The sequence below is a fragment of the Symphodus melops genome (assembly GCF_947650265.1).
Source record: "Symphodus melops genome assembly, chromosome: 6".
Taxonomy (NCBI): domain Eukaryota; kingdom Metazoa; phylum Chordata; class Actinopteri; order Labriformes; family Labridae; genus Symphodus; species Symphodus melops.
The window spans coordinates 10,427,077-10,529,777 of NC_136696.1; the positions used below are offsets into that span (position 1 = coordinate 10,427,077).

General features: G+C 39.3%; 9 protein-coding genes across 12 annotated transcripts; 3 read left to right on the forward strand and 6 right to left on the reverse strand.

Moving 5' to 3' along the window:
• Positions 1 to 5,526: 5,526 nt before the first annotated feature.
• Positions 5,527 to 12,660, reverse strand: meak7 (MTOR associated protein, eak-7 homolog). Its single transcript, XM_079346900.1, has 9 exons — positions 12,577 to 12,660; positions 11,409 to 11,574; positions 10,767 to 11,030; positions 10,518 to 10,662; positions 10,219 to 10,430; positions 9,865 to 10,051; positions 9,308 to 9,426; positions 8,156 to 8,335; positions 5,527 to 7,150 (listed from the first exon to the last, which is right to left on the reverse strand). Exons 2-9 carry the CDS (start codon positions 11,559 to 11,561, stop codon positions 7,028 to 7,030), a joined length of 1,383 nt encoding a protein of 460 aa, XP_079203026.1. The 5' UTR covers positions 11,562 to 11,574; positions 12,577 to 12,660; the 3' UTR covers positions 5,527 to 7,027.
• An 11,375-nt stretch (positions 12,661 to 24,035) lies between these two features.
• Positions 24,036 to 36,979, reverse strand: cotl1 (coactosin-like F-actin binding protein 1). Its single transcript, XM_079345511.1, has 4 exons — positions 36,551 to 36,979; positions 35,565 to 35,647; positions 27,263 to 27,420; positions 24,036 to 26,334 (listed from the first exon to the last, which is right to left on the reverse strand). Exons 1-4 carry the CDS (start codon positions 36,622 to 36,624, stop codon positions 26,224 to 26,226), a joined length of 426 nt encoding a protein of 141 aa, XP_079201637.1. The 5' UTR covers positions 36,625 to 36,979; the 3' UTR covers positions 24,036 to 26,223.
• Positions 36,980 to 37,847: 868 nt separating this feature from the next.
• Positions 37,848 to 45,869, forward strand: klhl36 (kelch-like family member 36). Of its 2 annotated transcripts, none has more exons than XM_079345804.1 (10): positions 37,848 to 37,865; positions 40,215 to 40,292; positions 40,411 to 40,496; positions 40,978 to 41,172; positions 41,378 to 41,500; positions 42,144 to 42,365; positions 42,442 to 42,747; positions 43,605 to 43,832; positions 44,043 to 44,200; positions 45,090 to 45,869. In XM_079345804.1, exons 3-10 carry the CDS (start codon positions 40,437 to 40,439, stop codon positions 45,661 to 45,663), a joined length of 1,866 nt encoding a protein of 621 aa, XP_079201930.1. In that variant the 5' UTR covers positions 37,848 to 37,865; positions 40,215 to 40,292; positions 40,411 to 40,436; the 3' UTR covers positions 45,664 to 45,869. The 2 variants fall into 2 exon arrangements, with proteins under 2 accessions (XP_079201930.1, XP_079201929.1); XM_079345803.1 differs by lacking the exon at positions 37,848 to 37,865 and adding an exon at positions 39,891 to 40,074.
• Positions 45,870 to 47,382: 1,513 nt separating this feature from the next.
• LOC306826142 (aldose reductase-related protein 2) lies at positions 47,383 to 52,480 on the reverse strand. The gene is made up of 10 exons (XM_079347274.1): positions 52,263 to 52,480; positions 51,681 to 51,857; positions 51,244 to 51,360; positions 50,133 to 50,210; positions 49,810 to 49,926; positions 49,594 to 49,706; positions 48,739 to 48,826; positions 48,567 to 48,650; positions 48,279 to 48,361; positions 47,383 to 48,202 (listed from the first exon to the last, which is right to left on the reverse strand). Exons 1-10 carry the CDS (start codon positions 52,350 to 52,352, stop codon positions 48,145 to 48,147), a joined length of 1,005 nt encoding a protein of 334 aa, XP_079203400.1. The 5' UTR covers positions 52,353 to 52,480; the 3' UTR covers positions 47,383 to 48,144.
• Positions 52,481 to 54,767: 2,287 nt separating this feature from the next.
• On the reverse strand, positions 54,768 to 62,929 carry tat (tyrosine aminotransferase). The gene is made up of 12 exons (XM_079345632.1): positions 62,795 to 62,929; positions 61,748 to 62,052; positions 61,548 to 61,652; positions 61,129 to 61,196; positions 60,717 to 60,875; positions 59,736 to 59,874; positions 59,588 to 59,640; positions 56,587 to 56,739; positions 56,344 to 56,472; positions 56,020 to 56,103; positions 55,631 to 55,729; positions 54,768 to 55,520 (listed from the first exon to the last, which is right to left on the reverse strand). Exons 1-12 carry the CDS (start codon positions 62,797 to 62,799, stop codon positions 55,380 to 55,382), a joined length of 1,440 nt encoding a protein of 479 aa, XP_079201758.1. The 5' UTR covers positions 62,800 to 62,929; the 3' UTR covers positions 54,768 to 55,379.
• Positions 62,930 to 69,767: 6,838 nt separating this feature from the next.
• On the reverse strand, positions 69,768 to 78,582 carry LOC306825441 (uncharacterized protein). The gene is made up of 7 exons (XM_079346212.1): positions 78,255 to 78,582; positions 76,675 to 76,898; positions 76,430 to 76,531; positions 75,433 to 75,534; positions 74,616 to 74,729; positions 73,766 to 73,874; positions 69,768 to 72,616 (listed from the first exon to the last, which is right to left on the reverse strand). Exons 1-7 carry the CDS (start codon positions 78,367 to 78,369, stop codon positions 71,049 to 71,051), a joined length of 2,334 nt encoding a protein of 777 aa, XP_079202338.1. The 5' UTR covers positions 78,370 to 78,582; the 3' UTR covers positions 69,768 to 71,048.
• A 68-nt stretch (positions 78,583 to 78,650) lies between these two features.
• pdf (peptide deformylase, mitochondrial) lies at positions 78,651 to 81,183 on the forward strand. Of its 2 annotated transcripts, none has more exons than XM_079346214.1 (3): positions 78,651 to 78,737; positions 79,273 to 79,928; positions 80,160 to 81,183. In XM_079346214.1, the coding sequence occupies exons 2-3, from the start codon at positions 79,301 to 79,303 to the stop codon at positions 80,315 to 80,317; spliced, it is 786 nt and encodes a 261-aa protein (XP_079202340.1). In that variant the 5' UTR covers positions 78,651 to 78,737; positions 79,273 to 79,300; the 3' UTR covers positions 80,318 to 81,183. The 2 variants fall into 2 exon arrangements, with proteins under 2 accessions (XP_079202340.1, XP_079202339.1); XM_079346213.1 differs by having other exon boundaries at positions 78,685 to 79,042; positions 80,160 to 81,177.
• Positions 81,184 to 81,888: 705 nt separating this feature from the next.
• Positions 81,889 to 86,258, reverse strand: spata2l (spermatogenesis associated 2-like). 2 transcript variants are annotated; one of them, XM_079345937.1, is made up of 4 exons: positions 86,093 to 86,258; positions 83,959 to 84,310; positions 83,381 to 83,671; positions 81,889 to 83,251 (listed from the first exon to the last, which is right to left on the reverse strand). In XM_079345937.1, exons 2-4 carry the CDS (start codon positions 84,295 to 84,297, stop codon positions 82,247 to 82,249), a joined length of 1,635 nt encoding a protein of 544 aa, XP_079202063.1. In that variant the 5' UTR covers positions 84,298 to 84,310; positions 86,093 to 86,258; the 3' UTR covers positions 81,889 to 82,246. The 2 variants fall into 2 exon arrangements, with proteins under 2 accessions (XP_079202063.1, XP_079202064.1); XM_079345938.1 differs by lacking the exon at positions 86,093 to 86,258 and adding an exon at positions 85,755 to 85,996.
• LOC306825286 (peroxisomal trans-2-enoyl-CoA reductase) lies at positions 85,249 to 95,682 on the forward strand. Its single transcript, XM_079345939.1, has 7 exons — positions 85,249 to 85,476; positions 86,841 to 87,088; positions 88,650 to 88,757; positions 90,651 to 90,790; positions 90,985 to 91,081; positions 91,916 to 92,040; positions 93,973 to 95,682. The coding sequence occupies exons 2-7, from the start codon at positions 87,004 to 87,006 to the stop codon at positions 94,147 to 94,149; spliced, it is 732 nt and encodes a 243-aa protein (XP_079202065.1). The 5' UTR covers positions 85,249 to 85,476; positions 86,841 to 87,003; the 3' UTR covers positions 94,150 to 95,682.
• The last annotated feature ends 7,019 nt before the right edge of the window (positions 95,683 to 102,701 follow it).

Consider the following 102,701-nt stretch of genomic DNA (forward strand, 5'->3'; position numbering starts at 1 on the left):
CAATAGAGAGATAGTCGGGAAATTGATTGAAACTGGAAACTGTTTCAATCAACTTCAATTACAATGTTGGCGTCCCACGTTAATGAAAACATGACCATCCACATGAAATGATTGTTGTGTTGCATGCTGCGTTGCACTCGTCTTGTCCATAGGTTTTGTCGTGTGTACTAAATGTTAATGCATGTTGTTATATTTTCAGAGTACCTCACCACTACCTCAAAGTATAGTTCATTTATTTGAACGTATTATCAAATATTATCGTTTGTATTCATTGCTTGCTTCTTATAGTCTACAGAATGTTAAAGTGTTCAGAGGGTTGAGTGCAAAAAATAAAAACTGTGTTTAATAATCATGATATCGATAGAATTCAAAATAATCATGACTATGATTTTTGACATCATCAAGCGTAGCCCTAAATAGAGATAGTTTGCACTAGTTGGGATGAGTTTTTTTTTTTTTCAATGGACATTCACTTTAAATGTACCTGTAAATGTTTGTCAGCAAGTTGACGACTACGGCTCTGCATTTGCAAAGGACTAGAAATGTGTTGTGCAGCGACAGTATAATGAAAAGGCGGTCAGAAATAATGTGCGCAAAATGTAAGTACAGTTCTACGGGTACACCTATAATATTTAACTTGCAAATGACAGAGATACCAAAACAAACCGTCCCACAGGAAGAGTTCTGTTGATTAATGTGTAATTCAAGACGAGACTACAGCAAATAGAACGGCCATGCACAAGTCCATGCAAAACGTGATGTAACCCTGAAGGACCTCATTCTTCATGATCAGATGTAAAGATTGTAAAAATGCATTTGTTTATTTGTTTACGGTAAAAAAGAATTAAAAAAAACTTTCCAAATATTGATGAGTGTGAAAACTCACATGCTTATCAAATACCCTGTAATCCAATCATATCCACATCATACACATAACGTAGACGTTTCAAAGCATTCAAAGCTCTCTGACCTCTAAAACTAATTTAATGATTAACAAATTGCATCACTCTACCTTTTCCCTGTTTTGCCAACAGAATCCTTTGCCCATTATTTGTGAGGGATTGTCCCTGTTGGGAACACTGTATCCTTATTACATTCCTTCATAGCAGCAACACAGGATGTCACACGGAAACTATGATAAAAAGGCTGCGTTAGTTCATGTCATGCATGCACAAAAACATATACAGTAGCTATGTGGGGAGGATCTGATGACTGTGCTTAGTTTAAAATGTTGAAATGTTTATTCTTGATGGATACACAATGTAACACTCCAGATATGCAGGAGGACTGCTGATGTACAGTATACAAAACTAGCTCATTTCATGGGCATTTCATTTACAAAAATAATCAATCACCAGGTTGGACATGCAATACTAGCAGAAATAAAGCCAGAAGTATTCTATAATTTAAGCAGTGTGTTAAAACCAGGGGGAAATGGATGACATATTTAAAATAAAAGAGCATCTAGCAAGCTATGAAACCAATTTCTCTTACTCATTTTAACGTGTTATTATATCAATATTATGCAGGGCTGCTTGTCTGCAGGCAAGCAATGAACAACAGTGCTGTTGAAGGAATGTTTACAGCTGTTACAGTTTGCACATATAGTTATTACATGTCAATCTTCAGGTCCAAACAAATAGTTTACCCTCTTCAAATTCAAAATATCTACATCTCAAACACTCTAAAACAAAACATCTTAGCAGGGTTGCAGAAAGTGAATTAGCAATTCATTTCTAGAGCAACCATTTAAGATGGGTTAGGTTGTTTTTAGGTAAATCATTATTTGATTTTAAGCTGCAAGTCCAAGAAGAGGCAAATTCATTATAGCTTTCCACAGATGTTAGCTCTAGAGCAGGGGTCTCCCAATAGGTAACTTGGGAGCTACTGGTAGCTCGCTAACAGGTTGACTGACTGTGTAAATTAAAGGGGAAAAAAATCTGACGACAGTAAATGCACCTCTTCACACTATTCATATATTTGGCCCATAAAAACAAGTAGCTCTTGGCTATTTTCATTTTTTCAAAGTTGCTCTCAGATGAGGAAAGGTTGGAGACCCCTGCTCTTGAGCAAATTATCTGGGACTGTTGGCCTCACCCATGGCCTCTGACGTTAGCTTCAAACTGTTCAGACCAGATGAGACGTGGCCCTTTAAGCGAGCTTCAATATTCATATTAAGTCATTTCAGTTCTACACACACAATAACTGTGGATCCATTGTAAAACCAATTGACAAGATGAGACTATTGGAGAATCTGTCAGCTAGCACAGCTGCATGTTTGCTTGAATCTTGTTAAAAACTGTTTTTCTGTCTTCAATAAATGTCTTCAATTTACATGTGTGTTGATTTTGTTTGGTTAGACGATTATGAAAAACTTGAAATGTGTTTCAAAAAAGGAACCTTCCCTGTTTCAGATTTTATTTGTAAAGCCTGGGAAAAGAGGCAGAAAACATTATTTAAAAAATGAACTACGCCAGGAACCTGCAACTTTGTACTGTTACTACCACTGCAATGAAATGTATAATGCAATGTATTTTTTGATGTCTTATAAACCCATGATACGAAAATAAAATTCATTCATTCATATTCAACCAAATTAGATGTTGCTGTGCTTTAATAGCAACACATGATTTTAAAGACAGATACTGAAGTCCACCAACAGAAAACAAACAATCTCTACTTTTTTTTTTAGGTAAGAGTGAATTTAACACAGGAAACCTTTAGTGACAGATTATCGGAGAGATTTCTTGCTCAGGTTAAAAAAAACAATGACGTGTTTAATTTTCTGTGATCTACCTGGGAAAGAACATTGCTTCATATTAGGTCACACATGAACGAGCTCTCACAGCTGTTTACTGTAACTGCAGTCTCTGTAATGGCATGAATATAGGCCTGCAGTTACACTTTAGCCAGCCAGTCACACCTTCCTTATGAGTTTTGCAGCAAGAACATTTGTTTTTATTGCCTTTAAAACAAGAAAGTACCTGAACAGATTCTTGGATACATGTCTGTTTTCAGCTTTTAAACCAGTTCTTTCAAAGAAAATAAATTGTTTAGATCTTAACACCACTTTTTGATCACAAAACGTAAAAACGTCTGAGCAGAACAAATTCAAAGAAAAGCTGAAAACAGTGAGATTCACAAGTGATGTTCTGAATCATGCCAGAAAGGCTACTAAAACCCTTCAAGTTACAAGAAAAGGGAAAGTAAAGACGTGTAACATTGTAGGCCTATTAGAAAGTAGCAACATTGTTCCATTTTTGTTATATATCTTTCAGGCAATTTTACATTCAATACATGTTTAAGAAGCTCTGTATTCTGAGCGAGAGGCGCAATAGCATCCTTGCGTCACCATGCTGCAAGTATTCATTCTGATAAACCCATTTCGTTCTTGTTTAGCATATGCCTACACGTTTTCAATACTCTGAAGATAACAAGACAATAACAAGCTGCATCAATATACGATATTAGATTAGTTTAATCTGATTGCAGCAGGTGTTTGACAGACAGGAAGGATTGACTGACTTCATGTCCTGAAGGACACAAATACCCTTTTCAGCCCAGCATTATGCCGCCAGTAAAGAAAAGCGGATTTCCCCTATTCTTATTTAACACAGTCCCAAAGCAGAGATGTGGGAAAGATGTTAACGCGAAATGATACCGATTTTAAGAAAGCCGAAGACTTACCTTACAGGTGAACAGCGGTTCTTTTCAGCTCTGCAAGCCAGTTGTTTTTTTATGTGCTCATGATTTAGATAGTTGGAAGCTGGAGAGGATGTAGAGTGTTGACAAAAGGGCCAGCCGCAAAACGGCCAGTTCCTCTATCTCTGTGTACAAGGAAGTAAAAGTTAACTTGCATTATATGCATAGTCTACAACTTATAAAAAGTCCGGAAGCAAAGGGACGGCAGGCTATCTATGCAAACTAGCCTGTGCAACAGTATGCGTGTGACGATGGGCATTTTAAAGTGACATCGAGCAGACAGGAAAGTCTGTTCTTTTCTATTAGGAAACACTTTTTAAAAAAAAAACCCAAAACTTTCCATTCTATATATGTAAAAACCCACCCACACAATCCTCCTTCTGAGGATCTGTGCAGCCTGAGTTCACGCAGAGAGCTGCATCATCGACGTGTTATACATGAGTGAGGTCTTCTTCTTCTATAAAACCTTCCTTCTGCTATTCTTATATTTACGAGCAGCTATACTCCAATTTCCTATAAAGTGGGAACACACGAAAAAATAGAAAATTGGGATACTTTTTTCCAGGAGCATCTATAAATATTGGGAAGAGGACTTTTCACATCATAAAAACAAGTAAAAGCAGAACACAGCTTTAAAATAGTCGCCTCTTCTTCAAAAACTAATCATCTTCATTTCTATATTTCATATTTTAATACAACATTTCATCTTATTGTTCCTGTGATTATTTATTTCAGAAGCTCAACCTCTCTATAAACAAAGATGTGAAGGTTTTCTACCCAAAGATGCAGAAAAGTACCCTGTAAGGAACACAGACAGACATCAAAGGTATACTTGTGCACCTCTGTTTAGATTTAAAGGTAAAAAGTAATTCCAGAAAGCAGATGGTACATATGGTATGTGTTCTTTTAACAAGCTAAAATTGCAGTGGGATTTTTTTTCTGGCACAACTTCCCCAACTAACAAGGTGCATGAAGAGTGAAAGGCTTGAAGAGCAAGTTCAAATTACAGGAAATGATAAATCAGTGCTTAAAACATAAACAGAGGATTAGGATGATTGCATTAAAACAGGCTACTGGTAAAGTCTCAGTCTGTAGGGCCTTAAGCTTCATTACAAACTTATTTCAGCGAGACTTCACACTGCATCATTTTTCAAATGAATATTTATCATTTACAAAAGCTGAAGTTTTTAACCATCAGGTATATCACTCACTAAATGTAAGTCTTTGTCCTATTTAATGTAAAAGACTGCTGTTAAACCCCTCTTCTGAGACTCACCCTGTGGCACAGTAACAGTAAAGCAGAAATAAATCTCTGATTCAGAATCTTGTATGAGCTGTTGACGAGCTGTGACACGCAGAAAGATTGGGAGTTTTAGAAAAAGGGTAAACGAATCAATCTTTGTTTGTCTTGCACCAAACAATAATATCAAATCATCAGAGCTCTGGATACCAATCAAAGAAGAGAATATTGAGTTAAAATGGGTGTTTGTCCAAATAATACAGTATGATTGAACTTGAAAAAAAAAAAGAAGCTCCATCTCACTAAATAATAAAAGAATCATCCCCATGCACATAAAAAGAAGTACACACATTTTGCATGATGTGTCCTACGTGCGTACGTGTGAACTGCAGCAGGATTATAGCACAGATTTGCATGCGTTACTTGCCTCAGTTATTTGCATGATAGCAGATCAGCAGGTGAATACAGTCTTTCAGACTGAGCAGGTGTTTTTACTAAGACAATAAGAGATGTCAATATGCAGATGTTGTTGTTACTTAAGACAACATTAAACAGTAACATATGGTCAAATAAAGACAGCTAAATATAACAAATGCAGGACTTTAATTGTCATTAAAATGCTATATGTATTCCCTACACAGAGACACACATACACATACTGTCCTCAGTCAACTTTAGCTATTATTTTCAAGTAAAATTACTTGTTAATTATTATTAGAGGTAATGAACATATTTTCAATGACACTACTGTACAAACTGATGATGATGTTGAATTAAGGTCTAAACAGAACCTTATAGAAAATGATTTATGACTAATAATGGGTGTCGCATTATATCACAGGGTCCCAGATCTGTCAAATGTTGTGATACACTTGTCACAGCGAGTCAAAGGAGCTTTAAGGTTGGGGAAGTAATCTATGACAAGCAGCTAGCTAATGTTCTGTACATCCCAGATAAACGTGATAACTTAAACATAAAAATATTAATGCACTGGATGGACTCCCTGTCAGTCTTATGACCTCCCTACTCACATATCAGCATGCTCTTTGTCCAAGTACCAACTGCACCCAAAGTAAGAGTCCTTCAAACTCAGCACACAAGAATGGCAGAGAAACAGTAGTTATATACCATAAATGATGAAGCTCTCATGCGGACCCCCCTAGCACACATTTGTAGCCGTCTCTTGCAGTTCCTTTTCCAAAGTTACTAATCCAAGCTTTCAGGATGAAAATGATCATAAACAGGACAAAAGGTTGATACTGTAATTGTTCTTAAAATGTGGATGTGAGCAAAAGAATTCACTTGCATCCAGAGAGATGAGAATGTCATACAATAATTAGCAACTGAACAAATTTAAATGAACTAAAATCAGACACCTGAGACGCACATCAAACCTGATTTAAATCACCTTGTATGTCTGGTCTATGAGGTCCAGATCACAGGTCCTTCTTATCTCAGACACACACAAATTCAGCTCTGCTATATCAGAGTAGTTTGTTTACAATATACAGTAAATACAGCTTCTCCACATTCTGCAGTCTGAGTAGAGCTGACGTATTTAAAGTCCCTGTACTGCTTTGTATTTGAGGAATTCTCTGAATAACTTCCCAGAGTTTATCATTAAATACTCATAAATATAAACAACAGCTCAGATACAATTGAGACACTGACAAAAACACTTTCAATGCTTTAGCAATAAACAAACACGTTTTGATTCTTGAATGATCCGTTATTAGGAAACTCAAACACAATTTTCTGAAGCTATTCTAAGAGGATTCCTTCATTATTGAAATGTGATTGTAAGCAGAACTCTTGTTCTCTCTTGTACTCTTGTAATGCAGGTAATGTACCAAACCCCCGTGATTACGAGGGAAACTTTTGATTTACCAGGTGACTTATGTCCCAACTCTAACCTGTGGTCAAGAATCTTAAGTAAACCACTGTGAGCATCAGAGGTGTCCCTTATAAAGTCAGAAGTAAAGGTTATTCAGCCGTGTCAGATGATAACATGATTCGATACTCATGTCTGTACCGGCAGGAGACTCAGTACATCAGGATCGTTTTGGTCGGTCTCCCTGATTCCAGTCACTGGTCCTCCTCGGGCTCTCTAAGACCCTGACTATGCAGAGTTTTCCCAGTCATTTCCATCAAGGCCTGGACCTCTGGATCCATATTCAGGACACTCTTCTTTGCCTGCCCTTCTTCACCCTGAAAGACAAAGCACACAAAGACGTCATTGAGGTAAACACAGGTCTGCGCAGGACTCTAACAGCGGGTGTAATTCTTGATTAACACAATGAAACAGCTTTATAATAGAAATATATATATATATAAATATATTACTGCCACATAGTTTTAAGCTTATATGAACTGTTTGAAAATGAAGAAAATGTTTAAAAAAGCACAACTGTGGCTGGGATGAAGAAAAACTAAGAAATCATTGGAAGATTTTTACAGCCAAAAGATGTGGAGATGATGTTCACAAGAAAGTTAATTATTAAGTAATTCTAATTATTGATTAACAGATAAGAGATTGATCAAATTCCTGAAAACATCAGCCTGCGCTATTGTGAACACGTACTGTTTGTTTTGTGTCATTAATGAATAATTATGTGTCACAATAACTGGATTCGAGTTGGGCCTAAACATTGGAAGTCGTCATGTAAGCGTTGTTCTTCGACCACCTGAATCAAATCAGTTCATCTGTAAGTGGACGTTCATGCAGCATTCAAAGATATTCCCCAGCACGTTTTAAGAGATATCACATTAACAGGCTGAGGTAAGATGGAAGGACTCTGACAACATTATAGCTGCTGATGACTCAGAGTCTAAAAAAAGAATCTTAGTGTCCTTGCACTCTATTTGTACAAACCTGATTTGCAGGCTCTCCTCTGACTGACTTCTAGGTTGAAAGTTTTGTCATAATTTTACTGAAGGTGGACTTCAGAGGAATCACATTCAAAGATCTCTTTTTAAACCGTCGTGAGTTTTCTTAACACTGACTGGCTGAATTAAGGTTGTTTTTTTTCATTCCAAATGGCAGAACTGTGAGGGTACAATGAAACAGCATCAGCCATAGTTTGACTGTGACCCACTGGCCGAGCATTTCATACCTCAGCTAGCCCTTGTACCCCTGCCTCTTTTGAGACCTGGCAATAAAAGAGCCCAAAACTTAATGAGTGAAAGAAACCCAAGACCAGGTGCTCCTCTGACCTCCTCTGGTTCTGGGGGTTTGCCGACCGCCCAAACTTCCATCAGGTCCAGTGTGAAATCCTCCTCTCCAGAGAGCTGAGGGCTGCCATATGTGGTGCACTTAGGCCGTGCACGGCTATGACCCTTACCAAAATCACTGTCCAGCCACAGGCCAAAGTATCCGTGCTGACCGCCCATGCCCTAAAGAAAACAAACAAACAGTGGAATCAGGCTTCCATCATCACTTCTACCATTCAGCTGCCAATCCTCTTTGAAATGACATTTAATTTAAATGCAAACTAAAAGCATTACGAGTGTTAGTGAAAATCTACAATGAGGATGATGATTATACAAACAGTAAAAGTTTTCCAAAACACAAACATTTACAAACTCCCTTTAAAGCTGCAATGTTTACATTTTTTTGTCCCCTTTTGGAAACGACAAAAAAGAAAAATAATATCACCTCTTAACCTTATTATAGCACACAGAGTTAGTTTTCCATATTCATGTGCCTTTGAACCCTGTTTTTTTCTCCATACAATCCTGGGAAGAAAAAGAAAACTGTGGCTCTGGCAATAATGATGTCATCTCAAAATAAAGGACACCTTAAAAACAAATGACAGGCCATGTTGACCTGGTTTCCAACTGGTGTTAAATTGTGCTTAAATGTGCAGAACAGCAGTTTTTATACATGTCCATACCAGGAGGAGCCTCAATACATCAGGATTATTCTGGTCCTCGTCTTCCTCGACCTCTCTAACACCCTTCACTGTACACAGCTTTTATACATCCATGCGTGAAGCTGCCTTATCAGTCCAACAGGGAGAGCTGATGTTTAGGGTTAGAGAAACAGTACCTGATGTTTGTTCCTCTTTACACTGGCATACGCAGGTCCAGTTTACATTAAAGGATATGAAATGCATGATTAGGGGCATGAGCATTGGCTGAGATCAGAGGTGTGTCTCTCTGCTGTTTGGGGAGGATGTGGACAGCAATGTTTCACAGAATATATTCACTTAAAAAATACCTTCTGTCCACTGAATGAGAAACTTGTGTATTGAAGCAATCCCACTATATTTACAATCAGTCAGTGCTCTGGCTTTGTTAAGTATGAACTTTTTTTCACTTCCTGTAATGTTTATGTTCTCCCCTGTTGAACGAGTGCAGCCTCACCAGTCCGTTCGGCATGGTCTGCTGGTTCTGGTTAAGGTACATGAAATGTTGGTTGTATCCTGTTGCCGTATAAACTCTCAGTGTGGGGAAAACTGTGAACAGGAAGCATCTGGAGTCACCTGCAGACACACACATACACACACACACACACACACACACACACACATATACAAATGATGATGCTCTGAGAAAAGTCAAGTGACTGCCTACGTTATTCAAACAGTTAGTATTACTTCCTCAATGCTCTCTTTCATCACAGCAGGCCTGATCTGAGGTTTTGACCTAAACAAAATGAAAGTGTTTCTACCACAGGATTATAAATAAACAACCCCAGTAACACTGCTATAAAAAAAAAAAGCTGTGTGTCAGGGTTATATAACCTTCACCATACAGATGCAACCTTCATTGCAATACTTTTTTGTCTAGTATCACTTATCTCCAAATAAGTAAAAGTCAAATGGAATATTTGTATTTCTTAAATTTATGGATTTACATTTGTTTCCTAGCTCAATATTTCATATTGATGATGTTTAGAGAGACCAGGTTTCTTCTCTCACCCTGGAACTGAGGTTTAACCTCCCAGGCGTGGGATGCAAAACATCCAAAAACATGTCCCTTTGTGTCTTTGAGAAGCAGCAATGTGGGCCCACGCTTCATCAGGCCGGCCACCATCCGGGTAAAGCTCTCTCCATGCAGCTGTGTGGAAAACACAAGCCTCCAGGGGGCGCTGCAGCTGTCTGGCAACTTCAGATATTGACACAAAGAAGGAGTGTTTAAATTTCAGTACAGTTAATACATTACTTTTCGTTACTTTGTAGTGAAAGCTAAGCCACGTGCAGCCAACTATAACCAAAGAAAGAGTGCCAAACTGTGGTGCCCTCAAAAAGATGTTCATACATTTGTATTCTGACCTGTGGTGCAAGAAACATTAGGGTAGGGAGGTCCAGCATACACCTCATGTTTTTCCATGGTGTCTCTATGCAGGGGGGCAATAGGGTGGGGGTCGGCCGGCCACTCAGGGACACATTTAGGCCTTCAGATACCAGCATCTCCATGTACAATGACACCTGAGAGACCCTGAAGATCCAGTCCTCTAGACAGGAAACATCACAAACTCCCTGATCTGAGAGGAGAGGTGAGGAGCATCAACAACAAACACATTTCCTTACTCATAATATATTCTATGAACTTCAGACTTCCTGTGTATTACCTGACGGTTTGAGTTCAGAACACATCTGCTCTGCCAGTAGTTTCACACCTAGTGAACAATCACCCATTCTCTCTGGCTGCCAGCCCTGCAGACGCCCTCTGTGGACCAGAATCTGAACTACAGCAGAAATCAGGTCCTGTAAGAACTACAAACAAAGGGAGGGGACAGAGTAGAATATCAAGTAGAATAAAAGAAAACTGCCAGAGAAGTTGACACAATACTGCCTGTATCGTATTTTCATCTCCTCACCTCTGCTACCTGCTCACATGTGACGGCTGACGGCACTGCGACGTCACACTGTGACATGGCCAGAACAAGAGGAGCCCGTTCTTCTGCAGTGCCTCGCAGCGTGTCTGCCAGAAAGATGACCAACTGCTCTCGACCGACTCCAGAGGAAGTCGGGTTGCTGGTCTTCCCAGATGATCCTGGTGCTGCCAGTCCAGAGTCAATACTGCACATGCACTGGTAGACCCTTCTCACCATGGAGTCAGACGCCAGGCTGCCCATCGAGGACTGACAGAGGCAAAAAGAGGAGGTCATTATAAGCAGGCAATAAACAGCAGGAGTAAAATACTCCTTCAAATGGGGTGGTTATGGTCTCTTTTTTTAATTAAAATATTTAATTTAATTTAAAAGCCTGGCAGTCATGGACTATGCAAATTTGATTTGTTTAAAGGCAATTTGTAATTTTCGAAAACTAGCACGATTCATGATAGCATTTCCTCAATGCTCCATCAAGAGTTTAAAAATGTATCTTACAATTAAACTGATTATTTATTTAAAAAATATTATTTAATCTTATCGTGCAAGTTTGTAATCATGCTCAGCTTGTGATTGCACTCTCCTGAATTGAACCTGTATGCTACTTCTATTAACCGCTTTCAGTCTCACCTGCAGCATCTCAAGCGTGACTGCCTTTCCTGTGACTGTCTTCCCCCCACTGTTTCCCTGGAGCTTGTCAAAAATCCCCTCAACCACAGGCCGCTCCTCTGGGCGGAAGCGGGACAGTCGCTTCTGCACCACCACACTCTCTGTGTTCCCCATGATGCTCTGCACTCTGAAACATAACAGGGTTGGAAAACAAACATTAATGTTTAAGGACAATGGACATTTATCAAAGCTCATGTATCCTTACACCAGGGGTCTCCAACAAGGGGCTCGCAAGCTACTGGTAGCTCGCAGGCAGTGAATAAGTATCTCACTCAGCAAATGCAAAATACAAAAAAAGGAAAGAAAGAAAATTAAAATAATCTAGCCTATGCATGAACGAAACCTCACTCACAGCAAACTGTATAGACTTATTATAACTCTAGATCTATCTGACCAGATTACAATAACCTGGTCGACAGCATGCAGTGTCAGAAATCTCATTAAAGGTAAGCATATAATAATATTAATAAACGCTGCAAAAACAAAGCAAAAATAAGGAGAGTAGAAGTAGCTCGCAACTTGTTTTATTTTTTGAAAGTAACTCTCAGCCCGAAAAAGGTTGGAGACCCCTGCCTTACACAAAATAAATGCTATGTTAAATACTGTCAAGTTATTACCATATTATCAATAACATTTGTTTCATATTTCAAGAGATTTAAAATGTCCCTCTCTTTTCAACATCAAACAGCGAAAGGGTCCCTCACAGAGAATGGAAAACTGGGATCCAGAAGAGATCTGTTTGTATCATAGTCTTTAAATTAATTCTTACATTTATAATACATTATATTATGTATAATTCAATATAGAAGCATTACAACATAAATATTGTCAACATTAATTATAAAATATCGTTAAAGGTCTTAAGTCATATTTATTCGATGACATTTGAACATTTAAGAGCTGTATAAAATCTAACTTATGGCCTATTATCTCCATAGTTTTAAATAAAAAGTGTTTATGATGTTTAGGACTGAAATGTTTAGCTCACACTAGCTAGTAAAGATCATTATCACCACGCAAAAAAATCGGACCTATACGTTAAACACTTGACGATATTAGACATGAAAGACAGCGTTCTTATAGCTGGGCATTAAAAGATAATGACTTAATGCGTCTGCATGCCCCTAACCTTTTTAAAGGACAGCAGCTCCTGTTTCCATCCTGAACCAGTGACAACAAAATGTAAACTTCCGGGTAAGAATCGAGATGACGCTTAGTGGTAGCCAATCCAATGTGGTTAATTTTCACATAAGGCTTTATGATTGGTTACTGACATATCGAGAGGCGGGAGTTGGTCGTTTGACAGCAGGCTACAGAATGAATTAACGTTGAGATGAACAGAGTTAGAGGAATAACAACTATCACAACTTTGGCCTATTAATGTCTTGCTAATTTACACCCACCGGTTTCTTGATTTAATTTAGAATTATTTAAATACCATTTGGACACTTATGTGTGTAATAAAGGGAAATATGTGCATATCTGTTTAAAAAATAGCTGTATATTATATTGGCTAGACACAGAAAAAATAAGTTATGACCACACCCAGGTACAATTGAATGAAAGTAAACCCGAGTAAACCTCAACAAGTGTACAGTAATTTCTACTGAGATGAGGAGGAACTGTAATTCCACCTTTCACCAGTAGAGTGTGCATATGAGTAACCGAAGAGGACGACAGAGCCCTTGGTAGAAGCAGCAGGCAGATAAAAAACGCCTTTTAAGGGCATGGGGCTTTCTCTGTTAGTGCTCTGAGCTGGGTGTGTTGCATCGTAATGAAGTCTTACAGTGGAGGCACCCACATCAAACCAGCTGAATGTGTAGGTGACACGCAGCCATCTGTCCACAGTGAGTAAACAAGCTGGTATAAACAGGATACCAGTTATGAATCATTGTATGAAGAAAAAGAAGCACCACAGATCCACAGTCATTTCATAACCCAAGAATCAAAGAATGCATTTACTGTAAAAAAAAAAAAAGAAGAAGAAATAAATAAACATTTTCCAAAAATTAAAAACTTAGCCATGACTCTGAATGAATTGTGTGACAGTTATTTAACCATCTACCAACATTAACAGTGATGCCTAGTGATTTATTATGTCTGTTAGTACTGTTCAACCATTTTGACACAGCCTACTTGAACATACTGTAGATGATAGCTGAAGGCCACTTTTTCTCTCCAGCTCTAACCCTCAAGCACTTCAAACTGGGACATCTGAAGAGTAAATCAGGCACTGGGGGAATCTAATTCTTATCAGGTCATCATGATAAAACTGGATAAACAGGTGGTTAATCTGTAAATACTAAAAAAACATGTCTGAGCTGGCTCAGTTTAGATATGCCAAATGTGCTATTTCTGGTGAATTTAACAGGATTGTCTTGTAAAGAGCACAGAGTAAAAAAAAAACACTATTTCTAGTATTTTGGATTATACACTTGCATAACTGTGACCTTGTTATGGTAAGATCTTTACTCTTGATATTTTTGAATACATGATATATGTTTTAAAAAAACAGTTGAAGAAATACCTTAGACATATACTGCACTTATAAAGTCATTCACTCCCTTTGACATACTAAAGTATTACATATTACCAATGAATTTGCTTTTACACACAGAAAACTATACATATTTTTCCATTCTTCGGAAATCATTTCAACCAATCATTGAGCCCAGATTGTTGCTAGGTTAGCAGCTTAGTTATCATAGGAAGTGTGCAGTAATATTTACTGTAAGACACTTGATATTGTTGTGTTTTGTTGATGAGATGTGGGATTTAAAAAAAACCATATACTAAACATGAGGCAAACAATATAGTTATGAAAGCAACAATAGTGCTATCTATAGGTTAGCAAAGTATCATGACAGCTGCTGATAAGCTTATGTGCACAGCTAACTGGAAAAAAACACAAAAAGTACACTTTTCTAGCAAGTAAGAAAGCAAGCTGAGAAGTTTCCAATTTAAAGAGCCAGTGCTGGGTTTTATGACTCTTCCTAGATAGATTTTACAACTCATTGTATCTGTCACATCACTACAGTGCCAGGATATCATTCTTTATGGATTTTAGCATGTGATACTAAAAAATAGATCTGAGAAGATTATGGTTGAGTGTGAGCCAAATAGTTCTATTGATCTGTTGACATGACATTAACATTGTAAAGTTTATCAGGATGTGGGGTTGTACCTGTTTTAAGCAGGTAAAGGCATGAGATAAGCATGATTCAGTGTAACTTAAGCGTATATATATATATATATATATATATATATATATATATATATATATATATATATGCTCAGGGATTCTTGTCTTGATGACCAGGAAGTGTTATCTCCCCTATTCTCATTCAGCCGTCAGCAGCATGTTGAGACTTGAGAACTGAGTCTTTTTACTTCTTCTTTTCTCTTCTCTTTGCCCACTAACCCTCCTCTATGTTGTGTCCCTATATGGTAAAAGTCTCACTGCTGTCTGACTTCACAGGAAATCCACCTTCTGACTACTGAGTTGTGAAGAAAAAAAGAAAAAGAAAAGCCACACGACCTCTTTGATTGACTGATGTTTTTAACCAACTTCAAAGTGTGCTTCATTTAAAAAAAGCTACTCTGCACTTACATGACCAGTGATATCTTTAGTCACTCAAACCTTTCTGTAGTTATTCTTAAGTGTTTATTCTAAGGTAAGACTAAATTATTGAACACAGTCCACTCAATTGTCAGGTTTCTTATTAGTTCTTTGGGCGGAAAAGTCACAATCGCAGGCAGTGAAAATAATCCTATGACCCAAAGCCTTTTTTTTTTAAGGTTTTGACATAATTGTTACATGAAGCCGTCTGTCAGAAGAGGGTTGTGTGTGTTGTTTTTCCATGTCTTAAAGTAAAACGCAGAAACTGAGCTCAGGTGCCCAGGTGCTTTGCATGTATGTAATTAAAGATTTCCATAAGGCGGACACTTGTTAGGACACTTGTGTGAGGAGAGTGTGATTTGACTACCTGACTTATTTTCTCTGCAATGACTCAACTGCAGGCTCCAGTTAAGTTTACCCTTGAGACGCTGCTAATTCAACTGATATTTGTTTGCTGAAATAAGGTTTTCAAATGATTGTTCGCCAACAGGTTTTTAACATGTTGGAGAAAGTTTTATCTCTTCAATGTTGCCAAATGCTTGTTCATAGGTGCAAATAAGTTGGGTCTTTTGTTTGCCTTAAAAAAAGACGGATAGATAGATTTTTGAGATAAAATTGTTATAACAGCTGCAGATTGGGACCAACAGTACAAACACAGACACGTCTTTAAGAAAAGGGTTGAAAAGTGTTTATTGTTACAAATTATTTACTTGGCAGGAGGTTTGGCGGGTCTAAAGCAAGACGGTTGAAGATTGTGAGGGGTAGCAGGAGAAACTCTTTCCAGAGTTTTATGACTCAGAGGTTGGCATGGTTGGGGATGATGAGATCCTGGAGCTGGGCGCTGGGTAACAGAGGGCTGCAGGTATTGAAGTCTATAGAAGAGAAAGGATTAACAGGAAACTGCTCCTTTTTGGGAAAAATCTTTCAAAGACAGTGACCCCAAGCAACTAAGCATACAAACATGTGGTAAGCATGCATACAGTAAGCATTTATGAAGAACCACACCTCTGTCTATCAGCAGCCGTGAGAGACAGCTTCCTCTTTGACTTGTCTGTGAAAGCAGCTGATTCAAAAGGGCAAAGCCTTGCACAAATACTCCTGTTACAGAAGGCATACTTTTCCTGGCCTCTCCTGACCTACATCATTTGCTATTAAATAGAAATATGTTTGATATTTGGTTTGTCAGGTAAAGACTTAAATTGCTTTCAAGTTTAAGCACACATTAATCTGATGCCTGATAATGGCAATAATCCTCAAAATATTATGTAATGTTGGGTGATATATTGGGCGAATACATTAACAATAGAGAAACAAACCAAGAACCGATCACAACAATAAATACCATACCGTATTTAGACCATATTAATTAAACGACGTACAAGAAATAAACAAATGAATCATTGAATTAAAAAGAAGCCCATTTATAGGACTGTATTTATTCAGATTGATTTGGAAAGTGGGTGGAGAAGGAAATTAAGACAAAGTGGGAAATGATATGTGGGAGAAGAGTCTCAGGTCAGGGCTGCCTGCTTGGAGGACTACAGACTCCATACACGCAGCACGACCTAAGCATAGCCCATCAGCGCCCCATTTGTGTATCTTAAGAAGATGAAACAGATTTTAGTAGCCTTCTTTCTTCTTGGAGACTTATTCGACAGTACTTAAAGAGTCGCAGTAAATACAGCTGAGTCACCTTTATTCTAGGATCTGCTCTGTGGAACATTTTTAAAGGCCTTCCTCGAGGAATCATGAGCAGTGTTCAGGTTCATAAACAGCTCCAAATCAAACAGTACAGCTAGAGGCTTTTCTCGAAACAGAAAGAACAGCAGCAGCAAAGACTGAAACATTTCTGATTATTACAGATATGCAGATGTAGAAGACAGGGGGAAGTTAGTATTTTTTTAAATCTCAATTAAAACTATGGTGGCAACATTTTGGATGAGATGGTTTTTGATTTATGATTAAGGAGAGAGAGTAGCAAATGAAATAAAGCATGGCTTACCCTCTATAAAAAAGATTGATATGACATAATTTTTTATACATATCTGAGTGAATAAGGAGTTAATACTACCTTAAAAATATTCACCTTAAAATGTTATGCTTAGTTTCTATAGTTACCAAGTCTGTCTCATCCCATAAAGCCTGAGGGAATTCAGGAGGACAGCAGTGATCGCCCCCAACATACAAGTTGAAATTAAATGCAGTTTGCATAGTCATACATTGGTCATCTTATTTACAATATCCTAAATACTGGGAATTGGCATTCGGCTGCACACAGAGTACTTTAACCTAAAGTAAAATATTGTCCATTACTTGCATCAGCAAAATAACAAATGTTGGTCTTGCAGTTGTACTGGAACATTTGTAAATGTAGTTTACTTTAGCTGAAAGATGTTTATCACCCACCTAAGAAGTGTCACATCAGATCCTTCAGTTGTGCTGAATGTGGGGCAATTTCAGCTCAGCTTAAAATGTCTGCAGAGGATCACTGCTTGTCTGCTTTGATATTTCTCAGTTCATGCTGAGTTACTTCTTATCCAAAGATGAAGTAGCTGCGAGTAAAAGAGTGTGAAAGTCAGAGTGACATTACAAGAGGCCGAGCTTCAGGAAGCAAACAGACGTGCCATTAGCTTACAGATCAATGCTTGATTCTCTATATTGGCTCTCGGGTTCACTGCACCTTGATTTACAGTCATATTATACATTGATGTCATTCAGAAGTCAATTAAATGCACAGTCCGTCTCAGTTTAATTATAAAGGTTTTTAGATTGAGGCAGCTGACCTTTCACTCTGTAACCTCATACAGAGACAATGTGCCAACAGAGCCAGTTCAATAAATAAATAACTATTTTACTGGTGTTCAGTGATCCATGCGGACCAGAGAGTTATAGTTTAATTACAACAATAGCACAAGGAAATAGAAGAGTCAAGTTTATTAATAACTGAAGTGAAACGGGACGTGGAGTTGAAAAGAAAGATAAAAAAAGAACAGTTAAGATTAAGATAGCAACAAAAGGGGGGGGGGGGAGTACACAGCAGAATTGTATAAGACATAGCTGTGCTCTGACAGAGACAGATAGAAGGAAGAAAATGAAGAGTGGAGGGGAAGAGATGTGTTGCCTCAAGGTATAACTTTGAGATGAAGGGGAGTGGAGCTGTTGATGGTAGTGTGATGATAACGCGTGACATTCAAAAGACAACACATTTTATACAGTCATTGAAATGATGTCAATATAAATGATACAACCTACTTTTTATTTCATACTTTATTTTTCTAAATGTGAAGCACTAATTGATTATAAAGCCTTCTGCACACAGTTAATAAGTATTAGGCTATACTGTTACCTATAAAGTTTGACCAGTTAACTGCATAAATTAATCCAAATCTGAAAACAAAGTGTCACTTATATGATCCCAGGTGGTGAAATGGACTTTTCTTCTCCTTGCATTTCTTCCTTTGCTCAGTCAGCCATCTTTAAAATGACCTTTGGCCCAGGAAATGAGCAGCACATTTGAACTTCCTGGCATACAGGCGCTGATAAAGAGTTCTGCTTAGCTTCAGTTTAACTCTACTCAGCCATAACATACACCACAAGAAGGACCAATGTACAAAAAAATGAAGAAAAGAGGAAACACTCATTCTAACTAGCATTTTATGTAGATTTCCTCTGTCCTCTGCCGAGCTCAAAGAAATACTTTCTGAGTAACGCAAGTTTGAACTTGGCAGTTGGTTTATTCATGATATTTGTTTATTACAGGATTAATCAATCAGGCTGCATGACATGTGCTTTAAACAATTACTTCCTAAGAAGTGCACACACATCGTCAACTTAAAAAAAAAAAAAATCCGACAGTTAACACCAAACTTTCATATAAGTTGTTAAAACACTAATAACTGATGTCACAGCACACAGACTCCCCTCTGTCAGCACTCAGTAAACTCAGTAAACAGATGCTCATTTGGGCCAGGAGAATGAAGTGTCCCTCAGCTCGTTAGTCTCTGACAATGGCTTCTCTGTGCCAACACTGTGCAACGCTGGCACACAGGAGCTCTGAGAACCGACCCATTCACACTCACATTCCCTCCCTGTCGCTCCGTCTTTCCTATTCACATGGCCTGAAAGAATCTGAATAGTGACCAACCCCATCGCCCACCCCTGTTTTCTTTGCCCTGTTGCGCAAATTTCAATCTCCCGCCCCCCCTTCATCCTCCCGCCAACCATTATCTCTCCCTCTCTCTACCTCTCAGTCGCTCACTGTTTTCCCGAGTTCCCCGAAGAAAATTCTCACAGCTTTTTCGAAAACACTAAAGCAAGAAGGCAAAGCTAAATGTGCATGAAATTGTGTTTAACACATTTGGAATTAGTACAATTGTTAGCTAATGCGAATATATATTCACTCTGGAAATTCCACTGTTCTGTATCAACTCTTTGGCATACATTGGCAGCTATAGAGGGACACTGAAGTCATTTGAATGCATGTTCATGAGGAATGTTGATAATCACATTTTTACTATGCTGTTTGACCTCTGGTTGTGTAAATAATAAGGGCCTGGCCAAAGAAAAGGGCTTTTCTTTTCATCTTTCAATTACAATTTTTTTTAATAACAAAAATATTCCTCCTCTGATTTTCTGTACTTATATCTCTACTGAAAGTTTATTAAATGAACAGATTTTTATTTTACAATTTTTAAACAAAAGATGAGAAATATCTTTGTGGTAGACCTCATCAGAACGTATTACTGTTTTTTTATTGAAAGAGGTGGTGAGGCAGACATTAGCGGCCGATGGAGTCTCGACACAGTAGATTGCGGTGAATCAATCTGTTTTCTAAGACGAATCAGAGGTGACTGCAGCATGTGGAAAAAGGTTGCAGTGATACGCTGACATGATTTTTACTTGACAACAGCGGGTTGATTAAAATTGCTGCTAAATCGGGAGGCTTTCAAACGTGAAGAGAAAATGAAGATGATCAGCTGGAGAGATAAAGAAGGGAGAGTCATTAGATACACTCATAGTTCAGATATAAATGCAATCTGAACTATGACTGAACAGATTTTTGAAGAAAAAAAAATCTGCTTGAACTTAGCTTCATTTTGGACATTTTAACTCTATTGTTCACAATTTGACATTATTCTTAACATTTCAGCTTTATCTCGACAACTCATCTAACAATACTATTCTTCTTAACTTATAACTTTTGCTAAACCCAAAAGTTTGACGATATTTAAACATGGTGTTTTGTTTGTTTGTTTTTGTCAAGAGGCAAAAAAAAGGTTTCTGCTGTTATTGGCTTTTCTCCAAGCATGTAACTAAGAGTCTGTCAAGGGGCCTCAAGGAAATGCCTCTCAGAGTGAGCATATATATATATATTGACATTTTATCCTGTATAAAGATATATCTAAGTATTAAAATGTGTAATTCCATCTGGAATCTGCTGCTAATCGACCACAGTAAAAGTACTCTGGTTAGTCTGAAACAGGCAAGCTGCACTCACCACTACAAAACATCAAAACCATCTTTACACCACAGAACAGACGTAAAAGGGCTGTGAAAGATTATACAGCAGATATCTCTTTTATGGTAGATGAATTCATCAAGTGGAGACAGAGAGCCCCCCCCCCCCAGCCCCTAAACACACTCAATCACTCATGCTGAGCACATACATACCCAGGGCCTCTTCCTGACTCTTTTCAGGAGACATTGTGAGCTCATACACACAGAGTCACGGGCTGTTTCAACATCATACTGCCCACTACACACACACACACACACACACACACACACACACACACACACACACACAAGGCAGACTAAGATCTCTGCTCTGTTGGGATTGAGTACCCCGCTGAGCTGTGACTAACCAAATGTTGAATACGTAAAACTTTGAGGGAGGAGCAGAGTGAAAGTGAAAGAAGACCAAATTAACAGGTTTGAAGGGCTTTTATTTCAAACTCTACACAAATTGACTTGCATTGTGTATTCATGGCGTAGAATACAGACATCATATATTTCAGTCGTTTTTTTATTCTTCCCCTTCTGTTCCTGATTTATCAATGTACCTAATTAAATTAGCAAAAACCCTGACACAAAGGCAAGAGTCTATGACAAACAACTTTTTTTTGAAGCAACAATATTATCATTACATATTGATTTGGAGACTTGTAGTGACGCAAAGACAATTCTTCATTCTCTCTCTCTCTCTCTCTCTCTCACACACACACACACACACACACACACACACACACATGCTAGGACAGAGCACATGACTTGCTGTAGGCTGTAAAATATGCTGATGTGTTGAGGCGGTCTGAGGAATGCAGGAAGGATCTGAGTGGTATCGCTCTGCAGGAACGGATCTAACGGTCCTTGTTTGGACACTCCTACATGTTCTGTTGGCTAACATCTGTGTGTGTGTGTGTGTGTGTGTGTGTGTGTGTGTGTGTGTGTGTGTGTCTTTCATCCTCTGCGGTATACGTCATCAGAAATAAACAGATTGTGCAAAGGCAACTTTCATACTGATAACACTGTCTGCCTTGAGCTGTCAGGACATGCAGGTTAGAATTGGCGGGGCGGGAGGCAGGTCATAATAACCAACCAATGCACCTGCAGCAATATGTAGTGTTGCTCAATTGAAGAGTAAAGTGCATGCATAGCTATTTGTGAGATAATACAGAGATGGGTTTCAGCTTGTGAAATTTACATCTTGCACCATTTTACAGAATAACAGGTGTTCGTAGATAACTGAGAGAGATCAACTATAAAAGTCAAAGAGAGTTATGTGAGGCAGGTTTTGTGCACGGTTGATGCTTGGCGCTCAACACAATAGTCAATATGCTAAGCAATGTAAAGCATGTGTAGAGTTGACCATATTTATGATCAAAATGAAGCCAGTTAGCATGCTATGATACTGTAACAACTAACAAACACAAAATGAAACCAACTACAAGAATTGCATCCATTTTGTGGTTATTTGGTCATTCAACAAATGAAATATCAAGCACAAGGGAAGGTGTAGGATGTGAAAGACCATCGTCCAATGGAAATCTTTTTGAGAGTGTTGAGTTGAATGGTAGTTTTGCTACTGCTGTGAATAACCCTGGAAGCATAAAAAAAGAAATAAATGCCACAGTGTAACCACAAGTTAAAGGTACTGTATAAACATGGATTAAATATGGAGGCCTTGATATGGGGCATTCGGGCTTGCTGCCAATTTGCCATGTGGCGGTATTGCATTGAAAAATTGACCTGCTCCCCAAAATACATTTCTTTTCCCTTTTAAAGTTTGGATCATGGGTGTTTTACATCCCTAATAGTCAATCAGTGTCTTCACCATAATGTAAAGCAGGGAGTTGACTGGTGACAAGCTCTTAGTGAGATATGATAAGAAAGCAGATCCTTTATCTTTGGACTGAGAACACATGAAAACATAAAAAGGACTGGTGTTAGCTCTTAATTATCCCCCCCCCCCCACACACACACACACACACACACAGCGGACAGCAGCCTCGACTTACCTCAATACAGCCTAAAAGCCACTGTCGCTCTGTCATTATGCAACCTGCTATTAGTCCTCATAGATCATTGCTACCACCAAGGCCTGTCTCACACGCCTGCACACACACACACACACGCACGCACGCACGCACGCACGCACGCACGCACACACACACACACACACACACACACACACACACACACTGTAGAAATCATGTTAAATCAGTGGCTGTCTTACTGACCAACTTTAATCCACACACACATGCTGATGTGGAACAGCTGGTGACCATCGACTGACCTGATGCAGACTAGCAGTCATGAGTCATGTGGAAAAGGCAGCATTAAACAGTACACACAGATTATTCTTGTTTATTGGAAATCAATTCTTGTCCGTTACGAACATGAGTTTACTGAGTGAGCGTTCAGTTATGAGGAATCAGTTTTCTATATTATCAACTATCGGTAACATTTTACCTGTAATATGTTATAATTAATATAACAGATCTTATTGATATATCGCCTTTCAAGGGACCCACTGAGCTTTTGCATGGTTTGAGGCTCTGAATACTTGGAACTATATGGAACATTTCATCTTCCTCCCAGACACAGACCAGCTATACTGAGGGTTACAATGGTGACCATGGAAACCCTAAGGAGTCCCTTAAGCACCCAGAAACAGTTTGCTGTGTGTACCTTGAATCCACAAGTGCTCATTTACTCCCATTACGTCACCCTTATCTGGTAAAGAGGAAGGAGATTTTAAAAACAAAGAACACGATGTAAAATGAATAGTCTTCAGAGGAAACCTGAGACTGCCCACAACGCCACCCAGCCTCTCTGTGTCTGACTGCTTGGTGGGAGATGGAGGGGGGAATGCTATGCTTGTAGCTGCCTAATGTAGCTAACATGCTATAGAAGGTCTCATTTACTCACTTCTCTTTACCTCCACACTGACAGTCCAACTAAAATCCTATTTAATAATATGGCATTGTATCGCAGGTTATTGAATCTTTACCCGTGTTTTGGTGAAGTAAGAAAAGACTGTTAACTCGAGTGTATTTATACAAATCCATAGCTTCACTTCTTGTTTTATGATCTTTTGTTTTTTGCTAGTTTGTTTCTGTAGCACTTTGAAAAATGTTGTTACATATGAAATGTTTTTTTTATTATTACTTTTATTTTCATTTTTTGTGAAACCACATCACTTTTCAGAAATACTGTCAAAAATTACTTAATCTTCTTCATGGGATGGCTTGGCTCAGTCTTTGGCGTTTGGGTTGGGAACCTGAGGGTCCCCGGTCCCAATCAAGTCCTGGTGTGGACCAAGTCTGGAAATTGGTCTAAAAGCAGGAGAGGTGTCAGTTCACTTCCTAAGCACTGCCAATGTGCCCTTGAGCCAGGCATTACCAATCATAGGACAGATCACAGCTCTATGATGTCCAGAAATTCAGAGAAACACTTAGACAACCAGGTTTTGGAAAAAACATCAATTTTTATTTGAAATGACTGATTTTGTGCCCATTTTGTTTTTCTTCCTTTTTCCTTTTTTTTTTTTTTTTTGAAAATCTCCTCTGCCAATGTCCAAGGTAACAATGCTCATACAAATAAAATCAAAAGGTAAAACTCTCCAGAGAACATAAAATTTATCTCAAAAACTAAAAAAGTACAAGGGAAAAAGAATCCTATGTTTTTGCAGGAAGGGATGGAGGGAGGGTTGAAACTAAATACAGAGATGCTACAACCGAGATGGCGCCTCTTGGGTTTGACAAGCTCGGACCATTACGAAATGAGCTATGCCACCCACATAAAGGATAGCCAATCACAGTGTAGTGTCCACAAGATCCCATGATGCCCCACTCTCCCTTGGGACACTAAGGCAGTCAAACACAGTAGGTTACAGTATGCAATGACACCTTTTAGTAGTTGATCATGAGATGAGACACCAGAGGGAAAGATCTCCATTCTCAACATAAGTCAAAAAATTTGGTCGTTTCTCTGTTTTTCCATGGAAAAAGTCACATTTGGATGAGTGAGAAAAGGAAATCACAGCACAAAGCACAAATATAAAGACGGAAGGATGAATTACAGCCCATCTCAGGGTAAAATGCAATGGTTTAGTTTGAGGCTGTAATCCAAACAGGGCTGTCTGGCTGGAGATGAAGAGGTGGTTTAATGTGTACTTAGCACTATGACTCAAGCTTACCCAAACAAACCGTCAAAAAAGAATATTGTTACAAAATGGAGATCTTTTCTTCATGGAGGTACAGTGTATCATGACTGAGTGCATGCTCTGGTGTCAAACACATGCCTGCCCGTAAAGAGTTTCATTTCAAACAAGAAGCATTTGTTCATGTCCATGAACTGATTCTTACAACGTCGTTAAAAAGACTCACTCATGTTGTTTCACTTCAAATTTGGAGTAAAACTCTTCAGTTTCTTCCATCCTCATTACATTATATTTCCAGTGCTGAAGCTGTAATTTAGTTTTAAACAGCTGGACACCTTTAGCTGAGATGAGGATGAGTATGAGATGAAGATGCACAGAACAGTAGATAACCAACCATGAGCTAACCGGGGAGAGGACCGAGGAGAGAAGGCAGTTTGTGATCTTAAAGAGCGAAAATACACTTGTTTATAATGATGCATTTGTATGTGTGATGTTTATCCAGTATATCTGCTTCATAATAATGAGTTGGAGGGTGATAGGTCAATACCTCTCTCATATCTGTCAGCTCATTATGAAGCTACACCCGGCAGGAGTTTCGCTAAGCTTTGCATTAAGACTGGAAAGAAGGGGGAAACAGCTAGTCTGACGTGGAATTGAGTAAATAATACGGCAATACGCGATGTTATCGACTAGTTCTATGGCAGGAGCAGTGATTTTCCGGAGGGTCTGCTGGTTGGCTGGCAACAGGTTCATTTTTACATTTTGCTCTTTATACAAATAAACAAATCAGATTAACTTTCAAGTATCATTGGTGCAGAGTTACAGACTTTGTTCTCTCCTGACAGAGTGAGGCTTGATGTTTCACTGCTTCTTAAAGCTAAGCTAAGCTAACCGGCTGCTAGTGTAGTATACATTCATCCTCAAGACATGAAAGTGGTATTGATTAAGTTTCTTTATGTCACTGATGGATGTGATCTCTAATCCAGACACAAACTGAAAAGCTCACACTAATGCTTTGTTCAAATCAGGTATAGATGTGCCCTGATGCAGGTCTTCATGTCAGTGATGCACCAACAGAATATGTGTCGTGAGGACGTATGCTAATACACTCAGTAACTGATCTATAATCAAACACTAAAGCCGTTGTTGAGAGCCCTTTATGAAGCTGTTTAACTCATTTTATAAAGCAGCATACGCAGTGTTGTGATGGTATGAGAACTGCTCGTGAAGCGCCTCTGTGTATAAATGAGTTCCTGTGTTTTAATTAAATTAACAAATAACTTCACATTATGCTCTTGTTCCACTTTGAAAGTCAAATGAGTGTGCTCATTTGTGGCATTCCCTATCATCAAACACCTTCCTCCTACATCGTCCTCTCCCTCAGAGGTAGCAGCCCAACCTCCAACACTCCCCCACCCCCTCTCATCCCAACCCGTCCCACCCCACCCTGCCGTAACCAGACCCCAACCCTTCCAGTGGACTCTCGCGCTCCTCTACTCCGTCTGAGCATCGTAGTTGGCTCCTCCGGCTTTCTTCAGCTCCTCACGGATGTAGTCTTCCTCCAGTTCCTTCTGGTCGCTCAACATGAACTCCTTGGCAAAATTCTGCACAAACAAAACACATGATGGTGTGAAGAGGAATTCTAGCCGGAGGAAAAGCTCTTTCTCACTCTCAAAATGCCGAATGTTTGTGCAACTTTCAGAGGGCCATGAAATCACCTCTTATAATGGCTATTTTGGACAAAAGCTAGCTGCATGGATATCAACGGAAAATACAAAATGCTTTGTGTGTCTTGCTTTTGTCTCGTATATGATAAACGGCTGTTTGAGAGCAGCTAAAAAGAAAGACAAAGCTTGAATTAATGAATCCTATTTATTCTGTTTTTAAAGAACAGATGCCAGACTCTAAAGGGCTTAATTCTCTCCAGAATATCATGTTGAACATCTTCTGAACCACATTGTTTTTCAAGATATCCAACCATCATTTAATAAAGCTGCGATTCAATTGGACCATCTACTGTAAGTGTTCATCGAATGAATAATCAACGTCTGATCTCCCTGTCACTCGTTAGCTCGTATTCTTGGGAAGGACGAACCCCCATGTAACATTTGATATCTTCATTTACAACACACGTGACTATAAATTCAACAGTATTTCTACTCTCGCTCTCTTATAATACTTGGTGTAGAGAACAATTAGTAATACAAGTTACATAATATCATGGTCTTTTCACACTTATTTCATTTTACATCTTCTTTGGTCAATCTTTCATTTATTGATGATTTTTTTTGCTCTTACTTGGCTGGTTATCACTTTCCCGCCACCATGGTTCCTCTTTATGTGATCTACTTACAACTGAAATGGTTTGTTGTTTAAAAATGTTTTTTTGTCTCCCTTCATCCAGCATTGTGTTGTTTCTATGCTGCCTCTCTACCCACCCCCTTGTCCCCAAAGGGCCCATTACAGCTTTACTCCAACACTAATGATGACACCCATTACATTAATTGCTATGTTGTCCACACAGACTCTGACCTGCACAATTTCTTTCACTTTTGCCTTGTCGGTGCTGATCTTTGCACGCTGAAGACCACTGACGTTCTCTCCGATCCAGCTGATGAGGGCGAACTTTGCTCGTTTGCTCATGGCGTCTCCCATCGTGACCCGCAAAAACCCAAACAGACGGGCATCATCTGATGGAAGAAATAAACAGACTGAGTACACAGATTGACGCTTATAGAGCTAATATCACAATAAACATTGATTTTGGATAACAGTAGAGCATTACAGTTGACAATACTGTAGCCCACACAAAGTAAAAATAATGTTATATTTCCTTGACACAGTTATTTATTAAAAAAAGAAGCTTATTTTGCATATTTTGATACAGACTTTACATAAGAACATTGTTTTTTTTCATTCTTGCCCAAAAATGCCCCTCGTGGCTTTCTATTAAGGTATTCTGCAAATTCGTTAACGACGTGTAAATGGACTTCCTTATCCAATCAGAACCTGATGAACTGAAACAGCAGTACATTGTTGTATGTACCAGGCAGGTACTAACTGACCTCTTGTCAAATGAGGGTCATGTTTGATTTTTTTTTTAAAAAGATTACAGACTGCAGCTTTAACAACAGTACAGCAGCTCCAATTCACATCGCTCATATTTACTAGACAGGATGTCAAAAATACTGATGACGTTAACCTCCACATTTTTGGACATAGTTGACATGAACTACATTGAAGTGTTTTCAAAGTGGCAATAAGCAGATTCAGACTGTCTGCAAAATATGTCGTCAGCCGATGTCAACCAAGACTGGAAAGCCTACAACATTCGTATGGTTTCAAGTCAGACCATTACGAGACAAAGGGTTGTAGAAATAAGCTAAGCTAAAGATAGCTGCAGCTCATCTCCTGACAACCTGAGTCCGCTGAATAAGGTTACACTGATTATTTAAAGAAATCACACAGGATTTATTTACATATTTTAAGTACATTTACTGGATAAAAAAACGGAGAGAGAAAAAAGGTCACATAAAAACAATGTCAGTGTTATGTATTTTAAAAAATATTGTGACCACAGAAGTGTCTGGTGTATCAGTTGTGTCTATGTCTTAGTGCTCTGTGAAAACACAGCACTGAAGAAAAGTGCAGAGAAGGTTCAAATAAATATAAAGTTCTGCTTTTGTTGTTTGACTGTTCCAGCAGTCTTTCAATGTGTGTGTGTGTGTGTGTGTGTGTGTGTGTGTGTGTGTGTGTGTGTGTTCGCTCTGAGGAAATATTCAGGTCAACAGACTAAATGAGTCAAATGTTTTGTGAGGCCTGCAGTAGTTGTGTGTCACAGACCTCCCAGAGAACACGCTCATATCTATCAGGTGATCCACATCACAACAGCAACTGTAAATAATATCTGAAGACAAACAATCTAATGCTAATGCCTTGATTTGTCCCCTAAACTTTAACAATGGTCACTTTACCTTCTATTGAAATTGTCTCTCTTTTGCTGCATTTGGTGCTACAAACATGTTGATACGGCAGTGGAATCTTCCATCAGCCTCAGTTTGGTGGTTTTGATTTAATTCAGACGTATTAGAGATGTTTTTCTTGAAGGTCCTTTACCACTTACTTTGTTTCAATTCTGTACAATATTCTTTTGTCTTTCTTTGCCTATAAAGTACTTAAAAGTAAGGGTTGGCTCGTTGGAAAAATATGAACTGATATTCTATAATTCAAACAGTGTCCACTCGCCAGCTTCAAATAACAAATGTTGTCGAATAAATCTAAAAAATCCTTTACTCAACGCCTCCCTGACACAACGTGATCAATATTGGCAGACACATTAGTACATGGAGGGAAAGTGGCTGCTAGTTGGAGATATAATCCCCTGTTTAAAACACCTGTAGCCTCGTGGTAAGTGCGTATGGAGGCTGTAGTCCTGGGCGGCCTGGGTTCCAGTCTGATCTCTCTCTCTCTCTCTCTGTCTCTCGATGATTTCTGACTCTAACCCCTGTCTTGTCTCTAAATGAAATCATAAAATGCTCTAAAATAAACCTTAAAAAAACCCAACAACAATAAATTGTATTAGTATCAGCATGAGTAGTCACCCCCTCTACCCCCAACATTTAATTGGCCTTCCCTGGATGCAAATCAGTGTTCTGCATTATGACTGGTTATCTGACTTATGTGTGCCAGACCTTAAGTGCAGCTGTTTTAGGCATTGTTAGATTTACAATGTGTAAACACAGGGAAATCAGAACAATTGCTCAAACAATCTTTTTCTATTTACATTTAGTCCTGACTAAGATTTGCAACACGTTACATGTTGGACTGTTAACAGAAAGCAGGATGGGGGGATTTTTCTCTTCAGAAAGTTCTACTTACTAATGTAAAGGACAAAATAAGCAGAGAGATTAGAGGTCCTGCTTAATCCTCTACACAAATAAAAAACTTCACACAGGAGAAGCTTTAAAGTAGTGATTAGTGTGCAAACAAATACTTCATGGTGCCACCTCTGCAGAAATCAGCGCTCCTCTGGCCACACCAGGCAGTAAAGTCAGGACTTCAGCAGCTTAAAGCCCCAAAGAGACAGAGATGGCTGCAGAGCACAAACCATCAGAGCTTACAGGGCTTCATTTATTCAGTAATAAAAAAAAAATTTAAATTACACGTTAGTGAGTATTTCCTTTACATTTGAAGTTGAGTCTGGAGATGTTTGGATTTTGGGTGTTAAAAAGGAGATGTGCCGCACCATTGTCGAGTAGAGTAAAGGAAGTTCACACATTGAGTTTCACAACTTTGGTTATTACACAAATTAACTAGAGTCAGTTCCAGTTTACTCACACATATCCTAAGGTTTGACATTTAACTCCTATTTCCTCTCGCCAATTGTCTCCAAAATGACACTCCTGCTGTGTTTTCTGCTCTAACTGCAGGCCGTATGTGTCATTATGTAACAATACCATGAGCAGATTGGAGTTCATCTGTGTCTTCCAGATGTTCCTGCCTCTGTGTGACTGACAGAATTGCAGTTTCCCTCTGACAGATCCCTGACACTCATTATCTTTTCTATCTTTGTTAACAGAAAAAAAACGTATGTAAATGACTAATGAACCGTAAGAGGAGTCCATCGACAACACACTGTCCAAAAGTCAGTTCTTCTGCATTAGTGCTGCAATGCACCACTGACTGAGAGACACCCCGCCAGAAAGAGGATAAACTCAGATAATGTGAGAGAAGAAACCAAAGAAATAGACTTCTTATTGAGCATGCTTACCCCGATGCTCACTATGAACATACCATCCTAATTTGAGAGTCGGACACACACGCACATAAACACAGCCGAATAAGACAATTCAACTTTTAATCTATTGTTTATGTTGTATTTTTCTTCTGCAATAATGGCTTCATTATGCGGATGAAATACGAACGGTCACAGTAGAAGAGGCAGAGTCCTCCTGAATTTTTATAAAGCTCTCAAAACATTGCATCCTGAGGGTAAACACCCGCACATCGTTTACAGTCCACACCCTGGTGTGAAACACCGGGTTTCAAGTGACAGCTGTAGAGAGAGAGATAACACCATCAGAGATGTTTCTGCATCCTTTGGAAAGTTCCCACCAGAGACTGATATGACAGTGCTGCACGTGACGAGGAACCTGATCTTCATGTGAATATCAACGTAACAAAAAGTGGTTTTATCAAAATGAAGCCACAGTTCTGATGAACACAAAAACATAGCATGGGGAAACGTTGATAAATCAGAGGCGTCAGACACTGTCAGAACACAGCGGTGATGTCAGATCACAACTGTAAACATTGTTTCACCCCTCACAAACACAAACACATCGTCACATCTCACAGAGAGCTGTTTTCTGCTCGTATTGGGGAAGTCTGCAGATCAGCTCGAAAGCTCAACTTGAATGAGGATCTTGCTACACTTTTGAACTAGGATGTTATTTTGTTAAATATTTTCCTTGCTTACAGTGTCATACAATATGAAACAGTAACTCCTGTATTGTGAATGAGGTTTGTTAGAAAGTGTTATGTGTTTTTTGGGGCACTACTGATCCACCCCTAATTAGAGGTGCTCAAGAAAGTATTTCACCATGGTCACAATTCTGTGTTAAAACCCCTGACTACTTGGAAGCTGTGCTGCAATCTGTCGTCAGCTATTTAACACCTAACAGCATAAAGTGAGACAGAGAACAGTTCGCTCGTACAGATAGCGTGAACACAAGGAAAGCTATCCTCTGAAACATGCAAAGTCATTCAAGCATTAAGTGTATATATTGCCTTGCTATAACAAAATCACAAAATATTGTATTGTAATATCTGTATTGTGAATATGTGTGCAAAATATCAATCAATTTGACGACTGCATTTCCAAAACACCGGACGGACTTTTTAAGATTAGTTTCATACGAGAAGATATGCCACAGTGGTTCAACTTTAAACGTACGCTTAAGATGCCTGACCACTGGATGGCGGTAACGTAACACGCCCCCCTCCACAAGGTCAGCGTAACATGGATTACCCTACGAGTTCCCTACGAAGTGGACTCTTAAGCGTGCTCAGCCAAGATTACAAACTGTGAGGATCTGAAACACTGGGATGAAAAGAAAGTGTAAAGGACTGAACAATGATGCGTCACTTCTTTGGAAGTTGACAATGAGACAATGTTGTCCTTGAATAGCAATAACAATGAATGACTGATTAAAGATCTATTACTTTCATACAGCAACACTTCCTCCCAAAATGCAGATAGATCCTATACACTGCAAGCATTAAATAAATTCACTATTTCACATCAGTTATCAGAATGAATCCTGAAAGCTCTGAAGGGGGTCACGAGCTAATGTTATCGATTAAACAGTTTGAAGGTTTACGGTACAGTGCGCGGTGTTATCTTTGTGTAGCAGTTAAAGCAGCTGATAAAGACACTGCTATCAGATCAGAGCGGCTGCACAAAAACAGAAGCAGCCACTGTAAGGAGTTTTATCAGTGCGGCCATAAAGGAGCGTTTGAACAACTCGCCTTGTTAATTATTCGGTGAACGTCAAGGTGAATTACCTCCCTTTGTCTTAACTGTCATTGTCACGAATTGAGATGCCAGAGAGGAACAAACACAGCACTCCCTCTCCCCCGACCAGCACCTCGCCCTCACTTCCTCCCTCTGCCAGATTCTTCCTGGTTTGTCTTCCCTTTAAAGTCCTGCTGACTCTGCAGGCGGCCACCCTGCAGAGAGAACTGCACTGAAACTACGACAAACGATGACACAGCAAAAAAAAAAATCTCTTTGGGAGAGATGTTGTTCTGCATAGATTGACTTGACTAGACTGACTTTCTGCACACAAAAGGTTGAAGGATGACACATTATCTTTCTGTATTTCCTCCCTGACAACACACTCGGTCCCTCCGTGACACCAGAGCAGTCTCCTGGGAGTGGTCAGGCCCGTTTGGCCAAAAGCAGGGAACAACTTAACTACATGTTAACATGTTTATTTGCCTATAACTTGTCTTGAAGTCAATGTGGTTCCAAATACATTTGGCCATGATTTTCACCATTCCTCTATATTCTAACTTAATTAAAAACACTCCAACCATTTAAAAAGGCTTAAAACAAATAGAGTTAAAGCATGCAGGAAACGTTTTTTTCTATTCATGTAAATGAATAGTGTTTTGAACTGACTGAGCACTTTCTCCTTCAGTTAATGTTACCCTGCAGACATCTGAAGCAGGACACATATATAAATTGATCTTTGTCAACCCTTTCCCTGATAAAAATCAAATGCAAATGATACCACACAGCCAGAAAATAATACACACACACTCAACACTTTACATGAGTCAAATGTAACAATTAAGGCATATTCAGCCTGCTGCCGTGAGAGAGACCAGAAGAACAGAGCTTATTGTTCGGTGCATTAAAGCCTTTAAACTCTGAAAATAGCCTTTCAGAGGTTCTTCTTTCATATTGAAACACACCGCACTGTTTGCAAAGGTCTCATGAAGGAATATAAACAGCCTCACAAAACTACATTTTCAATTATTCCTTTCTATTCTATTATCACTTTTTCGATCAACAAAAATAAATAACATTTGCCCCTGGCTGCAGTTTAGGCTGTTGTTCATATCCTTCCACTGTGCAACTGTTACAGGATGTTTTGGGGGGGATTGTTTCCTCAGTTGTCATAAAACACGCCGATTGGCACGGCTGATTTAGTGCGTCGATGTGGCTGATGAAAAGTTCATGAATTTATTAAGCATCACTCTGATCTGTATTCCCTTCTACCAAAACACGTTGCAATGCTCTGAAAGTATGAACCAAAGAACAAGAAGCCTAAAAACATTGACAGTCGTTTGGAAAGTCTTTTTTTATTTCGTTCGTTGACAGTTTTAAAAATCATGAATAGCTGTAAGATGGCTTCAACAAAGGAAAACCAGTAGGAGTCATACTCTATGATAAAATATGAACAGTGATATCACCGCTTGAAAGAATCCAAAGAATGTGCATGCCCCAATGTACGTCATGTTGCAGATTTGTAAACTCTAAATGTATGCTTTGTCCTGTCGGTCTGCAAGATAAGACACAAGCAACAGTTAAAATGCAAGATTTTTAATGAAGTTGGGTTGGATCATTTCTGAAGCTATCTCAAGATGTCAGGAGTTTCTCAATGCTGTAATCTGAATACGGTCAATGTTTTCTTGTAACTCTCATGAAAAACGCTTTATCTTTTTTTCTGTTTCCTAATTCCATCATCCCATTACATGTGTTCTGTTAATCCCCAAGCCTGAATCAATGTGATGCACACAAGAGCCCACCACCCTTAAAAGTTATAAGGGATCGAAAAGATTCTCAAACTTCTTTGACTGAGCTAAACGTTTACATTTCTAGTTTGATGATTAGGCCAAAGTGGATCGATAGAACACGTTTAGTGAAAGATGGTTATTTTCTCTGACTGGTGAGTTGGGGTACCAATGTAAAAAAAAAAAAAAAACCTTCTACATGACAGAAAGTTAAGAAAAATCCAACGCACTGTTCCACAGGTGAGGTGTCATTCTGCCCACAGTTTTGGTCTTATGGCACGTTATGGCAAAACACACCAGTGAAAAATGAAACTGAATGAAGAAAATGAAACTGAGATCTTAAAGATTGTAACTTTTAAACATTTAAACGTGCTAAAAGGGGGATATTCAGGACTGAATTTGGGTGATGCCAATATACTGTTGACTTATAATGAGCCATTTATTAAACAGATCAAATAAGTGTTTGTTTGTGGCTTCATTTTGATAGAAAGTCAAATGTAAAGGTCCTGTGAACAAATAAAATAAAATGTATGGAATAATGCCGTCTCATGTAGAGTTTCATCTCTTTGCAATGATCCAGGATGTGCAGATAAGAAAGCATTTATTTTTACTTCCTGGTTAAGTTGAAGGTTGCCACTTAAAAGGAGCCCTCTTCCTCAAGCCTCACTAGATGATCATCAGTCTGTGTCAGCTCCTCCTACACTCACAGCTACAACTTCACTGCTAAATAAGGAAAACAAGCCTGCAGACAGGATGATGTCTGATGTGTCATATCTGTGCAGGAACCAATGGCAAAGCCACCAGCTGAAGTGGTGTAAAGCACAGTAATAAATGTGTTATTTCAACATTTCACAGGAATGTGAGTTCTGTGATATCAGGAAGAGAGACACGAAGCAAAGGCCTGAGGCAGCAAGGTTTAAAGAGAAACAGCCACACCCAACATCTGAGCTCATGCTTTACTCCAGAGGACCCAGGCACAAGGAGAACTAGGCTCAGACAGCCCTATTTCTTATTTTCACTCACCCAAAAATTAGTAACTGAAATTTTCTACTTGAGTCTTTTTCTCTCTTTCTTGAAAGAAAAACTTTGTTTAACTATGTACTTTTTAAATCAGAAGCATATAATTAATAATAATAATGGTTGAATAAAGGCAGGGCGGTGGAAAAATGAATTTGTTGGACTACAATAACCTGTTTCTGAAACTTGTCTTCCATGCCTTGCCATTAAGATTGAGGGACAAAAGTTGCAGTGATGTACAAAAGATTGACCTTAACTGTGTCGCCTTGTTCTATTGAGGAACAGGTTATGCAATGCAACGCATACAGTGTTAAGTGCTTTGAGAGTGTAGTTACAGGGCCTAAGGCCAACGGGTGACAGCACACAGAGTCTTAAAAGATTAGTGTCCTGCCAAGTCAAGCTGTGTGGTATATAGGCTGTTACAGGCCAAGCACATGCCACATAATGTAGAGCAGGCAACAGCATTAGAGAGGTTTCACACACATAACAATCCTGCATTTGAAAATAAAATTACCTGTGCACAACTTCTTGAAGTCCTCATAGTCAGTCCCTTGTCCTGCAGGCACGATCTCAGTGCCCTTATAGTTGAACGCAGCCCTAAAGGATGCAGAATAGAGTGTGCAGTTATTATCACTCCATGCATTTTTTAGTCTCATGATCTGTAAATACACAGCATTGTGTGCGCATCCGACCCTTGTTTTAATTCATTGTGTATGGGGCAATGCACAAAATGCCAAAGACGCCCATGCAAGGTGGCAGCTGTGTAAGCCATGTGTTAATGTCACTACTATCACGTTATCCTCTATGAATACAGGACAAAGGAAATTACTTCTGCCCTGCTGGGCCTGATAACTGTACCGTGTGTGACCGCTGTTCAGTCTGAATACGTATCAGCGAGAATAAACTGCATGCATAACACACCAAATTGTTAAATACAAGCTCTGGAACCAGTGTTTCGTGCATTTAGAATGAAACAATCCAACAAGGTCGAGGCAGCTGGCAAAACCCCCGATGGTGCCGCGCGTCTGTGGAGTAAGATGGTGGAACTACTTTTAAATGTCTAGATATTTAAGGTTATTCTACCTAAATGCAAATGTTCCCGCGGCGTAAAATGCAACTGGTTCCTGTGCATATTTATTTGGCAATCGATCTGTCATTCGGCATGCATTTGGTAAGCCTAACTGGGCGTGTTAAAATAAAACCCTCGTAACTTTTAGAAAAGGTCCGTTTCTCATCTTGGCATCCTTCTTCAGCAGCGCAGTGGGCGTTCACTGTTTAATGTTTATAAATGCATAGGCCTATATTATTAGACCGAAACGCCATTTACTTATTATTGTATATTGTTATTTTATAACCGAGGTAAATATTTCACCATTCAGATGATGTCATGGTTTAGCATGCAATGTACTGACTCATTTTCTTTTGTTTAATAAGAGTCAATATGAAATAGTCACGTTTGATGGACGGAGTATGGATAAATCCCCCTGTCCGCACACTCACCATACGGTGTCCGAACTATCGTCTCTGACATCGTTGTAAGCGTCTCTGCAAGCTTCCTTATCGATTGTGGTCATTTTTTCGGTTGGATAGAGGTCAGACGACAACGTTGTTTCAGTCCAAATCAAGGCAGGTTTGCTCCACAGAAATAAATCAGCTGACTATAATGCAGTTGATGTAATAAGAGAGCTGCAGATGATAACAATAGGCTTCAATCCAAAATCTCGACCACCGGATTGCAGCGACTGAACCGGTCGGCTCTAGAGGAATAAGACGTCTCTTCTTCTAGCAGCTCTGTTCATTTCCTGTATTTCTCCACTTCAGGGGCGTTGATGATGTTAGTCGATCAGGTTGCCAGCAGACAGACAGAGAAGTCCCGCAGACGCTGGATTCACCTTCTCCTGCCAATGGTCAATGAAAGAAAGCCAGTGTGTCAAGGCAGCTACAATATACAATGTCTTATTCCGGTATGATCTGTCAAATAAAGTAAAACACATTGAAGCCATTGGCAATAATGAATAAACTCTACCTAAGCTATTGTGATATAGTTTCCTTCACAAAAAGCACATTTCTGTATAGAAATAAGACCTAAAAATATAATTACAAGGGCAGCACTTAACATTAGGATTAATACATATATCAATTGATACCTAATGCTGGCTTGTTACTATTTTTAAATAGCGAAGAAAGGGAATAATAATACAACCTGCATACATTCATGCATTAAATCATTCTGAGTCATGCATTAGTTGGGATTTAGTTTGTACATTTGCTGTAAAGTAACAGAGTGTAATAAATTGGCAGTAAATACTTATTAAATATTACGTATTTATGAAGTCCTCCAGCCAACATCAAAACAACATCAATCCATTTGTTGGATTGCTATTTCAAATAAATTTCAGATTTTAAGGGAAGAAGTCAGCTGTTAAAGATCTATCTATCTATCTATCTATCTGTCTATCTATCTATCTATCTATCTATATATATATCTATATATCTATCTGTCTATCTATCTATCTATCTATCTATCTATCTATCTATCTATCTATCTATCTATATATATATATATATATATATATATTTGGGGTGTGACATGACTTCTAATTATTTATCTGTTTCAACAGTAAAACAAATAAAATAAATACGTATTTGCCCAATTAGCAAATATGTGACTTAGGTACTAAATATCAACGTAAATGTTTAAGGCATAAAAAAGAGGATGAATAGGCCAACATTCAGGGGTTCGTTTTAAGAAACAAAAAAGGCTAGTGGAGGAAACATCAAATAAGCTCTCGTGAATGGGGGAATATCTTAAAAGGTATTTATAATCAGTGTTAGAAAATTATATGTGGAATCCTGGGTTTCTGGGTTTTATTCTGGAAAGTACTGTTTTAATCTGAAGCCTAAAACTGCATTTCCGGTTTTAAGTTTGTTTATTGTGTCAATTGACAAAGCTCATTTGGCGATAATACAATCTCAATTTTATTTCAATAAATATATTTCAGTTCAATTTCCTAGATAAGAATCAATTGTAAATGTTCTGACCAAATTAGAACAATAAAGGCTTCATTATAGGCCTGAGCTATGTCAAACTGAACAGTGGGCGGTGCATTTTATACTTTCATATGTAGGCCTACACAGATAATGGAAATGCCGTTATGATATTAGTGGTTATGTTCGGTCAAATATGTGAGGGCCTAGATAATACACGCAGCCTAAATTGTTATTTTAAAGAGAATAAATAAAAGCTTCATACGGGGGCGGGGCTAAATGTGTGTTTAACAGAGTTTGCATGACTACAAGTGATAAAGAAGAAGTTGGCAGAGGTCAGAGGTCACTGAGCACACTAGCTCTACCAGCTCTTTACTCAGGTCACTGACACTGATGAAGTCCGCACGCGCCGGTCAAAGCTCCTTCTCACCGTTTTCTCGAGTGGTATACTTGGATACAGCATCCCTACTCCCCCTGCTGGTCCTCCAGCAACACAACAGAACTGTCAATGTGATACACAATCCGGTTAACAGATTAATAGAGAGCAGGGAATTGAGGACCTACAGTACAATGGTTTGGCAATCTTCCTATAAATGCATGTCTGATTGCACAAACGTATTAAAGTCATTCAAAGCTCCTGATACAATGGTTAATTCATTAAATAATTGTTTATTTTTTAGCAGTGTTTGTGTCTGCTTAAAACAGGAAAAGTTTAATTAACAGGCAAATTCTTTATAGTTAAACTTTAAAATATGTTTTTGTTGTTTGTTTCACAACATCTATCTATAGCACATGTCGATAATTATCTTTTGTCTGTGTTATTAAAAACATAAGAAGGTAAGGGGGAACTCTTTTCGACTGTTGACCTAGAGCTGGGCCTGATTCAGATTCTCTATTTGTAGCCTATAGGTAAATATGTTCTGCTATATGACTTAATTTTTCTGTAAAAGGGAAGTGTAGCTGTGAGTTTGCAATTCCTGTTGATCTCTATCCACTCTGTTTATGCAGCAGAGGCATGTTTTCAATTTGTTTTGCACACATGACTCTGTCGGAACAATGACTTTAATACCATTACTTTACATTTTATTTCCCCATATGGGTAAATTTTTGTTGACACTGAGATTTTTATTAAAGATTTTTGGATTCTGAGATAGGGTTTTAATACATTGTCCATCATATCTGTCAGTACAGGAGAGCTTTCAAAGTTCAGATTTCCTCTATTTTTTGAGTAAATATTTTGTTTTACTTGAAAATAAATGTGGAAAAACGACAACACAGTTTTTCTCGATTTACTCTCAGGCCTATCCCATGTTACTCATTATAATCATACTATAGTCTAATCATTGCATACATGGAATAGATAACCCTTAAAAACAGTTTGATGTTGAATTATTCTCTTAGGTCTCGTAAGTGTTTTAACCTTTAGACACACTCCGTTTTAAAGGTCCTTAAGACTTCATGTTATTATGTCTACTTCTGCATCGTCAAACACTTACTGACATTTTGAGTCTTGAATATACCCGCACACAGCTCGCTGTGATTGGTCCATTGCCTGTATGTCATTTCCTGGACATCCTGCGGAGACAGAGTTTACGACTTCAAATTAAAAGTGTATGTCTTTGTCCGCGAAACGTTTTTAACGGACTTCTTTGAAATCAGCAGAGTTTTGTGTCCTAAGAGTCCAAATACCGTTTCAGTGATATACCCCCAAACGTCCTGATTTGTTTTTATTGTGTTACTCTTTTAATTGATTTTACTACCTGTACAGCACTTTGTTTGAAAGCGCTTTATACATAAAGTTCAAACCCAAAACAACAGACTTTTTTTCTCATTATTTGTAATTAATATGGATTTTCAATGTATTCTCAAATTGAAAGAATAGAAAATTCCTACTCTTGTAATCTATTATTACCCAATGGAATGATTTAGTTTGTGGGATTTAAGCATTGACATTTTGTTTGGAGTCGTTGAATAGAAGAGATTATTTTGAAAACCTCAACCGGTAGTTCACTTGTTTACATCAGCTCGCTGACAAGGTGCTACACCATGTAGCTTTCTTTTTGCTCTCAAAAACATATTTTTGATGGAATATTTTTAGCTGATAGAGACCGTGGAAAAATAATTGTGTTTCAATGTAGTCTCGTCTTTGAAAACAGTCTCCTGTTGATTATTCCAGGAAAGAAAGCAGCTGCTGTGTTCACCTGAAGACAGGAGCTGCTTCCAGCTGAGAGAGATGTCCTTTTCTCCACCTGATGTAAGAACCAGAAATAGTTAAAATTAGGAACTGTATGAGAGTTGAGCGTCGCTGCTTATCTGTGTGTGTGTGTGTGTGTGTGTGTGTGTGTGTGTGTGTGTGTGTGTGTGTCCTTTAGAGATGATGCCTATCTGAGGGGACATAATGGACAATGGCAAAGCGAGCCGTGTGTGTCGGCCCCAGCGGATCAGTGAATCATCCAAGGTCAGTGTGTGTGTTTCTTAATAGAGAGTTGAACAACATGACAGAAGTCACTGACACAGTGTATGGGGTTGTCCTCATTAAATAGTCACTTTCTCATAATATAGCATACTTTACAGCTACCTTGCCAACTTTATATTAAATCAACAGGAAAAATAGTTCCAGGAACTAAATGAGCAACAAGCATTGCAAGACTCACCATCAAATATCCTATGCGTCTGGAAAGTACCCCCAAAGCAGGGACTTAATTCCTTGTCCCTGGAGAAAGATGCCATGACAGGCAGCTTAATGCTATTTTATAATCTGTCACAATCTGTTAGCTATCTTCTCTGTTGGTCTTTTCATTAGTGGTTGCTGGTTAAGACATGACAATGTCAGCATACAGGAGACAATAGAGTTTGAGAATGCTGATGTGTTTGTGACTGAGACATCCATATGAAACGCATGGTCAGTGTCCTGTGTTAATATAGTCGTCTCTCTGCAGGTGTTTCACTGTGTGGATCAGGCTGTGGAGGTGCTACGGGGCCTCGATGAGCAGCGGAGGAGCAACCAGTTCTGTGATGTGACGCTGGTGGCCGACGAGCAGAAGGTCCCAGCACACAGAGCTCTGCTGGCTGTCTCCAGCCCGTACTTTCATGCCATGTTCACTCTGGGTATGAGGGAGGAACACCAGCAGGAGGTACATATAGTACTAAAAAGATATTTTCTATACAAGGGACACTCAGGAAGTTTGGAAAAGCATTCCTCTTACTTTCTCCATCTCAGTTTTTTGTATTCCATGGACATGCTAACGGATACTTTTAAAAATAATAATAATGATAGTTGAAGCAATAATGATCTATCCGCCTCCTGATTTTCCTCTGTTATTCTCTTTGTGTATGCAGGTAGAGCTGGTCGGAGTTTCTTTCATCGGTTTAAAAGCTGTTGTGGACTTCCTGTACAGTGGAGAGCTGCCATTGGATGGAGGAAACATTGATTACGTGCTGGAAGCTGCCCATCTCCTGCAGGTGAGAAACTGAGGACCCTCTGTCAAACACATGATCTTTGATGGATGGAACAGGAATAGATAGATAGATAGATAGATAGATAGATAGATAGATAGATAGATAGATAGAGTCAAAACAGTACATAAAAACTGTACAACTAACATAGGCACATAAAAAACAAGACATCAAAAACTGAGGTGAGTTTTTAAACAACAGACAGAAATTTAGGAATTTTAAATAAATTGCATCTAAGAAATGTAATTTACCTTTAGTATGCAAAACTATTGATCCAGTATGCAAAATCGGTTCAAGTGTATTTCTAAATGAATATAAGTACACAAATGTCCTACAATAATAAACACATCACTACAGTGTGTATCACTACAGAGGTTTGCAGAAGGACACTCAGTGGAAAGAAAACATCCCTGCACTGAGTTTAATGCTAATTAAACAAATTAACTTTGATATTCTGATTGTGCAATATATATATATATATATATATATATACGCATTTTATAAATAACTATTCAAGTTCATTTACGTGTTGTTTTTTAAAACCAGAATTCCACGGTGCTGTGACAATGCAAGTGTGAGTGTTTTGTTGAATATGATTTTGTATGTCATGTATAATAAAAAAACAGACCTGAATGCTTCTGTGTTTCAGGTGTGGCGAGTGGTGGATTTCTGCTGCCAGTATCTGGAGCTGGAGGTGAGTGAGGACAACTATCTGTACCTGCAGGAGCTGGCTCTGCTCTACAGTCTGGAGCGACTCGATGCGTTCATCGATCACTTCATCCTCCCACGCTTCGCCACACTCGCTTTCACCCCTGATTTTCTGCGTGACATTCCTTTCCACAAACTCAACTCCTACCTCTCCAGTGGTCAGGTAAACACTTTGTTCCACAGCATGTGTGGGGTAAAGACTCAGAATAACTCACTGAGCTCCTTCTCTTCATCTGCAGGTTCAGCACGACAGTGAGCAAACTCTCCTCCAGGCCTCCCTGCAGTGGCTCAGTCAAACGCCTGAGCGGACCCGTCATGCCAGACAGCTCCTCTCCCACATCCGCTTCCCTCTGATGCCAGTGGAGGACTTGGTAGGCCGGGTGCTGCCTGCTGTGCAGGCCCTGCTGCCGGAGGAGGCTGGCTGTCAGGCCCTGGTGGAGGAAGCTGTGGGTTATCACGCCAGGCCGAGCGCCCAGCCGCTCCTGCAGACAGGTCGCACTACGGTGCGGGGAGGAGTAGAACGGCTGCTGCAGATTGGAGGAGAGGTACAGATGTGTGATGGATCGCTCTGATGATGACTTGATTTTTAGAGACTGCAAAACCAGATCATTTATTTTTTTAAGTCTGCAAATATTAACTAAAGTCAACTCTTACATGAAACCCTTTTTACTTTTTGGAAAAGAAAATGATCTTTTAGTCGTTAACATGAAATGTTTTTTCTTGATTTTAAAGAAACAATTTCCTTTTTTTTTTTTAAGAAATATGTTTTAAATACATTTTAATGATAAATGTGCTGAACACATGACCAGGTTGGTTAGACTTAAGTCACAAAAATCTGGACTTGAGAGTAAAAGAAGACTTCTCTTATTCGTTTACTTGGGACTTATTTTGAAATATTTTGGGGTCTAAATAGGTTTGAAAGTTTTGAAATAGGTCAAAGAGAAAAGAGGTCCAGCAGGGACAAGCTGTATGAAAGGATCTCTGAAATGGTTTGTTTTTGACAAGTTTCACCTGAAGTATCGGACAGTGTTGCTGAAAGGATCCCTTCAGAGAAAGACTTTTTATTTTTTTTCGTTTAGGAAAAATGTTGTTTCAAAATGACATTAGAGCAATGTAACGATGTAGCATATGAAAATATAACTAAACAAAAACTAATCCTGTCTGTGGCAAAGGTGAGCACTTCTATCTGGAAGATTTGGTTGCAGCTATGCCAGCCTTTTTTGGGTCTGCTGGCTGAAGGCATTTGGTGTCAGCCATTTATTGTAAGAATCATGACTTAAATGGTCTAAAGTGACGACAAACCATATCAAAATATGGGTTCAGTAACTTTTACAAAAAGAGGTTCTTTAAACCTGACTGGGACAGAAGTTCATTTTCTGCACCTCCTCTCTTACTTCTGAAGGTGTCCGAACGTGGAGAGGAGCTGAGCGCTAATGTTTGCCGGCTGGACAGCGAAACAGGAAGCTGGGAGGTGGAGACGGAGCTGCCGGCGCAGCGGAGTCACCACTGCCTGGCGGTGCTCGGGGGTTTCATCTTCACTGCAGGTGGCAGCTCATCTAGGGACAACGGTGGAGATGCTGCCTGCAACCTGCTGTACAGATACGACCCCCGCCATAACCAGTGGACCAGGGTACTGTATTCTAACTGTTCCAATGTCTTATCAAATCATTTTATCTGAACTACAGCTCTCCAAAAGGACCAAACATCCTACAGAGTACTTGGAAAACCGAGTCCCCCTCATCGTCCAGCTGCCATTTTTCAACATTTTATTATTTCATTATTTTATTCTCACTTCCAGTTTGCAGTAGTCGTCTTTGACTGTGATTTATTTTTTCCCCAGGGTGCATCAATGAATCAGCGGCGAGTGGATTTTTACTTAGGGGCAGTTGGAGAGTGTCTGATTGCTGTGGGAGGGAGGAACGACAGCGGAGCTTTGTCCTCTGTGGAGGTTTACTGTCCCGCTGAGGACTGCTGGTCCTATGTGGCAGAACTGCCCAGGTAAGAAAACACCCAGTCTGCTCTTACAATATGTCCATGTGACATCTCATTTAGCAGATGCCAACAAACATCTACTGAAAGGAAGTTTATCAGCCTGAGTTTAAGGTAAAGCATTTCATTTTGCCACACATGAAGATGATCTGAGTCTAATATTAGGTCACTCCTTTTATTGACATTCGACAGATGACTAAGCCTTTCAAGTTAGGAAATGTGTTCTCTCCTGTTCCCTACTGGGGCCATTTATTTCCCCAAAGTAATGAAAATGAAAAGGGGTTTGCTTTGTTCACTGGACGAGTGTGACAAGAAGGCGTCATGATTCAGAACGTAGCCCCCATGTCTGTGTTTACTGTAGTCACACAGAACAAGAAGTGTCCTCTTCATAACCTCACTTTATGAGATGTGTCACACAGTTACAGTTGAGCTTGTTATGTCAGATATTTCCTCCAACATGCTTTATCATCCTTCTAATCATACTGAGATCATTGGATCTGTTCTTTTTTTAGTGAGATCAGACTCTGAATTTTTGTAAGAAATTCTGTCAAAAGGTTCCTTTAAAAGTGTATTTAAATCTTTTCTACCAGACCACAACGTTACAAAAAAATGCATTTAAAATGTTTTTTTGTTTTTGCTTGAATAAATGAATAACAGTGAGGAATTAAAGCTGTTGATTGGCACACGACTCAGATCATTTGATTTTTTTGAACTTGTGTATGTAATTTTAATTTACAAGTTACAGACAAGGCATATTCAGTTGAAGTAATATCACAAACGACTCCTGCAAGTATGATCAAATATGAGGTCCAAGGTAAAACTAGCTCTGTACAACAAGGCTCAAGTTGTTCTCGTTTCTTACATTTAGATTTCACTCTCTGAATTCTGTCCTACCAAGGTTAACTTACGGCCACGCAGGGACGGTCCACCACGGTGTCGTCTACATCTCAGGCGGTCATGACTATCAGATTGGCCCGTACCGCAAAGATTTCCTGAGTTATGATCCATCCCTGGACGGTGATCAGTGGGCGGAGCGCCAGGCCATGACGATGGCCCGGGGTTGGCACTGCATGGCCTCCCTCAACCACCTCATTTATGCCATCGGGGGCAGCAATGACCATGAAGACACCACAGAGCGTTTTGACATTCTACAGGTGGAGTCACACGACCCACGCTGCGGCCAGTGGACTCATGTGGCACCTCTCCTTCTGCCCAACAGTGAGGCAGGACTCGCAGTCTGGGCGGGGGGGATTTATGTGCTGGGCGGATACAGCTGGGAGAGTATGGCTTTCTCGAGAGCCACTCAGGTGTACGACCCAGACACAGGCTCGTGGTCAAGAGGGCCCGACCTGCCTAAACGCATCGCTGGGGCCTCAGCATGCGTGTGTTTTGTGAAGGCCTCACCATCATCAACATCTCCAGAGCAGAAAAAGGTTAGACAAGGCAAAAAAGGAAGATCACACCCCACTTAGTGGAAATTAACTTTTTGTCCATAACTTTAAAGACTGGCTTTGTGCTAAAACAGAGGCTGATACATAAGGATGAATATTTGACAAGAGGATCGACATACTTTTCTCACTCGCCAGAGAGCAACAGCCTTGTATACTGCATTATACATTAACCTCCCTGTTTGATTGTGTCATACATTGGTTAAATAAAGGTGTGATTTGAATCATTACTGCGACGCCTGCAAGCGACTTCAGGCATGAAACTCGAGCTGCACCGATCTCACTCTCAACAATGACCTGAAAAGCCCTCCCTCTAACTAGTGGTGTGGCTGAAAGATTTCTGGCCTCTCCCTCTGACCTGCACCAGTACTGCCCTCACACTCAGCTCTAACACCACCCCAGCATCCTCCTGTAGGCTCCGTCCGGGGAGCACCCCTTCAATTTCTCCAAGTAAAATAAAAACGGGTAGGAGTGATGAGGTCAGAGTCCAGACGCAAAGCATAAAACTAAATATACAGTGGGTACGGAAAGTATTCAGACCCCATTTCTGTCTCTAAGGCACCCTGGGCAGGTCCTTCGACCTCATGATTCTCATTTGCTCTGACATGCTCTGTGAGCTGTAAGGTCTCATATAGACAGGTGTGTGCCTTTCCTAATCAAGTCCAATCAGTTTAATTAAACACAGCTGGACTACAATGAAGGAGCAGAACCATCTCAAGGAGGATCAGAGGAAATGGACAGCATGTGAGTTAAATATGAGCGATACAACAAAGGGTCTGAATACTTCTGACCATGTGATATTTCAGTTTTTCTCTTTTTAATAAATTTTCCAAAATGTCTGCATTTCTGTTTTGTTTTTTTTTTGTCAAGATGGGGTGCTGAGTGTACATGAATGAGAAATAAAATGAACTTTTTGATGGCTGCAAGGAAACAAAGATTGAAACATTTAAAGGGGTCTGAATACTTTCCATACCCACTGTATATATGTGTATATATTTATTTCTTTGGAAGACTCAAGGTCCATTTGAAAGACATACAGCAACACACAGGTTAAAGAATATAGATGTAAAAAATATACAGATATATTTGTCAGATCAGATTTCTCAACAGTGCTTGGAGCATGTTGACTCCTACATCACAAAACATTTCACTCGCACTGACCCATCTTGAATTTTTAAGCAATATACGCATACATTCATTATGGGCAACTTGGAAGTTCTGGACGCTCGCCTTCTTAAACTTGACCCACAAGGGGGCAGTATAGAGGGGTACAGTAAGCCGTAAAGAGGTTCACTTTATCTGTATCTGAACCATAGATCTGAACACCAAGAACATTTCCCTGCCAGCATGTTAGCTTGTGCATATAACATGCGGTGCTGTCTATACATGTCATCCTCATCACGTACATTAACTGTAATGACGTGATACTTAGTTTTACCACTAACGGACATTACTTTCCCTGACAGATAAAAAGACAAGAAAGTTTGACTCTACAAATTAACACAGCAGTCTTATTAACATTGTATTTCACAGCTGCATTCAACATTCCAAATGATACAAACGTATGTTGTCTGACTGAACTACACTCTTGTAAAAAAAAAAAAAAAAAAAAAAAGGACTTGTGTTGGTCAATAGAAAGAGCTAGGGAACACTTCCTGTTAGGAAGTTGACAAAGATTTCTTCAAAGGTGAAGAGAAATTGGAAGCCCTGTAAATAGAGTCCAGAAAGTCAGCAAGTGACAAATTAGCAAGTAAAAGAGCTCAATGCATTAGCTTTATCAGCTTCTCAGCCAAAGCTGATAATATCTGACAGAAGAAAAAAAAAACTGTAGCCTCAACAACTAAAATTGATGTAGCCATTGTGGCAAAACAACGTTTTTGTGTGTATTCATGGGATTGCTATGTTGAGCAGGGAAAACACAACCATGGTAAACCTCATTTTGAAAGATTTCATCAAAGAACCTTTGACTCAGACTGCAAGCTGAGTCTCACTTTGTAAAATAAAAACACTGACATCACTGCCTCTGCAGTACAGAATGACATTTATATCACTGATTAGGTCACAGTGTTTACATTTTATTTTATAGTAGGCAGACTAATTATGCTGGTATAAAAAGCCCAGCTTCTTATATAAGGTGCTTATTCAAGGTGTCTATCTCTACACACTTCTTCTTTAATTATAATGTGAAGAAATAATTAAGTGTACAATTGGAGTGTCAGAGTATTATTTGGTAGATATTGCATTCAAAAACTTAAAAAAAAAAAATGTTGTTAGTGTCTAAAGTATTGTTTAGACAAACAGTTTTATTCAGTACAGGAAATAACATACTGGTTTATGTTGGTCACACCCATTGCAGTCACTACTGTATGAAACTCAATCAGACTCCATCATTAAAGGTTAACAAGTCACGGATGAAGTCGTACAGTGTGTGATACGGCAGACTGATTGAGATGACGCTGGTTGTATTGTTGTGCCTTTGGTTGATTACTTGTTTCAAAGTCTTATTCAGGTCTCGACGCTGCTTGATACCTCGTCAAAGGGATAGTATGGATGAGACCGAACTCTGAAATAAACAGGATAAGAATTATCATAGCAGTATAGCCATTTCCACACAAAAAAAAAGATATGTATTGACTTACTCTTCAAATAAGTCAGATCTCCACCCGCGGTTTAGTCCTCTCAGTGCTCTCATATCCTCTTCAGTCAGATGGAAATCAAAAACCTGCATGAAATAACACCAAGCTTAAGAGATATGGGCAAATAGTCTGATACACTATAGTGAGATTCATTTTTCACCAATACTGTTAATAATATTAATCTATTTTAATGGGCCGACAGACAGACATATGGCTGTATAGGTTAGTCAGTACTTTGGATGTACTACATGAATAGAAATGATCTAACTTTATGTCTCAGAGACATTTTACCTTTGAGTTTTCAAGGATGTGATGAGGCCTGTCACTCTTTGGGATGACTGCAACACCCTGCTGCACGTGGTACCTCAGCAACACCTGGGTAAACACCTCCATCACTTACAAGTGAACAAACAAATACACACATTGTGGTTTACAAACCCATCACACTGTACTTCTCACTGACCTGTGCTGGGCTGCGTCTATGCTTTTTGGCTATTTCCGCTATGACCAGATCATCCAGGAGCTTTTGTGGATCATTGTTTTCTCTCAATCTAAGATATACAAGACATGAAGATAATAAACACACATAGTTAGATTTCTATTTCATATATTACTCAGTGTTTCACTGGGTGCATTATAAAAAAGATTGAATATATTCTGATTTTAATCTAAGCTGCTGTTAGATCAGAAATAGCTTTTTTGGATGGAGGGAACAAAATGTATTGTGCAACAATGTGGCTAGTCAGACTACATGAATCAGATCCTCCAAATCCCCTGAGGTTGTCTGTAGAAGTGAAATATCCACCAAGGAAAAATAATTAAACAAAAGCTTTAGTGGAAACAGTTCAAAAGTTATATCAGTATAAGAGTGGCTACATCACTGTTGCATTATCAAATTGCACCATTTTGCATGTATTAAAATTGTAGCTTGTTTAAAAAAGATTGATCTTCTAAAGAACATTTTCTTGTGTGCACATAAAACATAATCCAAACTGTTCATTTAATATATTAAAATAACGTCAAAATTGTATCTATTTTATTAAGTTATGATAAATTCAATGCATTCATTTAGAGCAATACAGTCAACAGTTTTATTTAGTTTCACTTTGTTTTATTATATCATGTTAAAGTATAGATTCATCTGAAACATTGGAATGATATTAGAGGAGATACAATTTATTTTGCATTTAGCAGTGTGAAGGTTTTAGATAACATTATGCACAATAACATCTCCTGACTTCTCTGATATCCCTGCAAGCTCTTATTTTGTTCTAACAAAGTAAGGATTTTAAATGTGGTGTAATGCTGGTTGTCTTACGACTCTGGGGGTCTCGCAGGCGACCCAAAGGGACTGAAGGCAGTCAGAGCAATGTTCCTGGATTTACAGAACTCTATTAATTCAGTCTGCACCAGGTAGGGGTGAAGCTCCACCTAGGCATCATAAAACACCACATAAAAGGCGAGCATATGTAGATGCTAATCTTGAGATAGCTTGGTAAATGTATAAACTTGGATTCAGCAAAATATGCAGTACCTGATTGACAGCAGGAGGCACCCGACACAAAGCAAGAAGTCTCTCCAGCTGCAGGATGTTAAAGTTGGACACACCAATGCTCTTCACTTTCCCTGAGGCCTTCAGGGCTTCCATCCCCTGAGCACAAAACGCACAGTGTAAATAAGTCAACGATGAACTGTGAGTCTTTTGAGTTCAACTGAAAAATATCAGAATTGACTTCCTTAGATGGATGGATGAAGAATGAATAAATAGAAAAAGGAACAAAATGTATATGCCGAAAATTATTGTAGATGAATTCATATAAATATTTTATATGAGTACATTCTTGTCACGGTACTTACCCTCCAAACATCTACATAGTCTATGTCAGAGGTTAGCATCTGTCCATCCTTCATTGGGAAAAGCTCATCACCCATTTTCTAAGACAAAAGGTTACAAGAAGGGTAAACATAGATTTGTTGAAGTGCCCTATTTCTGAATGACTTTCTTCATCCTTTAAAGGACACTTGGTAAATAAAGCCTTCAATCTCTAGTGCCATATAATTAAAACGCAAGTTTAAGCCTTTCCAATTTCCTTTTCTTTTCTTTTTTTTTTGCATCTTTTGGTTCACTGGTATGCGCGCATTCTCATCCCCAGTTGTCAGAGGACAACGTTGCAGTTCTCATTCAAACGCACACTTCAGCATCTGTTTTTTTCTTGCTGACCACTTATAATAAAACATGAAGAGTTCAGTTCTTTTTTTTTTTTTTTTACTTTAGGAATCAAACTCCATGCTTTAGACCAGAATAAACATTATAGAATTGGTTTTAACGGCGACTCAATGTTTTCATTAACTCAAGCTTTTCTTTGGTTTCAAACAGGAGTGACTGAAACTTTGTCTTTTGGGTAAAAGTCATGAGTTGCTGTTTGGCAAATCCAGCCCCTGCAACCACCATATCAAGCAGACAAGCTGTGTTTTTCTGCAATGTCACAAACAGTATCTCATTTGACAATAAATATTGCTGCAGTTGGGGTTACATTGCCTCTTCCAGATCTGCATTTGTTTGTTTGTGGAAAAAACGTTGATTCCATTATCAGCAGGAGAAAGCAACTTGTTTACAACACTGATAAAGTCATTGTTCACTTCCTTCAAACACCAAAACAATAACTGGTGACTAACTGGTGGATTAATCAAACCAGATTAGCAAAGATGCAATCCAAGAGCCAAAGACCCAAGATGTTTAATCCATTTGTTATTATCTGAGTTTGCTTTGGAGGGCTTTGATCCCTAATGAGAATGATGTCAGACTGTTTCAACGCTTTTCTTCTTTGTTTTGACAGAAACTTTCATCAATCCAATCTACAGCCTCCAAAATGTCAGACTGCATTGGCTAAGGACTTCTGGGATACAAGTAAGATACACAGCAGTAACATTTCAGTCATGTCACAGTATTTTCAGTGTTACACTGTACCTTCAAACCAACAGGGAAATGTACAAGGTAAAGATCCAGGTAGTCCAGCTTTAGATCTTTCAATGATTTATTCAAGCACAAAGGGATGTCCTCTGGGGCAAAATGAGTAATCCACAACTACAAGAAAAGTACAATTTGTAAAGGTTAATAGAAAAAAAGTAATCATCTACAATGTAGGCAGCATATTTAGCACTGAAAGACTTCACAATCCTACATCAATAGAAGTAAACTGATTTACACAAGTAAATCAGAAATATATGTTCTAACTAAAAAATTGTCAATGTAACCAATTTAATCTTTTAGTTTGTCATTTTTAAGCTTCTGTCATTTTATTCTGCTCTTTGCAAAAAGGACAAACTGTATGAGTAGTGTAAAAAAAAAATTGCAGTTTGTGCTTCTCATCTTGTCACACCAGATATTACTGTACCATCAGCCACCTTACTAACGATGAACATGTCCTCTCGTTTGATGATGCCCTGCTGCATCTTAGAGTGCAGAGCCTTTCCAATTTCAACCTCATTGCCATAGCAGTAAGCGCTATCGATGTGGCGGTAGCCAGCAGCAATAGCGGCCTCAACAGCTCCTTGGACTGAGGTGCGGGGAAGATGGTCGGACTGGAACAATTAAGAAGGTTTTTTTTTTTTTCAAACAATTGGTTAGACATTGAACCAGTTTATAAGGTCAAAACATGTTTCAGTAAAGACAGAGAAGTTATAACAGGGAATGCTTATATTTAAACAATTATTTGTAAACTGTGCTGTGGAGAAGCTAGCCTTACCATTAGCAACCTGTTGGTACTGATACAGTATCATGAATCACGATGCAACAGTAATGTTAGTTATAAAGTGGTGTAATTTGTAATTTGCCATTCAGCATCCAGTAGTATATTGCTCATACAAACTTGTACCTAAACCCATTTATTTGATGGTTTTCAGGAAAATAACTTTTAAAATAAGAAGAAACAAATGAATAAAACTTGACTTGTAAAGTAAAAAGGATATTATGATTGTAAAGTTTACCTTCCATGTTCCCAAGCCTAAAACTGGCATTCTAGTACCATCATTCAGCTCTATGGTCCTGGCCACCTGCGAGTCCTCCGTGGAGTACATTTAATCACTAGAGAAGAGGAACAAATAGAGCATACACTCGCCACACACAGAGTGTCAGAGCTTTCCTCTTCCTCTTTTTTCCCCTCAGACTGTTTCTGCTGAGTCAACGTCCTCTTTCTTTGCTGATTATTCTTCTCTGAACCTGAAGTGCCTTTTCTTTTCCCTCCACACTCACTATAGCTTTCTCCAGTTCTGCCTTATCCGTCCAGTAGTTAATTATTGAACCACCACAAAACTCTTCACCAGCATGATGTGTTTATACGTAAGTGTGGAGGAACAAGTTGCAAAGGTCACTCTTGTCAGTGGGGTAGCAGTGCAGACTCTCTCTCTCTCTCTCTCTCTCTCTCTCTCTCTCTCTCTCTCTCTCTCTCTTCTCTCTCTTTCACACACACGCACACACACACACACACACACACACACACACACACACACACACACACACACACAGACAAACACACACCTAAAAACACAGACATACAAACGTCACATTGCTGTAATATCTCCAATTCAACATTAGGTGGTGATATTGTATAATGTAAACATGTTGCATGTTCTAACATGCAACATGTTTTAATACATTAATATGCTGATGATAATAATACATCTCTGTGTCACTGTAAACAGTTAAGACGAAGTGAGAAGAGTAAGAAGGCCTTGAAGGATGTCTAGTGTTTTAAAGGGAGAATACACTATCCACATTCACACTTTAACGGCCATCATCTGGGTAAATACTCAAATCTGATTGGCTGCAGGCTGTGGATTAACTCCTTGTAATAAACACCTACTTGGAATTTTAGTTGAAACTGTCTGATCATCATTTTTAATGTTGCCATGTGGAATCTACAAAGGATAGTGATTTCCATTGCAAAATAATAATTAAAAAACTGGGCCAAACATGCTGTGAGGTGAGAGATCTACAAAAGTCTGCTATCACCAAGGTGTGTCAAATATTTATTTCCATTTACTGGAGAATCAAACTACGTTTTTATTTCTTTAAAATGATATAAGCGTGATAACGCCAGACAAAGTGTTAATTACAAATACTACATAACATTGACGTCAGTTACATCAACCCATTGGTTTCTGAAATGGATTTTGAAGCCCCTCAATGGCGGTCGCTGTATTGAAAATGCTAACTCAGACTTGTTTTTAGTCATCTTAAAACTAAATCCCACAACTTCATCCACACCCCAAATTATGCATAACTCTTTACCTTAATAAAATCTAAATGGATGACTTGTGAAAAAATGTGCCACTCTTACAGTGTGAAGACATGAGCAATTGATAAGAAATGTATATTTGAAAGAGACTTCAGACATGTTTATTTCTGCTGTAAATATGTTCATTTTAACATGGATGTTAACAGGATTTCCTGGGCTTTGAAGCCATCCTGAAGTGGACACTGGAGAAGCTTCATTTTTCAGCACTTGAAGGTTACTGCATGGTCAGTTAACAAAATTCTTTTTTTGGTGAGACAGTTCTTGCCTACACATTTTCCATTAGTTGTTTGCAAAATCACATCAAGATACAAAAAATTACACATCTTATCCTGAATTCAATATATGAGAATTTGAAGACAACAGTGCATCAAAAAACATAGAACAGAACATAGAAAGAGAAGAGGGAAAAACTTTGGTTATTTACAACACTGACTGTATGTGCCTTATACCTTACACAGTATTCCAGCACATCATGATGCATATAACACACGAGTGTGTTCAATGTGTGGTGTGTGTGTGTGTGTGTGTGTGTGTGTGTGTGTGTTCGTAGATAATCTGCTATGTTTGTTACAGCCACATTTTATATTTTGTATAACTATGTGAGTTTTTAATTCTGACCGAGGGACTGCAGATGTAAATTAGCTCTAAGCTAACCCCGTTGCAATACATCTTATGGCAACATTTATATGTGATATTGTACATGGTCCCTCTACAAAAGTGCAATTGAAAAAAAATAATTATATATATGACCTTTAAAGAAAGTGGTGGCCAAATGAAGTTTAAGCACAATCCAACAAATCTGAAATGAAGAGAAGCTGCCAAATTAAAAACCATTACATTACACAGAGGCATAACACAGTGGAGCTCCCAGGCTGCAGTGAAAATATCCATATGTTTAGTACAAATAAAGTCACATGAGCAGTTGTACCAGAAGTTAAATAAGATTCAAATACCTCATAGGAAGTAAAGACGAGACTTTGAGTAATTAAAGGTTAGACATTATAATGTGTTTCATTAAGCTCTGAGTTCAGTATGATTTCAGATTATATGAGTACGATAAGAGCCAAATAAGGCATTGTTGCATTTTCAAAGTAAGATTTAGCTAAGATTGCATATTCTCATATGACATAGCTACTTTTTGTTTAGTGTTTCTTCTGTGCATCTGAATCTCCTTTGCTACAAAATTCAACACAAATCATTTGAAGATTTTTTTAATTTGGTTTCTTTCAACAAAACTACATGAAATTTCCATCTGTAAAAATATCTTTATACATAAGTGCTGTTCACTATGACTCACACTTAAACAATGTACAGAGTACACTGAGATAATAGAGCATGCAAACTTACAAAACATAAAGAGTATGTTTCTTGTACAAGCAAAGTACGCACAAGATTATATAACATATATAAAAGCATGGCATTGTGTACAGTATGCAGTCTATCGCTATCAAAGTGGTTACATTGCATTGGCATAGAAATTGTTACAAAACTTATATAAATACACAAACAAGTACAGGCTCATATAGGCTGCTTGTATAAAATATAAATATTAGGTCGGCTCATTTCATACGGTTTACATAAAAAATTACACCATCAATGGACCATCAAACACTTATTTTTGGCTTTTTGTTGCCGGTGGTGACAATATTAACACAGTTTTGACATCAGTTTTCTACATCTCTATCTTTACTACACTGTGGAATATATTTCAAAGCAGATTCCAGCTCATTATATATCACATGAAGACAGTTTTATCCACACACTTTGGTCTATACAAGGCCCATGCCATCAGACTGGTCCTGCTGTATCACTGGTCCAGGTCATTGCTGTCACGGCTGCGGGGTCGATAGTGTCGCTGGCAAAACTCAGCAATGCGACAACAAGCCTCTATCATCAACTCCTCAGGCACCGTCACCACAATGCGAAAGTAGTTTGGATACTCAAAAGCCTTGACAAGGACAGAACATGGATACAGTTAGTTACTTAGTAGGGGTTATGAATATGTTTGATAGATAGCAGCAGCAAATGGATGAATAATAAGCATTAATCATGTCTTACTGAAGCAGGCAGACAGAAGACAGACTGCTCAGTCACAAGTTTTTCTGTGAAGTCCACATCATTCTTAAAATCTGGAAAGTGGTCCATGTCGATTCCCACCTGGATAAAATGGATGAACTATGTATTAATCATGTCTTAATGGCAAAATAAGGGGGAGAAATATGAAGACAATCTTGCATTTTTGAACTACAGCTTAAAAAAATCTTGCTTGTTCCTTTTTAAAACAAATAAAAACTGTGGCTTGTGCATATCCCATAATGCATTATAAGAGCTTCTCGTGTTGTTGCTATACTGATAAATACCCATTCTTATAAATACCCATTCTTATGTTACTATATGCTCGAGTTTCTAACTTTCTGTATACTCTCATAAACATTTTTAATACTGACCATGAGGTACATGGCTCCTGAAGGCATCACAGGGGTTAGGCCGGGGACGGTGGAAAGCTCATTGAAACAAAGCTCTGAGTTAGACTGAGGAAGGAAAAGATAAATGAACCAGTCAGTGTCAGGAGATACATGTGTCTGTAAGTCAGACTAAATCCACAAAATAAACACAAAAGCTGTTATAAACATAGCATATGTACCTAGTGTTTACATTTGCACAATACATTTAATATAAAAACCCTGTCCAGGGAATAAATATGGCAACCTCTCATGTATTAGCAGTCAGATTGAGAAATAGTATCAAGTTGTATTGTATATTGTGATTACCTTGAGAAAGCTGATGGTCTCTTGGTAGAAGCTCTGAGGTGTGTTGTTGAGAATACTCTCCAGAGCTCCCTGGACAATGCTGCAGGCTCCAAGAATACGCTGGCTCAGTTTTACCAGCCCCCGTCGAATCTGCAGAAGAAACACGTTTTAAAATTGTATGTATAGGTTAAAGGTAACCGTGATATATTGTAGTCTTCTTCTTCTCTCACTATTAAAGAGAAAGAACACGAAAAGTCGACTAACCTCAGTTCCAAATACATCATTCCTGTCATGGATGAGGATCCATCCCATCCTCCAGCCGGGTACCAGCCAGCGTTTAGCTAAGCCGCCACAGGAAAGGATGGGAACGTCACTGCTGAGAGTTGCCAAGGAAGGAGAGTCTACACCTGGGAAAACCTTGGGATAGGAACAAAAGGAAATTTTGATTGAGATTGCAAAACAGCTGTATAAAACCAAATGCAGAGTGAAAAACATTGTTTTGTCCCAAACTGGTGACCCCACTAAAATTATACAGGTCCGTTGTCTCAAATTTTTTATGATGGCTTTTTATAAAATATTGACCTGGGCAACTTAAATACTCTAGACGAGCTCAACTAAAATCTAGATCTACCCTCTTTTTGTTACTTATACATAACAACTGAGTAAGATATCTTTATATACACTTGTGAAAAAGAGTGTATTATATTACATAATATTTGCAGGTGAGGGAGAAACCAGTAAAACAGAACATGAGGAGTACAAAGAGAGGGGTACTATAGTTTAAGGGAACAGTTTGGGGCTAACCTTACAGTAAAAAGCTATACGCTCCACCCACACAAAGCTGGTTTTCATTAAAGCAGCTCAGAATCTTTGACGCAGTATGGGGAACTGCCCTGCAGCCTATTGGCTGGACTGCTGTGAATGACATAACAGTAATGTACATTCGAAATGATCCTGCTTGGCTCTCCAATTCAAAGCAGTTTTTGGCTTGTGGTTGTGATTATGTAAAACATAATCAGCGAAGTGGGGACGCAAAAAAAATAAAAAAATGAATGTGAATAAGAATTATGTAAAAAAGCAGTGGATAAAATCTGTACTAAAAGTTCTGTACGAATGTATGTATGAATTAAAGGTGTGGAAAACATTTTGTTATGTAAGTTAACAATAGTGTTGACTGACTCATAATCAGGTCAGACATCTGGACAAACTGTGCAGACGTGTGTGTAAAAACCTAATTTACTGCCCAGGAGACAAACATCCCACTCACTGAGCCAGGGGAAGTTCACAGACACCGTGGGCCCTTAGCCTCCTAACACTAAAGTTATAAAAGAAAGGCCTCACTACCACCACTCCACCCCCCGTCCCCCTCCAACCCAGCCCTCCACCCACCACACTCCCCCATCCCATTCCTGCCGTGTTTCTGCCGCTCCAAAAGCCAACATCTGCATTAATGGCAACCACATGCAGGCGAAAAGTGCAAAGTCATTCTGGTCTTGTGTTTCATCTCTGTATGCACTCAAGAACCCCAACTCTAAACTTTTCCACTCACAGCAACTGTTACAAAACAATTAAACAACAACAATCTCACATTTCAGAATTCAGGTATCTGTGTGCAACTGATAGTCGCATTATATTGTCTGTTTCTTTTATTCTACCTTTTCTTTGACAACTTTCCGTCATCTTCTATGAAGACAACACAAAGATACAGATTTTGGGTTCGTTCTCCCAATTCACTTATCTCAATAAAACCCAGAACAAACCTTCATTTGTTCTGTTCAGTCATCAAATACAGCATTAAGTATTTATATAAAGCTATCAAGGCACCAAGATTAATTGCAGACTCTAAAGTACAATGCTGAATGAATAAAGAAATGTATTTCAAATGAATCCTTTAAAAATCATTCATCAGCAACTGAAAGATTAAGTTATTTAATTATTATCTTCACTTTCATTGAGCTGTCTGTCTGTCTGTCTGTCTGTCTGTCTGTCTGTCTGTCTGTCTGTCTGTCTGTCTGTCTGTCTGTCTGTCTGTCTGTCTGTCTGTCTGTCTGTCTGGAGTCTATGTGGGTGCATACTTGTTTGCATGGCCTTCAGCCAAAGATCTACCAGGACAAATTGGTCAAGGCCAACAACAATGACATTTTGGACTGAATGTTCTGATGATGTTGCTGTTTGATTAATAGTCAACATTGCGATAACAGTCCTTCTGCCCTTAAGTTCGGCCCACATCCAAATACGTGGTTGTTGTAGTTTTCTCTGTGACGTCCACAGCGACAGAAATGTGGTCACTGTTGTCGCTAAAAGGGATGTTATCACTCTGACAAGTTGTTTTATCAACAGTACATTAAACAAACTTTTAGGTCACGTTGGATGAAACCTGTCAATCACATGTAACCATGTCCTTATAAGTATACCAAACATCATTTTTTACTTCAAATTTGACCAACATTTACAAAATGAGCATCATGAGCAAAAAACAATTGACATTTTTTATTGAGGTTATGAATGAAGCGTTCATCAGAGTCGGCCTCTGCTGGTTAGTAAAAAGAATTTCACAACAAGAAGGGATCTTTATGTGCAGTAGCCTTGTTGCATTATTTGCTGAATAAGTAAGACTATTAAATGTAATATTTTACATTTCCCTTACAATGCAAAATTATTTGTTTGTAGGAGACTAGTATAATGTCATTTATTAACTGCATTTAATATTATATTGAATTTAATTTAAGGAGTAATGCTGTTTATCTAATTTTGTATAATTTACTTTATTTTGTATGCACAATTTGTTTGAGAATTTGAGGCAATCTGTTTGTATGTGAGGATCTACGTAATCCAGAACTGATTCTGATATTTTGTGTATAATATTGTCCCAAATAAGGCAAATTATTCAAGTTAAACATTAAGATGAATAATATAATTTAAGCTCATAATTGCATGTAGAACACGACTTTAAAAAAATTCCCTGTGATGAATCATCTTTGTAACTGAATTTGATTTTACTTTTGGACATGAGCGCACATATAGCCTGAGAATAAAATTCTATCATCATGGCCAACATCCGCTGCTTGCCTCTGCTGACCTCCCCGCCTCCTGTTCATCCAGCATACCCGCCTTACTGGTTGCTATTTCCAGGCCTCATTCACTGCATATCACCAATAATCCCCCCAGTGCTGACCATCCAGAGCCCGGCCAAATACCACCAAAATGAAACAGAAAAATGTGCCTCGCTGGTGTAACAGGGGGTCAGAGGTGTAGCTGTACTCACCATATCGCTGTAGATTTCGTCAGCAAGAATGGGAAGGCAGTGTTTGGAAGCCACTAAAAAAAACAAGAATCATTAAAAAATGTACTTATATGGGGCTAAATGCTGTGTCAAAGTATTTGTCCAAACGATTGACACAGATCAAACTCACCTTTGAGGATCTTCTGCAGGTGTTTCCTGCCAAAGACGGAGCCACACGGGTTGGATGGATTAGTAACAATCATACAGGAAGTCCTCTCATCAATCAGGCTCTCCAGGTGTTGCAGGTCGACCTCCCATGACTTCTCAGGCTGAAAATCCGATGCATATCAGGATTAGGGCAACAACTTTAGACATGCATGATGATAACACAAACATGATATTCAAGGACAGACACAACGTCAAACATGAAAGAGCAGCCTCTCTGAAATTAGGTTAAATCAGTGCCCTGCTGAAGAGCTTCTAACAGGATGAAATATATCATATCCTCAACAGCTGCATTTTAACAGTGTGTACAGTACACTAAAGCTGTACATAATACAAAAACATGATCATTTTCTTACTTATACTTAAGACATTACTTTCAACTTCCTCTGTAATTTCTTTGCTATCTTCCCACATCTCTCTCCAATCGGTGGCCTCGTTGACCTACTCCTCCGGTGACCCCAGTGACAATCATTTGACATGCGGTCCATTGAATGTTTTAAATATTTCTTTGAGTGGTAAAGGGATTTACTCAGTAGAATTGCAATTACCATCTACAGTCATTCATTATATGACCAGTTAAGTGGATTCCTCTGAATTTATGCGGTTGAGGTTTTTTTTCTGGATTACAGCTGAATTTGTGCTTGCATTCTTGTTTCCAAACATTTTCACCATTTGATCTAATTTCCTGACATAGCTATATGAGACACTTGGAGCAGAATAAAAAGTTAAGATGAAAAGTGTTGATACATTTAAAAAAAAAGTTATATAAAAAGTTATCTCTACCAAACTCTCCCTCAAAAGAGTATATCAAAGATAATGTTCCCTTGAATGTTTAACTTCAAATGGGTTTTATCTCTGAAATTAAAATGTGTGCACAGTAAGTTTGTGTGTCCATTACAAACAGAGAAAACAGAGCAAATATGATGATGGAGCATATCTTACTGACCAGCAGGTTGTAGAGTTTGACCTCAATGCCCATAGAGACAGCCAGAGTTTTATATAATGAGAAGCCTGGGCATGGGACCAGGATGTTGTCCCCTGGGTTACACAGGACACTGATAGCCAGGTCAATGGCCTGACTGCAGCCGCTGGTCAAAATCACATCCTAAAGGAAGGGTAGAAGTATTTTAGTTTTCTGAGCACAGACTCTAAAACCAAGCTGTTTTATCCCATCACCTGAATAAAGCAGATTGATTTTAAAAACATACATCCTGATGTATTACAATCTTATTGTATGGAAATAAATGATGAGCCTTTGATGACAGCCATTAGTGTTTATGACATATTAGAAACAGTCATTTTAATTAGCTCATAACACAAAACAATGCAAAAGTGGGAGGTTAATGAGTGGTGAGCACCTCTGCGTCCAGTGGAGCCTCAGTGCAGCTGTAGAAGTTGGCCACTGCTTGCCGGCTCTTCAGATAACCTGCATAAATAAAAAATGAAAAATGCAAACATTAGCATGTTGTTTAGGAGTTAATAACATTACATTTAGGTTATTATGGTTTAGGTACAGAACGTTTGCTATATGAAATGCATTTTGATTGAGGATAAAAACAAGGTTTTCCAACACAGGTACTACTGTATAAAACATGTTTAATGGCATAAAGACAAAATTGATTACCTAACGGCCATTATGTGCTCATCAAAATTAGCTTATTTCTGTTGTGTCTTTCCTCTTTCCAACAACTATTTTATTACAGATTCCATATTTTCTGAGTTAAAGCACTGGACTCAAACTGTGCAATAGTGGCACTGAAAAAGTTGCATGACTCACCAACTGAAGGAGCATAGCCATTGTATTTTTGGGAGTCTATGGCATCTTTCATGGCTTGGAGCACAGAATCATCTGTGGGCAGGTTTCCAAACACAGTCGGATCCCCTGCAGAGAAAAGGCCAAGGAATTTGCATGAAAATATGTAAGAAAGCTAAAAGCTAACAGGAATCATATAATTAACCATGCAAAGGGCCACTTACCAATTGAGAGAGCGATCATAGGTTTGTCTGGATTGGGGGTGAGCTTCATCCCGTCCACGATGGCCCTGATGGGGTTGAGCGTGTTGTTGGCCATTTCAGATGGCTTCACAGACCATCTCTGCCTGCGGCTCCTGGCTTTTGCCGGATATAGTGTGCCATTCACACTGACATGGTGGATGCTGTTCCCATGAACCACCTTGCCATTCACTCCACTTCCATTCAGAGTTTTGGCATTGACACTGTTTTTGCTGTGGACTCCATTCCCATTCATTGGAACCAAGTAAGACGTGTTATCCATCCTGGAACTGGCAGTTAGATTGAGAATTTGTTAACATTAAAAATGCTCCCAATAGTTGCTAGTTGAAGAGGGGCTTAGGAAAAGAAATAGGAAAGAGATTAATCTTATATGTGATTTTTTTAGAGCCCATCACAATTAGATAGCTAAAATTTAAACTAAAAAAAAAAAAAGAAACATTTTTTGCATTGTGTTTAAATATGACTGTATTTTACTTTAAAATACTTGAGTATATATTTTATGGAGAAAGACAATTAGCTTGACACAAATATTTTTATAGGTCAAAAAATACAGTGCAAAAAAGATGCAGTATTACAATACAGTGTAAAACCATTAGATAAGAGAAGAATGCTTATAAATGTTGTTTGCTAATGCAAAAGATACTTTCCTTTACATTTTCGTTAAGAAAAAGATTTTTTTTTAATATCGTCCAATTAACAAAATATGCAAATGATTATTGCTGTGTTTTACAGTTGACAGACTTTTCAATCAGACTAAAGTTATTAATCGTTATTATTTTCACCGACAAAAAAGACAATTCATGGAGTTACTCAAAACGGTGGTAAAATATCTAAAAGACTTAGAAAGAATATGAAATCTATATTAGTGCAGAAACAGGCCAATTAACTATTATGTATCATGGAACAAAATAGATGACAAAACGAGCATGTATTTATCATGCATTGTATTATTATTTGAACAAAAATTCAAATAATAAGTAGTGAACATAAATAAAAAATATTTGTTCTTACCTCATCGTTTATTCTATAGAAGTCGCCTGAGAAAGTTGTAGCTCTGGTTAATTATTCTTGAACAGATTATTAAGAGGCGAGTTGATGTTATAAGCCGGTTTTATAGCAAAATCCCGGGAAATGGGTGTTGAGCCCTGCCCAGATCTCCATTGGTGGAGGCTAAGGGGTTGTGCCATTACACCCCTCTTACATCACTAACCAGAACCATTCCACCTCGAACCCTTGACGGATTCAATCACGCAAAGGAGGAGGGGGTGAAGTGGGACCCTTTCCACGCACGCGGCGGGACATCTCAGTGGCTTTTGCAGGAGTGCGTCATGCGAGCTGGCGTCAGAGATATGACTGAGTTCACAACGGTCAACATGACAACAAGGATGGACCCTTGTTTAATGTTCAACCAGTTGATGTAATTACAGCTTATTATAAAGTATCAACGTGAACTGCAAAAATGTCATTGAATCAAAATAATACTTCCAAAATCAGTTTCCATTTTAAACCATGTCATTCTTAGAGTTACTGCATGTCTAAATTTCAGTGAAGTGGCAATTAAAATGTACAGTCTATGACAATTATTTCAAAAGTATAAAAAAACAGATTCAGTCAAACATGCATTTTTCTTATTTGTTGTCTGTTTTTACAAAGGGCTGTGATTTTGATCAATATGATGTCAAATTATATTTTAATCAAGGTTTACGTGTTTAATGCAACATTCTTATCAAAGAACAAGGTCAAAAAACTCATCTGAGGTGTATTGTAGTAACTGCAATCAACTGTAACCCATCTCTTGTATGGTGCTCTGTTCAAACAAAAAGTTACTTATTCGTGACTCATTATCCCTGAACATATATTTCATGCGTGCCAGAGTTGGCCACACACGAGCCCCTAAAAGAACAGAACAAACATCAAAACAGAAAAATAGGACACAAAAAACGCAGGCAATGTTGTTGTTTTGGCACTGAAAGCGTCAGAGTCATATTTGAAGGAGGTGTCCCATTTACTCCAGTTACATTCAGTGGACTGCAGCGTGCAGAGCTGAGGAGAGGGGGGGAAGTGAGACGAACAACATCTGTGGAAAACTACTGCTTATATAATAGCCTGTCAGTCATGCTGGTTTTTTTCTCCTCAACTGAGGAGTTTCCGTGCAGCATCAGTTAATTATACCATTCTCTGGAGTGAAGGACACCATGTGAAACCAGGAAGTCCTGAGAGTGATAGAGAACACAGATAAAAGTGGTGAAAATGGAGCAAGTCATACAGTAACTATAATACACTTAAAATTGGACAAATACATAAAAACCATGTTGAACTCCTTCTTAACTCTAAAAATAAAATAAATGAAAACTATTGTTTAAACCTGTGAAATTAGTAAAAACTATTCAGGCAAAAAGATGCATATATTACATGATTTAATTTAGTTGTTTAATGTGAACTACAGAATAGTTTTAATGTAAAACAAAGTTAAGTTGTAGTTCTTTACAGTAGTCAAAACACCATATTTTTTAAACCTGCTTCATGACCCCAGTTTGCATCAGGTGTGTGTGTGTATTTTTTTCATCTAATTTCTGAGTATGTTTATGTGACTTCTGAGAGCTTGTTTGTATTTGGCCCTCCCCCCTTCTCTCGTCTTCACCCTGCACCAACACTCTGCAGGGTTGTTGTGCCATCATAGTTTGTTAAGTTACAGGTCCAGCTCCAGTTTAGCCCTGTAAACACCTTTAAACTTTCTTTTGTTTCCTGTCTGCTAATACTTTGTACACCTTTTTATTTCTCCAGGATCTTCTTCCAGGACCGCCTTGCTGCCAACACAGCGAACCAGCCAGCTCCAGCTCACTGCCTCAACCCCAGCCCTGAACACCCTAACACTGCACATTTCTAAATGAAGTTCTTTTTGACGCCTTACCTGTGGGTCTGCTTTTGGGTTCAGCAGCATTTGTGTCATCTAGCTACATCAAAAAGAAAACTTAGGCACCCAATATTGATCATTTATTGCTTCCATTGAGCACAACAATTAGTTATTTTACGTTGTAAATGATTCAGTACCAAAACATTGTCACTGTATTTGTGCAATTTAGCCATTAAATTATAAAATGACCTTATTTGACATAAGGAAACATGCTATGTTGATATGCTGGTATCTTTGACAACAATGCACAACCCAGTATGTCCAATGCGGAATGGTTTGTTTTTGTTTTGACCAGAGAAGTTATGTAAGGAACCCCCACACAAGGCCAATTTGTACACCTCTCGGTTCCTCTCCTTCAGAGGGGGAGGGAGGTAGACCAAGACAGCTCTCTTCAATGCTTTGTAATTTCTAACGGGGTACCCATGTCAAATGCTACGTATCAGTTACACATTCCCCTTAAGCACAAATATTCCCCTTATCTTTGAATGGGTCATTTGTGTTGACAACAAATGATAAAACCTGGGAAGAGGATTGGTTTATATTATTGTGAGATGTTTTGGTACTTGTGTAACTATCAAGTTTGACCTAAGATTAATAAATCAGCTTGTGGGGGGCCAGAGCACTGATTGAAGAGTTGGGTTACTTGCAAAGCTAAAGAAATATTTTGCATTCAGTTGTAACAGATTTAAAGTAATGTGTTTTAATTATTGTAATTTAAATTTCATTTGGTCATTTTAAAGGTAAAGGATGTGGTCTCTTGACCAGACTATCTCATTCTCAAGGAACCTCTCACATATCTGCCGGCAAAACACAAATTCATGCTTCAACTTTTGTATATCAAAATTCTGTATGCCAAATCTTACAATTTACTTTTGCTAACTGCAAATAGTGAGTTGATATCCAAAAATAAACCTGTTAAAAAATATTTTCATATTACCCAGTGAGGCTCAAGCACCAACAATTCAGCATGTACGCTTCACAACAACAAACTGTTGGATATATAGTGTTTCATGTAGAGATTAACCCAAGAGCTTAGACTCACACTCGGCAATACGTACTATGCACCAGCATGCTTAACCCTCAGTGCATTCTGTTTGAGCGCTTTTCTTTGGCCCTGGCACTCTTGGAAAAGGTGTGCTCAGGCACGCTACAGTTCATGCACAAGCACGGGCTCCAAACATGGACAGCCTTCCATTATCTAGAAATCCCAGAGTTTTAGGCTATATATACCCGTTGACCATGATGTTTTAAAACTCAGACTTCTGAGCTCAGGTCTATCAGAGGAAGCATTTGCTTGGTTCTTTAATTATCTCAGCAGTCAGTTACAGTGCATAAGATATGACGGGGTATGCTCAGATTTTATACCCATCCACAAGGGTGTGCCGCAGGGCTCTGTGTTAGGTCCACTTTTATTTGCAATTTATGTAAATAATCTTGATCAAAATGTGACAAATGCCACTTTACATTTTCATGCTGATGACACTCTTGTGTACTGCTGCGCTGCATCTCTTGCACAAGCAGTTGAACATTTACAAAATGCCTTTGTTGTCATTCAGAATACTCTGCTTGAATTGAAACTTGTTTTAAACACAGATAAGTCGAAGCTTGTGTTTTTTAGCAGGTCAAAGAGTGCTTCACAAAATGTTCCTATGTTGTTTTCTGGTGATGGAAAGGAGATTGGGGTTGTTCACTGTTACAAATACCTGGGCATATTGATTGATGACTCCCTAAATTTTAAACTACAAGTTCTATCGCTGGTAAAAAAAAAAAAAAAAAAAAGGGAAAAAAAAGCTGAGCTAAAACTGGGTTTCTATTTTAGAAACAAATTGTGTTTTTCTTTTAATGTAAAAAAGCAACTTGTTGCTGCAACTTTTGTACCTGTTTTAGACTATGGGGATGTTTTGTATATGAATGCTTCTGCTCAGTGTCTTCATATGATTGATACTGCTTACCATGCATCCTTGAGGTTCATCACTGGTTGTAGAGCTCTGGCTCACCATTGTGAGCTGTACTCCCGGGAGGCTCTTACACTGGTCGAGTTTGGATTCTGTGTACCAACCTGTTTTTGAAATAAATGGACTTACCTCCTGCTCCCGAGAGTTATAAAGTCATGCATGTTGGTTCCCGTTTCATGGTTCAGTGTGACAAGGCCTTCGTTTGTGGTCTTACCACACAGAGAAAAATGCTGAAATTTCACATTTTCTCAGTTTATGACGTCACAAGTTGGATTCTGGAAAGAAAATAAATCCCCTCCCCTCCCCTGGTATCTCCACCCATGGACTCCACTTCCTGCTTAGAGCAAAACGTATGCGCAGGTCTGCCATTTTTATTTTCTCTACAGAGGAGTGATGTCTTCTGGGAAAACTCAGGGTGGTCTCATTGCATTTAAAGGGACAAACACCAAAACAGAGTGTTCAGAGAGAGCTGGTTTCTACAGGGTCACAAACCTCCTCTGGTGCTTGATTCATGTTATATTTTCAACAAAGCACAGCACAGATGTTTAATTTACACTGTTTGAAAAGGTGAAAAGGGGGAATAAAATGTCCCCTTTAATGATGGATTCACTCAGTGGCCAGTTATGTGCTGTCCATTTACAGTCACCCTTCCGTCTCTGTGATTCTGTACTTGGGCACACACTTTTTGCTAAATGCAAATATCATTAAACTATGCCACAAGGGCATACAATGACAGTGACACTTTTCTGATAATTACAGGGAACCAACCTTAGACTTATAGGCTGCAGGGTTTAACACAAGAATTGGATGTTTCTCCGTTCTGCCATCAACCAGTCCAAGTCTGTTATATTTCTGACATTAACAAAACACTTGATAGACATTTGGGATAAATGTTCACCTGTCAAGACGTCTCTTTAGAAAGCTCATCATATTCATCAAGCATGCTTGTTTGCTAACATTTGCTTACAAGGACTAAGTACACTATGCAGCCAAGGTGAATGTTTTCCATTTGTTGAAGAACAGCAATATTTGTTGAATGGCTTAAAAAAAAAAAAAGGGCACGCATGCATTGTTGCTTAATCAAGATGGAACATCACATGCATCTGATGCAATACTGATAAGGAGTTAAAATGGCTACAAAGCTTGTGCACATGAGAATAAATCAATAAACAGAAATCCACCTTTAAACAAAAGTCACCCAAAAACATTTTTCACATGATGCACTCTTCTGTGTTCTTGTTGTTTGATTGACAGTATGAGACTTATTTCATAGAATACTTTTAATGTCATCTTATGAATTCTTTTTTCAGTCTGGATTCACTTATACAGAATTATATAACCCTTATATAATGACTCGTGGGAACTTTGTACCTCACCATTCAAACAGCCATCTATCAACATTGAAAGCGATGTGGTAATTATTTCTGTTACAGCGAGTGACCTTTTAATTCAAATGCATGGGGCCTATAAATATACAACAAGAAAAACAATATAAATGCATGGGAGCAATAATCTATCCCTAAACTTTTTTTTTATATCAGATTGTGATTTCCTCTTGGTTGTCTCATGTGAGAATGAAATGGTACATTTTCAAAACAGAGATTATCCTTAATATCTTCATAATGTTCATGTGTTTTATATTATTTTATTTTAACATGTTCAATAAATGACTTATTTTAATTGAATTGAAAACAACCTTGTAATTAAGCGTGCAGTGTCTTGGTGAAACATACTAGTCCCAATTCTGAATAGTCCCATGAAAAGTCTATCTATCTATCTATCTATCTATCTATCTATCTATCTACCTCAACAAAAACACAATTTCTCAGATTTTCTAGTTTGAGCTGGTACACTGTTACTGATCAATGCTCAGATCAAAAGCCAGTAACCAATGCCCTTATTTTACCTTTACCATTTAGGCAAGAGTTTCACTACCCCCAGCAGCACTAAGTAAATACATTTACTGTATGTAAACACAGGGGTGAACAATTGCCCTCGCTGATAACCTATTTTAGCTGTGTTGTTCACATATTAGACCATCACGCAGGCAGTTTGTGTGGTGTCATGCCACTGGACATCCCTTCAGAGCAGACTTTCAGTGAGATGATTGGATAACCCTAGCAGTGAGCATGACTCCCAGTGGTCGGTCGATGGAGCTTGACCCCTGGATAGGTCCATGTCATAGCATCAACAATGACGGTAAGTAATCTGTAAATAATTTGTTTGGTGAACTTTAGACGAAACACAGACAAATTAATGAAGCACCTAGGTCACATGGAAGAGAAAACAAGTTTCAGCACAAGTTTTTCACAAGTTTTCAATTTAAACAATTAGATCCATCTAAAACATGCTGAGTTATTTTACAGCTCATAGATAACTGTATGAACTTGGATTATCATTGAAGAGGAAGTCCAGGTTTATAAAGATGGATCCTATTTTTCCAAGTTCATCGTGTATTCATTACTTGGTCACTCCTGCTAGTAAATGCACCATGGAGCTACAGTAATTGTTGTTGCCCCTGAGAGACTCTTAACAAATACAGTTGTGTTCATCTCATGAACAAAAAATAATCATTTTAACTTATAGGGCACAGGAATTGCTGGTCTACCACTGCATCAATCTGTTTGTTTTTATTACACATTTTTTGTGCTACACATACAGTGTACTAAATACCACAAAATTAGCCAATAATGGAATTGAAAGAGCCACATCTCCTGTGTTTCGCAGTTTAAATGATAAAAAGAGGAATCAGATGGTCTTGTAAAGAGCGATGTAGCAGCTTGGTCTAGTGATGTCCCTGATTCTGAGTCTGTAAGAAGCAACAGGCATTTTTATTGGAAGTACTTTGAACAAGTGGGTTTACTCAAAAGATCACACAGCAACCATTAAAACACTTTGGAGATTTCTCAAGCTGTACCAAGGTATCGAACCTACAGACTGTCAGACTTTACAAAAAAAACAACCTGGCTCTGGTGAGAATCTCAAATGTTGTTTTATTCTTATGTCGTCGATTTCAGGAAACAAACGATCGCAGAGAGACACCTTTGTCTCAGCTTTAAAAAACACTCAAACATTCAAGACTCAAAATGTGAAGACAATCACTGAAAACTACATTTATCAAAGCTTTTTAATGTTTTGCTTTCCAAACACAACATCCAGAATTCACTCTGAAATTCACTAAGTCATGTTACACATTACTTTTTCAAGTATACATACAATTAAATAAACTCTTTTCTGACAACAGTGCAGTCACCTCACCTCAAACAAATATTTAAAAGCACAGTTCAGTTAGTTCTTTAAAAAGCTCCATGTAAAACAATCACTCATGCTTCATGCTGTAATACCAAAACAGTGAATTTCAAAAAGAGTCATTGATCAGAAGGAAGTTAGGTTAAAATTCCCTGAGGTGAAACCCCTGACTAATCTCTGAAGTTGTTATTCTTGGTTTTAAGACTAAAATTGAGAATATTTTCTAATGCAGCCTTAGCTTCTAGGACTGGCAGATTCAAGTCTATTTTCTCAGCAATGAACATCAGTTTGACTGTTTCATATTGCAATGTGACCTTTTAATTTGATGCAACGATTAAAAAAAGAATCAAGTCAAACCGAGAGGGTTTTCCTATTAAATTCAACTGTCGGCCTTTTAAACTTGGATCAACCAGATTATGACTTTAGACATCTGAAATAGTACATGAAGTAATGAACCAGGCTGATGAATGATGAATATCGTCCTATTGCAGCACATGAACTCAGTGCTAGATAGAGTCAACACCAAAACCAGATGGAAGAGTCTGAACTAACTAAAAATGAAGCACCTATTGTTGTGATGCAAAGAGGTGTGAGCTGAAGTTCGGTCACATGTCTGGTTTCTTGTTGCTCCTGTTGAAAGTGAAGATTCACATTGACAGAGAGCTGACACTTTCTCGTTTGTGTGTGAATTTTGTCAGGCTGCATATAACAACTTTCTTGCCCTTGAACATATTTTCCAGTAAAATCGTAAAGTTGTGCTTTGCTGAATAAAAAAGTACAAACCTTAAAGGATAGCAATCTTGCAAGTCTAACACTTAAAATTTCAAGTCTTGACACCGATCTTTAGCACACAGCAGATCGGTAAATGTTTTATTTTTTACCATTTTAGATATATTCAAACAAGGTTGGATGCTGTAATGCAACAGACACTCACTTGCTGATAAGGCACACTGTGGATTTTGTTATTGTAAAAAACAAAATCATGAATACCTCTTTAATCAGCGGAAACTGAAAAACTGACATTTATTGTGTAAAATATACACATTTGCACATATATCAGTAAAGTCATGTTTTAAACTCAATTCAGTATTAGCATAGTTATGAAAATGTCTAGTGATGTTCATACTCAATAAATACGTAACAACCCTCATATGAGATTCATGCTCCATGCAGTCTCATACTCTAGAAGAAGTCTTTTCTTCTTCATGCTGGGTTTGTAGTCAGGGTCACAATCCAGCGGGTTTTCTCCGTCACTGCTTGAAGAGAAGCTCGAGTAAAGAACGTTTACATCAAACGATGAATCTGCATCCTCACTATTATCACCACTGCCGTCTTGGACCACAGACTCCACATGTCCAGTTGAGGATCTCCCCACGGTCCCTCCGTGACACTCACGCCGGGTCAGCCTGACAAGACTCACGTACGGCTGTAGCAGCTTGGACTGCAGGAGCATGGCCTGACTATTCAGCGACAGCCTTAGCTCTGCTCTTTGGGTTCTGCTAGCCTCAGAGCTGACAGAGAGAGAATTTGAGTTTGAGGAAGTGGAGACGACTGTGAAGTGCGTCATGATATTGTGTCCATCAGGGTGAGAATTGCTGGAGGATTGAGGAGTCGAGGTCATAGAGTCTTGTGTAGGAGTTACAGAATTATTCAATTCTTGATGCAGGAGTGGAAAACTGTTTGGATAGGCGGGTGAGGCTGAAGGGTTTCCTCTGACTCTGGCCACAGCCTTCGAAGCATAGATGTTGGAAGGACCAGCCAGTCTGCACTTCCTCAAAGGTCGAGAAGAATGCTGTCGAGTCAGTGATGGACAGCAGGTAGAAGTAGCTGCATCCCGAGATACAGGGGCTGATTGGACTTTATGTCTTGTGTATTCAGGAGATTTCTGTGCCAAGGCTTTTGTTTGGTTCAATATGGAGTCTATCAGTGTTTGGCGATGAATGGCATTATTTCCTAAAGTTAGGTTCCCATCTGGCGGTGCTTTTAGGCATTTAAAGGTAGGCATGAATCCTCCGATTGTGGCAATGTCCATCAATCGGACCACTGGTGACAGCAGTCCAAGCTGCAGAGCATCACTAGTATGTCGAGGTTCAGTCCCAGATGTTACAGTCAATCTAGAGAGCTGCTCATTTTCAGGCTGTGCTTGCTCAGATGCCTGCGTGGATGTCTGAGAAGGTTTATATTGTTGGTCAGGGCCTAACGGGATGAGGCCAGAAGGGGTGAGATCCCCTGAGGAAGAGCCAGAGGAGGATGACAAGAAGAGTAAAGGAGATGAAGAAACATTGGCCTGAAGCTGCAACTCTTCGGAGAACTCGTTTGGACACTCCTGCAGGATGCTCTTCACCCATCGCTGGTGTTTGGAGCAGAACTGAGGAAAGGAGGTGGCTTTCTGAGCACCTTCAATACCCCTCTGTTTGATTTCCACCTTTTCATCAATACTGCTCTTTTCCTCCATCCTTTTGACAACCTCACATCTTTCCTCTGTTTGTTGACGTCGTCTTAAATCTGAATCGTCTTTCTCCAACAGACGACGGCTGTCCTTAGACACACCGTGGTCAGTCTCGTCGTGCAGGTGCCGTTTGGTTTCCACTGACCTAAGACGAGCCCTTGAGGAGCTTCCTTGCAGTGCAGACTTTATGAATTGAGAGCTTTCCATTTCGTTTTTTCCATTTTTTGGTGACTCAGAATCCCTCTCTGAACAACATGAAGCAGCATCTAATGGAAATCAAATGAGAGCATGTGTATGGAAAGGGTTTATTTATGATTAAAGATGAAAGAAAAATATAAACCTTTGTTGCTACTGGTGCAAATTTTAAAGTTGTTATAAAACATATAAGCTTGTGAGTTAAAGCTAGCTTGCAGGCTCTGAAGCTGGGATGGAAAGCTTTGAAGAGAAGCTTTTTTCTGACAGACAGCTGCTTTTTTGAAGATGCAGCGTTTTCAGAAGGCTTCCGGCACAAACCTTGGTCACAACGAAAACTAAACAGATTTTACATTCAAAACTAGCTGAGCTCCTAGAAACAACATAGAGCTTAGCTCACAGCTTCTTCAGACCTCTGTTGGTAATTAAATGATGAACAGTGAAATGTCAATTTTATACTCGTTTGTGAAGTTGGGGTTATGGTTAGTGGTGTTGTATTTTTGAATTTCTAGATTTTCTATCTCTGGCTTCTCATTTGGCGACCCGTTCGTCTGTTGAATTGTTGTTACTGAATGTAATTGTCTGAATGCTACTGTGACTGTGCTTATTCCCTTTTTATTGTCTTGACTTCTTTCAATGACTCGGTAGGCTGTGAAACTGAATTGCCCTTCGTTGATTAGTAAAGTAGTGTGAACCTGAATAACAGGTGGGAAAAAAACAAAATGAGTGTCAACTTCAATGAAAGGAGGCGCCGTAACGCAGTGGTGGCGCAGTAGAAGCGCACGTGTCCCCATAGAGGCTACAGTCCTGACACGGGCGTCCAGGGTTCGACCGTGGCCTCTTTCCCGTATGTCATTCCCCTCTCCCTCTCTCCCTCTCTCTCTCTCTCTGATTTCTGACCCTATCCACCTCTAGGCAAAAAGACTTCAACGAAACATTGTTTCATTGTGTGTTGAACTACCTTCATGAGATCCATCTATCATGTGTATGCAGTTCATACTATTTTGCTTTTTGTATTTAAAACTGTAAAAAACTGTAAAGCTCTGTAAGTTTAACTAGCAAGAAAGGTGTACAAGCTTTTATCCTTTTATTGTATCTCCTACTGTATGTTGAATGTTTTTATTTTAATGACAAGGCAAAATGGTTCTGGACACTTACGTGAGGCGAGTATGACACACAGTATATTCTTTGTGTTAATCGGTATTTGGTGGTTTGTTTCTTACCACAATGCAGCAGTTCCTTCAGAGTTGTCGCTATGGTCAGGGGGGCCGAAGTAACAACTTCCACCAACAGCTTCTCCTCCTCAGTCACGGGACTATTTTTCATGAGTATCTGTTTCAAACGGTCAGAAATGAAAAGAAATCCAATCAATGACCAATTTCTGTCATGATATCATAACGGAGGCAACGTAAGTTAAACTTTCACTGAACACGGCACTGAAACACCAACTGGCTAAAAACACGTATTTAACAGTTAGCTTTAAACTTGAGCTTTGGAAAACAGCAATCAGAAAAGTTCACAGAAACTTCAATCACAATATTGATGGCAGCAATTTCTTACATGATTGATGATTATGGTCTCAAGACATACATACACAACCAGCTAATGCTATTGTGGATTTAAGGTTTCCAATGGCTTACAAATGATTATAGAAACAAACATCTTTACTTTTGTTTCACCATAATCACATAACTCTGATTCTGGGGTTGACAATAAGGGTTTTTTTTGGGTAAATTTCAAGGTTTGCAATCATATAAAGCTAAGACAATCTGACCTCCATTTATTTGATCAACACCTCAAAACAAAACAGTGAATGGATCTTTCTCTGCACTACAACCTATTGGATAACCCTTACAATGTTTGCAAACCTTTAATCCAGCACAATAACATTATGACAACATCTGAGCTTACCCCTCAGAGGTTGATGTTCGGAAAAAAGAGGATGTGGTTCAGAGGAAAAGTGTGTCTTTGCTCAGTGCATCAAAACTTTCACATACATAGGACATGCAGTGGTTCCCCAAAAGTCATGCCTTAACCACAGCAAAGTGTTAATAATTGTTTCATGAAACACACCTTGTCCACGTAGGTATCTCCTGGCAGCAGAGTCTCCAACCTGTGCAGATAGTGCAGCAACCTGTCCTCGACCTTTTGAGCATAGTGCTCACCGTACTGCTCCTCCATCTGATTCTGAAAGACACAAAGCACTGAACATGACACCTTGAAACAACCCCAAGTTTGATCTCTTTTAAGTTGCAAACCGATGTTGTTCGAATTATATTAGATCACACGTTTGCAAAGGATTGCAGGTTTCAATTGTGATAAAGAATCATAAACTCGATTGCACAAATCCTGTGCAAACACAATTTGTTTACTTAACTGCAACAGATAAATATTTTCTTTGGGCCAATACGTCTGTTTACTGTTTTGTTCAGTGGACTTTCATACTTGTGTTCCAGAGGTTCCAGGGAACCGTTTAATCCATCAAAACAGCCGAACATGTTTATTCTGGTACATCATCCTACACTGCTTATCAACAATGAAATAGATTTTTTTCTCACAACATTATTTACAATCACAGAGAAGGGTAATCCTGCCAGTTCCTTCAATAAGCAGGTAAAACGTAAGCGGTTATGCTTAAAATGTTGACATATAGCGCACCCTGCTGGACAGAAAAGGCCCCACACCCCGGGCCTGAGAAGGAAAGCAACGCCGAGTACTCATTCGACACACAACAGGTTCCAGAGAAGTTAAAGAAGAGTCACATCTTTGCACCGTCGACTGATGAAAGCTGTGAACGTGTGCAGTCTCTCTGAACCTAAACGTTTTCCTGCATCTTGTTTTCTACCCTTTAGGCCGAATGTTTGGAAACAGCATGGTGAAATACACTTACCTCGACATAATCTTTAAGTTTGTCCTTGTCCATCGCAAGCGTGTGTGTGAAATTCTTGAATTCCAGATGGTTCTTCTTCATTAGGAACATTTGGTGGCGGCCCTGTAAAAACAACAATGGACACAAAAGTACCGGTATGATTTTCATACTAACAGAAGTTATTGTTGCTGTGAAGAACTGTAATGATTAAGAAGACGACATGCATTGAAACATTTCGTGCAAAATGACCTTCCTTTAAAAAAGTGTTTGGCTGCACTTGAAACAAAGGGACGACTTAATCACTGATGAATTGAGCCTACACATTCGTTCAGGCAAGTCACTGAGCCACGTTCTACTGTCCTACCAGTGTTTGGATCACAGCTGATCTTGTGCAAGAACTCGTCAGCTGATTTGCTTCTAAGCATCCTATTGGCTAATTGAACTCGTGTTGCCTTTTTTAAGCTGCTCTAGCCTGCTGCTCCCTCTGCAAGGACATTTCGGCACAACTGCTGCTGTGTGTTGTGGTTTGCTTGGCATCAAAATGAGAGTGATTCATAAATATAAGTCGCAAAAAAAAAATCAAAAACTATGAGCTGAAAGATCCGAAAAAGGCTCTGTAGAGTTAATGATGATAATATGAGATAACGTTGATATAGCACAAGACTCAAATCTAACTACAAACTGCTTCAAAATCTAATCACATCTTAAGATAATAAAAGTATCAGGATACAGGTCATGATTCTGTTTCTTAAAGGTTATGTCAGACCATATAATATCATATTATATGATCTGGGGTTTTTTTATATCAGCTCCCTGTAACATCCAACATCAAAGAATAATTTTTGGGCAGTTTTATCAGTCAGACAAAGAAGTCTTTCCAACTAAATTATTACAAAAAATCAAAACCTGTTGTTTTTTTAGAATTGATACAGTCATAAGCCGCTGTGATACTCAGTTACTAGGAACACGTTTACACCTCTACAAAGCAGATACAGTGCTTTAAAAGTTAGACACTTACACACTGATCTTGGTACTGGGGTAGTTTACTGGGGAAGTACTGGTTGATTTTAAACACTGTGTCAACCACTCCTCGGCCCTCCCTCAGCATCTGCATAATGACCTGGAATAAGAGACAATGACCAAAGAGGTGGGAGAAGGAAAACAGAAATCAGGAAACTGTAGGGCTGTACCACTATACAAAGTAACAATGACTTTCTCTGACTGTCAAATCAATGGATGCTCAAACTACAGTCCTTCACATACCATGGTTTTAAGGCCAAACATGATCTTCATGTGTTTGATGGGAGCCACCAGTCGAGGCAGAAGTCTGTAAGTTGCTTCCAGAAACTCCAGCGCTCTCTCAAACTGCTGCATGTCCCTTTTCTTCACGATGAAATACACCTGTGCAGAGCCAACACGCAACCTCCATGAATCCTCAAGGCTAAGAGGTTGTGAGTCGATTTCTGGCCATTTTGACGAGGTCACAACTGTAAAACAACAAAAAAAAGGGATTAAAAAAAAATATAAAAAATCAACAGAGCACTTTTTCTTCAGAATCCAATGTACTGTACATGTGAAAAATTACATTGCAAGGTTTGCACTGATTGGTTTATTTCTTTAAAAAGGTGCACATATGTAAGGTAGTGAAATTTTAAAGTTGGAAAAAGTTAAACTATTCTTTGCTTTACTTTCGAAACTGAATACACAAACTTCATTTAAAGGTAAAAATGGGTCCCTCAACACTGTCTGGAGCTAAAAAGCTACCTGGAGAGGTACAGTGTCACTGCTGCGGGCCCTCCACCATAACCTCTTGTGCAACATTTTATACTCAAACGTTGTTCCAGGGACCACATTTTCCTCTGAGGACAGCAACAGTTATGAACATAAATAACAGAATCTGTATACTTATCCAAGTTTCACTTTTCTCTACCAAAACCACTTAGTGCACCTTTAATTTAAGATGTATTACAAATACATAAATTATGTTTCTTTTTACAATGAGCAATTGCAGCTATTTTCATTTGCATACATTTTTTATCACTGACATTACCACTTGTAGTTTGTTTTGTTTTTATTTCCGGGATGCACTGATTGTGAAAACCAGGCTCGATACCAATACCAGTGTTTCAAATGGCTATTTAGCTGATTCCTATGTTTCTGACATTGCTTCTTTTTGCAGGACTCAATCCCACAATACCGACATTTTCACTCATGATTGACCATGACAAAGATCCCAGTTGCCCAACAAATGACTTCCTCTGCCCCTGTTAGATGCACCTGCACATTTGAATTAGTTTTACTTTAGTAAAAAAAATACACAAGGAGTTAAGGTGGAGAGCCTGCAGCAGTGATACTGTAACTCTCCTGGTACGTTTAGCTCCAAACATTGTTCAGGGACCCATTTGTCACAATTGAGAATCCCAATTCAATTGATCTGCCTTAAACATGTCCTGGTCTAGGACAGGAGGACTGCAGTATAATAAACTGATAAGCTTCTTATTCTGTTGGTGGTAATAACAAATAATACAAAAGAATACAAAAGTATACTCATTTTACACATGAACATAGTCAATAACGTGTGTAAAGCATATTTACATTCCTTTAGTTTATGTGAGAAAGTCCTGTAAACAAGTGGCATAATAGATACACTGTGGTAAACTGTGCGATTTGCAAATTATATTTTAGTTACCAATCATTATATAAAAGTAGGCAACTGAAATTGTACACCACTAAAACTTACTGAACTTTAACTGAAAACCAAATCCGGCATCAAAATAAAATGTAACTGGAGAGCATTAGGAAGTTAAAATAGTATTTAAAAAAGAATAACAAAAGAAACCCACCTTCCTGTAGGTCTAAGAGTTTGTGTGCCCAAACATGCTCAATGATCCACAGAGGTAACTTGGGGAAGCTCTGCAGACATCTTCTGTTGTCAGGCTGCAGCTGATCTTCTTCCATCAGGAGCTCAATGTGAGAAAGCTGCACGGCTGGTGGCCAGCTGCACCCTTTAAACTCCGATTCATGAATAATTCTCACACCTGCCCACCGTGTTGGACATGTTCCAGCAAGTTCAGGAAGAAAGCCTAACACCTTCAGTTGATGTGAGACTGTTCAAAACAAACGCGCTCAAAAGCGTTTCGTTTTCAAAACGTTGCAAATCAATTCCTTGTCGAATTATTTACTGCTTTCAAAATAAAAGTTTTCCGGGAACAGTTCTACCCTTTTAGAAAGCGAGCGAAGCGTGTATACTTTTACTTTGAAATTTCCTGAGCGGCATAATCTTCTTGACCAGGATGTGTTTTGTTAGAGTGGTTGACATCTCTTCTGTGGGTTTTCACCTTCTGTCCTGAATATGTGTGTTTTTCTTAGTTATAAGCGAAGCCTACACATTGTTTTACGGTAACGGTATGCACCATGCTCAGTCGTGAAAATACGTATTTGTTGCATTAGTAGCATGCTTTGAATTACGCTACCATACAGCCACATGCTCAGGATTTTGTGCAGAAACAGAAGCTCGCATGTTATTTACACCTGCGTACCCCGTCGGCGGTGTTTACTGGACTGCTGAACTAAGTGTGATAAAAGGAGGAAGCGCTGTGCAAAACTAACAACATAGAGGAAGTCAACAAAGGTACAAATATGATCCCTTAGAGATACCTGATTAAATTCAATTTAATGTTGAGATCTTTGTACATTTTCGTGCTCTCTAGTTGTAGGTCAGAATAGTTGACATGTGCAATCAGAACAATTGAAACGTCCTAAAATTGCATAAAAACACGTTTCGGTAAACACTCACACTTATGTTATGTATGTGGTATGTTACATCAACTAATTACCCCTCTTGTGTTTAATTTTCAACAGTGACTTCTATCCCAGCAGCAGCTCCACCATGAGCATGAACACAGGCGTTTCTCTGCTCCAGGTCTCAAGGAGGGGATTAAGACTTTGTGCTTCTAAAGTCCCTCCCTGCAATGCCAGGGTCCCACTCAGTTTAATAAAAACCTCGACTTGTGGTCCACATATCTCCCCCTTCCTGCCTGTACCCAGTAGTCACTCTTACTCCAGTAGAGTCAAGGTGCGGTCATACCTTCAGTACATGAAACACAAGATCAAACCCCCTCCAACTCCTCCGTATGGACACGTGTGTCAGGTCGGGGACCCAGTGCTGCGTGCACATGCTGCTGCTGTTGATCCAACAGCTATTCCAGGACCTGAGATCCAGAAGGTCATCAGCACTTTGGTGAAAGTGATGAGGAAAATGGAGTGTGTGGGACTCAGCGCGCCTCAGATTGGGGTGCCGCTCCGCATCCTGGCTTTGGAATATCCGAAGAAAATGTTGGAAGAGAGTTCGCCTGCGTCGAGGGAGGTCCGTGGTCTTTCTGCACAGCCTTTGAGGATCTTTGTCAACCCCCAGCTGAGAGTCTTGGACGGACATACTGTGCTCTTTCAGGAGGCCTGCGAGAGCATCTCAGGCTTCTCTGCCACGGTTCCACGCTACTTATCTGTGGAAGTGTCTGGTATGCATTTTTATAATACAATTATTTATTTCTTTTCTTCAGATGGTCATTTTGTGCAAAATTTGAAAGATTATATCCCACCTATTTATTAAAGAATACAAAAAATGTGGATAGGGAGGCTGACACTGTACCAAGATTTTAATTTGAGTTTATGTTCTATTTCCTTTATGTTGCCACATTTCTGATACATTAGTGTATTTTTTCTTTCCTCTCTGTATATTCCTCATGCAGGTCTCAATGAGAAGGCTGAGGCTGTGACGTGGCAGGCCAGTGGCTGGCCAGCTCGTATCCTCCAGCATGAGATGGACCACCTGGATGGGGTTCTGTACATCGACCGCATGGACAGCAAGACCTTCCTCAACATCAACTGGCAGGCATACAATGAATAGAAGGACAGATCGCAAACAGTTACACAGAAATCTATACAGTAATATATACCTCTGCATACATCCACATCATTCTGTTTATAAAAGCTACTTTGGAAAGGATAACAGACTGAAAAACTAATAAATCAGTTTTGAATTCATCCAATATTAAATATGTTGTCAGACGATCTCTGAGGGGTTCCTGGAACATTTCTGACAGTGGTTTATCTTTTTTGGTCTCACATACAACCAACGCCAGCTCAAATGTGATTATCAATACTACAATCTTGCCCTCCACCTTCAGATTCTGCATTCATTTGCAGATATCTGTTCACCTAGATTATGCTGGAATTTAAACATACATTTTCGTTAATTGGCCGCCCAGAATCATAAAAGCTTCAACTGACAATCCGTTATTGCAATGATCAATTGTGTCTATTTATTCATTTCAATTCAAAGGGCTTTGATTGGCCTGACGTTTGAACATTTGCCAAATATTGTTCATCTTTAAAAGGCAAAGACAGCTGTGTGCTCTGAGTCTTCAGTCTTCAGTGAATAAAGAAGCTTGGTGTGGGACTTTGATCTGAAACAAAACTACTTGTGTTACTAGTTTAAAGATTTGGGGATGCTTTTGGAGCTCAGTAACTTTTTTTTTTTTTTTCAACTCAGGGAGAGAAATGAAAAACATCAAGATGTTTCCACCATTAATACTATGAAACATTAAGTTGCTCTCATTTTATATGGAGTAGTAGCCTAAAAAAGTTAGAACAGGGGCTCCGGACATGTCTTGGACATGAACAGGCAAGACAAGGAAACGCATCAATGGAGGATTAAAGACACTGTAGTGACATAAACAAGGAAAAAAAGGACAGTAGAGTGAATCTGAAGTCTTTCCAACTCATGTTGGGTAAAACATGTGTTGATAAGTTTGTTTCATATTATTTATATTAAGAAAAAGCCGGGTGTATAGCCAACCACGTTAGGTATGAACGAGCTTGTATATGAAAAATATTTGCATAAATAGGATTATACACACACACACACACACACACACCTTGTGCGGCTTCCTCTCAGTCATGTTTCTTGTTCCCCGTCACCTGTGACTCTCTGCCTTTGCCCCGGTGTGGAGCCGACGTACAGCGGAAGCATTGTTTACGTGCAGCGTCTTCCTCAATTACTACACACGTCTAATTAGTTATTTAATATTACAGATTCTTCTTAGTGCTTTGGGCAATTCAGCTATGTCCCTAACAATAGTGTTTTTAAAATATACTGATTAGATTACAAGAGTGTGTAGACAGATGATGAAGTAGGATCAGTGCTCTGGTCACTATCACAGCTTCAGTGAATAAAGATCCACTTGAGAAGGCCAGTCTCTCAGATAGACTTACATGTCCATTCATTACTTAATGTGTAATTTACAACAAAAGAAAAAGGAATGCTTATTCTGCCAGTTTTGGAGTATTTCTTATTCTCTCCTTCTCAATGAATGCACATCTGAAAAAGTGTTAATGATTACTGACTTCCAAGGTCAGATTTAAAGCCTCTGTTACAAATCTCTAACATGTATTAAAAAACACATTGACGCAGAAAAGTGACACATTGACCCTTTTTAATCCAGTCTGGACAGTACAGGCAGCATTAACAGTTGAAAACAGACTTCCGTGTGCTTTACATTAAGATTACATTAAAGTGACTAAAGAGCACAAGCTGTTCTCACGTCTTCATGTCTCAACAGTACAAAGCATTTCAAACAGCTGGACAATGGTAAATATGGCCACTTCCACAAAAAGTATAGGAGAGTAATGCAAGTGTCAGAGAGACGATCCGAGTAAGAAAAAAAAAGCAGTACACTGAATACTGCATGTCAGTACTGTGGAAAGGCAACACTTGAATTTCTTGTTCATTTAAGGCACTGTGATCTTTCTATTAGTGCACAACTATCCAGTGAAATCACACAGAAGACGACTGGTCGAACCTTTCGCCACATTTGCATCTTAAAGGATTTCTGTACCAGCAATCCCTACAATACTCGTTCCCACAATATCTGCACAGAACCAGAGGATCTCTGGAAGCTTTCTTTCCACAGGAGCACACTCCCAGAGACTGGATCTTATGTACTTCACTTTGACAGTACTGAATCCCCTTGCAGGACCCAGCGTGAAACACACTGCAGCTGAGACACAGGACCTGGGGGTCCAGCTGGGCGAGGTCACAGCAGTCATGATAGCTGATTGGTGCGGTCATCCATTTGGACTCGTCCCTCAGATCTAAGGAGGACATTGCTGCGCTGCTGCTGGTGAGACTCGGCGACACACTAACTCTGAAGCTTCCAGCATGAGGGGACAGCTCTCCCGAATTCCCCATTTCCGTCGGATTGTCAGGAAAACTCGTGCGGTGACGCTCAGTGCTGCAACGCTTCAGAGTGTCGGAGCTGACGTCGTGGAGGCTGTTGCAGTCACTGCAAAGTTTAAGACGCACGTGAGAAGATTGGCGACAGCTGCACAGATGGTCCACTTCGGTTTCACTTGCGCAGACTTCTACCTGCAGGCTGTGTGACTGCCAGTCTTCAGCAGGACGTCTGCGCTGCCTGGCGCCGGTTGAGGAGCTTCTGTTGATGTGCGACTCTGGTGGCGTCTTGGTCAGCTGGCAGTTGAGTGTGGAGACGCAGACCGGCTCTCTGGTGGACATGGAGGTGGACGGGGAGGCCAAGGACGTAATTCCGTTGCTTTGTGTTTTGATGGCAGGGGGAGATGCCCTTTTTTGGCTCTCCCAGGCGAAAGATTGGAGACTCTCATCATCATCATCATCATCATCATCATCATCATCAACCACCGCCCTTCTCTGCCGTCCATTTTCCTGTACGTCTGTGTACAGATCAACCTCCACATCTAAATTAGCATGCTCCGTCAGCTGCTGTTCAGCTTCAAGCATCTTCTTGGTGTTGTCCAGGGCGACCTGTTGGGACACGTGGAGAATTAATCCTCCCAAAACCGTTTCTGTTTGTACGTTTTCTGTTCGGTCTTTACAGGTCTGCACTGATCCCAGAACCTGACCTTGATTTACTGATTGACGTGTCAGACGTACCTTCATACTCCGTCCGGCCTGCCTCTCTCTCACCACACCCAGCTCCCACTGGACCTCACCAGCGTAATCTCCCAGAGCCAGCAGAAGGAGGCGACACTCACAGCGGGCCAAGAAGAAGGCACACGACAGGCAGAGGAGGTCGTCCTGAGAGGCAGGACTGACTCTGTGAGACTGGAGTCGAAGCTGTTCCAGCCGAGAGCTGGGTTTGTATCCCAGCAGGCCGAACAGCTTCTCGATCTGTGGTGTCGACAGCATCGGTTTGATATGATGGGTGAACACACCGGAGTACATCTTGGACACAAAAGAGGAGGCATTTAAGAAGAGGTTAATACAGTTAAGGTTTCATCAATACGACATGTTAAGACATGATCCGATTCATCTGAATGTCCCTGCAGGAAATTTGTCTTGGAGTCAAATGCTACATATACATTTAACTGCCTCCACAATACTATAGTATGTAGTATACTGCAGTATTGTGGGGGAAAAGCACGAAACAGCATTCCACACTTGTAGGGTTGTAATAAAAGCCCTCTGTATTTTACTCAGTTCTTAAAGATGACAACTTTTTTTTATCCAACCTTGATCACTTTGTACTCCTCCCTCCAGGGACAGAGGTACAGGTTCAGCGACGCTTGTTCCAGGACCTCGAATGCTCTTTCAAGGCCCTGCAGCCCTCCCCTGCCTTTGACCCATCCTGTGCTGGCTGCGGTCGTTGCTGCTGCTGTGAGCGACTCCTCCATCACGCTCAGTGGATCCAGACCCAGGCAGTGTGTCTCTCGAGCCTCCCGGTCCCTCATAAGTCCTTCCACCTGCTTCCACAGCTCCTCATCCCTACATACCAGGCTGGAGCCCAGAGCCACAATTTGACGCTCCAAACTGAGAGCATAGGCGCTCACTAGGTCTTTGGCACCGCTCATGTCTTTCCTTCAGCTGACAGGAAGACAAACAGGACACTGAAATTAAAGGGTGAGGTAAGGTGCCTGTTCGCCTGTGATACAAAATAAACTCTTTGCAGGTGATTCAAATTTACATTTTGACGTTTATTGCCTGGTTCAACTTCCAGAATGTTTAAGGGCATAGTGTGTGATCAAACAACGAGTTATTGTTTTGTTTTTTTCCTCTGACAGTCTCAGATCATTGTCCTGATTGTCTGAAAACATTGCAGAGTTGATTGCTATAGAAAAATAACTTGTTAGTGCAGAGTTAGTCTCTTTCTGTTCCAAGCAACCAGGCTTCTTAATCACTGGTACTTTACCCTTTAACATATAGAAGTTGCTAGTCTACAGCTTAAGAGTTAATCACAATAAGAGTATGGTACAAAATAAGACGAAGGAATCTACCGAGACAGTGGTAGAGAACATGTATGTTATGTGAGGTCAAATATCTCCTTGTTTGGTTGTCTTTAACAATGACGTCGGCCATTAAAGCCTGCTCTGTAATACCCATCAGAAAGGAAATTCCTCTTATGGTATATAAAAATCAGCATGACACTTAGTTTGACACTTTGTGTTAAATATCCTTTTCAGCTGTATTATCAGCAGCAACAACATGCCCTAAACCATGTATAATGCATGCTAATTGCTAAATAGATGCAGGGGTTAAAGTATTCCAACAGTAAACTATTTCTTCCCTTCAGGTACATTCAGTGTTTTACTCTCATGAACACACTTTACTTAAAGCTTTATTACTTGTACTGATGATGATGTGATCATTTCAGTAAAGTTGAGTCCATACCTCTTCTAATAACCATCCGAATAACTAACTTTAAATATCATTCTTTATGAGTAATGTTTTTGTATTTTGTGTTTCTGTACCGTCAACATCATATTAACATCATGGATGTTCTGGTGTTTTTTGCTCTGTTTTGTTGGCTTTTTGACTGTCAACATTTAATTAACAATAAACAGCAAGAGCTTCATTTATTTTACATAGAAACGTAACATGGCTTTCAGTAAACGAGGACACAGTTAGCAGCTTTAAGTATTCAAATATCCTGAAGCTCTCAGTGGAACTTAAACTTATTTGTTTGACGTGTAAACACTTGTGTAAGCGAAAGTGAAAGTTGTGACTTCTCGGCCGATGAAAACAACACTACTGTAAGAAAAAGAAAAAATATTATGTTAACAAGGAAATGTTGAAGATGAGTGACATAAAGTTATCTACCGGTTTAGTTAAACTGAGCTGTAATCTGTGACATCAGGTAGACAAAGAGCTAATGAAGATACTGCTGAGTTTAGCATTAATGCTACCATGTTTATGATTCTACACCTGATTTACTCTGACTTTATTTACAACATTACCGATTATAACAACAGACCCGTGTTTGTTTTTAAACGACAACTTAGCGACAAACTTTAAAAGTGACATGTCTTACCAAGAGGACAAACTTAGAAAACTGTCAGTCAATCATTGGGAGCTGCTTGGTTAGCATCCGATCCACCAATCAACGAAGGAGTGTGTGTGTGTGTGTGTGTGTGTGTGTGTGTGTGTGTGTGTGTGTGTCAGAAACAGGAAGTAAAACTAGCTCAGAAAATATAATAAATCAAGCAGTTTTATCTCTATGGTGCCCCCCATAGATTGATAGATATATCTATATTGTTAACCCATAGATATATATATCTCTATGGTTACCCGGCTGTCTGTCAGAGCTGAAGTTGAGGTCGCAGTAATATTTCAGCTTGTGTTGAAACAGCGGAGACGGTACCAACTCACCTGCGCCTGTTACTTCAGCTGTTATCAATGGTTCAAGTCAAACATCCTAGGTCAACACTTGCGGCTTTTAAGGTGCTTTATGTCCAGGTAAACGTAAACATTGTCACGTGGCACGGATTTCCCCCATACTCATCATCACGGGTTCGCTTGTTTTGTGTATCAGGGTGTGCCGGGGGAAGTAAAGTCCTGCAAGGTGAAGATTACTTTACAGTCTTACAACGATCTAAACGAGATAATAAATTAAAGACAAGAACAATTAATAACAATTAAGTAGAGTAAAGAGGGTTGTATGAATTGCATCAATGAAAAATACTCACTTTGACAATCATTGCTTACTTTCATCACTCAATCCCCTCTGAAAATGATCTGTACGAAAGACATTTATAGATCAGTGTTACTAACATGTTTATGCTGATTTCCCATCACTAACAATCTACAGAAACTGCGTAACAAGTAAAAAAAAATGTCGTTCACCGTTTTCCCCTGACATTAATGTCAATGTATTTTCCTTTATCTACACAATTAGTCAAATGTTGGTGTCTACCTTTACTCTAGTGACGTCACTGGTGTATCTCTTTCTTCTTGAAGTTGATTCCAGTATCATGCTTGATCCACAAGATGGCAGCATTTCATATTTTTAACGCCAAGCTATCCACACACTGAGTGCTCTCTCGTGATCCTCAGTTTTAATCGGTGGGTAATTTTATGGAAACACAAACAAGTGAAATATAGCCTCGCTCTGTTTCAGATCTGCGGGCGTGGCTTGAATGACACTGGCACAGGGGCGGAACTATGCCCTCTGAGTTTGGTTTAAAACATGGTCTGGCCGTTTTCTCTATAGGTCTTCAACTTGACGCATTGGCAGATTTGCATCCTCCAGCATCCAGCAGGTCTCTGTAGCTGTAGCCAGCATGCCAAACTCGGACAGGGTTGTTTTAGCTCTTGGAGGAGCGGGGAATGTGGGCTCTGGGGTAGTAAAAGGACTTCTAGATAAAGGTAAGCAAACCAGGAGCGCGCTTTGGATCCAGGGGAAACAGTTTTACGCACATGCTTTATCTTACATGCTTAAAGGCAAGTGTTTTCTTTCAAGATATAATACAAAGTTAACAATGTGTGACTATTTAGATTATGTTGAATAGTCAATGATTTATTTTTTTTAAAGGACACTGCTGAAGATCTGCCGTAATCTTATACTGATGGCGCATCTGCAATCATACATTGTTTTGATCCCAATGCGCTTCATGGAGAGGTCTAATTATCAGGTACTTGGTCCACAGTATCTGCGATGCGCTCTCTGTCAGAGTGCAAAAGACCTATTGTTGATCATTGAAGCAAATTATCCGTGAGTCGTTCATCCAAAGCTTCCTGCCGAAATTTATAACTAGTTGATTTAACTATCTCGTTTGGAGAAGGCTACACTGGCATCAACAAATATTTTCTAGTCTTAACCATTGCGCTTTCTTACGTAATCTCGAATATATTGGTTAAGTCATAATGTTGCTTTGATTAATTGATTGTTTGCAATAATTACTTTTCAATTACTCATTGGTAAGCAGATACAGAATAAATGTAATTTTATAACATAAACGTTGTTTAAGGATTTTATCACAAATCATAACACTAAACCTGTGTAAATACTATTATGTTCCTGTGATTTTATGAAACTCTCTGTGCCAGAGATCAGTCTTTAAACAACACTGCTGTGAACATATTAAAAGTTTTCAGGCACACTAAAATACTATTACATTAGCCTACCATTTGTGTATTAAAATCTGCAAAGTAAAAACAGTCTCGGACAAAAGCAATACTTTCTTCTTCAGTTAAATAAATACATAATACATGTATAAATTTAAATTCAATTTAAAGACATCAAATATTTTTTTATTTAAAACTATATAGTCAGTTTTTTTCAGCCTATTTACAAGGTTATATCTTACAAAGGCCTAAATGCATACACAATGTTGATCTTTTTAAGGGATTCACTGACTTTACAGCAATATGCATTGTGACAAGGTAGGATGGAAGAGGTCAAGAGATGAACAACATGAAACAATCTACACCAATTTTCATATAACAGTTGATCAATGTGTGCGTATACATGTGCATGTATGGAAAAATGTAATATACAGTTTGAAATACATGTTTTATGGTATAAGTCTCTGTACTTACTATCCTATATTTTTTTAAATAACATTTTGTGGTTTGAGCAAAGAGTCAAAACAGTTTTGGGACTATTTTCATCCTTTGTGCTGTGCTGCGTCTGCACTCTGCATGAACCCGTGCAAGAAAGCATTGCATGACCATAGCTTTCCTTGAACTGAGCAGAAAGTTACCATCTGTTGTTGTGTCACATTTATTCCTACAATGACCCTGATAAACAGATTAAACCAATGTAGGTCTTTTATTGAATGTTTGTTTTCATGTGAGAGGGATTAGTCTTAATGTGTCTGTAAAACTGATGTTCTCACTGTCTATACTTTAAAGATGTTATCATCTGGCGTGCATGTGTGTGTGTGCGTGTGTGTGTGTGTGTGTGTGTGTGTGTGTGTGTATACAGGTTTCAAAGTTGCAGTGATCTCCAGGGACAGCAGCCGACTGGAGAGACTCCGTTCATTTGTCTCTCCCAACACAAAGGATAACCTCACTACTATAGTGGGGAATGTGGGTGAGTTGACATTATCCTCCCTTTCACCCTGTTCACTGTCTAACAGAAATCAAGGTGATTTATTTTTGACTTTACAAAACAGAGTTACTTATTATAACAGACAATTGGTTTTCCAATGATCTCATTATCCTGACTAACAATGCTAGGTCACTTGGCATGACAGGATAGTTTTCAAGTTAGTTGTCTGCCCTGTTACAGAACCCCTTTACACTAATGAATGAACCCCACCCGTCTTATCATGAGCACAGAGCAGAGTAGCAGGCAGGAGTCTCAAACATTGCATTGGAGCTGAAGAGCAAAGCTAAGACTGTAAGATGAACAGCCAGGACAGAAGCAGAAAGACACAGTGATAGACTCCAGGCTTAAGGTCTGGTGGCTGGTTTGCACATGTCCAGCAGGAGACTGGGGATGTTGACAAGGTGGCTAGGGCGGTAGACTAAGCAGTTTTGAAGTTTTAGTTTAGGAAAAACCGCTCTAAAGGGGAAAGAAAATATCAGGACATTTAATTAACAGCTGTCAACGGTCAGCGCATGCGATAGAAAGCTGCTGAAACGTAGGAGTTGGGGACTGCTACAGCCCAGGATCAGGAAAACAGAAACAGTTAGCTGAAGGTCAGACAGTTCAGGCTACGTGTTGGCAGGGACAACCTACCGAGAGCCAGGAACTGTTGTCTCTTGGGCTCTGAAAGGGAACCAGATGGGACTGGTGGCTGCTCTGGCACTGCTCAGTGGAGCTCTTTTGAGACTGGATGTTGGAGCCATTTGTGTTGTCAGTATGTGTGTTCTCTGTGTTAATTCTTTGTCGTCACAGTAGGTGGCAAACTCACTTTAGTGTTGGGAAAAAGGTTACAAATAGAGGAAGAGGTAATCACAGCCTGCCATGAGAAGCATAAAGTTTTTGACCATCGTTGTTGAAGCATGAATGGTGTTTAGCCCGGTTACTGTTTTTGCATTCAATTGAGTGTATGTAAATGACCTGAAGACTTGTGAATATATGATTCAGATTAATCTGTTTAAGTGTGACAGTACGGAGTGGACTATTGCCACTCAACGCTGACACAAGGCATCGGTTAATTATGGACGGCTATCAGCCACCCAGTGGCTCAAATGATTGGCAGAACAAACAGAAGGTCTGGGTGGAGACAGATTATGTCAGGGTGCCTCATTAAGCACAACGGGTGGCTCATCATACTGATGGTAGATGACTCAAAATACTGTATACAGAAGTTATGTTATCTCTTTGCTGATCTTGTCCTGTACATATGAAGATTTATGATAAAAACAGCGTCTTCTTGATTTCTTTTATTAGTCAAATGTATAACTCTCTGAATCCGACACCTACTGTACCCTGTGGCAGAAGTTACAAACACTGTACGTAGATAAATAAATAATCAATCTTGTTGCTCATCGTCTTGTTTGCTTGTTCAGCTCAAATTGAGGAACTAGTTTAAACGTAAGTGTGTTTCATGCTGCAGGCTCAAAGTGTTGCACTTATAAAATGCAGAGCTGGAGGAGATGAAGCTGGCAGTGAGCTGGCTTAAACATCACATGTTAAGCAGCCTGGATGCAAACTGATTGGGATGGTAGCTGAAGGCCAGCAGGCCAAATACTGTACTGGCTGACAGTGTTGTTTGTGGCAAAGATGCAGAGAGCAAGTTTCCACAAAACATGTGGATCGTCTTCTGAAAAGGCTTAAAATGATGTCTGTCTGTCTGTCTGTCTGTCTGTCTGTCTGTCTGTCTGTCTGTCTGTCTGTCTGTCTGTCTGTCTGTCTGTCTGTCTGTCTGTCTGTCTGTCACTTTATCCATCCATCACTCTCTAATACAAAGGACAAAAAGGACATTGTCAGCCTGACATGGATGGTCTTTGAGCCTCTCTTTTCTCTCCCTCTCAGGATCAGAGGAGGGAGCAGAGCAGGCGAAGCAGGCCCTGCTGAAGGCGGTGGGGAGGGTGACAGACATCGTCTCTTCACTGGGCTTCAGTTGGTGGCAGGGAGGACCCCCACACACACAGTCTCTGAAAGACCTACAGTGGGTGAGCACAATCATACAAATCAGATGAATTGCTGGCACATCCAATGAAGTAAATATTGACCTTTCTTGCATTTGATCATATTGCATGCTGATGGGAGAAGTTCTAGCTCTTCAGCTGTCTTTAGGGTCGAATCCAAAGTGAGATTCTGATTCATGTGTAATGATTTCATATTGTATCTGTTGTCAACTCTCTAGGTGATTGAGACATTACTTTTCAGCACGTTTGTCTCATGGAAGACCTTCTTTCCGTTGGTGCGGGACGACTCCAACTGCACCTACACCTTCATAACAGGTGACTGCCTCTGCTTCTTGTTTTCTACTGACAGAAGAGCTCCTGTCAAAAGTTATCTGATGTAGGACGTGATTGTTTTCATATGAGAAACAAAAGACAAAACTGAGCTTAAATGCTGTATGGTATGGTGTGTTATACTGTACACAGAAGACAAATATCAAGGCTATGTAAAGTGGCAATGTTTCTTTTTGGCCAGATAGGATGAGCAAATCAACGCCAGTATTTTTTGTGTTATTTTATTACTCAGCCAGCAAACAAAAGCAGCAATAAGTTTTGTGTCTGGCCAACAGAACAAGTCAAACACATGTGCAACATTTGTAAGTTATTCCTTGACTGATTGTAGCTGTCTGCTGCTCGAAACAGGGACACGCCAAAAACCTGTGAGGCGGCGCATTACACATTGTACACGCTGTCTGTAGCTTGGTGGACATCGTCTTCTTCCTCTTTCTTCTTTGAGTCACCTTGTCTCCTTGTTTTTTTGAAGCAACCAAAAGAAGCCCTAAGATTTATTCTAACCTTTTTCCTCAAAATATCTAGGAGACCTCAGCTGTGATTGTAATTTAAAATACGGATGACGTAAATGCGCAGATTAAATTCATCACTTTGACTTGTTTCTTTATTTCTTGGACTTGGCGTAACTTTGACTGTTGGTCAAATACTGAAAGCCTGGGTTTGTATTTCAGTGCATGTATATGAATGCTGAACGACATGAGAGTATTCCTGTTTGATTACACATTCTCTATATTTGCAAATTAGCCCTGATGTGGAAAAGCAGTGAAAAAGACTGAACAACAGCTTATTGAGTTTGTTGTCCTGTGCTGCTCTGTGCCACAGGAGGAGCAGGTGAGAAGCTGCTGATGCCAGGTACAGGCTTCCTGACAGTCGGAGCTGCCAGCACCCTGGCCTTCTGTCAGGTACTACGAGAGGAATACCCTGATGTGTCCTGCAAGCTCAACCAGGTGGGACTTTAACGCTTCAGTAAAAGGACAGTGCAGGTTTAATGAGTCTAACTTTATACATGTGTTACTGTTACTACTGTAACAATAACACCACACTTCTATCTGTGATGGGCGTTTAATGATAAGACTGCGACAGGGAGTCAGAGCACATGTGAGTAGTTGAGTGGTCAGATAGCTCTTACTCTAAACTCTAATACTGCAGGTTAGTGAGCCAATACTTTAAGATATAATACTGTATAACCTTACAAACAACTAATGTACTATAAAATAAAAAGGCTTATGGGCTAGTGTACAGAAATACATTTTTAAGCAGAGGCTCTGTACTGTAGTCAATCAGCTCACTTTCAAAGGTTCAAGGAGGTGTAGATACAATTAAAACTGTTCACCACTGCTTTATTTCAAAATCAGTTTGGCTGACATCAACATCTCCACCCATCCAAGTTTAGTTTTTGTCTTTCCAAGTAAGACTTCTCAGTAGCATTGGATACATTTTCTTGAAGTATAGCAGTAAGGACGTACCGTAAATTCCGGACTATTGAGCGCACCTGGACATAAGCCGCACTGGCTAAAAATAAGTAAATAAATGTATTGGTACATATATAAGCCGCACTTGATTATAAGCCGCAGGTGTCCACGTTGTAACAAAGCGATTTACACAGAAAGACGTGACACAAAGACATTGTTTTAACTTTTAATTAAATACGTACTACTGGTAACATCCGCAAATACGAAGCCTACTGGAAATCCTTTATCGAACAGTGTCTGTAACACGGCTGATGAAAAAGATTACCGTAATGCATTTCACAAGAAAAAGTCCATCCATTCACTGCCTCAGAATGACTTCATTACTCACTTCCTCAGTCTCTTTTTCGTTGTCGCTGTCAGTGTCATCTTAACGTGCAGCAGCTCTGTTAGCTTCTTTGACAGCCGGGTCGATCGCCTTTAACTTGAAAGCTGCATCATATGTATTTCTCCGTGTGTTTTCGATGATGAGGGTGCGTGCATGAAGCGCAAAATGACTGATATTAAGATCCGATGTGACGAAGTCAAATGTTTTTGCGGCACAAGCTCATTGTCCCGCAAGAAAAATCCATAAATAAGCCGCATCGTTGTAAAAGCCGCAGTGTTCAAAACGTGACAAAAAAGTAGCGGCTTATAGTCCGGAATTTACGGTACAGTAAAACTATCCCCCCATGTGTTTTATTGTTTATACTTTGGTTTAAAATAACATCTCTTTGTGGCCCTCAAAAGAAGATGAGAGCATCAGTGACAAGTTACTCATTTAGTTACTGTATTCTTTAGTCGCACCCGGCAGCAGAACAAAACTTTCGGCAGCTATGTTTGGGTGTGGAATAAATAAATAATTGTTTGAGATTCTGTAACATCTGGAAGGCTGTAGGCCTGAACAGAGCTTTGGTAATGATGGCTTTTAGCGCTGCAACAAGCAGAGTAGTCTCCTCTGCTGTAGACATCACGTAATGAAGAAGACTTTAATTTCATTATTCCTATCATGGAAAAAGACAGAAACCTGATTACTGTTTACAGTTGTAAATGGAGGCAGTTAACTTTTCTGAATAAAATTCTGCATACTTAAATACAGTTGGTGAGCTTAGCTGCCTCTTTCGTTTTATCGTCTCTAGTTTGCCGACTTAAGGCTTGTGAGAAGGTTCTCCTTCTTTGACGTTGCCACAAACGAAAGGATTTCTTTTGTAATCTTGTGCTGATCTCGGAACAAATAAATGAAAGCTTCTGATGTAATGCTATCAGGTAAAATCTACCTATTTGTTTGGTGTTTTGTACAGGTATAGCACTTCACTCTCAAAGGGTTGCTGTGCAGAGTCAAACAGAAAGGTGCACAAGCTGCCTCTCTTTAACCTTCTGTACATGTGTCCTACCTCATGTGTCATTCCCTGTCTTGATTGGTTCCGGCAGGTGAAAATCAATACGGGTGTAGGCACTCCAGAGCGCATCGCACCTGGTTACTTGAACCATCTGGACCTGGGCGAAGCTGTCGCCACCCTTGTGGAAAGACCAAACACATCCCACACTGTCTTCACCATCAACTGCCCCGCTGAATTAAAAACTGTCCTCCTGGAGAGGAACCTTTAGGGAATTCTTCTTTCAGCATCTTATACAACATCTACACGTCTTCTGCTCCTACACTCACCAAACTCTGAAAAAAAAAAGATTTACGTCTTCTTTTGTTTGTTTTCTTCTCCAAGAACTACTCTATCAATGCACACCATTTCAATTGCTGTTTCAAATAACACTGTATATAATCTGATGCCTTTCTTGTATTGAGTAAGTAACTACATCCTCTGCACAAGCCGTTGTAATATGTCTGTAAAAATCTGGTAATTTTTTATTCAATGAAAATTAAGAGCTCTGAAGGTAAATCTGAAAGGAGAGATTGTAGATCTCACTGGAGTTCTCCACTGACTTTCAACAGCAGGTCAAAAAAACAAACTACCGAAGGCCCCCAAATGAACTATGATATTAATGGGTGGACGCCGGTTCGTTCTGTATTAGCAATCACAAGAGGTGACACAAGTTTGTCCGTTGTTAAGTTTCATGCTATTTGAAAATTAGTTTGAAAAATAGTTTGAAAATGTGTGGCGTAACTGCTAAAAAAACGTAGTCAGTAAGCCAGTAAACATGCGTTCAGATAACAGGTTTGAGAGTTTGATTAAAACTGACTGAAAATATTTAACAAAGTTGGACTAATGTCAATTAAGTATTAAATGTAAATGTTACTTTTTCAACTGGACCAGTCCATTGGGTATATTTTCAAATTCTGAAATAAAAAAGAGCAACAGGTAGGGAGTACATCTCTACTACTCACTCCTCGTCTCATTTCAGGACTTTGCGATAGTGTGGTAGGTGAGTTTTGTTGAAAATTTCTTTTCTTCTTTTCTACGTGCTTAGATGTTATGAAATAACAGATAAAAATATCTTGGTAATACTGACTTGTGGCACTTTTGGGATGTTAAGAGCCTGACAGACATGACCATTTGTGGAAGAGACATTTTAATATTAAACCCTGTTCAAAGTAATAGCATACCTACATAGAACTTCCCATTTTAGCATTTTAGTTGTGAGAAATCCATCCACCTTTTCCAGATGAGTTCCATTTCCAGTGTGTCTACCAAGTCACAGACTGTCTGCTTGTGGTTTGCTTTAGTGGAAATCTGTATTCAGAGGGTTTTAATGTGATAAGCATGTAGTTGAAACACATTGACTGGGTATATGCTTGAAGTGAACAAATTCATAAAATGGGTTGACGAGTTGAAATTCCAGGTACTTTCTCTCATCAGCAAACCTTGTTGAGTGCTGCAAGAGACAGCGTGATTGTAAGTTTGTCAGTTTGGATTGTGAAAAAAATATTGGCAGGTGTCAGACCAAACTTCAGGCATTTCACTTTTAGCATACTGACCCCTTGCAGATGCAGATATTGGCCCAGAATAGAAACAGTGACTGGCATGCTATGATGAAACACCCGATTAGAAAAAGACTGACCTGTGTATACAAAGGTTCCAGCATGGCTTTGTCCTTTTATCCCTTAATGCAGTTTAATTATGTCAAATGAAAGTTTAAATATGTATCAATTTGTTTTTAAAAGTCCAATAAACCAGATATGTCCTACATTATGGCTCCTGTGTGTTCATCATGGTGTGTTAATTGTTGTATTTACTGTTGTGGTAATATTTTGTAAAGCAATTAATATTATTATGACACAACAGCCTGGCTCCTCAGATCCTCAAACATGGGCCTCCTGGCTGTACCTCAATCTCGCTACAACTATCAAGGTGACTGAGTCTTTGCAGTCAAGGCCCCTTGCTTGTGGTGCAGCCTTCCTCCCTCAGTCAAGTCCGCCCCCTCTGTGAAGTCACACCTCAAAACACACCTTTACACGTCGGCTTTTGAGTCCTTGCCAGGTTGCTTGTAGTTCTTTTTGATGTACTTCTATCAATTGTCCTATAATTTTACTGTCTAAATTATATTGTTAGTATTCTATGTGTGTAGGCTTTTTATTCTGTATATTCTGCTCTCTTAAGTACAGCACTTTGGTCAGCTGTTAATAATAATAATTATTATTATTATTATTATTACTACAAGAAAGAAATGGTCTCATCTATGTTGATGACTTGGGTTTTTTTTGTTCTACAGCAGCACCTGAACCCCCTTCATCAGGTCAGTCATACCTGGGCCCTGATGGTCAACCTAGAGAAAACTAGGTTTATGATTTTTTAGAAGCAGACCAGGAGCCAGGAAAACATTTATCAATTTTATTTGGCCACCTCTTAATTACAACACAAAAAAATTAGCCATATCTTGGCCTAAAGATCAGCTCCAGATCAGGAAGCTTCACTGTGAAAGATCTGAGAGATAAAGCAAGAAGGTCTTTTTAGAACTATCAAATTGGAGATCCCAAAATCTGGCTCAAAATGTTTCAATTTGTGTTAGAAACAATTATTCAGTATGGCAAAGACATATGGGGACAAATGAGACTATTATCAAAACATTTTACACCGAGTTCTGAAAGAACCTCTTGCATGGTTAAAGGAAGACCCAAACAAGGCATGTAGAGCAGAACTCGGCCAATTTCCCCTCCTCCTCAAAATACACAAAAAAAACCCTGCCCAGATCACATGACCTTGTCAGCCTGAGGACCACAGCAACACCCGAATAGGACCAAACCAGGGTCAGAACCCTTACACCCCACCAAATAAATTAAATCAACTCATTAAAAAAGAAAAATACACGACATGTTGGATGGAAATCTCTCAAAAACAAAGGAAACAAAAATTATATTTGGTCGGAAACAACTATGACACAATGAAAGATTACTTAAGCACTGTGAAAAAAAACACAAGTCCTGACAATGTACAGACTAAGCGAGCACGGACTGGCTGTCGAGGCGTGTCACTACAACAAAAGCTGGTTCAGAGAAGAGGACAGGCTCTGTTCCCACTGTGACACTGAAAAGGTAGATACAGAGCTCCACTTCCTCACTTCATGTCCTAAATACAATACTTCCACAAGATAACACACATAAACCCTGAGTTAAAACACACACACACACACAAAAACTGTGATATCTGCTGGAAGAGAAACAACACTGTGAAGTTATAGCAACAAAATTCATCACAACCTGTCAGGACCTGAGTGGAACCTGAAAACACACAAACACAATTCTAACACACTATTTAAATAATTAGTAAATTATTATTACTTTTTGTTATTATAATTATTATTGTATAATTTGTTATGTGCTTTGGCAATATATGTATATATGTCAATACATTTAACTGAATTGAATTGAACTGAATTAGCCTGAAATTGTGCCTTTGAGTAAAAAACAAGGTTTGTTGTCACGATGGGGATTGCGTAGAAAAAAGGGAATGAATCAAAATCAGAAAAAGCAGAATGTTTGGGTGCTTTGACACATTTACGTCCCCGTTGCGTGACTATTTGTCCTGTTTACCCGCACCAGCATGCCACAGAGCCCTAAGAGGCCCCTATATGTGCAACCTGTTATTTGGGGCACCACGTCCCTTAGATAAACTGAACAGAAGTTTGGAGGTCACAGTCAGCCGCATTATCAGAGAGGCCATTGTTGTCTTGTATACCATGTCAATGCATGCTGTATTAATCTCGAGGGACATGGGTGATTGGGATTGGATATGAAAGATTAGTATAGTAGGTGGGGGTAGTCAGTCAAATGTATTCTTTGAACTTGTTGGCTGACTCAATTAGTCCAAAATATAATGGAACCTCAAAGGAGAGCCCATTGGGCCCCATGCACTGTCTGTGCTCTGTCCCCCCCAGCTCCCTCTAAGAAAGACTGAAAGGTCAAACACACCCTCACAAACAAGCATTTGCCTCTAATGATGACTCATCTCAGTCTAATAGGAAAAGAAAACTTTCTTTTGTTTAAGAAGGAACGAGGGGCCACAGCCTTCCCCAGGAGACTCAATAGACAGAGGATCAGTCACAAAGGTTAGAGACTGATCAGATTAAATGACAGAAAGCTGCTTTGATGTAGGACATGGCAGGCAAAACAGAAAAAAGTGTACGTAAGTTGAATCATATTTTTGTTAAAAGCGTCAGCAGTAAAATGTTGTATTACCATGACACTTGATACAGATATTCATGGTGCCAAGAGCTTGAATTGCTACAACTGTAGTGTTGCAGTAAATTTTTAAGCAGCACAAAACATTAAGATATACTGTTATCAATTTCCAGCTATTGTTCGATTAAAGGGTTCACAGGTGATGCCTCTTACACATTTCAGTAAGGTCTGAAGAGGGTTGCTATGGGGACAGTGATTTGTTTTTGTTCCAGTTAAAGCTCCTGTTAGGCTGCAAACAAATGGACCTACAGGTAGAAATGAAGAAACCCGAAACGGAACCACGAGGCTAACTGTTGTGTTTTTAGCCTTGTATAAAGTAAAACGTATTTCTAGAGATCTATCATTGCATGTTTGTATTTAAGTGAAAGGTCATTGCAATTGTCTGGTACTAATTATTTTGATTATCTTTTGGCCTATCATAGAGTCGAGTTACACATGACTTTGTATAGACTTGTTTCTGAACAGAAAGCCTGCAGAGCTAATGTTCTGCAGATGAGCCTCAGCATCGCATGTGTTCGTGTGCAGACTAGTTACATCCACTTAAAATAGCCTCACCACGTTCTTAAAAATGTGACCATATTTTTCTCATATCTTCAAATCATTTAAAAACAATCATTTGTGTAATATTTAGTGGTAAAGTTCAGTTGAGAGCCAATCACATATACACACCTTTTTTAGATGAGAGTGATGCAGAGTAGAGTTTAGTCTATCAATCTAGGAACAAATAAAACATGCTAAGGCTCAAACCTTGGGCCAGAGAAACAGGAATGTGCAATTTATTTTGGCTGGATCCCATATTATAGGATATCTGTTACGATCTGTATAATGTTTGGACCCAGACGCACGACTCAGAGACAGGACAAACTGTGAAACAAGTTCTTTTAATGAACAGACTAAATAAGTGAACACAAGTGAAGTGAAAGTGCCATGTCCTCGCTCTCCAGTGAGCGGTGAGGTGAGTAAAGGTCTCGGTGACAATCCTGAAGTCCCAATGCGTGAGGTGAGTGTGGAGCTGAAGAGCAGCAGGCAGGCAGCAGGTGAGCGTCATTGATTGCTGATGACCAGGGGAAAACAAAGAAACACGAGGAAGGTAAGAACAACAACCGTGAGCAAAAAACACTTTCAATTAGGAATATACAAGAGCCGAGATCTGAGGTACAATACCACTGGGAGGTAGATAATAATCCGGCGAGGAGTGAAGGTTGAGTCTGGGTATATGTGCACTGGAGGTTGCTGAGATGATGAGGGACACCTGGCTGCCACACCTGCCGCTGATCACACAGAAGACACACAGGGGAGGAGACACAGGAGGAGCAGACAGACAGAGGAAGATAGACAACACACACAAGTGGGAGGGTACTAACTGAACCAAATCATGACAATAGCAGAATAAAAGTGGTTGTGTGCTGCTGAAGGGATTTCATTAACCCAGGTAAATATGGGTAATTGCACCGAAAAAGCTCAGAGTAAGCGTGTTTATTTTGCTAAGTTACAGTTAATACAGTGCTGTTAAGGAAAACATATGAAGTCATCAGCTGATGTTTTGGCTCTTTTCTGTGCCTTATGAGCATGCAGGGATGATAGCGTTGAGGGAGGAAGAGTATTCCAACAGTAAAGAGGTGGGTGTCAAAATGCTGCTCTGCTTCTGATTAAAACTGGAGTGGCCGAGACGATAGGGATTAAAATGTTTAACAAGAATGAAAAACAAGTTGTGATCTTGGCAGTAAAAAGCTGTGCCTTTCGTGAGAGTGCAATGGGACCTCACTAAAGCTGTGCTAAGGCGTACAGTTTCGGAAAAAAAAAAACAACGAAATATACTGAGTTGACACCACAGGCTGACTGAGCCAGAGGGGCAAGGCAGCTATGCAGGCAGGAGATTGTGTCTGTGTCTGTTTGTGTGTGGTCCAAACTAAACTGAGATATGACCTTTCACTGTCTGGAAAAAGTGGATGGAAGGATGATGAGTCTATATGTGCTTCATAACAGCTGCTGACATGATTGTTACTGGGAAATTATTGATACAGGCTTACATACTCCAGAGGTTTGTGTCATATCAGCAGCCAACTTTGAGGTCAAGAAAGCACAGTGTCAGAACTCTCAAGTCACGCTATCTCCAGCAGGGTGTGCCCCATCAGCTAACAGGACACACAATCACTAACAACACAGCAAAACACAGCTGTAAACACAGATGCAAAATGTTTTCTTTACGTTAGAAATGCATAAACCTCAGTTTCTCAGAGCATTTCCCCAGCACCTACTGTTGCTAGGTTACAGATGTCTGTCCGCACTGGTATCGAAGTTAGTTTTGAATTTGTCTCAATACTTATTGTTTGCCACTATTTAAGGCAAAAAAAAGTTACAAATAAAATAATTAAAAGTAAATAAAACACAAAGTTGTTTGTTTTCATCGGTACATCCGGTACCTCTTCTGTCCAAGGACATTCAACAATAAATATCTCACAATTTCCTGAACAATGAACTATGAACTATTTTGGTGCTCAGCCAGCTAGCAAACTTGAGTGATGTCATAATGTGCGACAGTGAGACACTTGACAACCACAGATCTCTGGTCAATGACAGGACGTTGAAGAGCAACGCTGATACAATATGACAGGTTTTATATTGAACTCAGATCAGTGTTATTTGTGATGCAGTCATAGGCTACTACGCATCACTGCGCTTACCTCAATCAGCCCTGTTAAGATGTGGAGGTGCTCTTTGAGCCTGTCAGCGGTATAGGGTTCAAAAGTAGTTTACAGTGGAGGAGGTTGACTTATTTTGATCGTTAATTTTTCTTGGTTGTTGGTTGATGGTGGGGCTATCATAATTCTTGGTATGGCTGTTGCCCAACCAAGCCCTACCCTGCCAGTGCTGGGCTGCCAGCGCAGACTCCATAGACCACAAGATGGAGCCTCTGGGGCAATTCATGGTATTGCTATATGACTGCACTAGCAGCCAGAAATCCGTCACGCAAGCAGCTTTTCACCAAAAAAGTTGGAAATTGGATGGTCTCCCCCCAACACAAGCAGCACTGACTCAGCACACAAAGAGGGCTGCCTACCATGCTAATCACTGCCTGGGACAAATGGTGGTTTCAGCTCCTGTACTTCCATCTTCTGGTGATTAGTGGTGGAAGAGGAAGGTCACAGGTGGACGGGATGTTCACTGGAAGACACTGTCAGAAGTGACCCAGGCCTGTCGCAGACTTCTCTGCTGCAGATGCAAAGGTAGTGCTTAAGCTCTGCCCTTTGCAATTGTAGCGGACTGCTCTCAAAATTAATATATTGTGCTTGAAAACATGCATAACTTCACCAAATTTAGATATGTTGATGGTTTAGCTGTTATTTAGTTTCCTAAACGCTAGTTAGGTAGTTGCTAGCATGCTCTAAAGAGTATCACTGCATTCCTTATCCTTGAAAATGTGGGATTAGCCACAGAAATCATCAACCGTAAGTGGTATGGAACGTAAGTATGATAACCATGGCAGCCATTCAAATGTGCAATGGCCCTATAGCCAAAAATCTCACTTAGGGCATGCAGTGTGCCAAGTTTCATGCTTTTATCATTAAAAAGCACCATTGATTCACATCTGCTGGACTAAGAGTGTCTGCAGGTTGTTTAAACATCGAGAAAGAGGAAATGATCTGTAGGCGACCCATGAAACTCTGAAGCTGAGGCAACAAAGTATATGAAGTGGAAAGGAACAAAAAAGAAGGAACAACGGGACAGAAAAATGGCATTCATGAAGAGAAGGAGCAAGAGGACAAGAGTTAAAAGAGGTTGACATGATGGGTGGTGTTGTGGCTTTTGGTGCTGTTCTGACTGATTCGTAGTGGCATGTTGTTTTTTCCTCTGCTGCTATTTATCCATGTGCCCCTCACTGCCTCTTGAGTCGCCCAGGCATCAACCCCAAACAGATATCCCAACAACTGGCCGCCAAATAAAAATCATGTCACATCAGTTACTGCTAGTGTTTGGATTGAGGAGGCGGTGATGGTTGTCTTTTTGTACTGCTTGAAACTTGTTAGTCCCCGCCATTCAAAGAAAGCCTGCCTCTCATTAATTAAGAGTGAAAACCAACCACAAGCTTGTCTTTGTCCTTCATTTTCTGTCTGTTTTTCTTGGGCCCTATCTTTTGTAACAATGCATTAATAACCTTTGTTCTGCTTACTCCCAACCCAATGAAGTATCAGCATTTATGTACACTATCACAGAAGGTCAACCTTTTTTAAACCTGAGAGTTTAACGTAACAAGTAACTTTATTCAGCTACATGATAGCAGTCAAATTAAATGACCTCACTAAGCTAGAAGGTTGTTCTCACGGGAGGCAGTTTTCATCATCTACTGTAGAGTCACCATACAAGTCTGGGCAGTCATTCAATCAATTTATTGTTTATAGAATGTCAAATGACAGCAAACAAAGATCTCTGTAAAAGGCTCTTTTGGAGCCTCAGAGGTTCCTCAGCTCTCCCCTCATACGTTCAAACAGGTATTATTGTGCATGATATGAACAACTGCTTTTCAGAG

Excerpts from the sequence above, each read along its gene's own strand:
- LOC306825441 (XM_079346212.1), bottom strand. The coding sequence starts at position 78,369 with ATGGAAGAAGATCAGCTGCAGCCTGACAACAGAAGATGTCTGCAGAGC. Across the intron at positions 76,899-78,254 it reads ACTCTTAGACCTACAGGAAG|TTGTGACCTCGTCAAAATGG; the intron begins GTGGGTTTCTTT and ends GTTGTTTTACAG. Across the intron at positions 75,535-76,429 it reads CCCAGTACCAAGATCAGTGT|GGCCGCCACCAAATGTTCCT; the intron begins GTAAGTGTCTAA and ends TTGTTTTTACAG.
- LOC306826142 (XM_079347274.1), bottom strand. The coding sequence starts at position 52,352 with ATGTACTCCACGGAGGACTCGCAGGTGGCCAGGACCATAGAGCTGAAT. Across the intron at positions 51,858-52,262 it reads TAGGCTTGGGAACATGGAAG|TCCGACCATCTTCCCCGCAC; the intron begins GTAAACTTTACA and ends TAATTGTTCCAG. Across the intron at positions 48,827-49,593 it reads CCTGCGAGACCCCCAGAGTC|ATTGAGAGAAAACAATGATC; the intron begins GTAAGACAACCA and ends TGTATATCTTAG.
- LOC306825286 (XM_079345939.1), top strand. The coding sequence starts at position 87,004 with ATGCCAAACTCGGACAGGGTTGTTTTAGCTCTTGGAGGAGCGGGGAAT. Across the intron at positions 87,089-88,649 it reads AAAAGGACTTCTAGATAAAG|GTTTCAAAGTTGCAGTGATC; the intron begins GTAAGCAAACCA and ends GTGTGTATACAG. Across the intron at positions 91,082-91,915 it reads CACCTACACCTTCATAACAG|GAGGAGCAGGTGAGAAGCTG; the intron begins GTGACTGCCTCT and ends TCTGTGCCACAG.
- meak7 (XM_079346900.1), bottom strand. The coding sequence starts at position 11,561 with ATGGGGAACACAGAGAGTGTGGTGGTGCAGAAGCGACTGTCCCGCTTC. Across the intron at positions 11,031-11,408 it reads TCACGCTTGAGATGCTGCAG|TCCTCGATGGGCAGCCTGGC; the intron begins GTGAGACTGAAA and ends TGCCTCTGTCAG. Across the intron at positions 10,052-10,218 it reads TAATGTTTCTTGCACCACAG|TTGCCAGACAGCTGCAGCGC; the intron begins GTCAGAATACAA and ends CAATATCTGAAG.
- cotl1 (XM_079345511.1), bottom strand. The coding sequence starts at position 36,624 with ATGACCACAATCGATAAGGAAGCTTGCAGAGACGCTTACAACGATGTC. Across the intron at positions 35,648-36,550 it reads GATAGTTCGGACACCGTATG|GGCTGCGTTCAACTATAAGG; the intron begins GTGAGTGTGCGG and ends TGCATCCTTTAG. Across the intron at positions 26,335-27,262 it reads AAGTGAAAGAAATTGTGCAG|AATTTTGCCAAGGAGTTCAT; the intron begins GTCAGAGTCTGT and ends TTGTTTGTGCAG.
- spata2l (XM_079345937.1), bottom strand. The coding sequence starts at position 84,297 with ATGAGCGGTGCCAAAGACCTAGTGAGCGCCTATGCTCTCAGTTTGGAG. Across the intron at positions 83,672-83,958 it reads AGGAGTACAAAGTGATCAAG|ATGTACTCCGGTGTGTTCAC; the intron begins GTTGGATAAAAA and ends TTTGTGTCCAAG. Across the intron at positions 83,252-83,380 it reads AGGCCGGACGGAGTATGAAG|GTCGCCCTGGACAACACCAA; the intron begins GTACGTCTGACA and ends GTGTCCCAACAG.
- tat (XM_079345632.1), bottom strand. Across the intron at positions 59,641-59,735 it reads CCTGCAGAAGATCCTCAAAG|TGGCTTCCAAACACTGCCTT; the intron begins GTGAGTTTGATC and ends TGTTTTTTTTAG. Across the intron at positions 55,521-55,630 it reads TCTTCTGTCTGCCTGCTTCA|GCTTTTGAGTATCCAAACTA; the intron begins GTAAGACATGAT and ends GTCCTTGTCAAG.
- klhl36 (XM_079345804.1), top strand. The coding sequence starts at position 40,437 with ATGGACAATGGCAAAGCGAGCCGTGTGTGTCGGCCCCAGCGGATCAGT. Across the intron at positions 42,366-42,441 it reads CCTACCTCTCCAGTGGTCAG|GTTCAGCACGACAGTGAGCA; the intron begins GTAAACACTTTG and ends CTTCATCTGCAG. Across the intron at positions 44,201-45,089 it reads TATGTGGCAGAACTGCCCAG|GTTAACTTACGGCCACGCAG; the intron begins GTAAGAAAACAC and ends TGTCCTACCAAG.
- pdf (XM_079346214.1), top strand. The coding sequence starts at position 79,301 with ATGAGCATGAACACAGGCGTTTCTCTGCTCCAGGTCTCAAGGAGGGGA. Across the intron at positions 79,929-80,159 it reads CTTATCTGTGGAAGTGTCTG|GTCTCAATGAGAAGGCTGAG; the intron begins GTATGCATTTTT and ends TTCCTCATGCAG.